The 122,291-nt window shown below is 46.4% G+C and overlaps 2 protein-coding genes across 2 annotated transcripts; one reads left to right on the forward strand and one right to left on the reverse strand.

The window, feature by feature from the left end:
* Positions 1-58,828: 58,828 nt before the first annotated feature.
* Positions 58,829-60,499, reverse strand: SOWAHC (sosondowah ankyrin repeat domain family member C). Its single transcript, XM_065891575.1, has 2 exons — positions 60,247-60,499; positions 58,829-60,165 (listed from the first exon to the last, which is right to left on the reverse strand). The coding sequence occupies exons 1-2, from the start codon at positions 60,497-60,499 to the stop codon at positions 58,829-58,831; spliced, it is 1,590 nt and encodes a 529-aa protein (XP_065747647.1).
* A 305-nt stretch (positions 60,500-60,804) lies between these two features.
* On the forward strand, positions 60,805-113,686 carry SEPTIN10 (septin 10). Its single transcript, XM_065891389.1, has 11 exons — positions 60,805-60,903; positions 80,517-80,585; positions 84,639-84,759; positions 85,174-85,369; positions 92,359-92,545; positions 96,312-96,473; positions 97,976-98,072; positions 99,440-99,608; positions 105,513-105,645; positions 110,738-110,925; positions 112,728-113,686. Exons 1-11 carry the CDS (start codon positions 60,877-60,879, stop codon positions 112,741-112,743), a joined length of 1,365 nt encoding a protein of 454 aa, XP_065747461.1. The 5' UTR covers positions 60,805-60,876; the 3' UTR covers positions 112,744-113,686.
* The last annotated feature ends 8,605 nt before the right edge of the window (positions 113,687-122,291 follow it).

A 122,291-nucleotide genomic window follows, 5' to 3' on the forward strand; every position in this document is an offset into this window, starting at 1 on the left:
GGGGTGGATTTGTAAGTAAGCAAGGGCTCCTGTGCCTGCAGCGCAGAAAGCCGAACTGTGATGACAGGAGTTTGCAGCAAGGATTTATTAACAGGACACCAACCAAAGGAGCGGGAGACAGGCCTCAGTTCCACTCCAGCCTGGTCTCTGAGTTGGGGGTGTTTTAAAGGGGAAGAACAAAGAGGCTGGGATTGCTCATCATCTTGTGACATTTCTGTGACATTACTTAATCATGGTTTCAGGGGTCAAGATGTCTACGGTGGCTCATGGCTCTGTTAGCTCACCTGGCCCTGGAGAAACAACCTAAATGTGTATGTTAATGATGATATATCGACAGCAGCAGGTTTTTTTTAATTTATTTATTTGACTGCGCCGGGTCTTAGTTGCGGCAATCGGGATCTTCATTGCAGCACGTGGGATCCTTAGTTGTGGCATGCAAACTCGTAGTTGTGGCATATGGGATCTAGTTCCCTGATCAGGGGTCGAACCCGGGCCCCCTGCACTGGGAGTGCAGAGCCTTAGCCACTGGACCACCAGGGAAGTCCCAGCAGTTTTCATTAGTACGATTGTTAGGTACGATCTTATCAACGCCAGCAACCTTAGTCACCTGACCTTGGTCGATTAGTGTTCAGTGAGCACAGGATTGAGGTCAGAGGGGACAAGAAAGGGAATAAAGTTATGGACAGAGAGATTAATCATAAACGCAGTAGGGGAAACTCGGTTTCAGGCGGACTCAGTTCCAGAAATAAGGCTGTGTTCCCCAGGATACCCACCACCGCTCCGTTTCACGGTACAGATTTTCCTTGGGGCTGCACTGGCCCCATCTCCACCCGCCCCTGACCCAGGGGCAGGGGCAGCGCAGGAGGAGCCACAGGCTGGGACCCGAGACCACTGAGGCAGCCACGAGTCCCACTTCCGGGGCTGGCAGAACTTGGAAAATGCTCCACAAGGATCGCTCCAGACCTGAACTGGTCCCAGCCTAAGGCTCAGTAGCCCTGCCAAGTGTTAGGTCAACTAAGCTTTCCTGCTTTGGTCCAGCTCAGAGCAGAGGCTGGAAACCGGCCCCGCCTGGCGCGGTCCTGCAGGAGCCGCTCAGCTCATTTATGCCCTCGGCAGTGACTGATCACAGGACCACGCCCCCGGGTGGCTCTCCCCCAGGTCCCCGCGTTTAGGCTGAAACCACCGTTGTCAGGTGTTGTCTCAGGGAAGTTTCTCTCCCAGTCCTCGAGAGCTGACTGTGGCTGGTTCTGCTGCTGGATAGTAGGTCTGTTTTTTTTTTTTTAAACACATCTGCTGGGCTTCTGGCAGAGCTGCTGTAACGCTTAGACCCCAGGCCTCTGCTCGGCGGGACACTGCTGGTGGCTCAGAACATTGTAAAACTTGCAGAACCGGATGCCGTCTGCCCTGGGGAGGGGCCCCGCTCTGGTGCAACAGTCGGGCAAAGAGCAAAGCGAAGGCTGAGCTGGGGAGGGACAGTCGCAAAAGCACTGGTGAGAACCCGCTGGTCGCTGCGTGGGCAGGAAGGGGGAAGGTGGGTGAAGGGAGGAGAGCCAGGTGGGGCGGCACAGCTCCCGCACGGCGCTCAGGGCGCGGTCCCGGATGGGTGCCCTGCCGCTGGGGAGCCGCAGGCGGACGCCAGGCGGCCGGGCTTCGGAGGGGCTCAGTCGCCCGCTCGCTGCTTCACCCTTAGCTCATCGCCGGCCTCAGGTGCCACCGAGGTTCTGTCCCTGCGCCAGGACCTCCCGCAGCTCCATTAGGGTCTTATCATCGTCACATTTCTCTCCCTCATTAGCCGAATTAGTTCCCGGTCCTGGAGACCGGGAACCAGATGGCCTTTATGTTTACACCCCAGTGCGTCCCCGATACAGATTAGGACACTTTATAAATGCTGGTTAAATTGAACGAAATTTTGGGTCAGGGAGAGAGGGTGAATTTTGGGAGTTCAGCCGTCACTTTTTCTTGGGAAAACATTTTATTGTTGTTCACAGACACTTGGCAGTGGGATAACTCTTATAAAAGAGCAGTTTTTATGAGTTACGTGTAGATGATCCAGCCCATATGGATCAAATTTCCCTGTAAGTACAAGAACATACTTTTAGGAATGGAGCAGAGATGGGGGAGGGGGGAAAGAGAGGGCTTTCAGGAGACTGAAGAGGCAATGCCGCCAGGTCCAGGGTGTGGCTGGATTTTGTCACTGCTAATGAAAAGCAGGTTTGAAAATATGCTACAGCTACTTAAAAATCTCTCCGCGAGTGATTTCCTGCTGACCCTTCCCCTCTTCCGGGCCTGCTGACCCGAGTGCTAGCACTGCAAGATAAAGATGAACGGCTTACATTTACGTTCCAACCCGTAGTTTTGTCCTAAATGGATTTGAAAAGAAATGTTAGAGACACTTAGAGACACCATTCTCCACCAGACGGAACCAGGGCTTCTTGGAGATGGGGCTGATTCCACAGATGGGTCAAGGAAACGACCAGATGACCCTAAACAGCATGTGCTGCTGAAAGGAAAGGTGAGGAGGGGTAGTCGACCTGAGGGAACCCCTGCAGGGCCAATGTCAGCAGCCGAGTAAATAGTGATAATTCTGGACTGTGAGCCTGTAAAATAAGCATTCTGGAGTCCACACCAATGTAAACAAACAGCCAAGCAAGTAACTTAAGCGCATGTGCTGAGCCTAAAGAGGGCCAGGCACACAGGCTGCACGTCCTTGGACAGGAGGGGAGGCTGCTTCTAAGGGGTAGCCGTTCTGACCGGCGTGAGATGATATCTCATTGTAGTTTTGATTTGCATTTCTCTAATGATTAATGATGTTGAGCATTCTTTCATGTGTTTGTTGGCAGTCTGTGTATCTTCTTTGGAGAAATGTCTTTTTAGGTCTTCTGCCCATTTTTGGATTGGGTTGTTTGTTTTTTTGTTATTGAGCTGCATGGGCTGCTTGTAAATTTTGGAGATTATTCCTTTGTCAGTTGCTTCATTTGCAAATATTTTCTCCCATTCTGAGGGTTGTCTTTTGGTCTTGTTTATGGTTTCCTCAAAAAATCTAGAAACAATAAATGCTGGAGAGCATGTGGAGAAAAGGGAACCCTCTTGCACTGTTGGTGGGAATGTAAATTGATACAGCCACCACAGTGAATAGTACGGAGGTTCCTTAAAAAACTAAAAGTAGAGCTACCATACCACCCAGCAATCCCACTACTGGGCATATACCCTGAGAAAACCATAATTCAAAAAGAGTCATGTACCAAAATGTTCATTGCAGCGCTATTTACAATAGCCGGGACACGGAAGCAACCTAAGTGTCCATCAACAGATGAATAGATAAAGAAGATGTGGCACATATATACAATGGAATATTACTCAGCCATAAAAAGAAATGAAATTGAGTTATCTGTAGTGAGGTGGATGGACCTAGAGTCTGTCATAAAGAGTGAAGTAAGTCAGAAAGAGAAAAACAAATACCGTATGCTAACACATATATATGGAATCTAAAAAAGAGAAAAAAGAGAAGGTCAGAAGAACCTAGGGGCAAGATGGGAATAAAGATGCAGACCTACTAGAGAATGAACTTGAGGATACGGGGAGGGGGAAGGGTAAGCTGGGACAAAGTGAGAGAGAGGCATGGACATATATACACTACCAAATGTAAGGTAGATAGCTAGTGGGAAGCAGCCGCATAGCACAGGGAGATCAGTTTGGTGCTTTGTGACCACCTAGAGGGGTGGGATAGGGAGAGTGGGAGGGAGGGAGACGCAAGAGGGAAGGGATATGGGAACATATGCATATGTATAACAGATTCACTTTGTTATAAAGCTGAAACTAACACACCATTGTAAAGCAATTATACTCCAATAAAGATGCTAAAAAAATAAAATTAAATAAATAAATAAAGAGTAGCCGTCTGCTGCCAAACACTGAGGAGCCTGTGAGCAATTTTATTCACACAGGCACAGCCCCGGTACAAGCTCTTTCCTGTTCAAACCAGCAGGTTTCAGGTTAGAAACGAAGCAGGCTTATCGGCATCACCTGTGGGTGTGTTTACATTTAAGCACCGAAACCGGTTCGCTTAATAAGATTTGCGCTTGACGCTGGATTGCTCCTAAAAAGCCATTCTGTCTCCTCACAACCGTCCGGAGGTCACTGGTTCAGGGCCTTGACTTGCTCTAGCAAAAATCCAGGGCCCCTGGAACCCTTCTCACAGGCTGCCTCTAACACTGCAAAAGCCCTGAGACAGACACCCAGTTACCACGGGACTGAGCAAAACTGGTGAAACCATCGAAAAACAAGTATTGAGATGTGAAGGCCAGAGGCTGGGAGACAAGGAAATCCCAAAATTCACAAAATTAACCATGAATCCCTCTAAAAAATTACTCTTCTGTGATATTTCTTCAGGAATTTTAAAACGCCAAATTCCCCCCATGGTTTAGGCTTCCCCGGCCCCAGACCTGATCTGCTCTCCAGAGTTCCCCCCGCCGCCCCCCGCCGCTGGCCAGCACCCGTCACCCCTCTCCCATCCTCCTCCCTCCTTCACCGTCCCTTCCTGGCCCTGGGAACCGTTTCCCCCTGTTCTGTGACCCTGAGATGACCCTTCCCACAAACAGACCAGAACCCAGCGCCCAGGCGCCTAGCCTGACAGGCCCCTGGGACCCATCGACGTGCGACTGCTGATCTCCGGGGTGGGGGAGGGGCGTCCCGCCAGAGGGCCAGCCTGTCGAGCCACAGGGGCTTTCAGGGGTCCCACCCCCACAGCCCGAGCAGAGCGCTATGGGGGCCTGGTAAGACCAAAAACCCTGCCCGGCTTCTGAAAACTACACGTAACTTGGTGTGGCCTCTACAAAGGCAATGCAGCACTAACCGCCCAAATCTGAAAGAGACACATCCTGAGGCCCAGGACTTCTCTTCCGTGATTATCCTTCACTGGTGCAGGTACAAAACTATGTCTTAAAAGCTATTCAGTGTGACGTCATCTGCCCTACAGGCTCACCAGTGGTCACCTGGTTGAATAGATCCCGTGCCTCTGCACGTGGACCAGCGCACAGCTGTCAAAAAGAAAGCAGCAGGACTAGGTGCGCTGGTACAGAAAAGCCGCAGGGTGTCTGGTAAGTGACAGAAGCAACGTGCTGAGCGTCATGCCGTTAGCGAGAAAAATACGTGTTCACAGAAGCCCATAAACACGGATGTTTCTCGTAGGGTTCCCAGGAAGCCTAGTAGCAGTTGCCTGAGGGAACTAGGAGGAAGGAAAAGCCGAGGAGAGAGGGAAACCTGCTTTTCTCTTTCTCCCCAAAACTGTAACTTTACAATTTTGTTCATGTATATATTTACCTATTCAAAAAATTAAAGTATTAAAAATATGTATAGTTTTGTCTCTAATAAAGTTGGGGGAAGTGAAAGGTTACTGAATTTAACCCCATGGGCCTGGCGCTTATCCCGAAGAGACACAGAGAAGAACACGACATGGTCTCTACTCAGAGGGAAAGGGCCATTGTGGTCCCCAGCAGGGTCCCCCAGGGGTCAGGTCGTGGACAGGAGCCGGAGGGTCCTGGGGGTAGCCCGGCCAGCTCAGCTGGACGCCAGCCAGCCGAGTTCTGCCTCGCAAGCCGTGCATTTGCTCAATCTGCCGGCACTTTGGCAGGACGGTCACCGACTGCAGGGCTCGAGGCCAACAGCCTAACAGGACACAGAGGTGACCAGGTCAATGTTCTGGAAGCGATGTTGACTCTGCAGGTCAGGCTGACACAGAGGAGGGAGGGGCTGCCTGGCCTTGGGTGTGTGAGCTGGTTTCTGACCTTCCCTGAGGCCCTCCCGCATCCCGGCCACCCCACGCCCACCGCACCACCCGTGGCCCTGCTGGCTGTCCGCCCGCTGTCCTCCCCGGCCCCAGCTCACCCCCGCCCCACCCCTGGCCCAGGCCCTGCACCTGTCACCCCCCCCCCATGGGGCCTGCTCAGCAAGGAGCTTCCCCCTCCAGGCCTCCCAGCTCAGGGGTTTTGTTCTGAGGGTCACACAGCTGGACCTCTAACCACTCCTGGTACCCTTCTCCATCTCAGTCCGCTTTCCCTAATGAGTTATGAGCTCTCTGAGGGCAGGGACGATGTTATTCCACGCTTTACCAGCCTCCCACTCAGGACTTTTCCAACAATCAAATGACTTCATCTCCCCTTCCTGCTCATCACCATCCAAGTCAGCCTTGGCCGTCCTCACCCAGGCCATCCCGTGGGCAACCCTTAAAGGGATATTTAAAGAGAAAGCACTGTTTGCTTCTTATCTAACTAGGAAAATAAAGGAAAGGGTGATCTGTCCTGGTCAAAATCCTTAGAGGCAGCCTGCCAAGGAAATGAGACGACCAGGTCCTCCCGATGATGACCCGCCTCTGACCTACAGGTCGACATCCCACTGACAGCAATGGCCACCGTCTAGACTGACGGTGAAAATTCCACTCCCACCACACAGCGCCAGAGCTGTTTCTGGGATGTTGGTTTTTCCTGTCCCCAAGGTCCCATTGTGTGTCCCCATCCCTGCTGTGTCTGCAGATGGCACATAGCCATCCCATGGTCTCAGAGTTAGGAGCGGAGCCCACCTCACTCCCGAGCTGGGGGAGACCTCAGTGCCCCTCCACGCACACACAATCCCACACCAGCCACCTGGGGTCAGGCTTGGTGCAGGCTCACACCACGGTCGCGCCTTCAATGCCCTCTGGTTTTCCTTCCCGAAAGCCTGTGCTTCCCCAGTTCCAAATAAAGTGCAAACCCCATCTCGCCATCACCAGCACACGCATACAGCACACATATGCACATGTGTATCACACATATGCACACGCAGACCACACACACTGGCTCTTCCGACTGATGAGGAAATGAGGTCATTTTTATCCAGATCCTGGGTCCACACCTGCCCTAGGCAGCTCTGTGGCAGCTCCCTGTGGACTGCCCACTGCACGGGCGTAAGCTGTTCCTGTTCGGCCCTGACAGCAGCCCAGGACAAGAGGCACAGGCCCACCTTCTGTTTCACCCCATCTTTGCTCAGCTTTTGGCTTGAGAGTTTCCGAGGCAGCTTCTGGATCCCCATTCGTATAAATTTCCTGACGTTCGCGTAGTGGTTCTCAGCCCCATCCCACCTTTCAAATTCCCAGTGCCTTTACTTCCCTCCAGACCAATTAAATCAGGATCTCTGGAAGTGGAACTCAGAAACCAGTGGGATTTTGTTTTGTTCTGTTTTCTTCACAGCTACCAAGTGGGTGTAATTTTCAGCCGCTGTAACTGAGAACCACTACCTGGCAGTAATTAGCTGTGTCAGGCTAGGACGCTCTGGACTGCAAGAAACAGAAGATCCCAGGTCAACAGTTTAAACCCTAAGAAATGTCTTACGTCCTCTAACTACAAGTTCAAAGGTGGAGCAGTTCTGGGGCTGGTTTACCTCCCGGAAGCGATGGCATCACCACCTCTGCGCTGGGAGGGTCCGTCTCACCTCATCAGCCTCTGCCCCGATTCCTGGCACTACATCCTCACATGGACAGGTCCATGGGGCTCGGCAGCAATGGGACGGGGCAGGGGCACGCTGCCTGGGGTATGGAAGTCAACTCACCTCGCTTCTGGAAGTCAACTCTCTGGACTTGTCACGTGCCCTGGCTCTTTTCAGTGATGTCATTAGCTTATCTGAAACTCACTTATATTTTGATCACTCTGGCCTCAGGGAATTCGATCTGGTAACTCTGATTAAGAGCACGCTTCACTGAGCTCCTCCAAGACTGAATTCCAAGCTGGGAGGAGATGACAAAATGGAGTTAAAGACGCAGTTGGTGGGGGGACAGCTATAGCCCCTCGATTCCGACGGCCACGCTAAACAGCACCATCCAGGCTCTCGCTGGGGACGCACCTGCCGGTTACAAAGTGCGGTTGCCTGCTGGTCCCTTGAGCCCACCTCCTGTGCCTGTCACCCTGTCACCCTGTGGGTCAGCGTACCTCAGCCTCAGCTACACATCAGAATCACCTGTGGTTGAAAACACACTCATGTCCACCTCCAGAGATTCTGACTTAGCCGGCCTAGGATGCAGTTCGGACGGTGTTATGGGCTGAACTGTGTCCCCGAACATTCATATGTCAAAGCTGACCCCCAGGACCTCAGGATGTGACTGTATTTGGAGATGGAGCCTTTAAAGAGGTGACCAAGTTAAGTGAGGTTTTTAGGGCAGAATGTAATCCGGTAAAACCGGGGTCCTCATACGAGGAGGAGATTAGGACACAGACACACAGAGGGAGGACCATTTGAAGACGCAGGGAGAGGACGGCCGTCTACAAACCGAGGAGAGGGGCCACAGAAGGAACCGACCCGGCCCACACCTTGATCTTGGGACTTCCAGCCTCCAGAATCATGAGAAAATAAGTTTCTGTTTCTAAGCCACCCAATCTGTGGTATTTTGTTACAGCCTCCCGAGCAGACTGATACAGATGTTAACATTTCTCCCTCCCTAAGTGATTCTCACAGGCAGCTGGGTTGAGAGTCGTGTTCAAAATGGTGACACCTGGGCCCCACCCATGGGTTTACCTGATCAGGTGTGGTAACAGCTCATTAGTGGTTTTGAAGGTCCCCAGGTAACCTCACCCTGCAGGTGACCCCGGATTATTTGGATGCTCATCTGGGCACAAGTCACAGTGACACCAGCACCCAGGAAGAGGAGGGATGGGCCACATTCCCAAAATTCCCCCTGCTTTGGGATTCAGCACAGTTTACTGGGGTGAGTGGGGGTTATTTACACTTTACTTCTTAGCTTGGGTTCCTTGGATTCCTTTCACTAGAATTGCTTTCCTCGTCCTACTAAGATGACATCAATCACCCTGAAAATTAGAATTTTGATTGGGGGAGGAAGAAGAGAGTGCAGAAGTATGAAATAAAAAGAAAAATCACACCTCTCTTCCACCCCAACAGCTCTCCCCAAAGATAATAATTGTTACCACTATTAATAATTGACAATGGGGCTTCCCTGGTGGCGCAGTGGTTGAGAGTCCGCCTGCCAATGCCGGGGACACGGGTTCGTGCCCCGGGCCGGGAAGATCCCACATGCCGCAGAGCAGGTGGGCCCGTGAGCCACGGCCGCTGAGCCTGCGCATCCGGAGCCTGTGCTCCGCAACGGGAGAGGCCACAACTGTGAGAGGCCCGCGTACCGCAAAAAAAAACAAACAAAAAAATAATAATTAACAATGGTTACCAATATTAATAATTTCTTACGTGTCCTTCCAGAAGATGTTTATGCATATACCATCATGACTAGCCTCTAAACTTTTACACAAATGGGATCAAACTATACATGCCCTATTACACTCTACAGACACGTGTGTATACACACATTTGTGGCTATTGTTTTTAACTTAATGGCACACTGCAGCTGAATTCTGCCCTGTGGCTTTTCCATATTCAAGTTTCTCCCACTCAAAATGGATCTTGCAGTCCCCTCACCCACCTCCATCCGCCACCTCACTTCTCTCAGTTTCCACAGTTTTCACGTTTCTCTAAACCTTCCTTGACTTTCCCCGTGTCTGCTTTTGCGGCTCTTGGGATTAACTGCTTCTTCCCCAGCACCGTGACCAGAACGTTGTAATTATGGTGACTGTGGGATGAATTCCTCAAGGGCAGATGCAGAAAAGAAGGAAGGTGTTTTGGGGAGCTTTCTAGCTCATTCCTTTTAATACTTAAGTGGAATTTGATTTTGCAAAGAAACTACAGACTATTGAACCATTCCCACATTGACAGACACGGAGGTTTATCGTTTCTGCTGTTTTACTGTCACACCTAGTGCTGCAGTAAACACCCTTAGGCAGGTATTTTGGGTTATGCCGTATGGTGACTTCCTCCAAGAGACCTGGGTCAAAGGGTGCGTGCACTTTTACTTTTCATAGATGTTAGCAAAAGGCCCTCCAATAATGTGTTCCGAGTCACCCTCTCCCGGGGTGTGAGAGTACCTGTCCCTCAAATCACCACCAGCACTGCCGGGCCTCACTTCTGGTACATGCTCGTCAGCCTGACGCGTGAAAAACAGTCCCACGGCTGTGATTTGTGTTTCCTTCATTACGATCCTGTAAGAGTCATGTTTTAATGCTGTGCCTTCATTCGCTGCCTGGGTGGGGCTCGAGGGAGGGAGGGTGAAGGAAGACCAGTCTCTGTAAAGGCAGGGATGAAACTGGGAAGACCCCCGCTGCCAGGAGGATGTCTCGCGTTTCCGAAAAGGTGGAAAGTCTTCCCGGGGATGGTTAGTGTCCTGCTGGGCGCCAAGTCCTCCCAGATATGCCTCTGTGCCAAACTGACGCCCACTGTGAGGTCTTCAGTGGGCTCCAGGGAGCCTCCTCAGTCCTCAGACTGCCGGCGGGAGGGGGCTGGCCGACGCCGCTTGCTTCCCTGACCGAGTGCTGCTGAGTTGTCAGGTCGGTCGCAGAAGCACACACGGATGAGACACAGTGCGAGCCGACGGGAGGGTGGCCAGCCCTGCGCAAGGCAGCCGGAGGTTTGAGAAGGATCCTGGGGGAGAGGAGCCAGACCAGTGGGGCCTCACCTTCCACGGAGGGGGCGGAATTCAGGGATCAGAATCTCTGACGAAGTTCTAGAACCAGCACCCCTGCCCCACCACTGTGAGCCCTGGGCCAGCACACGGCAGGTACACAGTCAGTATTAGCCAAACACAGGACGGACGGGGCTGGGGCAGGGACCACGCACAGTGGAGAAACCCATTTCTGAGAACCCTGGCCTCTCCCTGGTGGCGGCCAGGCTGGCAGCTGGTCCAAGGGCACGGATCACACTGCCTGGATTCCTCACTGCCGCGATTTGGACCAAGTTACAGCTATCTGCCCCGTTTCCCATCTGTAAAAGGGGGATAAGGATAAACCTAACATCATAGGTTAGGGGAAGCGGTAAATCCACTATATAATGTGAAGTGCTTACATAACAGTCAGTCAATGTTCCCATTATCATACGAGCCTCTGACTGCCCCTCTGACCCCACCCAACCTGCCGGTTCCCTTCTGCAATGGCCCCAGCAAACATCCTCGGGGTCCTCAACCCTCTCCTGGATGGTGGTCAGATCTAGCGAATAACAATACCGAGCATCCAGCTAAGTCTGAATTTCAGATAAACAGTCTAAGAACATCTCATGCATACCTTACTAAAATATTATTCATCGTTCCTCTGAAATTCAAGTTTAACTGGGCAGCCTGTATTTTTATGTAGCAACTTTACTGCTGCATGCATTGGCAGGACTCCCCTTCTCCTTTTCCCCTACAGGAAATTGTAAAATCATTACAATATCTTGGACGATTTTCAAAACGTCATCTCACTATTTACAGTAATGTGTTTATTCTTTTCCAAAGAATGTCCTTTGCACCAGCACTGTTTCCTAAACTTGTCTGATTGGAAGAAGAGCCTGGGGTCCTGGATCCCACCCCAGACCAACCAAATCAGAGTCTCCAGGAAACGGCCTTGGGAGTATGTTTTTGGCAAGCACCTTGGTGATCCTAAGACCCAGGACAGGCAGGTCTGGGGAGCACTGGGAAAAAGGCCATCTCTGCTCACAGAACAGAAGAGATCATCCCCCCAGGGATGTCTTGTCTCCACCGGGCTTGAGGTGGATGGAAGGAGTAAGGAGGAAGAGCTCCGTGAACCTCTGATGGCCAAACAAAGGAAGACGCGTCCCTGGGAAGCAGACCACAGCCATACGAGCCTCCCCAAGCACATGATGGAGGACGGCGGGGCCCCTGCGGTCACTCTGGGGCGCCAGGGCCATGCACCCTGGCTGTGACTCTCCAGGTCAGCCTCTATGAGTTCCAGAGTTTCTGGGTTTCATCTTTCAAAATTGTCACAGTGAACAGTCCTTGACTTCCCTTCCTCTTTAATGCCACTTGATTTTTCTCCATCTTTGACATCGATCCCTGCTTCCAGCCACACACTTCTTCACAGCCCTGCCTTTCTTTTCTGAGTAAATTTTTATAAGATGTAATACACGGGCTTCCCTGGTGGCGCAGTGGTTAAGAATCCGCCTGCCAATGCAGGGGACGCGGGTTCGAGCCCTGGGCCAGGAAGATCCCACATGCCGTGGAGCAACTAAGCCCGTGCGCCACATCTACTGAGCCTGTGCTCTAGAGCCCGCAAACCACAACTACTGAGCCCGCATGCCACAGCTGCTGAAGCCCGCGTGCCTGGGGCCTATGCTCCGCAACAAGAGAAGCCACTGCAATGAGAAGCCCGTGCACCACAACGATGAGTAGCCCCTGCTCGCTGCATCTAGAGAAAGCCAAAGCACAGCAACAAAGACCCAATGCAGCCAAAAATAAATAAAATAAAATTTTTAAAAATGTAATACTAACTGCGTAAAGTGCATAAGTAAGCACACAACTAAAGTTTTCACGAGGTACAGACACATGGACAAGCAGCACAGGATCAAACGCCCAAAAACTCGGAGACCCTCCTGTCTCTCCTTCCCTGTCTTCAGTGGCCCTCGAGGGGACCCCACCTGGCCTGTAACATCACAGGCTTGCCTGTCCCCCTCTCCCCCGTGTCATGCAAACGGAGCTCCACAGGGTGTCTCTTTCCTGACCCGAGGGCTGTGCGGTCCCTGCTGCGTGGGTGTCCCAGCACTCGTGCCCGCTCCACCGTCAGCAGATGCCCCGGTTGCTCCTAGTGTGGTCATTACTAATGCTGCTCTTGCATTTGACTTGGGGTGAACGTACTGAAGGGTGAAGAACGTGCCGCCCCGCTTATGCCACGTTGACATAATGATGGTTTGGAGCTCAGGGCACTTGTGTCAAACGTATACATATACTCAAGACTTTTTAGAAGCTTGCTCTCTGGGTTTCTTCAACCTGAGTTTTATAGAATTAGGTCTGTAAAACTGTTTGGATGCCTTTCAAGGTTACAGTATTCTTCTGTCATAGTTGGCAAAAGTAAGATCCTAGTACTCATACTGTTAAAACTTGTTAATTTACTTTGTTCACAGAACACACACCATCAGTGCAACACAAGTAAAAGCACCAAGTAAAAAGCCAGTGAAGGGCTTCCCTGGTGGCGCAGTGGTTGAGAGTCCGCCTGCCGATGCAGGGGACACGGGTTCGTGCCCCGGTCCGGGAGGATCCCACATGCTGCAGAGCGGCTGGGCCCGTGAGCCATGGCCGCTGAGCCTGTGCGTCCGGAGCCTGTGCTCCGCAACGGGAGAGGCCACAACAGTGAGAGGCCCGTGCACCACAAAAAAAAAAAAAAAAAAAAGCCAGTGAAAAACAAAAAAGAAGAGAGCTGCTAATTAAAGTTCACATAGTTGCATATTTGTGTATATAACTATCAGAAAGGTATTTATTCAGTGCAACAACCTTGGGTATTATTTTATTCACAAATCCATTATAAAATCTAGTTTTGTTTTTTTTTTTTTTTGCGGTACGTGGGCCTCTCACTGCTGTGGCCTCTCCCGTTGCGGAGCACAGGCTCCGGACGCACAGGCCCAGCGGCCACAGCTCACGGGCCCAGCCGCTCCGCGGCACGTGGGATTCCCCCGGACCGGGGCACGAACCCAAGTCCCCTGCACCGGCAGGCGGACCCCCAACCACTGCGCCACCAGGGAAGCCCAAAATCTAGTTCTTTATACAGTTTTTTACATTACACTTTAAAATAAACGTCTGGAGAACTCTTTAAAACAGGTTTTAAATAATTGTCACTTTGGTAGGTCAAGTGTAGTAAAGTTGATGAATGAAAAACAATTTTCAGTGTGTCTTAAAGGCCCGTGTCTTCTTAGACTATGCCCACGTCAGACAATTGGCCCAGTTCCTTAGGGAAGTGAATGTTAGCACCTGTGTGTGACACAGGTCACCCAGCTCCAAATGCAGCTGCGGCTGTCTTCCCAGTCCTACGACATTCTTGTCTCCCGGAGCCAAATTCAGACTGGTTTCATCTGCTCACAAATTGGGAGTGGTGAGGAAGGGCTGTGGCTTTCCTCTTGCCCCCGGGGTCAGACAAAGTTTCCAGGCTGACGTCTCCCACTGTCTGGGAACCTTCACAGGTGATTCTCAAACTGTGAACTTTGAAAACTGTAAAATCTGCCTTCACACTCCTGGGCTCTAGGACTTAGTGAAACCTGATTCTGTTTCACTAAGTCAGGATACAAGCAGGGTTAGTCTGATTGAGATGGTGTGGGACGGTTAGATTTGGAAATTTCTCTGGGAAAACCAAGTAACCAGAACTTTGCTCCAATCAGCTGATGGAGGCCACCTTTAGGGCCATGCCTCCTCATCGTGAGGTGGGTGGTACAAAGAGTGTAAGCTTTACTTTTTAAAGACAAACACATGCATACGGTTGTCACATGTACCCATGCGTAGATGTCCCACTTTGATAGATATGCCACATACATCCGTACATACATACACAGTCGATCCTGTTGTTCACAGATTCTGTATTTGTGAATTCACCAATTTGTATTTTGAATTCACTCCAAAACCAATTTGTAACCCAGAATCAACGCTCACCATGCGTTCGTGGGCATTTGTCCACATGCTCAGAGTGGAGAGAAATCTGTCACCTGCCTGCACGTTCCCAGCAGAGGTCAAACAAACAGGGCTCTACTTTGTTTCATGTCGCACTGTCAGCAAGTGCCCTTTCTGTGGCCTATTTAGTTTCCACATGTTTTTAACATTTCATGCTGTTGGAAACGGCCCCAAGCATGCTGCTGGGGTGCTGTCTGGGGCTTCTAAGGGCAGGAAGGCTGGGATGCACTGCAGGGAGAAGATGCACGTGTGGGATGAGTCTCCTTCAGGCCCGAGTTACGGGGCTGTCACTGAGAGTTCAGTGTTAATGAATCAACAATTTATATTAAATAAGGTGTCTTTAAACAGAAGCACAGGGACTTCCCTGGTGGCGCCATGGTTAAGAATCCACCTGCCAATGCAGGGGACATGGGTTTGATCCCTGGTTCAGGAAGATCCCACATGCCACAGAGCAACTAAGCCCATACGCCACAACTACTGATCCTGCGCTCTAGAGCCCGCGAGCCACAACTACGGAAGGCCACGTGCCACAACTACCGAAGCTGACACACCTAGAGCCTGTGCTCCGCAACAAGAGGAGCCACCGCAATGAGAAGCCTGCGCACTGCAACGAAGAGCAGCCCCCGCTCACCGCGACTAGAGAAAGCCCGCGTGCAGCAACGAAGACCCAACACGGCCAAAAATTAATTAATTTAAAAGTGTGAATTAAACAGAAGCGCACAAAACAAGGTTATGTGTTGATTCGCTGATGAAAGTGCTGTGTCACTGAACCTGCCCTTGTACTTCCCTTGGGGCAATGAGCCAGTTTCCAGAACAGGCCGGCCACGGAGGCTGTGCGGCCGACCAGACCGAGTGTGGGAGGACCTCTGCCTTTGTCACTCCCGGGTCAGCAAAGGGAGGGCACTCAGCAGCTGCTGGCTGAGAGCTGAGTGGTGGAAGGTTCCAGGTTTATTCACAGGCTGTGCTCTTACTGTGTGCTGGATCCACCTGGGGGTGCCACTCTCGGTGGGTTGCAACTCCAGAGCTACGGGGCAGCGGGGCTTTCCCTGCACCCACAAGCTCACAGAGCCCCTTGGGCCCCACTCCGCAGCCTGAGTCCAGGCTCCCTTGGGAGCCCAAAGGAAAGAGGAAAAGGAAAAACCAAGTGTTTACTGTGTCTCCGGCACCAGGGAAATCCGGTCATTCCTTACTACTATTTGACTCATGTGCAACATTTTCGATGCAAATCTTCAAGGAACTTAAGTTCGCAGGAAGGTTCTGGAAGTTTTCTTCCTGGGCTGCGTAAGCCCGTCCAGAAGGCATTTCTGTCCCGGTCCAGGCCAGACCACGTGAGCACTCGGTTCAACTCCAGGCCGGAGCACACCCGCCACCACGGGCGGGATTTGTCCCTCAGGTAGCGGAAGATAGGCTGTGGGCCCCTGGATGGCCTCCCAGTATCCTCTGACACAGTTAACCCTCTGATGAAGTAGATTCTTGGGTGTGAATATCTGAGGTCCTCAATACTTTTCACCCTTGGGGTCCTTTAAGAATTATGGATTTTGAGCGGAGACAAAAGGAAAGATCGTACCTATTTTTAAGTGAGACCAAAGAGCTAGTCTTGCCCTAAGAATCGTTTGGTCTGTACGTTCTGAGTGACAGGAGAGTGAGGAACTGTTGCTAGGCAACGCTGCACATCCCCCCAAAGCCCCTCATCCCCAGCCGCAGGCTCCTGCTGGACAGGAACCCCGCGGTGCATCCCCTGAGGCTGTCCTCTGGTCAGCCATTCTGTGTCTCTCAGCAGCTGGACTTACTGGGTGCTTACGAGTCCCCCTGCCAGGTTCTGGGGACGCATGGATCGAAAGAGGAGAGCCCAGCCTGGTTTTGGAGGGAGACACAGAAACGATAGAGCAGCAGTTGCTCTGGTAAGGAAATAAAAGCTGCTTCATCTACACAGCTGACACCAGAGTTCTTCATTGGGAGGAAACTGACTTTATCTGCGAAAATGACTTGGTAAAACTTCTGGGTCAGGATTTGGCGCACGAGGGCATGGAGGCTGCCTGGGGAACAGTCCAGGGGTGGGAGGGAGTTTGTGGAAAAGAGGAGAAGAGACGGGAGGGAGGACAGGGATTCAGCTGCGGAAGTCCTGGCTGAGGCCCAGCTCAAGAGCCATGTGGATCTAAGTGCTTTGCTTTTAAAAGCACTTCCTGTGACCCATAAACCTTCAGGAAACTTTCTGCTGCTCCTGGCAGAATTCGGTTCGCTGTTACCGTGGAGAGGACAGGCCTTGACTCTTACATGCTGACATCAGGGCAGAGGTGAAGGATGAGCCACATCTCGGAGAGAAAGAGCAGACCGCGGGGCCGAGGCTGGAAACCGGCTAGGCTTGACCTTGAGACGACCGATTCAGAGAAAGCTCGGGCGGGGCCCGGGTGCAGTCTGAAAGCTGGGTGACGGGACCTGAGTGCTGCATCCAGGTGTTGGGGTGGTGAGGGCCTGCCGTCCTGTGGGCCATCCTGCAGCGCAGGTGAGGGACGAGTCAGGGAAGGTGCCCAGAGGGGCTGCCGCCCGGGAGAGCTCCCGACGGAGGAGTGCGGGTGCCGATGAGAAGGGCGTGCGCAAAGGCCGTCCGCAAAACGGAGTGTTTGCCTCGGAAAACGGAGAATGTGCCATAAAGGGATGGGGCCCCATTTAGTGAAGAGCAGAGCAGAGGTAGAGAAATGCAGAGCTGACATCTTAGCTTCTGAAAGACAACTGCCCCCTCTGCCAGGATTCAGATCTCACAGAGAAGATGAGAGAGACTGACGCCAAAGAAACGAGGCTGCGTCTCCGCAAGCGCGAGTCCCCAGATGCCCAGAGGGCAGCCTCCACGGTGGGCGGTGAGTCCAGGGCTCACAGGAGAATCAGCCGCCCTGCAAAGACAGGATGAACACCGAGGGGCGTAAGGCAGTGTGCACGTGCTCGTGTTGGTAAAAGCTTGCCGGCTTCCTTATTTTTGGAGGAAAAATGCTTCCTTTTCTTCCCATAGGAAGGCTCACGACCTCTCCTTTAGCTGGAATTTCCTAAGCCTCTCAGGTCACGTCAGTTCTCTGGCTTCTGCTCTGACAAAGGTAATTTCAGGGCTTAGGGCAAAACCGGTGCTTCCTCCCCGGCTGTGCTGAATAGGTAGAAAATTTGTGCTGTTGCGACGACGTTGCAGGGCCCGGACTCCGGGCCGGGTGTGTTGGATGTGCCTGCCCACACCCGCCCGCGGATCCCCTGCTTCGCCGTGAGAGCCACAGCTAACCTGCGCTCAGCAGTTACTGACTGAATTGGGCAGGGAGGGCAGGGAGGGCAGGGCACGCCCAGTAAGGGGGTGATGCTGGGGAAGGGCGTCCCGCAAAGGGCCTTGAGATGCTGAGGAAGAGCCTGCCCCGCTTTCACCCGAGCGCCCAGGGCCTCACGGGTGGGAAGAGGAAGGTGGAGGAGGGACCAGGGCTGGATGGGAGACGGAGCGCCGTCCGGCGTGGTCCCTCCAGCCTGCCGGAGGCCCTCCAGAGCACTCCGCACAAGAAGCGGGACTCTGACGGTTGTTCCGTGGTGGAACCTCCTCGTTTGTAAATGTTTGTGGAAGGAGAAGCAGCCGTAGTCTTCCTCCTCGGCCCCTGTGGTCCCCCTGCCCCGCCCAGACGCCTGCGTTCCCATAGGAACAAAGCAGCCCGCTCCCAGCGACACGGAAGGGCTGCTGCCTGGAGCCTGACGGGTGCCCGAGGGCCAGCGATCCGCGGGACCGTTTTCCTACACAGCCTTCAAAGCCCTCGCAGAGGCGGGCAGGCTGAGCCCCGCGCTGGTGGGCAGACGCTGCAGGACGTACTCGGGTCACGGCTTCGCCACCTAGTCCTTCGAGTTTGAAGGTAGCAGCCGTTTTCCAGCATCAGAAGAAATCGGCACTTGAGGGCAGTTAAAAATGTCACTGAAAATGAAGTGTAAACAACCAAGAGCTGAATCAAAATAGAAAACTAAGGGAGGGAGGGGCCACGGTAAAAAGACTGGCAAAGAGGATGACTCCACGTAAACAAAGAGTGAAGACTGTTCCACGGTAGAAAGTGTGGTTTCAGAATAAAACGTAAACCTCGACGGCATAAATCTGGCAAACTCAGGAGGTTGGGAGAGAGGAGGAAAGGACACGTGAGAAGTTAATCTCCTTCTTCAAATCACGGCATTGGTAGATACTATCCAAAGTTATAACAAAGCTATTTTAAAATAAATGCTGGGACTTCCCCGGCAGTCCAGCGGTTAAGACTCCGAGCTTCCAGTGCAGGGGCGGAGTCCCTGGTCGGGGACCTAGAATCCCTCATGCCTCGTGGTGCAGCCAAAGCAAACAGACAGACAAAAGTAACCGCTGCCTATTAACGCTTTCCGTAGCCCTTGTCTTAATTCTAGCAGCTTTATTTTAGAAACCAGTATTTTTTATGGTGAGGAAAGATCTATCTGAAATTCAGCAATTCCTTCCATTTTACTTCCGTTTTTTTTCTGTTAAATTGAAGTACAGTGACTCAATATTTAATGTTTAAAAGAGGATGTTTGGGGACATCCCTGGCGGTCCAGTGGTTAAGACTCTGCGCTCCCAATGCAGAGGGCCCGGGTTCGATCCTGGGTCAGGGAACTAGATCCTGCGTGCCGCAACTAAGACCTGGTACAGCCTAATTAATGAATGAATTAAAATAGGATGGCTGTGCTTACCGTCATGGAGCAGCATTAAGAGAGTGAAAGTATCTCACACAGAGCGTGAGGCAGTATCTACAACACCATCCTAACACGTTAGTGAGAAGCAGGCCGACAGCCCAGCAGGAAAACTGGGCAGAAGACTCAGACAGGCACTTCACAAAACAGACACGCGAACAGGCAATAAATGCACGGAGAGGCACTCAACCTCATCAGTCTTCAGTAAAATGCAAATTAAAACCACACGAGCTACTACTTTACTCCCAGAATAGCTAAAATGAAGAAAGGACACCAAGCCACGTTGAGGTCAAACAAGGCTGGGGGTCCTAGAACCCTCGTGCACTGTCCGTAAAGGTTGAACGGATGCCACTGCCTTGGAAAAGTGGCCTTTCTGACTAAAGTGGAGCGTGCGTGCTCCATGACCCAACAACTCCACTCCTGGGAATATCTAACACAAGTGTGCACACACGGTGGCCTCCCTGGCGGTCCAGCGGTTAAGAATCCACCTTCCAATGCAGGGGAGGTGGGTTCGATCCCCGGTCGGGGAACTGAGATCCCACATGCTATGTATGGGGAAACTAAGCCTGCACGCCACAACTAGAGAGAAGCCCGCGAGCCACAACGAAGACCCTGTGTGTGACAACTAAGACCCTGTGTGTGACAACTAAGACCCGACGCAGCCAAAAATAAAAAAATATATATATATATTTTTTTTTTTAAAAAGTGTGTACACACAGGCCGAAACATGGACAGGAATATCTAGAGCAGCATTATTTATAACAGTCCCAAACTGAAATACACAAGTGTCCACAGACAACTGAATGATTTGTGTAATACAACGGAATACTAGACAGCCATGAAAACCAGCTACAGAGACATACCTTGATGTTGATGAATTTCACAAGCATAATTTTTTTAATTAATTAATTTATTTACTTTTGGCTCATTGGGTCTTCATTGCTGCACACAGGCTTTCTCTAGCTGCGGCGAGCGGGGGCTACTCTTTGTTGTGGAGCACAGGCTCTAGGCGTGCAGGCTTCAGTAGTTGTGGCTCGTGGGCTCAGTAGTTGTGGCGCACGGGCTTAGTTGCTCCGCAGCATGTGGGATCTTCCCGGACCAGGGATCGAACCCATGTCTCCTGCATTGGCAGGTGGATTCTTAACCACTGCGCCACCAGGGAAGTCCCTCACAAGCATAATTTTGAGCCAAAGAAGCCAGAAACAAAGTAATGCTGAACAAATGATTTCTTTCATAAAAAAGTTAAAAAGAGGAACTTCCCTGGTGGTCCAGTGGTTAGGACTCTGCGCTTCCACTGCAGGGGACACGGGTTCGATCCCTGGACAGGAAACTAAGATCCCGCATGCCGTGAGGTGTGGCCAAAAAAAAAAAAAGTTAAAGAGAAAAGGCAAAACTAAGCTATGATGTTAGAAGTCAGGACAGTGGTACTTGGGGGAAGAAGGAGAGAACAGCGATTAGGAGGACTCTTATGGGGGAAGCAGGAGTGGAGCTCTGTGAATGCTGATTCTATTTCTTGACCTAAGCGGAAGTTACACAGATGTATTCATCTTGGGATAATCTGTTGCATTTACAGTTTTGATTTTTTTCCCTTTTCTGTATGTATGCCATACTTAAAAACAAAGTTTTAAAATAAAATTAAAAATTACAAGTAGGATTGTGGTATCTCGTTTTGGTATACTTAATTTTACCTACATTTAAGTATTTACTGAGAGATTTCTGTAAGAATATTCACTAAATATTCATAAAGGTGCTTTCTGGGTGGGGGATTTGGGGTGATTTTAAATTTTGCACTATTGCTTGAATTTCTAAATGCACACATCATTTCTACAGAAATATAATGATGGCATTTTGCTACAAGCAGAGATCTTGCCCAACAAGAAGGATGGGAAAAAACCAAGATGTTATCAGAAGAGGAATAAACGTAACAAGGCCTGCCCCGCACCAGGGCAGGATGGTCAGCTCACAGGAAGTGCCCAAGCAGAAGAGAATGAAGGCTCGTCTTTGGGGACTTTTTCGCCTCGTGCTGCCCCAGCTCTCAGAGTCAACGTGTCTGGGTCCATGACCGTGCTCAGGTCAGCTGCTGCCCAGTGACCCTGGGGAGGTGGCCCAATGGCACAGAGCCTTTCCCCCAAAGCCAAGAGGAAATGGTTCCTGGACAGCCACGTGGGCTCATCAGCATCATCGCAAAGGCTGTCCCCTTCATTCTGGGTGTCCCGTCAACCGTTCCAACTTCTGTCTCAAGTGCTCTTGGCCTATATTTATGGCTCATTTCACTTTTGTTGGTGTAGTTACGAGATTTCTGCAGACATTGTGAGCCATAATCCCATTTTCTTCCTCCCAAGAGAGATGTGTTTCAGCACCGCCATTACCGATGTATTTCTTCAGTAGGTTATTTTAAATAACGATGTCCTTTCAGTATTTACCAGTGAGGCACTTTGTCCATACGCGAGAGCGCCACTCAACACAGGGTCTAAACTAGAATGAAACTCCACAGGGAAAGGGATGCTTTCATCTGTCTTGTTGATTTATCCCCAACTCCCAGGACAAGAACTGGGGCACAGTAGATGCTGAATGAATGAATGAATGAAACACCGCCCTGCCTTCAGGTTTCTCCACTATAGGAGGAGACAGACATGCACCTAAAGTAAAGAGACACAAGGTAAGGGGTCTGTGCAAAGTGCTGTGAGATCCCAGAAAAGGGGAAAAAATAGGTCTCTGAGGATCAGGAAGGGTTTTGAGCTGGGCTCTCACGAATGAAGCGGATTTTGATAGAATGGGAAAGGTGGAAGCCGTTTCAGGTAGAGGGAGGAGCCCAGACCAAGGGGGACAGTACAGGTTCAAGGGAAGGACGTGTTCCTGGTGCAGAAAGGACAGTGGGAGGAGGGGCCGCGGAGAGACGGTGAAGGATTTTGAACCAGGTTCTAAGAAATGTAGGGGGATTCCCTAGGTGGCAGGTGGGAACCACTGAAGGCCTTTGGCCAGAAGAGTGACGTGTTAATACCTGCATTGGAAACGGACACTGAGGCAGTCTGGACACTCGTTTGAAAAGAAGAGACTGGAGGCCGGGAGGCCATCGGGAGCTTCTGCAGTAGTTCGTGGGGAAGGAGGCACGCCTGAATCGGGCGGTGGCAGTGGGCGCGAAGGAGGGCAACTCTGAAACGTACAGGCCAGCAGAACAGACTGAACTCAAGACATTTACTGCGGGAAACGCCTGCGAAAGGCAAAGGTGGGAGAGCCTTGGACAAAGCAGAGGTGATCCCGGTGCAGAGAGAAAAGGAAGGACAGGTCTGAGAAGCTTCCGCGGGAGGATGGGGCATCCTCAAGCCGAAGGAGGGGCGGCCGGGCCACTCAGCCACAGCGGGGAAGTGTGGGTTCAGTGCAAACACAGAGACAGACCCAGCAGGGGTCTTCAGCTGCCGGGGCCACGGCCAGTCACGCTCCCGAGGAGAAGGTACGAGCTGTGGTTTTCATGGCCACCACCGCACCTGACTTTGTAGCGGGCGTCGGAGAGGAAGGAAGGTAGCAGAAGGGACACGATTTACTGGGGACATTAGTGAGCTTCACCTTGGTCAGATTTAGCCCTCATCCTGGGGGGCATCCGAGGGATGAGAGTGGGAAAGCAGGGTGATGGCAGCTGCCCACGAACCCACATCCCCGCCGACCACGCCCCCGGGGGCTCACCACCCGCCTGCACGCCCAGCCCTCCCTGCAGTCAGGGCAGCCCCGCGACCGGGCACGAGGCAGGGGAACGGAAGCAGAAGTGGGTGCCACCTTCACTCCTTGTGCTCCCTCGTTCCCCTCCCCTCCGCCAGGGCACGGACAGCACAAGTGCCAAGCCGCATGCTGAAGGTGGCAGAGCCTCCTTCAACCCGGGTCCCTGGATGACCGCGTGGAACAAAGCCACTCTGCCTGCCCGGCATGACTAGGGCTGTTTACCTGCTGTGCTCAGGCCAGTCCCCATTTTTTATAAATCTATGTATTTCAGCAGATAAGCCAGCCCTAAGTAGCCTAATGGACCCTACCTGGTGCACCGAGCTCCAAGGAAGAGGCCAAAGATACAGCTGAAGGAACAGATGAGGGCATTCAGGTAGAGCCTGGAAGGAGAGAATGGACACGGTTTCCCGCCTTCTCTGCACCCAGGGCCGGTGGCTGGCAAGGAGTCGGGGAAGGAGAAGGAGGTCTTGGCCCAGATGTCGGGAGGCGGAGCTGCTAGCACTGCTGTTCTTTCAGAAGAGGAAACGGGTCTCTGGGAGCTTGGTTTAACATCATTTGGGGCAGAACCAGAACAGGCACTCTGCTGCTCGGGTCCTCGACAGTCTGGCCAGCCGGACCCCACCCTTGGCTGCCTGGGTCTGGGGACAGCTTGCTCCCCAATGTGGCTCAGCCCATTCCGCCTTTCATTTCCTGGGACCAGCCCTGATCCGAGACAAGAGCTGAGCCCCTGCTGCTCCCCCCATGCCCCCACCTGGCACCCCAGTTCAGCCATCTGTCCACCTGCTTGTGCCTGAGACTCAGCCCCACCCTGGGCCCCCATTCTCATAACTGGGCCGTGGTCGGGACCCCAGCCCCAAGTGCCCTGTCCAACTAATCCACCCAGAATATCAGTGCCCCCCAACTGACTTGCTGTCCTCCTCCTGGGTACCAAGGACAGGCAGACCCATCATTCAAGTGCCCTGGCCCCTCTGCCCCCCTTGTGGTAGAGCTCCCACCATGCCAGGCCGCCTGCATCCCTCTCCCAGCCCCTCCCTCTGTCCAGCCAGCCAGCCAGCAGCAAGCCTCTGGCCACACTCACAGCTGCCCAAGGATAAGTCAGAAGACACGACTCCGGTACTCGTCACATTCACTTCTGAACTGGAGCCAAGGCCACTGCGTGGCTGTTACACGAGCTTATTTGATTTTATCTAATTGCCTTCTTGGGATATCGCTGATGTCACCGCTCGATATATTTTTTTAAATTTATTTATTTTATTTATTTATTTTTTGGCTTTGTTGGGTCTTTGTTGCTACGTGCGGGCTTTCTCTAGTTGCGGCGAGTGGGGGCTACTCTTCGTTGCGGTGCGCGGGCTTCTCATTGCGGTGGCTTCTCTTGTTGCAGAGCACGGGCTCTAGGCGCGCAGGTTTCAGTATTTGTGGCACACAGGCTCAGTAGCTGTGGCTCACGGGCTTTAGAGCGCAGACTCAGTAGTTGTGGCGCACGGGCTTAGTTGCTCCACGGCACGTGGGCTCTTCCCGGACCAGGGCTCGAACCCGTGTCCCCCTGCATTGGCAGGCGGATTCTTAACCACTGTGCCACCAGGGAAGCCCCCATTGCTCAATATTTGAACAGCTTTAATACGATCCTTTCACTGTGACTCAACATTATTCTCAAAGACTCTTAGCACTAGATATCACGGTGTCTGTTTAAATAAGGAGAGAACAGTGCGATTCTGATTTATATTTGTTAGAAATGAAATCATTTTATTCAGGAGAGAAAGTGCGAATCAGCTTATACAACATGAATTCTGATTTGTGCTAATTTCAAAGTTATGAACTTGGGTAAGACTTTACGTCAAGTGACTAATGACAAAGGGCTAATCATGCCTTTGGAGACCTCAGTCAACTTGGATTCCCTTCTGAGAGTGCATTCTTCCTCTTCTGTAATACAATGCCATTCTTAGTTATTAAAAGTCACACACACCAGACATGAAGTTATAACCAATTTAAACATTTATTTCAAGTTGGACATCCCTCTGCACACATGTATGATGTTCTTTCTATGGAAATATAGAGAAAGAACATAGGTGTGTCCCATTCCACATAACAAACATCTGTCTGGCATTTGAGATGCAGGGGTGCCTGCATGTCCCCACAGGGCTGGCCATTAACCGTCACCGGGTAGGTGAGGTCTAGCTTTGGGCCATTCATGAGAGCAGGCTATCCAGAGGGTGTTTCTAATTTAGCTGAAATGACTTCTCTCAAAACACATCGTGGATTTTCTTGGCCCCAATGTTGAAATAATTGGACCAAAGATCAACCTCAGCCTATAGTTAATTTTTACCATCTGCCTTTTTATTTCTCCATCGGGGATCTTGATTCCTTCTACGAATCTTCCTACTTTTCTAAATTCTTTCCATTTTCTTAACAGAATCATACACCATGTTTTATCTTTTTCCATCCCCTTCAGACTTTATTCTTCATTCACTAAAATGTGAGCTGAAGAAAACCCAGAAGACTCACATGACATTAATTAACGCCAGAGTGTAAATGAGCTTTACAATTGCTAACTAATGATCACATGAGATACACTTCAGAAATGACTGTATATGTTAGGCACCTGGACAAATGAAGCCGGGCTTCCTTTGGGATTTTACTTTTAAGAAACGGAGTTGAAAATTAAAGGAAATAAAGTGGCTCTAACGGACTGTGGACGCTTCACTCATTCCACACCTGCTCCCCAAGAGGCTCTCTGCTGTGCTTGCTGGGGCAAAGGAAGGTTGGACGCGGCCCCGATAGGAAGGCGTGTAAATGCGTGTACAAGGTGGAGTAGGATGGATCTACGGAGGCCAGTGACGCCATAGGACTTAGAAGGGCTGTGGGTATCAATTGAGCTTCTTTGAAGAATGGACTGGCAAGTGGACATGGGTAGGTCTGGAAGGGCATTCCAAATGGAATTATTCACTTTACGGTTGAGGAAACCAAGGTGCAGGGAGGCTAAGCCACCCAAGGCCATGAACTTGAACCATGAGCTATCTGATTCTGAAAACAAGTCTTTTTCCAGTCTAGATACACACAACAGTGTATGAGGGGTGTTCTTTTTTCCCTTTTTAAAAAACAATTTATTTATTTAATTTTTGGCTGCGTTGGGTCTTCGTTGCTGTGTGCGGGCTTTCTCCAGTTGTGGCGAGCGGGGGCTACTCTTCGTTGCGGTGCGCGGGCTTCTCATTGCGGTGGCTTCTCTTGTTGCGGAGCACAGGCCCCAGACACATGGGCTTCAGTAGTTGTGGCTCACAGGCTCAGTAGTTGTGGCTCACGGGCTCTAGAGCGCAGGCTCAGTAGTTGTGGTGCACGGGCTCTAGAGCGCAGGCTCAGTAGTTGTGGTGCACGGGCTCTAGAGCGCAGGCTCAGTAGTTGTGGCTCACGGGCTCTAGAGCGCAGGCTCAGTAGTTGTGGTGCACGGGCCTAGCCACTCCGCTGCATGTGGGATCTTCCCAGACCAGTCGAACCCGTGTCCCCTGCACTGGCAGGCAGATTCCCAACCACTGCGCCACCAGAGGTGTTCTTTTTTCCCCAGGACAAGACCATGCAAACAGTTCAGGTGAAAGGCAGAGTTTTGTTTTGTTGGCTTTGCTTCTGCTTGCTTGCTTTCGATTTAAATTAAGGCTACGGGGGCCCCTCAGGGAACCCATGCGCGCGGGGTGGGAGGTAGGGTGGGATGCTGGCACCAGTGAAGCTCCGTCTCCTGCCAGTCTCCCCAGCCTCCACCTCTACTCTTCTCATCCTTCTCATCCTCTCCTTCTTCGGCACCCCAAACGTCCCTAGGAGCTGCAGGGCCGGCCTCATCCTAATTCTCCAACGGGAGCCTTGACTCTATCTGGGCAGAGCCCTTCACTGCCAGCCATTCATAAGCTGCTGCTCCGGTGTCCTCCCAGTTCCAAAGAACTGTGGCTGGAAGCAGTGGGAGTCGGGAAGTTCGGCTCCCGGCCACTCAGAGGAGTGCGGTGGTACAGAAATGACACAGCTCCAGGGTACAAACCAGAGCCTCCCAGAGAAGTCATACAGCTAGTTCATCATCAAGGACAAATGCTGCACCCCATCACCACACCACAAACGCATCTGCTCGGGCTTAGATGGGTTCCCAGGTGACCCCAGAAGCGGTCCAGGAATTCTGAGATTCAGGAATTCTGTGATTGCTTACCTATTTGAGCTTAAATGTCATCTGTGCTGACTCAAGGTAAAAGGCCAGTGGAAAGCAAGACTTTGGGACATGAAGCAGCTAATATACTTGATAGCTATGGTTGTAACGAGGGTGGTAGTAGTAATGGTGATAGCAATGATGGCTAGGGTAGTGGTGGTAGTAATGGTGGTGATGGTAGGAGTGGTGGTTAGGGAATGGCAGTAGCAATGGTAGTTAGGGTAGTGATGGTGGTAGTAATGGTGGTGATGGTAGTAATGGTGGTTAGGGTAGTAATGGCAGTAGCAATGGTAGTTAGGGTAGTGATGGTGGTAGTAATGGTGGTGATGGTAGTAATGGAGGTAGTAATGGTGGTTAGGGTAGTAATGGCAGTAGCAATGATAGTTAGGGTAGTGCTGGTGGTAGTAATGTTGATGATGGTAGCAATGATGGTTAGGGTAGAAGTGAAGAAGGACTGGTTTCTTCATGTTGCACTACAGGGCTCAGGAAGAGAAAAAAACTAAGCTCAGGGCTTTAAACTCTTGGCTCAAGGCAAGGCCTGGTCAAAGGAACAGAACTCCCATGGAGGCCCAAACAGAATTTCTTATTTTTATGTCACAGGTTGAGGACTAGACCCAAAATCTAGTTGTTCAAGCTTCTGAGTCACAAGAGAGTTCCACCTTCAGCCTTGTAAATTCTCTTATGTTAAGGGTTGGAAATTGTTAGTATGGCATGTAGGACCTTGAGATCGAGATGAGGACATCTGGATGGGTTTGTAAGAGTCTGACAACCTCGTACCCCAGATCCACCGAGACTTCCTTACCAGTAGCAACATGCCTTCCACAGCACCTGAAGCCACTCACCTGAGGTAAGTGTCTTTTAAGGAAATGCCTATTCTCCTGAAGACTTACTTTCACCTCTGCTCATTACTTCCAAGCCCATAGTTCCAGTCGGACCCGTGCATCCTAGGTCTGTTCCCAGATAACTTATAACCCAAAACAACTCAAGATTTTGTTAAGTTTATGTCCACAGTCACCTGAGACGGAAAGAAATGTTGCACTGGATAATGGGGACTATTATTCAAGACCCTGGACTTTGTGCGCTGGCTCTAACAATCTGGTTGGTTGGTTGACTGAAATGTGGGCCTGACGGTAGTCTACATTTAACAAGAGAGGCCAGAACTTCCCTGGGATAATGTCAAGGAAGGAATCCAAAGATTTAGGAATATGAGAAAGTTGAAAAGAAATTATTTTGTGCAGCCCACCTCCTCACCACCTGACTGTCTCCCAGGAGGACCTGGAGACTCCCTTTATTAAGGCTCTGAGAGATGCTTTGGTGAGTAGAGGACCAGCAGCCTTGAAAAGCCCTGTGCGAATGACAGCGGGAGCCTCTGCACTGAAATGGGCTTTCTGATCAGCAGGAATGGCGGCGTCCTGCAGCAATGGGTCCAGCAGACAAATGGGTGCAATCACTGTGATGTGCAAAAGGGGAGAAGACTGTCTGAACTACAGAGATCTGAAATGGAAGGGCACCCGACTAAGGTTACTTCATCCACACAAGCAGAAAAGTTCTAGGTCAGCATGACTGAGTGACCAAAAAAGCAAGTTATTTCTCTTTTGACTCCCAGACCTTTGTCAGCTCACAGGAGCCCCAAACCCTGATGAAGAGGAGGTCAGGTCCTCTTAGGAAGGAATCTTCAGCACCGTGAGAAATACAATAATCTACGAGTCTTCCTCAGACCCCTCCCCAAAGGGACCTGAGGTCAGTTACCAGGTGACTGTACATCTAGGAAAGGAAACAACCAGACTTTTGAGGGCTGAGTCAGCACTGAAATATGTCAACGTGAACCTCTGGAAAGCCAAAACACCCCTGTTTCTACCACCCAGTGCAAATCGATTTTATTCTACCAAGAACTGTAATCCATGTTTTTGAGAAACAGCTGGAGGTTTCCTCTTGGGCTTGTCTAGAGACTGAAAAGTTGACCAGGGGACACCAGATCAGCGGGCACTCAAGCTGCCATCATGAACTGGGTGCCGTGTGAGCCACCAGGCCATACGGTTGTGCACGCACAGCAGGAATCATCCAAGTGAAAACGACTTACTTCTTTTGATGCATGAGAGTCCCGTGGTCAGAGTAAGGTTTTGCCATGATGGTAAATAGAACACTCTTTGAATCCAAGAATAGTGGGGTTAGAAGCAAGTCCACAGCCAGAACAGTTGTCTGTTGTAGTGAGGACAAACTGCCACCCTGTCCATGGAGGAAAGGGGTCCAATGCAACCAACCTACGACCACGTAGTTGGCCCGTCACCACCCCCTCTTGGAAGCAGCACCCTTTCGGGGAAGAAGCGTGGGCTCTGCCACCAGCAGGCTGGGCGCTCAGCAACAGCAGTGTCCAGACCAGCCTTGGGGAGGGGTTGTCCATATGCACAGGCTTCATCCCTGTCGCTATGACCACTTTGCACAGGGGGCCACTGAGCAAGTGGGGGCGTGGGGAGCTAACATTCACACACTGTCATCTTGTCCACCTGACTTCTGAAAGCCTCCTCTGTAGTGGATGCCATTGGAAGCTCTCACAGGAGACACAGACATCACGTGCTCTGCCCACTCCCCAGGCTCCCTGTCAGAGCCCCCAACCAACCAGCCAAGCCATGAGCCGCCATCTACGAACCAGTGCAGATCCTTACCTCCGGCTCCCTCTCCAGCTGGGCAAGGTGCCCACAGTTCCGTCCACCGGGAAGGTCTCTCTCCACGCTGTCCTCGAGGGAGGCCCTGGAGAGGGTCTGAGTGCAGCCACAGTCCCTTCCGTGCTGGTCCAGCAGGCTGTGCAGAAGCATCTGTAAACCAGACCCAAGCCTTTCTGTCCTCTCATATGGACATAAGGAGCTTCCACAAGGGCCTGAGTTTGGGTGAGGGAGGGAGGGCAATGCAGCAGGAGCTGTTATGGGACCCTAACCTCCTGGACCTGCCTGAGCCCAATCTTACAAATGGTTGGTTAAGGAACCAGCTGGGAAGCAAGGCTGGGTGCTGCCCCTGAATGCTTTGCGCCAAGGAAGGTATATGTGCTGTTTCTTCCACAGCAGGGTTCACAGGTCCGGGGGTCAGGGTAGAGATGATAGGGACCCTCTCACCACCACCTGGTAAACCATTTCCAGCCTTGAAAACTGGATCTGCAGGCCTAGAGTTCTTGGTCGTCAAGGGGGGGAGTCTTCGTCCGAGGCTGCAACAAGGTGCCACTGACTCACGCTGAGACCTGGCTACTTGGGGCTCCTCACGCCACTGACCCACCAGGCAGACAGAGAAGGGGACATGCTGAGCTGGCTTTCCCTGGGGATAGGCAGTTGGCCCTAGATCATGGGGACAAGAGAGGACCAGCTGGGGCGTCCAGGGGTTTAGTGGGTCCTTCTTAATACCTCCATGTCCCAAAGTAAAATCTAAGGGAAAACTACAGGCAGGACCACAGACGCGTCGAACTACTCAGAAGCAAACGTTTCTGTCATCCCACCAGCTAGAGAATGTCAACCATACGATGGCAAAGGGAACTTGGAATGGGGGGTGAAAAACAAAAAAGTGACCATATCAACCCAGTGACGGTTACAGAAATGAGAACTGTAGTAGTTTTAAAGAGTAAAATATAATGAATAAATAAACATAAAACATAACACGTCAGTAAGTGTTAAAATTACACACACACACGCACCTATATTTCCGCTTTATCTCTTGCTTATTATTTTAGACAAGGAAAATGGGTGGTACTTAACCCGCACAGTTCATAGACCACATTTGAAGCCACATCTGGATCCGACGAAGGGGGCTGTGCATCACCAGAGATCCTGGAATTTGAGATGGATCCAGAGATTGCTGGGACTTTGTGTCTCTCCACTTGGCGGGAGAGGGTACATTAAGGAGAGCTATTCCTGGTGGTTCGACCCATGACGTCATCAAACAGGAGTCAAATACAGGCGGATACAAGAGAACAGATGCTGAGCCACAAATGAGTGCCAGCTATTTGCCGTCTGCTTCCAGGTAGGACTGGACAGTGGGAGGGACTGGCAGGAGATTGGCAGGAGGAGGAGGGAGGCAGGGCCCCTCCCCTCCCCCTCCCCCCTGCTCCTCTGGCTGTGTCTCATCTGTGCTGCAGCTCCGGCGGGGCAGCTCCTCCCCCAGGGCCCCAGCCCCACCAGGCAGCCCCGGTGGCTCCAGCTCACTCGGTGGTCCTTGCTCTTGGACACCTGGATTCACCCCCTCTCAGTGTCCTTTCTGCCTTTCCTGAAATGGCTAATGTCTGGGACAGCTTGCCTTCCACCGTGTTCTGCGGGCTTCCTCAGACATTGCTCCAAATTCCCCAGATCGAATTCCCACTGTCAATCTGTACAGTTTAGGCCGGTCCCTGAGCCTGGCTGCTACCATGTGTGCCGTCACACCACTAGAATGTGTAATGAATTTCCACCATCTCCCTGACTTCTGCTTCCCACAAAATCCAAACAAGCACAAATGTTTGTGAATCAATTGAAAAATCAAAGCCACACACAGCAGTGCCCTGCAAGGCACATCCAGAACCGAGACTGTTCTGGGAAGCTTCAGGATCATTGCAGCCTTGCCCTAAGAAAAGAGCACAACTGTTTTGCAACAAACAGTTGCATGTCATGTCATCATATCAGTGTGACATGCTGTGAGGGCGGGGTCACAGCCCCCATGGGCTGTCACGGGTCCCCAAGTTCATCTCTGCCCAAGTAAACACGCAAGGGGGGGAATTTCCATAAAGGAAATTTGTGTTCTGGAATTCAGCTCTTAGAAAATGGAATATAAAAAAGCTTGGAATTTTAGAACAGATAAATGAGGAATTAGTCAGATGCTTTACCAAAAAAGAAAACAAATTATTTTAGGTAAGTATAAAATTCACAATACCTTTAAACACTGAACCCCTGTGATGCATTTCAAGCACCATTCTGAGGAACCCTTGATCCCTAGGACTCTTCCGCTGAGGCAAGGAGACAGGTAAATTTCTCCTTTCCAGGCCGTCTCCAAGCTTTCTGCTCCCAGCTTGAAAGAAGCCTCCCTCCGCCGCCCCTTCTTTTTGGCTGTGCCGCACTGCAGTTTGCAGATCTTAGTGCCCCTACCAGGGCTGAAACCCAGGGCCGAGGCAGTGAAAGTCCTAACCACTGGACCGCCAGGGAATTCCCATCCCGCCCCCCTTTTTGAATGCTTAGGTAGTCAGGTGTTTATTTTCTAGTTCTCAACAAAAGCTGTAAGATTTTCATTTTTTGGTAAGCAGTGTGTCTTACCTTCTTGTTTATGGGGTGAAAGTAGCAGTTAACAAGCATGGTTCTAAGTGAAGCAGCAGAAGCCTATTGGCTCTAATTAGGGTAGAGGCAGGTCCGGGCCAAGGTGACCTGGCCAGGTTACTCTACTCTTAGGTCACCTGGGCGCTGGTTAGGAGTTAGGGGTGTCTACCCCACCACACACCTACTGAATCCGCATTCAACAAGGCTCCCAGGTGATGCACATTCGCATTGAACGTGGAGAAGCCCCGCACTGTGGTGTAGGTGTTCCCACTAAAGTCATGAAACAGAATGGTTGTGCTTGGTGCACAGACTGGAGGTTTGAACCTGCTGGCTGTCCCTGGCAGGTCCCGCAGGGCTCCCCACATACCTGGGGCCTCTTCTGAGACTGGGGTCTCCTCTCCTCCCCAGCCCTGCCAGCACAAGGAGCATCTGTGGCCTCAGAAATGTGAGGTGACACCCATTGTCCTAATTGACTCACCAAATCTGCATCAAGGACTCTTTGACTCTATGTAATAGAAATCGGGACTTCCCTGGCAGTCCAGTGGTTAAGACTCTGCGCTTCCACTGCAGGGGGCACGGGTTTGATCCCTGGTCGGGGCGCTAAGATCCTGTATGCCACGTGGTATGGCCAAAAAAAAAGAAATCCACTTACACCAGCTGAAGGGGGAAAAGAGGACTTGAGCATAAGGACAGGCGAGTAGATCACGCAACTCAAGGCAGCCTCGTGGGGGAATTTCCAGGACCTAGAACGTTGGTCCAAGTCTGCACATCCCGTGTCTTCTCTCTGTCTACATGATCAGCCCTAGCTGTCTCCTCACCTCCCCACCATCCTCACCTAGAAGGTCTCCTTTCAGATAGAAACTTGGGGGGACCTGGATTTATTTTAATAAGGCACGGTCTCACTCACTAATGGCTTTACACAGAGAAGGAAATCTCTGGCTAAAAGGGTGAGTTTGAGGCATCACCCACTGACCTTGACTGATTGCCCACTCGGCCAATTCACAGACTACCCGCTGCTCTAGGAGAAGGAGCTGAAATTACCGACTAAACTGGTGAGGATTTGCAATGTGAACCCCACCTCCTTCCTCCAATCCGCCTCTAAAGTTCTTTACCTTGGAAGGTTGACCCTGCACTCCTGGCAGTCAAGGCTCAAGAGACAGCGGTCAGGGAATTAAATTCACAGCCCGTGCGGGCACGCACCAGGGAGAACTTTGCCAACAGACTGAACAGCAACCTTGTGGGGCATTTGCAGACACTTGGGGTCCCACTGGCTTGTGAATGTGGCATTGTCCTTTGGGGCCATGGAGTCGGGAAACAAACAAAAGCCGCTCAGTTAGCACTGCACCGCTCTCCCTAGGGGTGGGTGGGGGCCGGCAGCAGCAAAGGACCAAGGGCAAGTTTCCCAAGTGGACAGCTCGATCAGCGCGGTTCCTGTTGACTTCCTCTTCTGTTTGTTTTAAGTGACAGGCCTGGGGTTTGGCAATACGGGGTCCTGTGATCTGAAAATCAAATACTGACAAGCAGCCAGGGAAGCAGACAGGAAACAAGGTCCAGGTTTAGATGACAGCATTGCTTTTTGGAAAGTGGAGTGCTGACCGCAAGCTTACATTCCACCCCAGGCTGCATCCAGGCGGCACCGCAGTGACTTCCCAGAGAGAGTTCCCGAAGCCTGTGGGTGTAGAGACACCAGCCAACACAAGGCGCCTGCGGTCTGAATGCGTGCTTGAATGTGTTACTGCAGAAGTCTGATTTTCCTTTTTGCCTCAGATTTCTTAGTGTTCATCTCGGAGATTCTGGAAAATTCTAGCGCTACACAAACTACTTTTCTTTAACCATACTCTCTCCTAGTGAACTTATTCAATCCCCTAGTTTTAATGCTATCTTCTGGCTGATAAGTCCTAAGTGTGTATCTCCCCTGAGCCCCAGGGCTGGATGTCTGCCTGGGGACCGAGATTTCTAATCCCATCTCAGACTCAGTGTGGCCACAACTAAACTTTGGAGCTCTGCCTACCTCTCCCATCTCCCAGTTTTCTTCAACAAGTTTATGGCCATCCTTCTGGCCGCCGCAGCCAAAAACTGAGGAATCATAATCAATTCTCCCCCGTCGACAGAAACAAATGCACAACCTAAAAGTTGTGAATTAAGCTTTATTTGGCCGACTTCTGAGGACTTAAGCCTGGGATGCAGCCTCTCAGAGGGCTCTAAGGGGCTTCTCTGTAGAGGCAAGGCAGTGGTGGCTAGGTTTTGGGTGGGGGAACGGAGCCAGGATATATAGGAGTTTTTGCAATAAAAACCAGGTCATCAGAACATCAAAAGATTACTGTTACGGAATTTAGAGCTTTTCTATGTATGGGAAGATGCAAGAGTCTGGGCTCATTGAAATCATTCCTTCGACGTGCACCTTAATGATCTAGGGCCAATATCCTGCTTTTCTCCATCCTGGATCTCCTCAGGGTGCACAGTCAAGGCGGCTGCAGTGGCTGGTGGCTTGATGGCCACAGCATCCTTTGTTTACTGATACGGCAGGCGACATTCTTCATCCTCACCCCTTTCCTAATACCACTAGAAAACAGCTCTCTACTCCTCCCAAATATACCCCGAATTGATCAATTCTCGCCATCTGGCTGGATAGAAGCAGGGTACAAGGCACCTCTGCCTCCACCTAGACCATATTGTGAAAACTTCCCTTCCTCTCCCTCTCTCACTTTTTTATTTTTACTGTTTTTTTGCTTTAAAAAACGTTTTTGTTATAGAAAGTTTTAAACATATAAAAAGCAGAGAGAATAATATAATAAACCTCCTTAGACCTACCACGCAGCTTCAAAAAATCAACATCTTGCACATGTTATTTTTATACTTCTTCCCCACAAACACTGGTACTTTGTTTTGTTTCAGAATATTTTAAAGCAAATCTCTTATATCATGCCTTTCTTCCTATAAATACTGTAGTATGCCTCTGTAACTGATGAAAAGTTTTTAAGAAACATACCCACAATACTATTATCATATGTCACAAAATTAAGTTTTTTTCATATTGTACATATTGTCTTAAGAACCTATTCTTACAATTGCTCTGGTGGAATCAGGATTCAAACAAATTCCACATAGTATATTTGGCTAATCTGTCCCTTAAGTCTCTTTTGTAACCATCTTTCCCTTCCCTTTTTATGCCATTAATTTGGGGAGGACCTGGTCGCTTGTCCTCTGGAGTTTTCCACATTCTGCATTGACTGACGACATCCTCATGATGTCATTTAAATTGTTTCACTGTCCCTGCCATTCCCTAAGGGGCAGTTAGTATTACAGGCTCGATGAGATTAGGTTCCATTTTTTCCAGCAGACTATAGGTAAGTGGTGCTGAAAGCCTCCTAGTGCCTCACCCAGGGGTACAGGGTCTACTGCCCCAGTTTTAGTGAAGCTATGGTTGACCTGTGGGTTCAAGTGTCTTACTTAATTTTAAATAGTCTAAAATTCAGAACTCCAAATCAAAATTAATGAAATGGTGCTCTAACTTTACAGATTCTATGGGAATTCTATTTGGGAATCAAAGCCCAGAGCCTACACAGTAGGTGGATGGGTTGAAGATAAGGGCTGGGGTTGAGACCTGGAGGTGAGGCGTCTGAAAACCGCAGGCCACTTGTCTCCCTGCTGGGATCACGTACTGAGTGGACACGGTCCTGAGGGGCCAGGTCTGGCCCTCACCACCACCACCACCCCCCCCACGAAGCAGCCCCTGGCTCTGTGCTGGCCTCCTGGAGCAGGGCCTCTGCTGGAAAGGGGCTGCGCCAGGCATCACACTGGCTTTTACTTTCTACTTTAAAGAGAAAATGCCAGCTGCTTCGCAAGGACTGAAAAATCCAGGTCTCACAAGAGTGGACCAGGCAACCCTCGCATATTTTAGGAAAATGATGAAACAACCTTTTGAGTTCTGAGAGTTTAAGAAAAAGCTGTCAAGAGAGTGCTGGTCAGCGAGAAGTTGGGGATGGCGAGGTGGTAGCTCTGCGTTTAGGAGGGGCCGTGGCAGGGCCGGCGCTCTCAGCCTTCACGTCTTCCTGACCACCCACTGCAGGCTGCACCCCAAAGAAGACAGGTCGATGGGACTCCCCTAAGGACCCCTATTATGAGGGGTATCCTGTGTGCACTAAGAGGGAGGGGCAGGAAGGAAAGGAAGGAGATAGACTGCACTTCGAGGCTATCACCTCCCAAGAGCACGTAAGAACTTACGCACAACTGGTCTAAAATCAAACTACAGCCTGTGACTTGCATTCCGAGCTGTGCAGAGGGACATCTGAGTTAATCGCAGCATGTGCTACCTTGTTAAGTTCCTGTAACAAGCCTATGAGATGGTAGGGATCACTCATCTTTACTTTGCTGATGAGAAAACTGAGGCTCAGAGAAGTAAATCATATTGATCTAAGTCTTACAGCTAGTAATATATTTTATTTCTAAAATTGAATTCTGGGACTTCCCTGGTGGCACTGTGGTTAAAAATTCACCTGCCAATGCAGGGGACACGGGTTCGAGCTCTGGTCCGGGAAGATCCCACGTGCCACGAAGCAACTAAGCCCGTGTGCCACAACTACTGAGCCTGTGCTCTAGAGCCCGCAAGCCACAGCTACTGAGCCCGTGTGCTGCAACTACTGAAGCCTGCGCACCTAGAGCCCGTGCTCCACAACAAGAGAAGCCACTGCAATGAGAAGCCCGCGCACCACAACAAAGACCCAACACAGCCAAAAATAAATAAATTAATTTAAAAAAAAAAAGAATTCTGTAGCACTGTCCTCTGAAAGATCTAGAAACAATGATAAGCCCAATAGCAGTGAGCACCTTAGAGGTCCTTACAGCATTCCTCAACAAAAAACTAGGCTGCCTTAGAGAAATGTCCAATTCCAGGTATGCAGAAGACAGTGTACCAAGGAACTTGGAAGATATTGTCATATTGGGAAAGAAAAGAGTTGTGTCAAAGGTGTTATCAGCCAATATGAGAGCCAATCAAAGGTTAGACAAACCCTCTCGAGTTAGCTTATAATATGAAAATTAGAGCATAAAAAATAATTTCAGAGGGCAGAAGCCCAGTAAATGTGTTAAAGCTCAGAACTCATCGTGATGTCTTTGTACAGATCACTGGTCGCCTCTGGAAGACGCTAGGAAACCATTTTGTTGTTTGGAAAACCTGCAAATAAAGGGGAAACCCAGGCATGTACCCTTCTTTTCCTATATGAACTATACCTCAGGGTAACCAAATAATTGATGAGAAGAAGTTTCCTTTTACAGGAGTAGACCAGCTAACAATTGAAGAAGGAATGACACAATTAGAAGGTCAACATTTTGACCCTCTAATGAAATAACGGATCCGGGCAGGCACTGATCTTCCACACCCGCTACGTACAAACAACAGCTCTTGTGGGTCTGCTGTTAAAAGTTTTCTTGCCAAAATGGAGCCTGAGTGTGACTCAGCCTTGGATAGGACACCAATTTTCAGGAAATAAGGAGACAGAAGATCATGTTAAATGACACTATGGGGATGCAGTTTGCAAAATCTAGACTGTGGGAGCTCAACAGCAAAGATGGCCCAGTTTCTTCAACATCAAAAAAAAAAAAAATGTTGACGGGTAACTGGGGGAACCTATCAGTTAAAAGAGATTTAAGAGACATAATGATAATGACTGATTCAAATGCATGAACCTAATTTTTAAAACAACCAAACTATTTAGAAATATGAGAAAACTGGAGAAATTTGAGCACTCTGAGTATCTGATGACATGAAGGAATTCTTGCCAGTACTTTAGACGTAACAGTATTGCGATTGTGTGTGTACACACATGCACACAAACGCATCTTTTCAATCTTGAGCTTTAGTAAGAATTTAAAAATCCAAACATTTCATAGAGGACCAGGAATTTCCAAACTACACATGCCCGTGTCCTTCCCATTCCCACGCCCTCGTGGCGTGTGACCTGGCAGCACAGCAAGCTCTTTTATTTTTACTATCTGTAGAAAACTGGCAAATTTATATTACAAAATTACCAGATGCAACTTTAGACATTTCAACAATGCTTATGAACACTCTTTTGATGTCTGGGTTTACTTCCCAATAACATGAGATGGGGAAAGTGGGTAGGTGAATAGATGAAAGACAGTTTCACCAAAACGTTGATAACTGTGGAACTTGGTTTGTGGGGACACTGGGGTTCACATACCTTCCCTTATTTTTAACATTTTCCAAAATGCAAAGTTAACAACATAAAAACCACCCAGAGGGCTTCCCTGGTGGCGCAGTGGTTGAGAGTCCGCCTGCCGAGGCAGGGGACACGGGTTCGTGCCCCGGTCCGGTAAGACCCCACATGCCGCGCAGAGCGGCTGGGCCCGTGAGCCATGGCCGCTGAGCAGGCGCGTCCGGAGCCTGTGCTCCGCAACGGGAGAGGCCACAACGGTGAGAGGCCTGCGTACCGACAAAAAAAAAAAAAAGGAGATTCGGGCTTTGAAAACACAAGGAATCATATAATTTCTAAGTATTCCTGTGAACCCTCCATTATGCTTAATGCACCCTTTCAGAAAAAAATAGAGGGCAGGAAAAAAGAAAATTCCCAGCCCTTTAAGAGCAGGAAGTTCCTCACTGACACTATGGATAAAATGGACAACTGATGGGAACATGATGTTAGCACAGGAAACTCACCTAATGCACTGTGGTAACCTAAATGGGAGGGAAGTCCAAAAGGGAGGGGATATCTGTATGTGTATGGCTGATTCATTTTGGTATGCAGTGGAGGCTAACACAACATTGTAAAGCAACCATACTCCAATAAAAATTAATTTAAAAAAATAAATAGGGACTTCCCTGGTGGCGCAGTGGTTAAGAATCCACCTGCCAATGCAGGTGTCATGGGTTCGAGCCCTGGTCCGGGAAGATCCCACATGCCGTGGAGCAGCTAAGCCCATGCACCACAACTACTGAGCCTGCGCTCTAGAGCCCACGAGCCACAACTACTGAGCCCACGTGCCTAGAGCCTGTGCTCTGCAACAAGAGAAGCCACCGCAATGAGAAGCCTGCGCACCGCAACAAAGAGTAGCCCCTGCTCGCCGCAACTAGAGAAAAGCCCGAGCGCAGCAACAAAGACCCAACACAGCCAAAAATACATAAGTAAATAAATTTATATTTTTTAAAAAAAGGCTCAGCCATCAGGCTGGATTTGGCACACCCACCCACCCAATAACAACAACAAAGAGCAGCGAGTTCCCTGGGTTCTCTTTCCCTCTTAACCTTGCACTGTTAGAAAATATAAATGACCTTTTGTAAAAGGCAGGTCAGAGCCTCTAGATCACAACTGATTCCCTCACAGAGTTTCCGAAGTGAGATCACTGTTTCACTGAAGGCTGCAGAAAACCCTGGAGAAATGTCTGGTTTTCTCTTCGAGCAGACTTGGCCTAATGCTTAAATCCATCACTGAGTACAAATACTCTTTGAATTCAGAAGGTAGAGAACAAGTGCACTTGAAAAAATCTGAATGAATCCCTACAAAGGGGGAGATGCTGCAGATGAAACCACTTTGACACGAACGGTCGATGTGACGACAGAAGCATCCTAGGCACTGGGCAACAAGCTCCTCTTTCCAAGAATATTGGAGAGGAAACCCAGGGCGCTGTGCTAGATGCTCCGTGTCTGCTGGAGAGGGGTTTGGCCAGCAGCGTCATCTGCTGGGCCCAGGCTCTGTTTGGAACATGGCCGGAGCACCACTGGAGGTGGGAAGAAGTCTCCAGCCTCTATTTACAGCAAGAAACACCATCGCAGAGGGTTGGCAGAAGAAACAGGGAGTCTTACAAGAACATCATCTCAACAATGCAACACCCTAGGCATTTGAACTGTTTCTTAACAGTTTTAGTAGTTTTTAACAGTTTAGTGCTTTTTAGGAGAACCAGTCCTAGTAGCTGAGACCATGCCCTCATAAATGAGCCACTAAAGGAATCTAACAGACAGCAATAGTGTATTATAACCATCAGTCCTGCCAAGAACTAAATGATTCTTAAGTTCAACTACTCCTAAAAAGCCCTGCTGTGGACCACAGTGAGTCATCAGCTCCACCCTGGCTGGAGTTTACCTGCTTTGGGGAAAGGGATCCTGAAATACTACTACTAAAAAGAAAAGATAATTATGCAATGTGATAGAGGTGCTAATTATCACTACAATGTATAAATGTATCAAAGTAACATGTTGTACACCTTAAATTTATGTTATATGTCAAATATATTTCAATTAAAAAAGAAAGTAAAAAAATTTTAAAAGAATCTAAATGAGAATTAAACAAAGGAAACCCCGTTGCTGAGATTCCATTAAAACATTTTTTTATTACTGTGCAAACCTACTATACAGTACATGGGGACTCAGGAATTGATTTGATTAACACATTTGTGAAAGCTAAGTCTAACTGGACTGATTTTTAAACGAGTCAACGGAAGAGGTTGCACAGAAGGCCCAGCCCTGTCACTGCTACCTTTGGCAGGTGGCTTAGTCCCACTCTAGAGGTGCCTTCAAAAGCAGGTTCAGGAAAAACAATAACAAAACACTCAGTCCAAACACATGACTTGCACACCTGGTGGGGAATTTGGAACTTGAGTTTGCATTTATGGGACATAAAAAAGGAAGTTCCAGGGACTATTAAATCTCATGTTTTCAGAGAGCAACCCAGTGTCTTCCCCTTTAAATGGACTTAACCTGCTTCTAGTGAGTGCTACCAATACCTGAAATGCTTTATCTTACTTTGAATAATAGTTGAATAATAGTTTTATTCTGTTACCTTTTTAAAAAAACGGTAAGTTGCAATAAGAGCACAAAGAATTTCCATGCATCTTTTGTCCTGATTCTTCAAATGTTAACATTTTGCCACACCTGCCCTGACCTTCTCTGTCTCTTGCTTTTTTCCCTGAATCATATGAGAGTAAGTTGCAGACGTGATGTCCTTAAGTGCAGATAGTGTGTATTTCCCAGAAGCAAGGACAGTCTCTTACATAACCAGAGAACAAAGACTAAAACCAGGAAATTATCATCACACAATACCATTATAATCTACAAGCCTTATTCAGATTTGGCCAATTTAGCTTAATAATGATCCTGAGCAGGGCCCTGTGGGGCTCCTGGGCACAAAGCCTTTCTGTGTCCCCCATTTCTTTTCTTTTCTTTTCAAATAGTTTTTTTTTTTGGCTGTGTTTGGTCTTCATTGCTGCACGCGGGCTTTCTCTAGTTGTGGTGAGCGGGGGCCTCTCATTGCGGTGGCTTCTTGTTGCGGAGCATGGGTTCTAGGCACGTGGGCTTCACAGTTGCGGCATGTGGGCTCAGTAGTTGTGGCTCGAGGGCTCTAGAGCGCAGGCTCAGTAGTTGTGGCGCATGGGCTTAGTTGCTCCATGGCATGTGGGATCTTCCCAGACCAGGACTCGAACCCATGTCCCCTGCATTGGCAGGCAGATTCTTAACCACTGCGCCACCAGGGAAGGCCCCCCCCCCCCCCCCCCGCCACCATTTCTTTGATCACAGGAAACAGACTTCTTCCAGCCCCCGTGACCTTCCCTGAGTTCCAATGGGCAGATTCAAGCAGTTGTTAATTAGGGGAGGGAAGGGATGTGAAACCAGGGAGAAACAGTCAAGAGCAGCCGTGGGGCAGGGTCCTGTTTCCCCATCAACAGATAGACACAACAATATCTTTGAACTCTTTTGCAGATACCGAAACCCCCTCCAGGTGGGAGAAGTTAACTGTCTGCTGCCCACAAGCATGTAGACCCCAGACCAGTTGGAACCAGAAGGTTGATGATGCCGACTCCCGATTACCTCACCACCAGCCAATCAGAAGAGTGTCCACGAGCAGACCACGCCCTCTTTGAACAATTACTATAAAACTTCTCACTATCTTCTCCAAGGAGGGGGACACATAGTTTTTCAAGGCAGAAGCCCGCTGTGTCCCCCTTTGCCTGGCAAAGTAATAAAGCTCTCCTTTTCTATTTCACCCAAAACTCTCTCCGAGGTTTGATTCAGCACCGGTGCACGCTGAAACTGAGCTTTCAGCATCAATCACGTCCTCTTAGCAAAAGAAAAGCCGGGCTCCTGTACTGCACTTGCTGTCGTATTTCTTGAGTCTCCTTTAACCTGGAACAGCTCTCAGTCTTTGTCTTCCACAGGCTTCACAGTTTTGAAGACTACATTTCAGTACACTGTAGAAAGTCCCTCCGGGGTTGGTCGGCTGTTTCCTAATGACTCCGTTCAGGTCACGCACCTTTGGCAGAGATTTCATAGAAGCCATGTTTTTCTAGTGCAACATATCAGGAGCTGACGTATAATCACTGTTAACAGGAAAACTGTATCTTGGTATGCCCTTCTCAGCGAAATAAGAAACCATAAGAATTCTAAACTATCATTGGATTCATAATAACTGTAGTATGATTCTTTGATTACGTATCAATTTCCAGTCGTAGGGAGAGTAGAGACTGGGTCTCATCCACGTTTATGACTTAGCAGCAGTGAAGGGCATGACCTCCAGTTGGCACCCACCATGGGAATGAGAACCGCCCATCTTTCCTTTTGGTTTCCACTGTCTCCCCCCATCTCCGTTTCTTCCTCAGCTCAGACAGGGTCAGGAAGTCCAGTCCAGGTGCAGCTGCCTCCCAGGATGTGCTGTGTGGCTCCACTGGTGAGCAGTGGCTAAAACTTCCTCACCCACCACTTGACAAGGTCGGATCACTGAAAAATAAACGATTAAAAATTTGAGGGACTTCCCTGGTGGTCCAGTGGTTGAGACTTTGCCTTCCAGTGCAGGGGATGAGGGTTCGATCCCTGGTCTGGGAGCTGGAATCCCACATGCCTCGGGACCAAGAGATCAAGGCATAAAACAGAAGCAGTGCTGTAATAAATTCAATAAAGACTTTAAAAATGGCCCACATCAAAAAAAATCTTCAAAATACGATATGCCAAATAGTTATCTCGCTTCTGCCAAACACTGAAGTTGTTTAAAGTGGACTAAAGAACTAGATCACAAACAGTCAAAAACTGTTCTTTTTGCAATTTCAGAGAAACTTAGGATAAAACATCATCAGTTTCAGGATTCTCCATAAACTGGTAATAACATTTAGGCTCTTGCCACAGCCCACGTGCAAGTGGGCGCCGGCACATGACAAAATAAGTAAACGTACCAGCAGTGCAATATTTAACGAGAAAGAAATGATCATGACTGTTTACCAGTGTGAAATAAAATTCATATTTTATGGCAAGACAAGAAAAATTTAAACATAAAAAATTCTTCTCTGCCCTTTGGCCTCCTCTCTCCCCTTACTGAGCATTGTGTATCTGTATTAGGCATCCACCAAAGCTCCCCATCAGCAGAAATACCTGCTCAACCATAAAGAGTAACATTCTCCCAGCTCAGCAAGACAACTCCTTAAAAGACAACGCTCCTTCTTGACCTTGTAAGCGCTCACGTGGCCCACCAGGACTGTGCTTAGACCTGGATTATGTAAACTGTCAATGACATGTCACTGGAAGGGAACTCCCTGGAGATCCAGTGGTTAGGACTCCACATTTTCACTGCAGGCGCCTGGGTTCGATTTCTGTTCGGGAAGATCCTGCAAGCCGCGCGGGTCAGCCAAGTGAAATAAAATAAAAATAAATAAATAAATAATGTCATTTGATGTACAGCCCACTTTCTCAAAAAACTTGACTGTACCTTGACTTCTAACGGGTGGAAGAATTCTCAGAGCTTTCTGAGATGTTCTTCCCAGATTATAAAATAAATAAAATCTTCCATTTCTTTCCTAGATCGACTGATTAATTTTTCATGGACACCAGTTTTTTATTTCTTCATGGATACTCATTTGTTGTTGTGACTTTATATTATTTGCAAATAACTAATATTATAGCCATCATCCCCCACCTTCTGGGGCTTACTGTGCTATCAAGACATCAGCTCTCAGCCTAGCTGTCCATTTTCCAGAGATGATCTGTCTTTTCTCTCTGGTTTGTTTTAATGTCTTCTCTTTGTTTCATGTTCGTCAGTTTAAGTGTGTCTCTAGGCCTGGGTTTTTGTGGTTTGTTGGACTTCCTGGTCGATGACTGGTGTTTTTCCATCAGCTGGGGAAAATTCCCAGCCATTATTTCTTTAAATATTGCTTCTTCTTTCTCTCTATTCTCTCTTACTGAAATCCTAAATGCATGTATCTTTGATGTCATCCTTTCCTTTCTGTGTCTTAACTTCTTTTTTACACTAGAATAAAATCTGTCTCTCTGAGCTATATTCTAGAAAAATTCTTCAAATGTGTCTTCCAGTTGATTGTTTTTCTCTCCTGGTGTAAGGCTGTCCCTTAAGTTTAGTTTTTGTTTAAATGTCAATTATTATACATTTTATTTATGAACATTTTAATTCTTTTTCAAGTAATCTTATTCAACTTACAGTCTCTTGTTACTTGTTCACATTTTTGTGCTGACTATTGAGAAAGGAACATGAGAAAATCCACGCCCTGAAAAAGCTTACCATGTAGTAGGAAAATAGGCAGGTAGAAAAACTAAATCACAGCATCACAGGGGAAACGCAACAGGGAACACGCAACATATAATGTAGCCAGCTCATCAAAAGCTTCCCAGAAAAAGTGACAAACTGCAATCAAAACCACCAGTTAATCCATATTTCTACAATGGCGTTCATATGGTATCAGCTGCTGCACAAACTAGATTTTTAAGAGAATTAAAGAGAATCAACTCTCAGCTATAGGAGAAGCACATGTCCGCTGACTCTGAAAATCAGCCAGTCGGTGGGAGTCTAGGAAGCTAGCTGCCTCTTAGGCTGAGTCCGACACCCATTTTCTGTGCTGTTAGGTATCATCCGTTTGCCCCCAGATTCATTCTCTAGCCAAGTTTCCTTTTTAGCCTTGTCTTCACCGCCACCCACCCCTGAGAATCGCGGCAGGAGGTAGACGAGGGCTGGACAGCAGTGACATGTCCTTCTGGGGGGCAGGCCCGGGGTGGGGGGCAGCTTCCCTGGGAGCCTCAGCCGTCCCTGCTGGTTCCCTTCCTCCTGTCTATTCTTTTAAAAATCATTACTTCATTTGAAAGTCTTTCCCAAAATTTTAGCTGAATGTGCCTTCTGACTGCTGCCAGGACCCGCCCCGACGCAGTTCTCCCAAACCGGTTTCCACAGAGCATTAGCACAATAAAAAGGAACGACAGTTAAGTTTATGGCAACTTATTAAGATTTTGGAGCCGAAAGGAACTGGAATGGAAAGAAACCCAAAATGGTACCTGTGTACTTCACCTTGGACAGCACGTATTGAAGAGATAACGTGACACCTGTTTCCTCCCACCTGGCTGCTGCCCACACCCAGTTCCAGCCACAGGGGTCAGCGTGGGCCCCACGGTCAGGGCGGCCTGGCCTTTTAAAAAGGCTTTGCTGAAACCCTTCAGGGAGCTCGAGGCTTTTCAGGGCAAGAGCCACCTGTCTCCTTGTATGGCCTTGCAATAAACCTTTCTCTGCTCCGAACTCTGACGTTTCAGTTTGTCTGGCCTCAGTGTACATCGGGCACATGAACTTGCATTAACATCATATGTGGACAGCAAGAACTGGAAGAGATGGTACTGCAATTCGATGATGACCACGAGTCAACAGTTCACACAACCTTCAGAGAACCGGTGCTCTCAGGGTATTTTCAAAATATTTATTTCAAGTGTTTAATCTTGGAAACTTTCCATCCTTATACATCTTTAGCTGTTAGCCCACAAGTCTTCCCTGATCCTCCAGATGGAAATGATCTCATCTCCTTGAGAAATAAAATATCGCCCGCCATATCAGTAAAGAAAGGATGTCACAGTCATCAGCAATTGCACCCCTCCAACCACGAGTTGGTGAGCCCTGAGGGGACTCAGGAAGGAAACAAAGAACACCTGCCATCTAGCAGCCATCAGACTGCAGCCACTCTGGTGAGCCTTGAGGAAACTCGGGATGTGAAAACACAGGATACTGGCCCCAGATAGCTGAGGTGCATATCAAAGGAATGCTTTCAGTGAGCCCAGACTCTTGCAACTTCCCATACAGAGAAAAGCTCTAAATTCATTGAGATATCTGGTTTTCTCTAGTTAACAATAATCTTTTCACGTTCAGGCTACCTGCCCTTTGTTGCAAAACTTTTATATAACCTGGCTCTCCCCTCCCCTCCCTGGAGCAGTTCTCTCAGGGTTACTTGAGATGCTGCCTCCCAGGTCTGAGGTCCTAAGAATATCTGCCGAATAAAACAGAACTCTCAACTTTTAGGTTGTGTAATTTTTTCAGCCAACATTCTAAACCTCAGCATCACCTTGTCTGTATAAGCCACACAGATGTTTTTCTTGTTCGTTCCTGCACTGCAGCTATTTGGGGGCACGTTCTGTTTCACTTCTGACTGGGTCTCTTAAGGGCAGAGCCTGGGACCTGGATCACTGTTTCCTCAATGGGGGAAGAACACTGCTGCTCTCCTTGTATGAGATCAGAGTGACTTTTAATGAACAAATATCAGCAAATATATATATACACACACACACTTATACAAATATTTCCATACTTAACACTCAAATTGGTACCAAGTGGGATTGAGATTTTAAAATATTTAGTAAATATTTATAAAGCTAATTTTTATATTAAGGTAGAGATTTATCATTTTTCAAGCTTGTGGAAATAAGGCCCAGTAAAATAAAAATCAATATAATTTATTTTTCAAAAACTACTTTAGGGCAAGTAATGTTTGTATTTGCTAGTGGCTACTCAGTAGGATTTATATTTAGTAGGACACATAATTGCCAACTTGCTTGCCAAGAACATGAGATTCCTCTAAAGGGAAAGGAATAATGATCTCACTTAAATTTTTTACGGTTTAAAAATATATACTGTTTAAAAGTAGACTGAATGTACCACCTGAGCTGTACCGCTGTGCAAAGGTAGCATGTCGTCATGTTGGTGAAACGAGTGAAACGGAAAAAGGTATAAAGCAAGCAGACAGACTTTGCTGTACGGCAGCTATCGGCACAACATTGTAAATCGACTACACTTCAATAAGGAAAAAAAAGAAAATCTATTCCGTGTAATTTAAAACAAAATAATTAGCACATTAAAAAAAACGCAGACAGCTTTGGGGAGAAAAGGATGAGTTTAGCAGAAATTATTAGAATACGAATGTGGACATAAGTGAGGGAAGCGTACACGTGTAAACTGATGTGGCCACATTCGGGAAAATAGGAAACACCCTTTTTTAATGGTTAGCGATTAGCTAGCTGCCTGGGACAGAAACCAGGAGACGGGACCCCTGCCGTCCCCCGGGTCTCGTGAGTGTTAGGGGGCAACCGCAGGCCGTGCTTTGAGGACCCTCCCAGAAAACCACCAAACAGAGGGCCACGGGGCCGCCCGCCCCGTCTTCACCACCCCGAAGACGGAGAAGCAGGAAGTCAGGCCCCGCCGCCGCCGCACCAGGACCAGCGCTTCACATCACACAGCCGCCCGCGAACAGCAGCACAGCTCAAGAGGCCCCAAACAAAAGCGCGCATCGACATCAACAGGAGAAGAGAGAAACTGTTACAGTCACGCAACTACACAGCAAGGAGAGTAAACAATTACCACCATAAGTGAGAACATGGACGAATCTTACAAATACTGTTGAGCAAAAGAGTCAGACACAAGGAGTACGAAACAGTCAAAATGAACCTTTGCCATCAGAGTCACGGGCCAGGAGAGGGTCTCCCTTGTAAGGAGGGCAGGGACCGGAAGGGGCATGAGAGGGTTTTCTAGGGCTGGTATCGCCTTGTGTCTCATTCTGGGTGACCCGTTACACAGCTGCTGTGATGAGTTTATTGAAAAGTCATCAGTGTGTACATAGAATTGAGTGCTTTCCGTATGCATTTTCTTCACTTCCATACAGAAGTCTGGGTTTTTGCCTCAGCTGTGGATCCAGGCCCACACTGCCCCAGCCGCGTCCACACCAGGGATGGGTGCCTCCGCACGGCTCTAGCATCCCAAGGCTAAGGACCACACCAAGACTCTGCTCCCGGAGGAACCCCACGGCCAGCCTGCCTGTGGGTGACACAGCACTGCAGCCCACACCTCACTTTGATCTCTCTAACCTGAGAGCAGCAGTTTGGAAGCCAGTCTAAGTAAAATTCCCAGATTTGCGGGTCTGACAGGCGTAGCTGTGAGTGGGAGAGACATGAGGCTTGGACGGGGCTGCGATGGAGTCGTGTGACCGCCTGCAGACCAGCCCACTCCCCTTCTGCTCCCTGGTGCTCCTGCCGTGGCCTCTTCCGTGCAATCTCGCCGCGTCTCAGGGACAGTCATGCTTTATCACTTAGATTTTTATCGTGAATGAGTTCAGAGAAGCAGCACAGTGAGGGAGAACGGAAGTGCCGTGACACAGAAGACCAAAGAATGCCTGTCTTGTTCTTTTTTCCCTTGTGCAATATTCCAAACATATAGAAAAATATAGTAAATGTCTACCCATCACCCAGCTTTATCATATATAAACATCTTGCTATGCTTGATTCAGATTTTTTTAAAGAAACAAAACTCCATAGATACAGTTAAGTTTCTCCACTTCGTTCTCCTTTTCCCCAGAGGTAAAGATCAGATTAAATGTGGTATACATTACCCTATGCCTTTTTATGATTTTAGAAGAGGAAGAAAACAGCCTGATTTGGTGAGAAAAGAGGAAGAAAGAACTCCTGCTTTAATTCCACTTGTTATGTGCTCAGTACTTTATTTAGTATTTTAAACCATCCTCACGATATATCATTTGAATCTCAAAAGCACTAAGTGTGATGCGCTGTACATACAGCATTTATCACCTCCAATTTATAGATGAACTACTGAAACTCAAAATACATAGCTGCCTAGGTTTAAATAGCAAGTAAATGGCAGATCAATTTTCCAGTTGTAAAGAAATAGTGGTCGCTTTCAAGGAGAAAGTAATCGAGGTTTTTCATGAGTCAATTATATCTAAGTAAGTATTTTAAAATACTAAAAGCAATACTAATTGAGGGTGAGATCAACATGAATTGATAAAAAATCTGAATTATAAGATGTGACAAGTGCAGTTCGTTTCTATTTAGCAAACTTAAACTTGGCTGACAAATGTCTGCTTCACCATAGGCCCTGGGGTTAGCGAACACGTAGCGTGACCTACAGCTAGGTTTCTGGGGCAGGAGAACAAGCATCCATATCACACGAGTTTCTAATTAAAATGACCTCAAGGTCTAGCCTGCCCGACTTTCCACTGGTGTTAGGAATTCCCTCTTCAATATCCTGCACTAGTGGCAGAATTAGCCTCGAATGAAAGGCACACGGTGGTGGTTTAAAGTCCCCCTCGCCCCCAGCAACATTTCGCTTAAATACTCGTTTATTCTGTTCACTTGCTCCACAGTTAGTTAAGGGCTTAATTGCAACACAGCCCACACCTGAATAAACAGATACCTGTGTTCAAGCAAGAGTCGGCAGGAAGTGCGTGGAACCCACCGCAAGCAGAAGGGTCACCCGGTGCAGAGTCTATTATCCCCGCCAGGGAGGAAGGAGGAGCTGACCTCCAGGAACATAGGGGAGGTTCCCGCAAAACAGTTTTGTATGATGGGCTGAACCATGGCAGTGTTTTCATCTTAGCCTCAGACCACATCCAGGCCCCCATGGTCTCCTTTGAACACTTTGATGCAAACAGCCGCCAGAGCAGGGGATGCAGAGCCTCCCTCCTGGAGCCTGCAGACTGACAGGGGACGCCGAGCCCTGATGGTGCACAGAAAGGCGACCATCATATTTCTGTAGACTTAAACGGGCACAAAGATGACGCAGGAGAAGATGGCCATCCGGTGCTCCCCACCGCAGGCTCTCCTGGGTCCTCTCTCCCTTCTTTCCTCTCCCCACCCCAACCATACCAATCTTGCCGTGGAGTTTTTTCAGGACGCTAAATTTGTTTGAAGGTGGTTTTCCAGCTTTTTGGTCAAGGAATGCACGGTTTTTTAGTGGCGATTAAGGTTTAACGTGTTACCTCTCCTGGAAGGAACTTTGCCAGGAACAGGCATTGGGCAAGGCCTTGGGGAAGATAACCAGGGTGGGATGGCTTTTAAACGGACAACATGGCCTCACACAGACCCCAGACTCACCTCCTAGCAGCTCTCCACCAGCGCCACTCAGCACAGGTCTGAGGAAAAGCAGCTCCAGATGCATCCCCTTCTTGGAGATCTGAAAGCTGTGGGCAAAGTATAGATGGCGGGAGGGCCAGGCGGCCAGAAGAGCCGTTCATTCCTCAGTCTTTAAACAGCTCCTGAGAGGAAGCACGTTCAGGGTGGCTGGGCGAGACGAAGACACCTGCTCTTGGGAACAGACAGGGGCCAGAAAACCAGGGCCCCGGGAGCCGGGGGCGCGCAGCGGCAAACTGTCAACTGGTCAGGGTTGGGGACGGAGGCAGGGAATGCGCAGCCGCAGGAAGCGACCCCGCTGCCTGCGCATCTCGGAGAAGGGTGCCGGGCCTGGAGAGGGCCTGCTGTGGGCAGCAAAGGGCTGGAAGCGAGACAGGAGACCGGAAGCCGGCGCGGGCGGCGGTGGCAGAAGCCCTGGGGCGGGCGTGCGCACGCCTCCCGCTGCAAGGGCGCCCCGGGGCGGGAAACCCAATACCAGCTTTTTCTCACTTCTTCAATGTCTGCATTCCATATAACCCAGCAGAAACTGGGTAAATCATTTTAAATCAAGGAGAGAGGCCAGCGTGAATTAAAGAAAAGTCCAATACCCAAAAGTATAGAAGGAACCGTTAGCTGGAGTTACACGGAGATGCAAATGGCAGAGAAATGAGTAGTCTTTACTTTCCGCCCTTTCTTCTTCTAACTGTCCACGAGCATACACTTTTTAAAATATAAAAATAGTAAATAAATTAAAGCAAGGCATTTTTATTCATTTGAAGTTCATGCATAGTTAATTGGGTATCAAAGCTGTAGGGAGTAACATTTTTTAAGAGTAGTTTGCAAGCAATGAGCAAATATCCTTAAAGATTCTGTCCTTGGGACTTCCCTGGTGGCGCAGTGGTTAAGAATCCGCCTGCCAGCGCAGGGGGCACCGGTTCGAGCCCTCGTCCGGTAAGATCCCACAGGCCGTGGAGCAACTAAGCCCGTGCGCCACAACTACAGAGCCTGCGCTCTAGGGCCCTCAAGCCACAACTACTGAAGCCTGCGCTCTAGAGCCTGTGCTCTGCAACATGAGAAGCCACCGCAATAAGAAGCCCACGCACAGCCAGGAAGAGTAGCCCCAGCTCGCCGCCAGCATGCAGCAACGAAGACCCAAGGCAGCCAAAAAACTAAATTAATTAATTAAATAAATCTATTAAAAAAAAAGAGAGAAAATTAACTTCAAAAAAAAGAGATTATGTTCTTAAAGACATTCAACCATCTTCAACCATCACCCTTTGTAGTAGAGCAAAGGCAAGCGTCTGCCTATTCCAAAATTAGATTCCAAAATTCGGAATTAGTGGGTTACAAATTTAGAAATTTATGGTAAGGAAAGTGGTTGCCGTGTTGGTGGTTCTCCTCCAGGTCCACCTATAATCCCAGGATTATGCAGAATGGGCCCTTCCACTAGAGCCCAATTGCTCAGACAAGTCGGTGGAGGTTGGACAGGAAAGAGAGAAATGTAACCACACACTGCACATTTTAGCAACTCCACCACTGGGAGCTAAGGAGATGTTCTTTCCCACCACAGATGAATTTTACCCTAGGTGAGATGGAAAGGACCAAACACCCAAAAGTCCAGTTCTATTCTTTTCCTGTGCGGAAGCAATATTAAATGTGCAAGTCCAATCTGTCTCGCCCATTAGTGCTTGTCTGCGGTTTGTCTGGTCTCTTCTTCCACAGGGACAGTGCGTTCTCTGCATCACAGGGTGGTAGCATTGCCTTCTGTGCTCCCAGAGAAGTGGCACAGCTCGTGGTCACCGTGCGGCCTGGCACCCAGCTGCCTGAGTTCAAGGCCAGGCTCTGCTGCCAACTCACTTTGTGAACTTGGGCAAACAGCCAGTTTCTGCCATGGACTCCTCATCAACGAGACATAGATGCTAGATTTGGGGCAGGGGGAGGTGGGAGAATTAAACAGCTTACTTTTCATAAAGTGCTTAAAACCTTGCCTGGCGTACACAGCCTGCCTCCTGGGAGAACTGACGGTGTTTACAGCCAAAGAACACCCTTGGCCAGCTTTCAACTCCCTCGGTGCTGACTCAGCCTGCAGCAGGGCATGGAACTGCTTACTGCAACTAAGTAACTGCCTGGTGAATGCAAGCTCGTCATGGACTGAAGGTTTGTGTCCCCCAGAATTCGTGCTGAAACCCAAACCCCAAGCTGATGGTGTGAGAAAGTGGGGCCTTTTGGAGGGCTTCATCTAATGACGGGATTAGTGCCCTTACCAGAGACCCTCTGACGCGACAGTGGGAGGACACAGGGAACAGCCGGCCATCTGTGAACCAGGAAGTGGGCCCTCACTGGACACCAAATTTGCCGGGGCCTTGATCTTGTGCCCCCGGCTTCCATGACTGTGGAAAAACAAACTCAACTTGTAACTGTTGTTTACAAGCCACCTAGTCTATGGGATTCTGTTTCAGCAGGCCGAATGGATGAAGACAAAACTTGAAGATCACATTCATCAATATTGGAAACTTCTGGACAAATGTCAAGGATTCTCAATTATCTTTCTAGACTATTTAGCTCGAAGTTTCTTAGAGACCCAGAAGAATATTCTAACAGGCGCTTCCAGGTTCTTTGATCAGAGCGGCGTAAAGTTTGGTTTAAAAAAAAACAACCAACTTTTATGATCCTACTTTACTATTAAGCTTCATTCTAAGTCAGCCAAATTTGGGCTGAAACTTTGGTCAGAGCGGAAGGCCTAGAGCGATGTTTCTCAATACTGCATCAGTCACAGGGGTGCTTTAAAATGATCCATTTTAGCTTTTCAGGTCCTCATGTAACCCCTGACCAAATATTTCCAAAGGCTGAGTGTTCTACCTTATGTGACAGTCCATGGCATATTCAAAATGATTATTAGAAAGTTCTCTAAGCTGAAATAAACTTCATCTCCCTATTCTCTTGCTTTTTATGGTTTCACAGAATAAGTAGTCATTTGTATGCATGATAATACTTAGAATATTTAAAGCCAGTTAAAGCAGATTCTCCTGGGGATTATGTACTTGAATAAACTTGTAAGGTAAAACTTCTTATAATCAAATTTACTGCTGAAAATCTCTTAAGTTGCTTACAAAGTAAAATCCTAACAAAGCCGATTTTACCTCCAGGATTGGAATAGATTGTTCCTTGGGCTGGGCTGCAGATGCAGGGGCTGGCTGGCAGTACAGCCACATTGTAGGAAAAATTCTTACCTTTATTCAATTGGAATGAATGCATATTGTTGAAATTATCCATGTGATGCAACATTATGAAAAATTTCCTTAGTGTTTTCCATTAAAACAAAACACTTATTGTGTACCTTCGACATGCCAGGCATTGTGCCAGTGGGGACACTTGTCATTCATTCCCCGATAAATATGGAAGAGCAGACACTTTATTAGCTGAATGGGGAAGTCACTTCCTGAGACAAAACTGACATTTGAAGAGAAGATTGAGGAGAAAAAAGTTTGGTAACATGAAAGCAGTATACTTCAGAAAAAAGAAATCTGATAGTGTTGCAAACAACTCTGCTGCTATATCTTGAAAAACAGGTTCAGGAAGGGTCACCTTCCAGCCCTCTAATAGTAGTTATTTGACTCATCATTGAAGGAACACTGGTTTGCAGCAAATTCCCAAGTACTTTTAGGATTAATTTACAAGAAACTCTAAATAATACCATGTATTTAGCAAAACAAAAAATACTTTCACTAGGAAAAATTAAAGATATCTTCATGGGGGCTCCTCAATGAATCCTTTTAAGATAAGTACTTCTAAGGAAAGAAGTCATTCTAGAAACGGAAACTAGACTTACCTTGTTTTATAAGCTGTCCTAAATTAACAGCAACAACAAAAAGCCTGAGAGGGACCAATGGCGGACAGTTACAGCAAAGATTCACAAGTCCCTCTGCCACCTGCTGAACTTGGTTAAAACAAAGATCAAAGGTAACCTTGATGAGGAAGTAAATTCATTAATATCCAATGTTTGATAGATATTAAAGGAAATAGAAAAAGGCATTCCCATCTTCCTTAAGCTCCAGTCCGGGAAGGGAGGGTTTATGGTAGCTGATGTGTGCTTGAGCCATGGGTTTTAAGAATTATTTTAAATTAATTTTTATTGGAGTATAGTTGATTTACAATGTTGTGTTAGTTTCTGCTTTACAGCAAAGTAAATCAGTTACACTCATATATACATCCATTCTTTTTTAGATTCTTTTCCCATATAGGTCATTACAGAGTACTGAATAGAGTTCCCTGTGCTATACAGTAGGTTCTTATTAGTTATCTATTTTATATATAGTAGTGTGTATATGTCAATCCCAATCTCCCAATTTATCCCCCTCCTTTCCCCTTTGGTAACCATGTTTGTTTCCTACATCTGTGACTCTATTTCTGTTTTGTAAATAAGTTCATTTGTACCCCTCTTTTTAGATTCCACATACAAGGGATATCATATATTTGTCTTTCTCTGTCTGACTTACTTCACTCGGTATGACAATCTCTAGGTCCATCTATGTTGCTGCAAGTGGCACTATTTCATTCTTTTTTATGGCTGAGTAATATTCCATTGTATATATGTACCACATCTTTAACCATTCCTCTGTTGATGGACATTTTGGTTGCCTCCATGTCCTGGCTATTGTAAATAGTGCTGCAATGAACATTGGGGTGCGTGTATCTTTTCAAATTACACTTTTCTCCAGTTATACGCCCAGGAGTGGGATTGCTGGGTCGTATGGTAATTCTATTTTTAGTTTTTTAAGGAACCTCCACACTGTTCTCCATAGTGGATGCACCAATTTACCTTCCCACCCACAGTGTAAGAGGGTTCCCTTTGCTCCACACCCTCTCCAGCATGTATTTGTAGATTTTTTGATGATGGTCATTCTTCCTGGTGTGAGGTGATATCTCACTGTAGTTTTGATTTGCATTTCTCTAATAATTCGTGATGTTGAGCATCTTTTCATATGCTTTTTGGCCAACTATATATCTTCTTTGGAGAAATGTCTATTTAGATCTTCCACCTATTTTTTGATATTGAGCTCTATGAGTTCTTTGCATGTTTTGGAGATTAATCCCTTGTCGGTCCTTTCATTTGAATTTTTTTTTTTAAGGTAGTGGTAGAGGTACTACCCTCTCCCCAAGCTGATTCCTCCACTACTGGTGCCCAGCTGCAGCACCTTTGCCAAAATTTGGCAATTCAAAGTGCAGGAAAGATAATGTTGTGGAAAAGCATCAAGTCTTGAGATCTTACTGCCATTGACTTTGTGACCCTGAACAGCATCAACCTTCATTCCCTTATCTGTAAATTAAGGATATATGGCCAGTGATTTAAGGGATAGAAAAAGGATCAAATAGATGCAAATTTCAAAAAGCACTGTGTGAAATGTAAAACCCCAGACAGGTAAAAATATAAAGAACTATAGCGATTTAGACAATTCAGAGGAAAAATCTAGTGTGAACGTTTTATTTTGACAAAACAAACTTTACAAATTTTACATTCTAAACTCCCAAAGTTTCACTTAGTTGAAAAGTAAGAGACAAGGCATCCTGGACTCCAAGATTTCAGGCATGAATAGACTAGTGCCATATTCTCAAGTTTTATAAGCTAGCTGTACTTTATACACCATGAAAGCGAAGAGAGCTGTGACAAATTCACTAGTGTCCAGTGCACCTGTAAGAAACACACCGACACACCTGGAATTTCTAACCGCAGTTTCACATCAACGACCTCTGAGTAACTGACGTGCATATTTCCATTAATGGTAGGCACAACTCCACAAACATCAAATTACACAAATCACTTGCTTTTTATAATCTCAATTTGGAAATTGAAAAAATAAGAGGAACAGAGTTAAGCAGCTGCAGATGCTGCACTTACTGCACACAAGTACCTCATGGCAAGGAATGCTAAAAGTTCCCCCAGGAATGATTTTTGAAATTTCAAAGTATATTTTATCTGAAAAGTTGAACTCTTTAATGTGAAAAGCAAGTTAAGTATTGACTCAATCCCTAAAGATCTAGCAAGTTACAGATTCTGTGCAATTAGGCCCTAACATACACATTTGAGAGATTAACACTGTTCAGTGGGACCTGGAGGTGGCTCCGCAGTGTTCTTATGGTTCACTCTGGCTTCACACGCCCTTGAAACCTTAGACTCAGTGAGAAGTTACAACTTATCCCACACTAGATACAGGCAATGTGGTTATGATCCGGAACAAATGACTGCTTTTCACCTTCAAGGAACCTAATTTTGATTTATACAAAATTAGATTTTCACCCACACGTATGGATAAAAGTGCTTCTCAAATGTACATATCCCACTTCCATAATCCTAAAACAAAAGTAAAGGCACACCAATGGACAATGGTTTATATATTTTATGTGAATGTTTTTCGTTAGTCTTTATACAAAATCAATTGCTGTCTAGAGAGGTGTGACCAACTTGTTACAAATTTCTACAACTTTGGAAATTAAAGATCTAAGAACTCTCTAAACACCAGTTCTGTGCAGTTCATGTATTGGTTCATTCACTCTGAAATCTGTTAACTCTGTCATCACTACAGTATGCAATACTTACATTGCAGCAACTAGGAGACCAAAAAGACCAAGGGAGGAGGACGTTTTGGAATTAGTCTCCCACAAGTCGTTTTGAATCTTGTTACAAGTGAATTTAATATGCCTGTGAGCTAAATTGAACAATAATTATAAAGACATTCACCCTAACATATTTGAACGAAATATAATTAAGAACCACAGTTAAACGAGTCTTTAATTTTAATGACCAATATTTTTTCACTTATATGTGAAGGGATTCAATAACCAGCAGCATTTAAATATAGAAATAGTCCCGTCTATTTTCTTTTCCCTTTTATAAAGTGCTATTTTTAACTGGGTAGATTTACTAGCCAGCTTTCCAATAACTTCACTCCATGTCTCTAATAGATTCAAGGAAACACTGGAAAACTGCAAAGATTGAGTACTTTAAACATTTGCAAAACATTGCTACAAAGTATTGAGACTATGAATGTATTTCATTAGTAAAATAAAAAGTGTACCTTGGGCTTCCCTGGTGGCGCAGTGGTTGAGAGTCCGCCTGCCGATGCAGGGGACACGGGTTTGTGCCCCGGTCCGGGAAGATCCCACATGCCGCGGAGGGGCTGGGCCCCTGAGCCATGGCTGCTGAGCCTGCGCGTCCGGAGGCTGTGCTCCGCAACGGGAGAGACCACAACAGTGAGAGGCCCGCGTTCCGCAAAAAAAAAAAAAAGTGTACCTTATGTGAAAATATTAAGTTGATTTAATAATTACTTCACAGAAGCATCAGTTCATTAACATTTATGTCAATTTTTGTTAATAATCTAAACCAGAAACAGTTTCTGTAGGCAATTCAACTCTAAGCACTGTCAAACAGGGTCATGCCAAGTAGAACCAACAGTTAAATTACCCCCAGAATAAAAACTCAGACAAATTCAGACTTTTGGAAAAGCAAAACAAGTTAGTAAGAATCAGAACCAGAGGTAACATTTACTTAAAAGTACCATAGGTTGCTAAAAAGTGTTTTCTTTAAATAAAAATTTATGTAGTTATTAATAATGTACCGTAATACTAAGTGCAGTGGTATTAGAGATAATTAAGAGGAAACCACACAACAGATTAACTCAAAAGTGAATGTTGCCTATTTCTTTAGTTCAGTGACCCAAGCTGAAATTGCTTTTGAAAAGAGGTGAACACTACTTACAAGTAGGGTACCAAGAGATTTCCAATTGTATTCACATTATTCTCTAATTATTATTTGTGCATTTCAACTCTGACCTGACCTTCAGTAGCATCTTAAAATCAAATGCCATTAGTAAAAACACAGGGTAGTATGTCGGTTTGTTCACACTTACAAACACTACCAGCTTCATTACAATTTGCATTTCCTGTTGCTCTTGGAAGAGTCGCCACTATTAAAAACAGATACGAATGTGCAATGCTCCTTACTCTGCATGGTAGCCGGCAATGTTTCAATCAAAGGGACCCTCAGTCATCAGCTCTGCACCTGATTTTGATACACTTTCAGTCCTTAGAAACAGGGACTGCAGCGCAGAAGGGTGGCAGGGGGAAAAGAGGCCTAGGTCAAGGTTTGAGGAATCGCTTGGAAATCCACTGCAGCCATACTGCTAAGGAGAATTCCTCCCCATCCTTTCCAACCCCCCGAAGTAAGAATGCAGCATTTAGCTTAAGTCTTTTGTGGTCTCACTTCCTTGTCTACACCTAGTACCCTATTCCTAAGACGACAAACAAGTCTTAGAACGTTCTAAAAGAAATCATTTTTACCCGAATACATTGGACTTGGGTCTCAGTTTGAATGAGGATGAGTGGCCTTTAAAAGACCGGTCCTCCTCTTCGTCCTCCCCCTCCTCAAGGGGCTGCTCCGGGTCTCTGAAAGAGGGTGCGGTGTGGATGATCTGGGTTCGGAAGCGGATTTTGTTGAGTCTGGGTTTCATCCGCCCACTAGAGCTGCCCGAGGCTTTGCGACCCGGCTCCTTCGCTTTGCCCGCAGCCAATCCCTCGGCCAGGTGATGGTGATGGTGGTGGTGGTCCCCGCCGTCCTCCAGAGCGTGCGAGAGCCTGCCGGAGATGAGGGTCGAGGGCAGCACCCTCGAGAGCCTCCAGCGCCCTCCCCCGCTGCCCGCCGTGCTCTCGGCTTCGTCCTCGTCCAGGGCGCCCACCAGGGTCCGGATCTCCTCGGCGGTGCTCGGGCTCAGGTACTGCGAAGGCTTCTTGCCGCTGTAGTCGCGCACGTCCACGTCGGCGTCGTAGGCCCCGACCAGCAGCTTCACCACCTCCACGTGCCCGTGCATGGCCGCCAGGTGCAGTGCGGTGTAGCCGCCGCTTGTGCGCGCGTTGATGTTCACCGGCAGCCGGTGCTGGCCCGCGAAGCGCACCAGCAGGGCCAGCAGCTCCTGCCGGCCGTGCTTGGCCGCCCAGTGCAGGCAGGTGAAGCCGGTGATGAAGTCGCGCTTGGCCAGCAGGCCGGGCTCGCAGGCCAGCAGCCCCTCTAGGCTGTCCCAGCGGCCGTCGGCGGCCGACAGCATCCACGCGTGCTCCAGCGGGTCCAGCGTCAGCGCGCCCGCGCCCTCCTCCTCTGCCGCCGCGCCGTCCGCGCCCCCGGGGCCGCGCCGCAGCTGCGGGGAGCTGCCCGCTGCCTCCCGGGGCGCGGGGCGGCCGGGCCGCGGCGCATCGCCAGGCACCTCGGGCCGCGCGCCCTCTTCCGCGGGGCCGCCGCGGGGCCGCCTCCCCGGGGGCGCGCTCGGGGCTTCGTCCGCGGGGTCGGAGGGGTCGGCGGGGTCTGCCGCCGAGTGCCCCGGCTCCCTGAGGCGGCCGCTGGCGCGCTGCTCGGGCGTCCCGCCCAGGGCGCCGCCGATGGGCTGCTCCAGCTCGGCCTGGTCCCGGGCCCCGCACTCCACTGGACCCTCCATCCGTGGCCGCGCACCTGGCCGGCGCCGCACCGACGCGGCTGACCCCTCCTCAGGCTCCTCGGGCGCCGCAGCGGCCTGACTAGCCGCCACAGCCCCCCGGCCGCGCCCGCGGACACGCCCCCGCCGGACGGACACGCCCACTTCCGGCCTTCGCACTGGCCGCCTTACAGCTCCCGCGGGCCCAGCTCCTGTCCGCCCCGCCCCCTTTCAGTCCCCGCGCAGGCCGCAATCAGTGCTCTCCCCGGAGAACACGCCCTGGCTCCACCCACTTCCGGCCCGTGAGCGGTCCGCAATGGCCGCTCCTGCCAGGGGACACGCCCAGACCCCGCCCACTTCCGGCGCCCGCTCCGGCCGCAATCTGTGCTCCAGCCCCGCCCCGGCTGTCGGAAAAGCAGTGTCCGCTTTTCCGCGCGTCTTTCTCCTCGCGTCCCGAGTGTGCTCCATTCCCTCCCCGGCACTAACTGGTCGTTCTCTAAAAGGTCCGGGCACTCCTGTGACAGGCCCGCTTCGCGCGCGCGGCATCTGGGCGCGGTGGAGACGCGCAGCCCGCCTCGCCCCCCAGCTCACTGAGGCCGCTGGACCCCTCCTCTCATTTCCCCTCCCCTCCCTCTTGGACCCCTGCCCGCCGCGCCATCCGCCCGGACCCCACGTCACTGAGGCCGCGGGACCCCTCCCCTCAGCTCCCCTCCTTTCCCGACCGGACCCCGCCCCGCGCTATCCCGCCCGGCCCTCTACGTCACTGAGGCCGCCGGACCCCTCTCCGCCGCTCCTCCCTTTTTCCCTCCCGCCCGCCCCGCCCCGTCCCGTCCGGCCCCCAGCGTCCCTCAGCCGCTGGACGCGCCATCCGGCCGGCTGCAGCCGCATCGCTGGCCGTCCGCCCGCCCAGACCCGCTCGTACCATGTCTTCCGAGGTGGCGCGGCACCTGGTGAGTCCCCCGCCCCCCCTCCCCGGGACCCCCGCCTTCCTGCCACGGCCCCTCCCGGTGGCCGAGGCTTCGCGGGGCTTCCCGTCTTCCCTGAAGTTGAGTCTGAAGCGGGGGCGGTTTCTGTAACGGTCCCGAACGCGCGAGAGCGGGCCGGTGGCGGGCTGGCCCACTGACTCGGCCTCCCAGGCCTTCAGAAGCCCCCCATTTTACCCAGTATCGACCTCCTTGGGATTGGAGCCTTTTTCTCCCGCCTTGGCGCCCTTTTCTGTTAAAAGAACTGATGTGGCTGATTTGTTCGGTGTTTTCTACCTTTCAAGTCCCTTTTATGCACTGATCTCATTTCAGAGTAAGCCGTGGGATGGTCACAGTTGTGTCCTCGGCCATTCCAAGCTGTTCCTTGCCCTTTTCACTCTCATTCTCTTGTGAGTGCCGTGGAGTTTTCCAGACGCTATAAGTTGTGGAAGGACCACTTGCCTTTTGAAAATTTTGTTTTAATTTCTGATACTACAAATATCAGTGGTCGTAATCCTTGTAAACAAAAACTCTTCGGGGACCTGAGACCAAAAAGTTTGAAAAGTGCTGGTCTAAGCAGTCTCCCAGATTAAAAGTTTAGGTTGTGGGGACCTGAGAGGTTGGGTGATGTTCCCAAGTCACACAGCCCGTTAGTTTGATAGAGCCTGGAGGAGGGTTTTTGTCCTGATTCAGCCCAGGTCTCTTTCATCTGTGTCCTGTCGTTAGGGAGGTCTCAGCTTTCCTGTCTGGACTGCCTTGTTACCGTTGCTGTGTTTGTGTGCACGTGTGGGTGAGGAAAATGTGTTTTAAACTCTTTGGTTCAGAGTGAAGTTCAGTCTTCAGAATTAAACTTGGGCTGGAGAGAGTTTAATCATTTAATTGATGGTGGATTTCTTGTCAGTTGCTGTGCTTATTTTGCAATAAGTTTACCTTTAATTAAACTTTTTGAGATAATTGTAAATTCTTGTGCAACTGTGAGAAGTAACAGAATTCCCCAGCACCCTTTACCCAGTCTTCCTTAATAGTAACACGCTGCCAACCACAGTGAAGAGCACACCCAGGACACTGACTCTGCTGTGTGAGGACAGGGCTCTCCTTCGCCCCAGGGCCCGTCGCTGCCCTTTTGTAGCCACAGCCAATTCCTTTCCACTCCACCTCCTCCTTAGCCCCTAGCAACTACTGCAGTCTGTGATTTCTATGAGTTTGTCATTTCGAGAATGATATATAATGGGATCACCCAGTGTGTAACCTTTGGGGATTGGATATTTTTCACTCAGCAGCGTCCTCTGGAGGTTCATTCAGGTGTCGCAAGTATCATTAGTTTGTTCCTTTTAATTGCTGAGTAGTATTCCAGGGGGTGGATATACCACACTTTGAAGGACACCTAGGTTGTTTCCAGTGTTGGGCTGTTATGAATAAAGCTGCTTTAGTAATGTAGCATGAGGAAGGTGTAAGTCGTCAGTTCTCCGGGATTCACATGACAGTTGCATGTTTAGTTTCATAAGAAACTGCCGAACTCTTTCCCAGAGTTTCTGCACCGTTTTTCATTCCCGTCAGCAATGTACGCAAGACCAGTTTTTCCACATCCTCCCCAGCGCTTGGTGTTCCTGTTTTTTTATTTAGACCTTCCGATAGGTATGTAATGATATATTGGGGTTTTAACTTGCATTTTTCTCATGTGCTTGTTTGCCATCTGTATATTCTCTTCAGTGAAATGTCTCTTCATTTCTTTTGCACATTGTCTAATTGGATTTTTTTTTTACTGCTGATTTTAGATGTTTTTAAAATATATATTCTAGACACCAGCCCTTGCTATGTGGTTTAAAATATATATTCTAGACACCAGTCCTTGCAAATGTTTTTTCTCATTCTTTGTAGGTTTTTTTTCATCCTCTTAAAGAATCTTTTGCAGAGCAAACATTTTTAAAAGTTTTGATAACATCCATTTTATCAGTTTTTCATCATACGGATTGTACCTTTGTGTCAAGTCTAAGAATCCATTGCCTAACTCAAAATACCAAAGGTTTTCTCTAATTTTTTTCCTAACAGTTTTATAGTTTGTTTTACATCTGAACCTATGACCCATTTTGAGTTAATTTTTGTATAAGATACAAGACTTAGGTCAAGGGTCATTTTTGGCTTATGGATGCTCCAGCATTTGTTGGAAAGGCTATCTGTCCTCTCTTGAATTGCTTTTGCACTTTCATCAAAAATCAGTTGAGCGTGTTTGTGTGGCTCTCTTTCTGGGGTCTCTGTTAGCATGCAGTCTTGATTCCTGTAGCTACATAAATAAGTCTTGAAATAGAGTCGACTGATGCTTCTCACTTTATTCTTATATTTCAAAAATTTTTTTGGCTATTCTAGTTTCTTTGCCTTTCATTATAAATTTTAGAATAGTCTTGTCTACCTACAAAGAATTTTGCTGGGATTTTGATAGATACTGCATTAAGTCTACATATTAGTTTACGGAGAGGGACTTTTAAACTTACAGATTTCAATTCCTTACTAGTTATCTGGCTATTCATGTTATTTCACATTGGGTGAGTTGTGATGATGTGTGGTTTTGTGATCCATTCCTTCCAAGTGGTCAAATTTCTGTGTATGGAGTTGTTCATAATATTATCTTATTATCCTTTTGATTTCTTCAGTCTGTAGTGACAGTCCCTGTTTCATTCCTGATATTGGTAATTTGCATCTTCTGCCTTTGTCAGTCTTGCTAGAAGTTTGTCAGTTTCATTGATCTTTTCAAAGAACTATTTGTTTCATTGGTTTTTCTCTATTATTTTTGTATTTTCAATAAACTGATTACTGATCTTATCTTTATTTCCTTTGCTTGCTTTTGGTTTATTTTGCTCTTCTTTTTCTAAGTTCTTGAGGGGAAACCTTAGATCACTGATTTGAGACTTTTACTCCTTTCTAATATAGGCACATGGTGTTAATGAATTTCCCTCTCAGCAGGGCTTTAGCTGTGTTCCACAGATTTTAGTATGTTGTATTTTCATTTTCATTCTACCTTTAGGTTTTAAAGAGCTCTGTGTTAAATCTCACTTGAAACTCTTCAGATTTTCAGACCTTTTTTTTTCATAGAAGAGGACATTAAGACTCAAAGATATGTTGTACAACACAGGGAGTATAGCCAGTATTTTGTAATAACTGTAAATGGAAACTGGCCTTCAAAGGTTGTATTAAAAAGACTCAGGGAGGTTTAGTGCATGCTCAAGGAATCACAGCTAGTGATGATGAGGTCTGCTTTGGGCCATATTGTGCCTGCCACTGTCTCCACATGTCCCCCATTAGTAATTGCATAAGTTTTATGATTCAAGAGATCTTGACTGTATAGTTATTTATTGCTGACTCTGATAGTGGATCTTGTAATGACGTTGACTGCCTTTTCCTGTCTCTTGAGAAACACACTCATAATTTTCTGCTTCTTCAGACTATCCTTACCAAAGCTTTTAAATGGTGTCCAGATCTTTTCAGTTTCAAACTACCTCTGTCATTTCCTGTTTCAGATGCTATACTTTTGAACTCTTATGTTTCTTTTTCAGTTATCATTCAGTGAGGATAATTTTTTTACCTTAGAAGCTTCCCTCATTTGTTTTACTTTCTACCTTGAAGTTGTGGCTTTTAATTCTTCTCTTTTATGTCCTGGAGTTAATTACCGCCTCAGTGTTTCTGATCTGGAGAGACATCCCTTCCCACTGGTCCAGGTCCTGTAATCATCATAAGATAATGAAAGACCGAGTTCCTGGCCCATCTTCTCTGAAGCTTACCCAGAGCACTTTAACCTGTGGCAGTCTGTTGTACTGCTTGTTTGCCACTAGTCATGTGCTTCCTTGCAATACCTCCTAACTTATGTTTTGTATTGTTACTTAACTTTTCACATCAATTAAATTTTAGTGAACCTTGCATTTCCCCCCCACCCCCTAAATTAAATGATCTGTCTTCAGGAAAAGCAACCTGTAATATTCTTTGTATCCTCCGTAGCCATGATTATACGTCTTTGAGGACCGGTGTTGAATATTTTTTATATGGTAAGTATGTTCACCTTGAATCATTTTATTCTTGTTGAATGTTACACACATCAGTTATAAATTCTTACGGGCAGCTAGGAGCTGTTAGTCTGCATTTATGTTCTAACGAGGCTCCACCTTCCTCCAAGCTTTTGAGGTTTTTCCATGCTGACTTTGATCCTAACACAGTTCCAGACTGTAACTGTTTGTGTTGATTATTTATTTATTTATTTGGGTGTGTGGGAAAGGAGAAAGAGGGTGTTTTAAATTTTTGTAGTTTACTACAGAAGAGACTCTTCTCAAGAATATTTATTAGCCCTTTATTTTTTATCTATCTATCTATCTATTTATTTATTTTTGGCTGTGTTGGGTCTTTGTTGCTGCATGCGGGCTTTCTCTAGTTGCAGCGAGCAGGGGCTACTCTTTGTTGCAGTGCACGGGCTTCTCCTCGTTGAGGTGACTTCTCTTGCGGAGCACGGGCTGTAGGTGCACGGGCTCAGTAGTTGTGGCTCACAGGCTCTAGAGCACAGGCTCAGTAGTTCTGGCTCACGGGCTTAGTTGCTCTGTGGCATGTGGGATCTTCCTGGACCAGGACTCACTCAAACCCGTGTCCGCTGCATTGACAAGTGGATTCTTAACCACTGTGCCACCAGGGAAGTCCCTGGCCCTTTATTTTTAACCATACTAAATTAATTTTCTCTGCTTAAGATTTTAAGTATTCCTAGTACAAAATACCTGATTCTCAAGGCTTTTTCAATGAGAATAATTTTTACATTTCCTTTTGATCATATCTGGGAGGAAGTCTGATTGAGATGATGCTTTATTTTAAAATTTTATTTAACACCTTTTACAATTTGTGTCTACCACTGATTTGAAGATCACAGAAATAAGCAGCTCACAGTCTCAATAACAAAACCACAAGATGAAAACTACCATTTTAAATACCTTTAAAACCAATCATGATTTAGTATGCTTACAATTTTTTATTACTTTTAGTAAATATGCATATTTTGCTCGAGTGTTCTTCCTGTCTTTGAAATTTTGTATTTGGCAGTTATACTTATTTGAAATTAACTACTTTCTTTGTATTTCTCAAAAAGTCCGGAGATTTCTTCATTGAGGATCTAGCTGAAGCAGTTTAGATACAATAGAACTCAAGGTTCCTTACACTATGTGATTCGTTCCAGAACTAGTCATTGTAAAGGTGTACTTTTGTGTGCTAATCTTAAAGTTGTCCAGAATTGTGTTTTGATGGCCTCTTTTTCCTCATTTGTTTTGGTTAATTTAAATAATGCCACAGGGATGTACAAGCTCCCTTTTGGCTATCTGCAGGCTTTCCCTGTCAGAGGCAAATGAAGGTGTGTGGTTAGACTTTTACCAGCTTAGGGAAGCTCTGAGCACTGGGTTTTCTGGAGCACTTCCAAGGACAGGATACTTGTAGACCATGTGTTTGGAGCATCTGTTTTGAGAAACATTGTGACCGTATTCTCTCAGGAGCCATGTTTGACTACATTCTAGAATTTTCAGATTTCTTTCAGTCTGCTTTTTCTGACACTAGAAAAATTTAAATTATGGAATAACTAAATTGTTAGGGCAAATTTAAAAAAATGAACCGGGTATTGAGACTACAAAGGAAGGTAGAGTCAAACAGAGCATGTGAAAGATTTTTGAAATGCAGCCTTTGGGAGAAATGAAGTGGAGGAAAATGAACCTAGGTGTCAGAATTTCACTCCCATTTCTTTGTGTTACGAGGGAAGATGCTTGGAGACGCAAGTAAGCGGAAGTGGCAGCTGTGCCATATGAACATGGAGGGCTGAGGCTGTGGAACCTCTGTTAGGGGAGAGGGATAAAGATACACCCTCTCAGCCGTGTTCCATTTAAGGCCATCCGGAATCTTTTCCTGTTGAAACAATCCTAAATACTCTGACATCTAGGCCTGAGACAACTGACAGATGGAAATGTAAGCATATGGCAGTTTAGTAGAGGTTGCATGGTAATCATTTAGTTCACAAAGTATGTGTTTCAGAAATACTTATTAACAGAAGTAGAAATTATATAGGAGGAATAGGGTTGTTTTCTGTCAGACCTGAGTAAAACAACTGAAGCAAGTATTAAAATTATGACATATGCTGAAAAAATAAAATATGCATCGTGAGGCATAAGAAGGAGTTAAGGTTGGGGGAAAGGAGAAGAGGCAGTTTCTGTTTGAGACGTGTGTGTGCGGAGGGACCGGGAGGACGAGCTGGCCCTGCAGGTTCCTGCCAGGTGTGATGGGGTCCCCGGCCCCTCCAAGCCAGTTTCAGGCAGCCTGGCGTCACACAACCACAGGGCTTACCAAAGATGAGGTGCAAGAACTGTGGGACGTCTTCTCTGGTTTCCTTTCCCTCTCCTCTGAAGAACCGGATCAAGGTTATCCTGCCCTCCCTCTATTCAGACCATGTGTATGGAGACAGTGAGGAGTCCTTTTGTTCTCATTAGACAGTGTGATTGATATGTGTAGGAAGAGGCCATAAGTAATGAAATGCTAGGTAGAGAGTATATTGATGGATACCATAAATGTTTTGTGAGTGGTCTGTACTCGTTTTTTCATGGACAAATGTAAGTTGTGCACAGTGATATTTTTGCTTAGTTGAGTGTATACTAACTGGACTATTACTTTGCGTTATTAATTAAGCCAGGATTGCTTGAATGATTTTCAAACATTAAAAGATGTCTTTGTTATAAAGGAGCTTTGTTTTAAGATGAGTTGTTAACTGGGGCCATCCTGTATGTGTAAGTGGGAAATTGTCCTCATTGGCAAATGGGTAGCTAGGATGCTCAGTCTCCAGGGCAGTGACTCAGGGCTTCAGAAACAAAGGCATTGAGTTGTCCCCACCAAGTCTCCTCTTGTGAAAGTATAACTAGCTTAGGGAAGGTTAGTCAGAGGTCACTTTCCTAACCCCTGGTGAGATCTCGGGAACCGAGAAAGGAGTTTGATTAGCAGTGAAAACAGGTGGGCAGTTGATTTAGGACCAACCTGGGTGAAGAGACTGGAGCGCAGGGCAGCGTGGAGAGAGCTGCGGAGGAAGGTGGGAAATGCTGCATGCAAACGTGGCCTGTTTCAGTCTTTGTCTAGAGCAGTAATTATCATTTTTCATTATTGCCCTTTCTGGAGAAAAATGAAATTTAAATCAAATTTAGTTAATTGATAACATTTAATTAGTCTTATTAAATTAATTGATCCAATTAATTAAGTTTTCCCTAATGAGAGGAATTCAGTACTAAAGAATAAATTTTTTCAGATAGGGTTGATTGAGCTTTGGAGGTCCACAAACCACTGATTTTTTTTTTTTTTTTCTCTTTGGTCCCCCAAGAACCAATTTCTACCACCTTTGTGGTGAGGGGATACCCCCCATTGAGAATGCATGATCTAGAGTTAGTTTTTCTAGGAATAGGGCAACAGGTGTACTTTGTCTGCTGATGGATTTGAAAACTTAGTCTAAGACTGTAAATCGTCTGTACATTATGGGTTAAATAAGGCATTTGTGAACCTACTCAGGACCTTAACTGTAATGTTGTTTCTATGGAAACTGTATTCTAGATCCAAAAAGCTTACTAAAATGAACTTTTGGAAAATACAACCTATATGTGAGATGGTGATTTGTACTGGTTTTAAATTTATATAAAGAGTGAGGCCTTTTTGCCAAAACTCAATATTGAGCTTAGTATTAAAGGAAGAGGTGGCCATGGATTAGCAGAGAAGTAATATTTTAGGCAGGAAGAAGATTCTTCATCTCAGACTCAGCCTGTATACTCAATCTTAAAATATCACGAGATGCCTTTCAATTGTATTTGCCAATCATGAAAAAAATAGCTTTAAAATTTAATGTATATTTTTAAAAAACTAAAGGAAACTTTAACCATTATTTTCAGCTTCTTTAGATGAATCTTTACTTTTTTAGTGGTCTGGTAATCTCTAAAGATCTTTGCAAACACTAAAGTATTCAAGGTATATTTTTGTCTGGGACACCACTGGGGTAACTGAATGCTCCCCGTGCTAACATGCATTCACTGGGGCAAGTGCTTGACTTGCATTATCACATTTCTCCTCCCAACTCCATGAGCCGAGTACTGTTATCTCCGTTTTGGGGGTTGAGGGTTAACTCTCTCAAAATTTGTTAACAGACTGTCTCTTGTTTTTCTCCTGTTGTGCTGGGGCCTCTTTGGCCCGGGCCCTGGCACATGGCTTTGGCAGTTGCTTAGTGCTCCCGACCTTTGTATCTCTTGCCACCATAAGCAGTTAGCTCCAGCAGCCCTCTTTTTTAAATTTATTTTTATTATTTATTTATTTATTTTTGGTCGCATTGGGTCTTCGTTGCTGCGCGCGGGCTTTCTCTAGTTGCGGTGAGTGGGGGCTACTCTTCGTTGCGATGCACAGGCTTCTTATTGCAGTGGCTTCTCTTGTTGCAGAGCATGGGCTCCAGGCGCGCGGGCTTCAGTAGTTGCGGCATGCAGGCTCAGTAGTTGTGGCTTGCGGGCTCTAGAGCGCAGGCTCAGTAGTTGTGGCACACGGGCTTAGTTGCTCCGCGGCATGTGGGATCTTCCCGGACCAGGGCTTGAACCCGTGTCCTCTGCACTGGCAGGCGGATTCTTAACCACTGTGCCACCAGGGAAATCCCAGCAGCCTTCCTAAGCCATACATTTACACTGATGTCATGTTAACCCTTCTCTCTTGTGACCTCGGTCATTGAGACAATTTCTAGGGGCTCTCTGTTTCGGGAAAAGATAGGCTGCTTGTCATATAGTAACAGAGATTCTGTTGTGTGGAAAAGAATTATAATTTACAGTTTCCACATGACTCTGAGAGCCAAAAGAACCTAATACTTAATTGTAATTTGAACAATTGGAGAGACTGTTTTATTCTCATTGCATATTTTGTTGAATATTTTCTTTTTTATTGCTTCTCACAAATAATCATACATGTATCATCTAAATCATTTAGTTTGTCTTCAGATATTCTGTTTTTGTTAGCTACTGCTTTCCCATGTATTGATTACTTACTTAAAAAATTTTGTTATATCTTTAAGAATTAACTTTTTTATTAAGCTATAATTTATGTACAGTGAAATTAACTTTTTTAGTACAAAGTTTCATGAGTTCTGATGAATACATACAGTCATGTAACCACAACCACAATGAAAAATAGCCCCAGTTTCATGAGTTCTGATGAATACATACAGTCATGTAACCACAACCACAATGAAAAATAGAGAACTGTTCCAGCATCCTCCACCCCACATTCCTTGGTGCTTCTTTGCAGCCATCCTCCTAGTCTCTATCACTTTTCTGCCCCTATTCGGGCTCAGTAGTTGTGGTTTGCGGGCTCTAGAGCGTAGGCTCAGTAGTTGTGGCGCACAGGCTTAGTTGCTCCGCGGCATGTGGGATCTTCCTGGACCAGGGATTGAACCCGTGCCCCCTGCATTGGCAGGCGGATTCTTAACCACTGCACCACCAGGGAAGCCCGGTGTGTTTTAACCTTATAAACTGCCAAACTGTTTCTCAAAATGTTTGTGCCAAAATTTGCATTCCCACTAACAATGGTTCTGCATCCTTGCCAGATAGTTTTTTTTTTAAGTCATTCTGATGGGTATGTAGTGATACCTTGTGTTTTAATTTACATTTGTCTAATGACTAATGATGTTGAGCCTCTTGTCATGTGCTTATTTGCCATCCCTATATCTTTGATGAAGCATCTGTTCCAAATTTTTCCTGTTTTTTTAAATTGAGTTATTGTCTTTTGAGTTGTACAAGTTTTTAAAAATAGATATTTCTGACATAAGTTCTTCATGAGATAAATGATTTACAAATCTTTTATCCAAGTATGTGTCTTGTTTTTTCATTCTCTTAACAGTGTGTTTTGAAGAGCAGAAGTTTTTTAGTTTATTAGGTTCAGTTTATCATTATTCTCTTGTGGATCATGCTTTTGGTATTGTAGCTAGGAAATCTTTGCCTTCTTCAGACGGAAGCTCCTTGACTGGAGAGGAGGAGCCTCTGTGGGGGACGTAGGGCGGAGGGGACCGGCAGCGGGGGGCTGTGTGTGGAAGCTTCCTGTGGTTCACGGACACCTGGCAGCACAGAGCCCCGAGGGGGAGGTGGTCGCCACTCCCCATCATTCGCTCCCATCCTGGAAAGTTCCGGGCTTTGACTCTTATGGGCCTGGCATACTGTATGCTCACCGCCTCTGTTCAGCCACCTCTGAAACGCCTCCTGCCGCAGGGCCTGATAGATCTCCAGCGAGTGACCTGTGTGATCGCGGCCCATTTCAGCCTCCCGCCTCCTCTCCTTCAGTGTCCTGCTCTCCACACTACTTTAGCCTCACCTTCCGGTGGGGAGCACCTTGACCTTGTCGTCATCCATAAGGGCACCCCTGAGATCTCAGTCTGACCACACCTCCCCTCTTCCTGTTCACTCCACCAGCTGCTCCTGGTCCCACGGTTCTCTGATCCCGCCACCTTTCCCTTCCCCTCACATCCTCCACGCCCTCTTGTCCCTTCATGGCACGTCTCAGCCGCCTCTCTCGCTTCATCGTTCTCCCCCGGCAAACCCACACGGCCTGCAGTCAAGCGGTGCCGGACTCCACTCCTGCATCCTCACAGCTGAATGCGATGGGGGAGCATCGTGCTGAGTTGTCTTCCTTCATGTCGTGACCACTCGGCTCAAGAGGCCTTGATGCTGCCGACAGACTGTACCGCATGCTCCCCATTCATTCACCGGCTCATCCTTCTAGGTCGAGGGTTGGCAAACATTTTCTTTAATGGGTCAAATAGTAAACATTTTTGGCTTTGCGAGCCATGTGGTCTCTGTGTACATTGTGTCCTGAAAGCAGCCGCACACGGTCGGTCAAGGAATGGGGGTGGTACTCGTTCTCTTCCAAAGCTTTCTTCCAGGACTCCATACTTCTCCGGATTTCTTTCACCCTCTTTGACTGTTCCTTCTCAGTCAGTTGGACTGATTACTCCCAGTGCCCCAAACTTGAAGTGTCAGAGTCCCTCCAGGGCTCGGTTCTGGGAGCTCTCTCTTTTCTAAGCACCTTCACTCCCAGGGTGACTCACCTCGTCCCACAGCGCTGAGGACTTGCCGTGTATAGATGACGTCACAATTGTTACCTCCAGTCCGGGTATCTCTGCTCTGTCCACTTGAGCATCCTGCTGCCTACTCAGGACCTTCACTTGAGCGTCCAGCAGGCATCTCCAGTTCCAAGGAGAGCCGCCTTCCCTAACCCCTCCTTTTGCGGTCTTCCCAGTTCCAGGAAGGGAAGCTCCCTCCTCCCCGTTGTTCAAGCCCGGAAGTTTGGAACCGTTCTCCACATCGCTCCACATTCTACACTGAGCCTTCAGCAAGTTCCATTGGCTCTGCTGTCGAGGTGGATCCAGAATGTGCCCCCATCTCACCTCTTCCACCGCTAACAGACTGCCATGGGTTAATGCAGTAGCCTTGCACCTTGTCTCCTTGCTTCTGCCTTGCCATCCCTCAGTGTCCTCTCAACACAGTAGCTGTAATGAATCTTTTACTACAAAGATAACTCACGTCTCTTTATGCTAAAAGCCCTTCAAAGCCAAGTTCTTCAGTACGCCGCGGGAACCCTGTGAGGTCCGGCACCACTCTGCCTCTCTCTCCCTCTGCTGCTTCGCCTGCTTGCTGCTCCGGGAACCCAGGAGCACACACAGCTGCCACATCTTTGCAGGGGTCCATTCCCTCTGCCAGGAATGCTCTTCCTCCAGGCGCCCCTTCACCGCTCTGCTCCCTGTGCTCCTTCCGGCCTTCGCCGAGCTGCCGTCAACCACCCTGCTCAGAGCGGTGCCCCTGAGCCGTGCCGCCGCCTCATTTCCTACCCCGTCCCCCTCTGCTGCCTTGCTGTTCTGTGATGCACTTATTATTCCCTGTTATCACATCAGAGCACGTGTTTCACTTTGATTTCTGCCGTTCTTCCCCTAACTGGAATGGAAGCTCCATAATGACTTAATGTTTTCTCTTCTATTTTATTAAGTTATTCAGCCCCAGGGCCTCGGACAGTTCCTGGAATATAGGAGGCACTCAATTCGTATCTGTTAAATAAATGCATTTTTATAGATATTTGAGGAAGACATATTCTTTTTTCTACTTTAGTCTTTGCTAAATTCACATAAGTGATAATATATATATATATTTTTTGCGGTACGCGGGCCTCTCGCTGCTGTGGCCTCTCCCGTTGCGGAGCACAGCCTCGGGACGCGCAGGCTCAGCGGCCATGGCTCACGGGCCCAGCCGCTCCGCGGCATGTGGGATCTTCCCGGACCGGGGCACAAACCCGTGTCCCCTGCATCGGCAGGCAGACTCTCAACCACTGCGCCACCAGGGAAGCCCAAATGATAATATTAATGGATATCAAGAAGAAAAGGAAATATTTATTCTCTTCCCTTTAGAATCAGACTCTATACATGCTTGCTCATATGTATAATTTTTACTTGTAACCATGGTGTCAACAAAATCTTATATTCTTTTTTTGCCAGTTAATATCACATATAATTTCTCTTAATTTTCATAATTATTGCTTCTAATCTTTGTAAAAATATTCCCTGTGGCCAATATTTCAGTATAGACTGTTAGTATATGCAACTTTACCCTTCCTTTTGAAGATTTATCTTTTTCTGACTTATACAAAAATGGGATAATAACTTCTAAACTGTTACTAGTAATATAGTATTAACTAGTATAGTATTAACTATGTTCTGTCTGAAAAGTGAACCTGACTGGCCTAGTGAGTTGGGCTGGATTTTTAGTGCTCTTATCTATGTGGAAGAGTACAAGTCTTATGGAATCAGGGGACACTTTAAGGCAAATGGGAACTACCACTGTATTTGTTTTTAATTACCCTAGATTGATTTTACACTTGACTAAAGATTCCGGTTATTAGATGGAAGCTCCTTGAGGGATCTGGGGCCGTAGGAACCTTAAACTCAAATTTTCTTTCCTGCTCAGCACTGCGGCCTATCAGTTTACCTTTGTCTGAAAGGCGTGGAGGTGCTCGTGGCCTCACCGGGAGGCTGAGGGAATGTCCCGCCCTGCTGCGTTCTGCCGTCCTCCTCGCACTTAAACTGAAGCCGCCTTAGGTTACACCGCACTTACTGCAGCTTCCAGCCACGCCAGGGGTGCACTCATGCTTTTGCACACATTGACTCCTTTACGTCCTTTTCTCCTTCACTAGGAAAATTCCTATTTCTCCCTCAAGGCTCAGCTCAAGCCTTTTCTTGGCAGTGCCATCTCTAGCCGTGCAGGGGTCATTTCACCACGAGCCACTCCTGTGCCCTGTCTATAGTTGTATGCATGTCTCCTACCTGTGCTCAAGTTCAAACCGCAAAGATATGACTTATTGACCTTTGAGCCTCAATGCCTGGGGTCCTGAAAATGTAGGTCTTTTAGTAAATACTGTGTATATTTGTGGAATAAACGAAAAGCAATGTATATTGATAGACTTCTCACTTATTTCTGAGTATTCTTTTCTTCCCCAAATGTTCCTTGTCAATTTTAAGTCCTTTAAACGAGTTCTTCTGCCTTCCCCTGTCCTACGTAATTGACTTCTCAACTTTGATTGGCTTGTCACCTAGCCTGCCTGGGACATACTTCCTCTCCCTGGAATGCAAACCGTCTAATTATCATTTAAATAAGGCTTTCCGTATCAACTAGGTGTGGTTGTGTTCTGTCTTTCCTTAATCCACCTTGTCTGTACTTGCAGTTTCCCGTGACTCATCCTTCATTCTCCATCACATCACATACTTTTCCTCATTGCTTGCTCACAGGTCATACATTCTGAGTTGAAAGCGAACTTAGAAGATCAGAGCAGGAACTGGCGCCACAGTTTGCCCGGGTCAGCAGCTGAATCCTTCCCGGGCAGCCCAGCCCATCTTGTTAGACACCTTTTTTTTTTAGAGACCTTCAGAAGTTTCCCTTTGTTGTGTCAGGTCAGCCTCTCTAGTTCATTTGTGGGTCCTGCTTTTTCCCTTGGGAGATTCAGCTCCATGAGACAGACTATAGATGTTTGAATATGCTTTGCTGTCCCCTGATGCTGCAACAGGCCAACAACACTGGGGGAAAGTACCTCACACAGAACTAGAAAGTAATGTTTAGAAGGCTTAAAACCTTCTGTATAAGACATGAAGCCATGAGAGAACTCGGAAAAAATTTAGATTCATGTTTTTAAAAAACTTGGAGTGTGGAAAGATTTTCTAAGCCTTACATTTAAGGAAGAACCCATAATAGAAAAGCTTGATAGATTGAGCTCTATGGAAACCAAGAAGATCAGTGACAAATCCAGAAAAGACATTTGTAATACACATGACAAGCATGGAGTTACATCCAACAGCTCTCGTTAATAAGAAACAAAAAAGGAATACCCTAATAGGCAAATGGGAAAACGCGAACTGGTGATGAATGAAAATATACTATGTACTTTTTAGGCCAGTAACCTGAAAAAAAAAATGTTCAGAATACCAGAAATCAAATTAAGATTTCAGTTTTTGCCTAACAGATTGACACTTAAAAAATTGTTAACACCTGTATTGGTGACTATACAATGAAATGATACTTTATTTTTATACTGATTTTGGAAATGTAAGTTTGGCAATATGTTTATACCTCTGACCAGTAATTAGTCTAGGGATTTCTTGTGAGAAAACTTATCAGATAGATGTACACAGTGATCGATGGTTGTACAGGTGTGTGTGGGGTCCTCAAGGAAGAGCCAGGAGTGTTAGAGATTGACTGGGGAGCCGGCGGTGGGGGGGGGGGGGTGGTCATGGGGCGGGGGAGGGTAACACCCTGGAGGAGAAAGGGGAGGAAGCAGAATCCACAGAGAGACCCTCAGAGGCCATGCGGCTCCAGCAGAGTCTGGGCCAGCCCAGTGCCTGCCAGGGCAGCCTGCGTGGGGCAGAAGAGCCCAGGTCCTGACACCGCACTGCGCTCAGGCCTCGGCTAGGGCTGCCTGGGAAGGTGTGGTGTGGGTCCAGTCCTGCAGGCCCAGCTGCTGGAGGCCATCAGCTCATTGCATCCTGTGTAGCTGAGGGCAGTTCTTGTTGGAGGGACATCTGTGGGGCACACCGTTTGGCTGCCACGGAGGAGTGTTCATGGTAGTGTTATTAAAGTGACACAATTAGAAAGGGTGTTTTTTTTCCTGTAATAAACATAAAATACTCCTTTTCTAATTAAGTGGGGGAAAGTAATTTCAAAATAAGATTGCATTTGTATCTAAAGCAGCTACATACACATTACTGTAAGGGTTTCTTTTGAGCTTAAAATTCCTAACTCTTTTTCATATGAATTACTCTCAAGAATTTTCCCATCTTGATGATCTTTTGAGGCTGCATATGAGACTTTGTAGTTACCCTTTAACTTTTATGTTTATTGGAGATGGTGGTAAAATTGAAGTGATATTTTGATGGAACTTGGCCTACCCTAAGCTGCCCTCGACCAAGACTGTCTTGGAGGGACAGGAGGCCAGCATGTTGCTTCTCGTGACAGTGCCCAGTCTTATTGATTCAGTTGGATTGTTTCTTTTTTTCCCTGGTTGTAATTAGTATCCACTTTCAGAATCAACTTCTGTATAATTTGAATAAGGTAATTTTACTACTTGTTTTTAGGAAAATTTTAGATGAGTATATTAACTTTACTTTTAAAGTTTACTTAAGCTGAAGATTTAATAAAATGATTTTAAATAATGCATCTGTGGAATCTTTCAAAGTATTGTTTTAAGCCAAAGAACGCGGATCTCTTGAAATCCATAAAATAGGCCCAGATAACTATTTTGATCTCTCTGCTCTTCATTCTCTCTTACTTTTTTTTTTTTTTTTTTTTGGCCTAAAGAACTCCAAGCAGTACCAGAGGATACTTTGAAAACTGTGGTTCTATTTCTTGGATTAGCTTTACGAAGATAAAAACTGTGGGAAAGTGAAGTTAAAATGAAGCTATTGTAACCCAAGTCATAATTCTGTTCCTCCAAAGCTCATTGTTGTACCTAGAGAAGTGATGAGGCATTACAGGACTGTTTCCAGGAGAGTCAGAAGAGTCGTCAGGAAATCTAGGGTCCTGTTGTGAAAGAATCACCGAATTTTCCCCATAACTGACCGGCAGGAAAAAGGTCACCTACCACCTGTCTCCAAGGGACCCCAGGACAGATTGTGTGCAGCCTCTGTTGCATTGCCTCAAACTGATATTTTGAAGAAGGTGGAGAACCTGATCTTCCCCAAAATGTTCTGGCATTTTTTCTGTGATTCATTATATACTACAACTTTAAAAAAATTTGTTAGACTTTGCCAGGAGTTAAAAGTACTGTATAAAGTTTTTCTTTCTGGGATGTAGGTGTAGAGATTTAAATACATGTGTGTTTGTGTATGTATGACGTATGCTTGTATTTAAAATAAAAGCTACTGACTGTCATCAAAAATGTAGATAGTGATTTTGTTAGTTTCCCTGGTGCCTTGGAATGAGATTTGATTGCCTATTATGAGCTTGTGTTTTCTCTGAGATAAGTTCTTAAGATCAAGGGCCGTGTCTTTTCCTCCTGAGACCCAGTTCCCAGCATAGGATTTACTAAGAAGCTAGTCAGTAGTGGAGCAGACTGGAATTCCACTTCCAGATTTTTTTTTAATTTAGTGTTTGCCACTAGAGGGACTGGATCAACTCTTGTCCCTTTGTTATTTTACCTTCAATAATGTCTTGTTAATTTATTAAAAACTGTTTTCATTCTAAAATGTGTTTTGGAAATTTGACTAGTCAGGTAGTACCAGTGGAAAATACTAAAAATAACTATTTATAATACTTTTATGTGACTCATTTTTACTTCCCGATCAAAATATTTATCCACAGAGATTTTAAGTAAGCTTTTTGGCTGGTGTTCAGAAACACAGGAAATGAATAAACAAAAGTGGATATTTGATATGAACTTACATAAATGACAGAAACGTAACCTTGGTTGTATTAGTCAAAGTTTAAAGTTTAATCATAAAGGAGTACAAACCCTATCTCATTTTTTCTAAGCAAATTTTACACATCAATGAAACTGCTTCCTAAGCAGCATTTCACAAAAATTTTGATATGCTCTCCATTATATTAAAACCCCAAAACTACTTTCTTAGTGTAGTTTTATAAAGATTAATTTTCATTAGAGTTCTGTAGTTGATGAAGTTCAGTTAGACGTGGCGGCACCCGCTCCCATCCCGACGGCAGCGGATGGCCGCGCGAAGGCTCTGTTCGCTTTCCCTCTGGGCCTGCGCGGGGCCCTGAGCCAGAGCTTCGGGGGCGCCTGGGTCCCGACAGCAGGTCCCAGCCCAGGCGGACACTCCAGGCCTCAGCCCACAACTCGTCTGCCCCTGCTCGGCTTCTCGCCTCTTCGTAACTTCGCCAGAGACGATGAGCGTTGTGTTTCCAGCAAACTTTCCCTCACGGTTGACTTTATCCAGATAAGAAAACCGGCCTCCCTTCCGGGGCTCAGGGGTCCTCCCACCTTATGCCGCCTTGCCTGATGCTTGGCCGTCTCTTGGCCCAGCGCAGTGTCACTGTCTTTCCTCTTTGTGTGCGTAGCCGTGACCACTGCTCTCTTTTCCCTCTGCTCTCACTCTTCTGTGCTGGCTCAGAGTGGGGATGTGCTCTCTGGCTCGTGTGACACACTGTGATGGGCTAGGGGGAGTCAGGGAGCTGTGTGTGTACAGTTAAAACCACACTAGGCCAGTTCTGGTGGGCTTCGTATCATTACGTGCTTTTCACTTTTTAAATAGTAAAAACACAGCCAGTGCTTGTGTGTTCATCCCGAGCCTTGGCTGTGCTCTTATACGGGGCCTCTTCCCACTGGCCAGAGCCACCTGTCGCCACAGTGCGCTCAGTTAGTTGGCTGCTCAGGGTTTGGACTTGCTACGTGTCCTGTTAAGTCCCAGGGTCAGTCTTCAAAAGCTTACATTACCCAGGAAGTACCAGAGGAAGGGGGTCGTTAGCGTTGTGTAGAACGCAGTCCCGACGTGCCCCGTGTGTCTGTTGGTGTTGCGTTCACAGCCCAGCGTGGGGGGAGGGGCGGTTCGAGGCGCCAGACACGCCCCTCCCTTGCTGCAGGGTCCAGTCCCCCGTCCCATGTGTGGGCAAAGCTGTTCACTGCAGCGTAGTTCACTGTATTTAAAGACAGTGCATCCGCATGTTGTGTAGTTTACAGAACAGAGTGCTGTCCTGTAGAGGGAGTGAGGCAGCTCACATTCTGCGGAAACAGTCTGCACCAGAGAGGTTTTTTTTTTTTAAGAGGGAGTGTTCTTTCTTTCTTTCTTTCTTTCTTTATTTATTAAACAGAGTCACAGATTTATTTATTTTTGGCTACATTGGGTCTTCATTGCTGTGCGCAGGCTTTCTCTAGTTGTGGGACAGAGGCTTCTCACTGTGGTGGCTTCTCTTGTTGCGGAGCACGAGCTCTAGGCCCGTGGGCTCAGTAGTTGTGGCTCGCAGGCTATAGAGTGCAGGCTCAGTAGTTGTGGTGCACGGGCTTCTCATCGCAGTGGCTTTTCTTGTTGCGGAGCACAGGCTCTAGGCACGCGGGCTTCAGTAGTTGTGGCTCGTGGGCTTAGCATGCTCTGCGACATGTGGGATCTTCCTGGACCAGGGCTTGGACCCGTGTCCCCTGCATTGGCTGGCGGATTCTTAACCACTGCGCCACCAGGGAAGTCCCCCCACCATAGATTAAGTGGAAAGGAAACACCCGCTGCAGAGCATGGGTTATGTGCCATGTCTGTGAGCCAAAGAGACTGCACGTTCCCACCACGCGCATCCTCTACCCTCAGGAGGTGGCCTCTGGGGAGAGCACTGCTGAGGTTGCAGGGAATCAGGGGAGGAAGGGAACCCACTTATTCTGCTCTGTGTTCTCATTGGCACCGTTTGTGTTTTTTCTTACTACATCCATGTTCCTGTTACTTTTTAAAAAGGCCACGTTTCCTCCTTGCCTTGCACTGCCCTCCAGAGTAGGGCGGCAGTGCCCTTGAGGCGGTTGCTCGGAAATTAAATTCCCACAGCTTCTCTGGTACTGTGTTCCCCACTCCCTGCATACAGGTGACTGAGTACTTAGTCTACACTTGGTACAGTAGGACGAACACCAGCTTTGCAGTCAGAGTAGACCTGTGCCTACAGCTTACTGGCTTGTACGGTTTAGGGTGAGTTACTTAACCTTTCAGAATCCTAATTTTCTTGTGCAGGCTGTGGAGTGGTAATGTGTGTAGCTCAGATCTGTCCTGAGGATCAAATGAGAGCATGTACTCTGTGAGCTGGCATGGTGATAGGCATGTGGTAGGGGTTCTATACATGATAATTTTTACATTTTTGTGTGTGTGGGTGTAAGTGCAATAATGTGTATCATGTGTTGACTATCACATATTACTTACCTGTGCAGATATCCTTCCAGCAAGAAAACCACAGTTTTAAACATGAGTCACTTGTGTAGATTACAAGTCAAAGCTTGGTGATAATGACAATATTGGAATTCCTTTTTAATGTAAGTACATTACTTAGATATAGGGTTTTTTGGAGTAATATCTGTGTTTTCTTTTTCAGCTCTTTCAGTCTCACATGGCAACAAAAACAGCTCATATGTCCTCACAAGTATTTGACAATGAAGAGAAAGTGAGTATATCTTTTAAGTAGACCCACCTTGTACTCTGGATGCCTCTGTGGTTTCAGAATAACTACTGAGAGACCTGAAAGACTTTTGTTGCTACTTACCTTGAATATGAATTAACCGTTATGTTGATCCAAGTTAAAAATCAGTGACGAACTGCATCCCTGTCGACTGTCCACAGCGTCTCTACCCTGCCTGACGTTAAGCAGATGCAGGTTCCAGCTCTGCCACGGCCGGCAGGGGGAGCCTGACACTGCTGTAGCTGGCGTCCTCACAGACCTTGATGATGACAGGGTGGGACGCCACGGGACGGCCCTGTCAGAGCCTTCCTGAGTGCGAGGTCAGACCTTAGTGCTTCTGAGGGCTTTCTGAGTGCCTGCACAGGAGGGATGTGTTTGGGTAATTTGTATTAAAAGTTATATTTAGAAAGAGGGAGTAAATTTAATTTGGTGAATGAGGTGAGTTGTCAGTGTTTTAAAAGAGAAAACAGTAACCATGAGCACGGGTCACGAGATCCCTTTCCTTTAGCTCCATGCTCCAGCAGCCTCTGCCTCCCAACGCGTGCTGAGGTCCCCCCAGTTCTGATACTTGGTCATCTGGCCACCGAGCTGCCATCATTTTATCTCTGTTCTCTCATTGGTAGTTGCAGTCTGTTCCATCTTTATTTTATCACCTCGCAGGCTTTGAATTACTCTTAATCTGTCTTCTAACACGTCGCTTTGCTGAAACTACTGTAATTGTTTAGTGAGTGATGCACTGAGTGCTCACTGCTCAGTCCTCATCCTCTCCAGCCCCTCTTCTTCATTAAATGATGCTGACCACTCCCACATTTTTGAAAAGATTCTTTTATTTCCATGACATTAAAATCACATGCTTTAGAACCAGGAGGGATTCTATAGGCCATTTAGTTCAACTTTTGTGCTTCCAATAGAAACTCTAACAAATACTGTTCTAATCCTCTTGAACGCTCTCACGGCCAGCTGGGAAGCATAGTGTGTTTCTTCATTCTCTCTTCTTTTTAAATCACAGAGATAACAGGCTTACCTGGTAAAAGGGACTCGAAGGGCACAACTCGTTCATGGACTAGTTTTCTGTTGCTCTGTAACAAATGGCACGGACTGAGCTGCTTAAAACAGCAGCTGTTGATTAGCGCCCAGCCTGCGGGTCGGGAGCGCCAGGCTGGCTCCCCTGGCTTCTCCACCCAGGCCTCACGTGCAGGAGGTCGGCTGCTGGTTCCCAGCTGGGACCGCACCCCACCCCCCTCCCGACCCTTCCAGGTTGTCAGCAGAGTTCCATTCTTTGCTGGCCGGTTGCTGCCAGCTTCTGGAGATCATTCTTAGGTCCTTGCGACCCATACAGCAAGGAGAACTGGAAAGGCAGGGCCCCTTCATGCTTCAAATCCCTTCCACTCGGAAGTCCTCTGTCCCTTTTAATGGTCCACCCTGGATAATCTCCCTTTCTAAGGTTAACTGATTTGGGACCGTAATGACATCTGTCAAACCCCTTCACCGCAGCACCTAGATTAGCGTTTGAATAACCAGAAGGTGTGGGTACACCAGTGCCAGCAGTCTTGGGGTCCTCGTGGGAACTCTCTCACCATATACAGTGACAAGCTCGTCTTTCTCACCTACACCTCCAGGTCCACTCCCAACAGTCTGTCACTACCCTTTGAGACATCTTCATCCATGTTCATATATATATATGAGAATATATGAAAAGATTTTTTCTTTCTGAAACTGAAATCACAGTGAATAAATCACTGTTTAGATACTTAGCATTTGAGATTTCTCCACGTGTGGAATGTGTCAGTCGTTCAGGATTCCTTCGTGTGGATTCACTACAACTTGTTTATCCATTTGCCAGTTGTTGGGCCTTTGCTTGTTTCTTGCCACTTCTGACTGTTTGGAGGAAAGCTGCTACGACCATCCGTGCGTCAGTCCTTGTGTGGATGGGTGCTCTATCTTGGGTGCTGGCAAGCGGGGTCTTTTGGCTGTGTGGTTACGTGTACTTAACTTTATAAGAAACCGCTGCCTGCCTTCCAGAGCGGCTGTGCCATTTTGCATGTGCAGCAGCGAACTTATCAGAGTTCCCGTTTTTGTTCATCATCTCCAACGCTTGATGTTATCAGCCTTTTACATTTTTGCCATTTTAGTGGCTGTTCAGGGGTATCTCATTGTAGTTGTGCTTCACATTTTCCTGATAACTGTTAATAATGTTGCACACTCTTTCATGTGCTCATCGGCTGTTTTGTTATCTTTTTTGTGAAGTGTCTGTTCAAGTGTTTTACCCATTTTTTTTAAAGTGGGTTGTCTTGTTATTGAATCTTACAAAATTCTTTATGTATTCTGAATACAAGTGCTTTGTCATATATATACTATTTTCTCCCAGTCTGTGACTTGCATATTCCTTGATAACTCTTAAGTTTTTAATTTTGATTAAGTAGACAAATAGGTAAATAATAGATTGTCACAATACCACACTCCTTGGTGATTGTAGCCTCAGATTAGGTACTGTAAGTCCTTCAGCTTGTTCTTTTGTACAGTCATTCTAGCTGTTCTAAGTCTTCTGCCTTCCCATATGAATTTTACCATCAGCAGTTGGTTACTGTATCGACAGCATATATTTGGGTCTTGCTCTTTTATCCAGTCTGACAATTTCCTTTTAATTGAAATGTTTAGACCTACACTGTCTAGTATGGTGGCCACTAGCCACACGTGGCTATTTAAATTTAAATTAGTTAAAATTAAATAAAATTTAAAAGTTCCTTCCTCGGTTGCATGCGTCACGTGCAGGTGCTCAGTGACTGCACGTGGCTGGTGGCTCCAGTTGGCAGCTCAGCATTGTCATGGAAGGTCCTGTCCTGTTGGACAGCTGGCTTAGGCCACTTCTGTTTAATTATAGACGCAGCTGGTTTAAGTCTACCAACTGGCCATGTGTGTTCTTTTTTTTTACGTTTTTTTTTTTTTGAATTTTATTTTATTTTTTTTATACAGCAGGTTCTTATTAGTTATCCATTTAATACATATTAGTGTATACATGTCAATCCCAACCTCCCAGTTCATCCCACCACCACTTCCCCCCTTGGTGTCCATACATTTGTGGCCATGTGTTTTCCATTTGTCCCATTTGTTCTTTCATTTTCTTTTCTTTTCCTGCCTCCTTCTGGATTAATGGAGTATTTTTATGATTGCTTACTAGCTAACCCTCTTTGGTCTTTTATTTTTTTAAACAGTAATTGATGTGGGCTTTAACTTATCACTCACTGCCTTCAGTGTTGCAGCACTTCCTGTATAGTGTAGAAACCTTACGACAGTGTAACTCCATTCCCCTTCCCATCTTTTGTGCTGTCACAGTCATGCATCCTGCATCTCCATGTATCATAAATCCTGTAATACACTGTTATTGCTTTAAGCAGTCAATCTATATTTTCAAGAAATTAAAACTAGCAAAAAATTCTCTTACGTTTACCCATATTTTTACCTTTCTGACAGTCTTCATCCTTTTTGTAGATCTGAGTTTCCACCTGTTGTCATTTTCCTTTCTCTTGGAGAACTTTTAGCATTTCTGGCCGGGCCATTTCGTAAATGTCATTTGTACATTTAGCAGATGTAGCTGTCTTCATTTGCCTTCACCTGTGAGGGGTGTTTTCATTGGATACAGAACTCGGGGCTGTCACTTCTTCTTTGGCGCTTTACTGGTGCTGTTCTGTCGTCTTTTGGTGCGCGTCTTATGTTTTACTTGTCTGTAATACGCCTTCCCATCCCTGGTTGCTTGTAAAGTTTTCTTCATCCAACAGTATTTTCCTGTTTTGGAAAATCAAATATTTTTATGTCATAAGTAGTGCTGGACTCTCATCATAGGAAGATAATAAGAAATATGTGTTTTGAGGGTCTGGACACAGGTTTCTCACAAACTTAACCGGTTGTATCTTGGGGGAGGTATAATGATCAAAAAGTCTTTAATTTTTTTCTGATAAATGATGTTTATCTCTAATGTGCCTATATCCTGTTTTAGTAAGACTTTAAAAAATTGTTGCCGTTGTTTTTGTTTCCTTTCAGCAAAAAAAAGAAAACACTCGTTCTTTAGCCATGTCTGGCCATGTTGGTTTTGAGAGTCTGCCTGATCAGCTGGTCAGCAGATCAATTCAGCAAGGCTTCTGCTTCAATATTCTCTGCGTGGGTAAGTGCCAAGCCCCCAGATTCTTCCTTCCTGGTCCTGTGCTCGCTTCCTTCTCGTCATGAGCAGCATGGTGCCCACATTAGCAACTTAAGATCATGATTACAGATTTTTTTCCAGTTATTTAAATTCTATCGGTTTTGGTTTTCTTAGCTCTACTGCTTTAAACTTTTTGTTTGTTCTTTAAACATTTCAGTGCTTTCTTCAGAGTTCTGAGTAACTTAGCACACGTGATTCGTTTTTATGCTCTGCTGGTGACTCAGTGGACCAGCCTTAGCATGTATTTATTTCAGGGACAATCCAGCCTTTGAAGTATCTGAAATATTTGGGATCCATGAAACCATTGTAAGAGTTTACTGTTCTGTTTTTCTTCATCCATCCTGTGCACCTGTGAAGATGTACCTGCATTTCTTTCAGGGGAGACTGGAATTGGAAAATCAACGCTGATTGACACACTATTTAATACGAATTTTGAAGACCATGAATCCTCACATTTTTACCCACATGTTAGACTTAAAGCACAGACATATGAACTCCAGGAAAGTAACGTTCGATTGAAATTGACCATCGTGAATACAGTGGGATTTGGTGACCAAATAAACAAAGAAGAGAGGTACACGCTTTCCTCTTGTAATAAATAGGTTTTTCTTATTTCAGGATATCTGCCTTCTTGCCCTATGTGCTGTGATTTGATTTTCAACTGTGGAAACCCATGCCTTTCCTCCCAGACTTAAATTTTTTAAATAATTAAGCAATATTTTATTATTGTTAACAAACTGACATTTTTCTATCCAGTTGTCTAATTTCTTTAGAGTAATTTGAATCACATTTTTAAAATGTGTGTTTCAGCAAAAATAGTTTTAGTTATTTCCTGATATGACAATTTGGTGTTTATTAAGTGATTTTAACTAATTTTCAGGCAAGACTTGTCTTGTTGAGAAAAAAAAACAAAACAACAAGGCATATATGGCAAATATATAATCGCCAAATCCATGGTGCATGAATTGTTTTGTGAAATTCTAACTAAATTAGCCAGGTACATTATTAAGCATCGCAGGAAAGGTTTGATAATGAAATTTTAATTTGTATTTTATATTAGGTCACTATTTTTGTCATTATTTCTAAGGTATTATAATTATTCTTTTAATTAATTTATTTATTTATTTTTATTATTTTGGGGTGGGGGTGCTGTGACCGGTCTTAGTTGAGGTACGCAGGCTCTTTGTTGTGGCGTGCGAGGTTTCTCTCTCTAGTTGTGGTGCATGGGCTCCAGAGCACGTGAGCTCTGTAGTTTGCAGCACGCGGGCTCTCTCGTTGAGGTGCACGGGCTCAGTAGTGTGGTGCGCAGGCTTAGCTGCTCTGCAGCCTGTGGGATCTTAGTTCCCAACCAGGGATCGAACCCACCTCCCCTGCATTGGCAGGCAGACTTTACCATTGGACCAGCAGGGAGGCCCCTCCTATGGTATTATAAAGATTGATTATAGATTCTATATGAAATTTAAACTATAAAAGGAGGAAATAGACTGGGGCAAAGCAATGACTTTTTGTTCTTTCTCCTTTTTGAAAGTTATATATTTTCATTATTAGAGGTAGTTTCCTAGGTCCTAAATGTTTGCTTTAGAGGGAAAATATGTTGCATCATTGACTGTCTTTATGTGTTAGCCTGTTCGGAACACTTGCGTGTTCTACTTTAGATTTCAGGAAACAGTTTTGTGGGCTTTCTGGAGGAAGCAGGTCGGTGGAGGAGGCAAAGGCCTTTTCTGTATAGAAATCACTTACATTTATTCTTAGATATTTGGTAGCTTTGATGATCTTGTAAATGGCATCTTTTACAAATATTTCATTTTCTATTTGGTGTATGGAAATATAATTGATCTTGCATATAGCCACTTCTGTGAATTCTCTGATTAATTCCAATAACTCGTCTCTAAATTTGTTTAGGTTTTCTATGTATGTAATCTGCAAATAATGGCATATTCCTCCTTTCTAATTCTTTTGTTTCTTCTTTTTAAATAAGTTTTATTGCTGTATAATTTTTTAAAAATTTATTTGTTTTTTATTTTTGGCTGCGTTGGGTCTTCGTTGCTGCGCGCGGGCTTTCTCTAGCTGCAGCGAGCGGGGGCCACTCTTCGTTGTGGTGCGTGGGCTTCTCATTGCGGTAGCTTCTCTTGCTGCGGAGCACGGGCTCTAGAGTGCAGACTCAGTAGTTGTGGCTCACGGGCTCCAGAGCGCAGGCTTAGTAGTTGTGGCGCACGGGCTTAGTTGCTCTGCAGCATGTGGGATCTTCCCAGATCAGGGATTGAACCCGTGTCCCCTGCGTTGGCAGGCGGATTCTTAACCATTGCACCACCAAGGAAGCCCTATTGCTGTATAATTTACATAGAATAATACAATGCGTTGTTTGCTTAAGCGTACAATTTAGTTACTTTTGACAAACATGTAGTTCCTACCCACCACCACCACCACGACAGTTATAGGAAATGTCCACAGCCTTGAGTCCCCTCACGTGCCCTGCAGCCCACTTCTTCCCCAGGGGCTCCCCCGGGGCAGTGCCTTCTCCTGGGGTGGGTGCTGTGGCTTCTTCCCGGCGCCCTCTGGTGAAGTCTCGGTACTTTGGCCTCCCTGAGCGCCTGTCTCTCCTCCGTCCTCAGTGGGTCTGCCAGGCTTTGTGCCCTCTTTTGTGCTGGGCCCCAGAAACTTGTCTGCAGGCAGTGGGGCTGGGAGGCTGTAGACTCCCCTCATTCATCTCCCAGTGATCAGCATTTTTACTGCCTGTTGTCCTGTGTCTGAAACCCCCTTTCCATATATTTTGTCCGGGCGGGGGTGGGGGCGGGGGTGGGGTGTGGATCCAGTTGCTGCTCCTCCAGCATGGCTGAAGACAGTGGTCTTTATTTCCTTTCTCACATTTTAATACCTGACTGCACTCGGACTGGCAGTACTCCACTAGAGTCAGTGGAGATAGTGGGCATCTTTGCCTTGCCCTGACTCCAAAGGGAAAGCTCACTTTTTGCCCTGAATTATGCTGCTTTCTTTTTTTCAGTTAGAATAAGGAAGTTACTTTATATTATTAGTAAGAGTTGTTTTTTTAAAATCATGAATACATATTATTATCAGGTATTTTTTGGATTCTGTGGAAAAGATTGTAATTTTTCTCCTTTAATCTTTAATAAGATGAATTACAGTAACTGACTTTTTATTGGTAAATTAACCTGGCAGTCTTGGATACCATTTGGTGTTCTTTTTATATTGTGCTGTATCTGATTTTTTTTTTTCCTTTTAGTATTTTTGCATGTTATGTCTATAAGTGAGGTTTTCAACCAGTATCTTATACTATCCTTTTTTTTTTTTTTTTTTTAAATAAATGTTATGTTAGCCTTCTAAAATGGGTTTGGGGAGTTTTTCACTCTGTTTTTTGGAAAAATTTGTGTAAGATTAGAGTTATTCTTCCCTGGAATGATTGGTGGAACTTGCCAGTAAAACCATCTGGGCCTGGAGTTTTCTGAGAAGATTTTGAGTTACTAATTTTCGTTAATGATTATAGGACAATTTGGAGTTGTTTTTTGAGACAGCTTTGAAAAGTTACAATTTTCCAGGAATCTGTTTCATCCAAATTCCCAAATATATTTACTTAAAGATGTTGATAATATTCTTCTAATATATTTTCATTGTCTTCATCATCTGTAATGACATCTACACCTCCTTTCCTGGTACTGGTTATTTGTGCTTGTTTCTCTTCTCCTTGGTCAGCCTTGGCAAAGTGTGGTAAGTTTACTTGGTCTTTTCAAATTTTGGCTTTGTCGATCCTATCAATTTTATACTTACTGTTTTTCCTATTTTATGAATTTCTGCTCTTATATCTGTAATTACTTTTCTTTGGATTTTGATCTAATTTGCTCTGATTTCTCACTGATTCTCAGCCTTACGTATTTAAGATTATAAATTACCCTCTAAGTATGGCTTTACCCATACGTACCCTCTAAGTGTGGCTGCATCCCACAAATTTTGATATGTAGTATTGATATTTCCAATTTCAATTAACTTTTTCTTTTCTTTTATCCTGAAGAATAGATGCTTTTATCCCTAGGTAGCGACCTCTTCCTCTTGTGAGGCTTCTGTGTTGTCAGACGTCACTTCCTTGTGGAGGCGTGCTCTTTCCTTCACTCCAGCCTTTGGGTGCTCGTGTGCTTTAGGTGTGCTTCTGATCAAGCATATCGTTTTCTTTTTTAAAATCCACTGTGACAATATTTACTTTTAATTGTGTGCTTAGTCCATTCACAGGTAATATATTTACTGATATTTTAGGTTTAAATTTACCATCTTATTTTGAGTTTTCTGTTTGTCGCGAGTTTCACGTTTCTTTTTCCTTTCTTGCTTGATTTCTATTCTTGTAGCTGTTACCCTAGAAATTACAAACATAATCTCTAACCTAATCAAGGTTTGAGGTTAATTAATATTTGTACTTGTCCTCGATGATACAAATAGACAATAAAATGGAATTTTGAACAGTTAAACTGTTAACCGCCCCCCCACCCCTCCAACTTACCCTGTCATGTTTTCTCTCTCTTTTTCCTAACCACCCAAGACATTATTATTATCATTTTATATAGCCAGTATTTACTACCCTCTTAACCAAAATTTTCTGTTTTACTCTCATACTTGAAATTTTAGTTGGGTATACAATTCTGGGTGGGCATTTATTTTCTTTCCTCCCACTGAAGATACCATTCCACTGTCTCCTGGCTTCTGTTTTTACTGCTGAGAAGGCAGCTGTGAGTCTGTCTTCCCCTTAAGAGTATCCTCCTTATTTTCCTCCAGTGCTTTTAATATCTTTGTTTTTGTTGTTCTCCAGTTTTACCGTGATATATCTAGGTTTTATTTATTTATAATTTATCCTGATTGTGATATGTTTGACTTCTTGAGTCTGAACAGTATCATCAGTTCTTTTAAAAAATCTGAGACATCATCTCTTCAGATGCTGTTTCTGCCCCTTCTGAAACGGTGTTAAAATGTATGTTAGACCTTCTCGTTATGTCTTCTGTGTTTATTAATCTCTCTTCCATAGTTGTATCTTTTTTTTTTCTTCTCTCTATTGTTTTCTGGATAATTAGTTCGGATTTATCCTCCAGTGTACTGATTCTCTCTTTAGCTGTGTCCAATATGCTTTTAAACTAATCCATGAGTTTTTCATTCTGGTTATTACAGTTTTCAAATCTATACATTCTGTGTGGTTCATATTCATATCTGTAGGACCACTTTTTGTTACTTTACTATTCCCAGCACGTATATTCAAGTTCACCTTTATTTCTATTTCTTTTGTCTCTATTTTGTAACTATATCTTATAATTCCAGTACATTGCAATTTTGCAGTTATTGTACTGATGTTTGTTTTTTCCTTTGGTTCTTATTCATTGTGCCTTTTCTCCCCTATATGCTTGGTTGTTTTTTTATTGGAGTTCTCATGGTCTTTGAAAAGTTATTTGCGGAGATACTCGGAACAGATTTGGATTTGCTTACCTTAGGTCCCTCTGGGTGTTAATACTCAGGATCCTAGTTTCGTGGCTTGAGGTTCTCAGAATCAGAGGCCATGTGTGAACCCGGGCCGTGGATTCCTGTGAGGGCTGACCCCGTGGCCACAAGTTCTTGAGGGTGGTTCTCCCTCTCCGTTTATTTTCCCAACTTCATTTAGTGCCAGGGCAACCTTCCCTCACATCCTTGGGGAGGGGGGAGGAACTGCGGGTTTACTTCTAGCTCATTCCCGCACTGAAGGCGTAGATCTGAGGACCTCAGCGTAGTGTGGGGAGGCAGTCTCCTGTGTGGACCTGGACTTTATACTTTCTTCCTTCTTGTCCCGCAAATCCTTCGGGAGCAAAGCCGAAGAACCACATTGACAAACTGGCCTCAGGATGAAACTAGCACTGATGCTTTTAGTGCAGGGGCTGGTACACCTTTTCTGTAAAGGCCAGAGAAGTAAATATCTCAAGCTTTGCAGAACCTACGGCCTCTGTCCAAACTACTCTGCTTGTAGCGAAAAAGCAGCCTCAGACTATGAATAACAAAGGAACGTGGCTGGATTTGGCCCATTTACCAAGCCCGCTCTGGTCCTCTGCTCACCTCCCTGTTTCTACTCTCTTCAGTTTTGAGGTGGTTACTTCCTTACCCTTTATGAGTACTTTGAAAAAGGAGGTGGTTTTTGTATTTTAAGCCAGTGTCTTTCATTTCATTGAAGATTGAACCTGCAAGGTACTGGAAACGGAAGCCTAGCGGAAAATACTGTGGAAGAATTTCTAATGTTATTTATTTAACAAAAAATGTTTATGGTTTTCATTTATGACAGGCATTATGCAAAGCATTCAGATAGAGGAGTGTTTATGGCTATTTATAATTGATCTATTTTAAGTCATTAATAGAAGCTTCTTTGGAAATTTTATGTTAAATATGTACTTACAGATTAATTTTTACTGTTTTATTATTTTGGGGATGGCATCACGTTGGGTCGCATTTAGACCCGTTTCCCAAGGATGGTGTCCCCGATAGTACATCTGATGTGGTGAAGGTGTGCTGTTGTTGTGTGGAGAGCACAGAGGCGTAAGTCCCATCTCCGTCCCCAGCTGCGTGCTGTGTGCCTGTGGACAACAGGGGTTCTATGGGTTTGAAAGAAGGAGGTGCTGATCCTCGAGGACTGGCAGGGCCAGGCGTTGCGCTGAATGCACATTTATTAGTACTGCAGCGGCACAGTTACTGAGGCTCTGTTTAGGGGCTACAGGGATAAGTGTAGAGGTGTCCAGGGAATTTGACGACAGAGGATCCGTTTGCTGCCTTTTTCACTTGGAAGCCCAGATTTGCCTGATGAGCATAGTTACGCATAGAAAGTTGAGGCTCACAGGCGGTGATTTAGCATACCACAATGAAGTGGACCGTTCACAAACTATTGTCTGCAGTGCACCGCGCTGTGAGCTGCGCCCTGAAGGGTGAACAGCCTGGAACAGCTGTGGGGGCACACGCGCCAGGCAGGAGGGGGGTCCAGGCAAGGACTCGCGTGTCGGCTGCGACGGGCTTTCTCTTGCTTGTAAGTAAATACGGTCATGCCTGCGTCACCAGTTAGGCGCTTCCACGTGGGTGTGCCCTTCCTCCTTACTACGTTAATGCTTTCTACGCCTCACGATCCGATTTCAGAAGCAGGGAGTCATGGAATTTGACTTAAGTATCTTGTAAGTTGTTGATACTCGTGCCTCCTCTCAGCAGAATAATATGCCATGTCCAGTTTGGTTGCAATTAGACACCTACCCTCCTTCAGCAGCCTGGCAAGTGTGGGAAGCCGTGCCAGAAGGGCTCCAGCGTGTGAATGAGTGTGAGAGGGAATTAGTGTACGTTCAGTGTTGTTCCTATAAAATGGTTTAAAGCACAGGTTGTTCTGATGGTTTCAAAGTACTGCCTTTGTACCTGCACGTTTGCACATTGTTTTATTACTTAAGTTATCTGTTTAGCATAGATAGCAACTGTTCACTGGTGAAAATACAGACCTCAAACTTTAGATTTATGCATATACCTTATTAAGGTATCATGAATATATTGTATTAAATATTTAAATAATTGTTTTTTCAGCTACCAACCAATTGTTGACTACATCGACGCTCAGTTTGAGGCCTATCTCCAAGAAGAGCTGAAAATCAAACGCTCCCTCTTTAACTACCACGACTCTCGCATCCACGTGTGCCTCTACTTCATCTCCCCGACAGGCCACTCTCTGAAGACACTGGATCTCTTGACCATGAAAAGCCTGGACAGCAAGGTGGGTTTGGAAAAGGACCAACCATCGTGCTTCAGTTCATTTTAATAGTTCCAAGTTCATTCACTTGGAACTATGAAAGTACCTTTATGATATATACATATGTCATAACTCTTATTCTGTGCATTTTAAAAACATTTGATAATTTTCAATTTTAGGATATTTTCCAGACAAATTCAGTTTGGGAGATGAGATGCAAAGAAAAAGCATTAACATAAAATTTTAGTCCTTTTTTAGTGATTAAATTGCATGCCAGAATATGGGTATTCATTTTCACGTAACTATAGAATTTATTTGACACTAACTTTACTGTATGACATATTAAGTGAGAAGCAGCTCACTGATGAAGATCAAGGTCTAAAGTCTCACCACATATTACAGTAAATTACATTTTTATTTCAACTGTATCCAGAAAACCTATTTTTGAATTTCTGAGCCAATGAGCTATGTATAAATTCAGGGAGCTGTAAAATATAGTATCTACAAATTAACTCACTTCAGATTTTTTTTATTTCTTTAAAAGATAGTTAAAGACTACTGTCTTATACTAAAAAAGTCTCCAGGGTTCTCCTGTGACCTCTGATGGTGTGAGGGATGCAGCTCCGTTACCTGGCTGAGCATTTCGTGAGCTAGGACTGGGAAAGCAAGGACATCTGGCCACTGCTGCTTTCTGTACGGAAGTCGGTGTGGAAGGCACGCGGGCCAGCGGGTGCAGCGTCGGTGCAGAGATGGGCTGGCTTCTGACCAGTACCACAATCCCCAGGCTGTGACGGGCCTGGAGGAAGCTGATGTGAGAGTCTGTTCACCTGATCGGATGTTCTGACCATTTAGCCGGTTGTTTTCATAGTTGAGTCTGATACAGGAAACCCATCTTATTCAAGGGACATAAACGCAAGAGTGCACAGCTCTGTCTCAGGCTGCGCTTGTCTGGTGGCGGCAGAGGTGCCTGCAGTACTCGCTCTGCCACCTAATCGCCCCTTGTTCCTGGCGGGTTTCTACCCTCCGAGCGTCCGTCTCCCTGCCTCTCAAACCAGAACCAGGAGAGTATCTCCCTCGAAGGCAGGTGTGAGGGTGGACTAAATCGACAGTGTGTCTTGTTCTTACTACAAGGCTCCACGGCTCCCTCCACGTGGAGAGCTACCTGCTGTGTGGGGGGGTGCCACATCCCCCTCCGCCAGGGCCACTGTCGTGGCTGGGCCAGCCCTCTTGGTTCTTAGGGTCCCAGGATGCACATCAGCAACAAGCCTCAGGGGACTCCGAGGAGCAAGGGTTGTCCCTACGGGTCCTGAGGGCACACGGCACACTCAAGGCCACACGGTGGGGTGGGAGTGGGGGGGAGGGAGGGAGGGAGGGGTCGTGAACCTGGGCTCAGCCTCTATCAGGGTCTGAGGGTGAGGCATCTGGGGTTTCACAGGTTCCCCCTTTGGTGGTGACTTTAAAGCACTAGCGTGCAAATTGGGGCTGGCAAGGGAGAGGCAGGTCGCTCCAGGCTCGGCCATCTAGGGTTTCTGAAAGGGGGTCCTCCAGGCAGGGCTGCCCGGTTCCTTACCTGATGGTAGCCAGTAGCTATGTCCGCAGCTGCAGTGGGTCTATTCGAATGGATGTCTTTGAAATAGATGCCTCAGCAAAGGTCAGTTTCAGGCGCATACGCTACAATCAAAAAGCTTAACGTCATGTATGTACACTGGCCTGCTTCTGCTATTAACAGTGGAATCAATTAGAAGTTACTAACTTGGCATAATTTATTGAATATCTATGTATCAGTATTATACGATACCAAAATCAAGAACTTGGCATCAAATTTTTATATACTTTTGACTAATTTATCTTCAAAGCTGTTTACCCACAATTGCTGAAAAGTTTATTTCATGGATAGTTGGAAAAACCTTTACCTCCTTTGGAACGTATTTAAGACCAATAAATCCAAATGTACACAGTAAATCAGTGTGAAATTGGAGAAGAAAAATACATTTAAGAATAGAAAAGGAATTATGATATTTAGTTTTCACTTTCATTCTGAAAATTACATTGATAGCTCACTCTCTTGGCACACATGACTACTTAGCCTGAAGTCTTTCACTAAAAACGAACTAATAACCCAAAAGACCTATAAACCCCTGAATTTGTGGAGATATCACTCTTTGGTGGGGACGTTAATCATACAGAACTAGCGTCGCAGGTCAGTTGGTCTTCAGGACCCCACATCTCTTCCTCTCAGGCCAGTGATAGGACTTCTAAATAATGCTGAGAAAGGGGGACTTCCCTGGTGGCACAGTGGTTAAGAATCCGCCTGCCAGTGCAGGGGACACGGGTTCGATCCCTGATATGGGAAGATCCCACATGCCACGGAGCAACAAAGCCCGTACACCACAACTACGGAGCCTGCGTTCTAGAGCCCCGCGAGCCACAGCTGCTGAGCCCATGTGCCACAACTACTGAAGCCCATGTGCCTAGAGCCTGTGCTCTGCAACAAGAGAAGCCACCGCAATGAGAAGCCCGTGCACTGCAACAAAGAGCAGCCCCCGCTCGGCGCAACTAGAGAAAGTCAGCGTGCAACAATGAAGACCCAACGCAGCCAAAAATAAAATAAAATAATTAAAAAAAAATAATGCTGAGAAAGTTATTCCTTTGAGTCATGAACGTTTTTAGTTGGTATTCGTAAAATCTCCTTCTTTCAACATCTCGGTAAGAGTCTGACAATGGGGTGCAAGTCAGATGAAGTCATTGGGAAAAGGGACCTGCTTAAATGAGAGGCAGAAGGAGGCCCTTGGCCTGTTCTGTAGGTCTGCTGAGATCAGTCACCCTGATTACTTAGTGCTTAGAGTATTAAGAAATAAAAAATTCTTAATGAATTATGCAGTGGATTTCAGCTCACGGCTTACATTTTATTTATTTTGTGTATGATGGAATTGTCAGAGACTGAGAGAAGAAAATGTGAGATTTCTAAACCTGAATTCAGATGAAAGATGAACTTTATAAGAGCTGTGCTTTATTTATTTATGTATGGATGGATGGATGGATGGATGGATGGGTGGATGGCTGCGTTGGGTCTTCGTTGCTGCGCGTGGGCTTTCTCTAGTTGTGGTGAGCGGGGGCTACTCTTCGTTGCGGTGCGCGGGCTTCTCACTGCGGTGGCTTCTCTTTTTGTGGGGCACGGGCTCTAGGCCCGAGTTCTCCAGTAGTTGTGGCACGTGGGCTCAGTAATTGTGGCTCGTGGGCTCTAGAGCGCAGGCTCAGTAGTTGTGGCGCACGGGCTTCGTTGCTCCGCGGCATGTGGGATCTTCCCAGACCAGGGCTTGAACCCGTGTCCTCTGCATTGGCAGGCGGATTCTTAACCACTGTTGTCACCAGGGAAGTGCCAGAGCTCTGCTTTTTAAAAGCAGTTATTGTAAGGCCAGCATTTGTAGGATTATCTGGTAAAAATGAAGCCAATGATTCTACGTCAGGAGTTGGCAAGCTTTTCCTGTGAAGGGCCAGGTAGTAAATACTTCCGGCTTCGCAGGTCGTGGGCCTCTGATACAACTACTCACTTCTGCTATTATAGAATGAAAGTGGCCATAGGAAATACGTAATGTGTAATGAAGGGGCCTAGCTGTGTTCCAGTAACTCTTTATTTATGTAAACAGGCAGTGAGTGGACTGTAGTTTGCCTGTCCTCTGATCTAGGTCAAGGAAATTTGTCAGGGACTGAGTGGTTTTGAATGCAAAAGCTTCAGGATTAAAAAATAAATCCTCAATCATGAGATTTTGTTTCTCTTTATTCTTAATAGGTGAACATTATACCAGTGATTGCCAAAGCAGATGCAATTTCTAAAACTGAATTACAGAAGTTTAAGATCAAGCTTATGAGTGAATTGGTCAGCAATGGTGTTCAGATATACCAGTTCCCAACAGATGATGAAACTATTGCTAAAGTCAATGCTTCAATGAATGTAAGCTCTTAACTGAATATTATTTGTTTTACATATGATAAAAGGGATTTATAAGTAAGTAACACTGCTACTAATGTATTTTCACTTCTGTCTTCCAAAACAAGGTGAATTTTGAAAGAGTCCAGTATAGGGAAATGTTTTATTTTCTAGAGTTGGAAAAGTATAATGAGAATATATTTTTGAGCATTTTTCTTTCCTCCCTACTTTCACCTAAATGAAGTGATACATCTGTGAGACCGGGATTCATCTTTTGTGGAACCATATTTAATTGCCTTAGAAAGATTCATTTCTGTCCTTTCTTTAATAACATGAGAAGACATTACGGCCTCCCTCAGAAAGCTTTAGGATCTTAAAATCTTTAAGGAGAGCTTTCTAATCTGGTACTGAAGCTCATTCTCCCTTACAGGGCCACAGGTACATATGAAATATTCACATAATTTTTAAATAAATATAGAATATATTTAGTATATTTTAATTATACATAACTTAATGTGTTCTTGTGGGAATTATTAACCTCCCTGAGACTGTTAACTTATCTATGAAATTGGGTTAATAATACCTGTCTTAAGGGTTGTTGTGAGGATACAGCTTTGTTCACTGCCTGACACAGTGACATTCAGTACCTGTTGTTCCATTTCTCCCCTTTTTTCTGATTTTTTCATACTTTGTTCATATTAAGATACTTAAATATATAGAAAGCTGACTAATGTAAAGGGAAGTGATATTAATTTCTGTGTGTTAAATTGTCTTTATATCTAATTTGTTTTCTGTGCCCACCTGGAATAAGTTTTCAGAGGGGTGCAATTAAGAGACTAAATATTGTCAATTATTAAATATTAAACATGATACTGTTTACATTAGACTTTTCCCCTACATTAATCCTCAGCTTCAGACAGGACGGTCTACTCACTGCTATTAAATCCCGCTATTGTATCTTGGTTCAAAATCTTCTCCTTACTATGCTAGTTCTTCCTATTCTGCTTGATCCGTCTCCAGTTTGGGTTGTGTCTTCCTGCCCAAAGAGACCTCTCCCTCCTCTAAATTTCTATAACATTTGTATTCAGCATTAGTTTGGGACTTAAATATTATTTTATATTAGTGTTATATATGTAGATATACACTATATATATATATATATACACACTTTGGTTATATGGGGGGTGTGTGTGTGTGATTTCCTCAACGTTATCTTTGTCTTTTAGGACCAAGATAATAATGAGGGAAATGATACCTGTGCTAGAATTCTGTTTTTGTATCCTTGCAGCAAAATAGGAATACGTGTGGGGCATGCTCAGTAAATAATTCTCTCTCTAGGGCCTGAAGATGACTCTGTAGAACAGTTGGCATACACGTGAACAGCTGTGAACACATATTCACAGGGCACATTTTAAAAGCTGAGGCACAGCAGATCATTTGGCTTTAACACATTCGTTATTTAGTAAATTTTCTCTTCTCTGTTTTTACTGGTATGAGATGTGATTGATGTCCTGGCTTCTTTCCAGGGACACTTGCCGTTTGCTGTGGTAGGAAGTATGGATGAGGTGAAAGTTGGAAATAAGATGGTTAAAGCTCGCCAGTACCCTTGGGGCATCGTACAAGGTAAAGGAGATAAACGAGGATATGTGCGCTGCCTGACAGCCTGGAAGTTGAATTTAATGCGTTCTAGGAGGTGATGCTGATTTGGGGTTATGATTGGCTGTCAGAAGGGTTGGCTCTGTTCTGTTTTAGCCACGTCTGCAGAGGCGCAAGGCACAGCCTCCCTACTTCCTGTCTTAGATCATGTTACCTGCCCAGGTGCACCAGGACCTTCAGAAGGCGGGAGGCACTGGTCGGGTACTTTGAACAAAATTTGAGTGTAAATAGTATTGTTTAAACATAGTACGTAAACTAAGTACTAGATAATTCTGTGACACAATAAACCACTTTGTAAATTTATATATTTTTACTCATCAAAGTATTGCCAACTATTTCCCAAACAAACCAGTCAGCCAAGTAATAATTTTTAGCATTTGTCTAACTCTACAATGAGTAAGTAATTAGCACTTGACTGGCTCATTCATTCATGATGCCAACTAATGGGGAATGGATTACCCCTGCTGGTACTGGTTTCCCAGTGCTGCTTTTTTTTTTGTGTGTGTGTGTGTGTGTGTGTGTGTGTGTGTGTGTGGTACGCGGGCCTCTCACTGTTGTGGCCTCTCCCGTTGCGGAGCACAGGCTCCGGACACACAGGCTCAGCGGCCATGGCTCACGGGCACAGCCTCTCCGCGGCATGTGGGATCTTCCCGGACCGGGGCACGAACCTCTGTCCCCTGCATCGGCAGGCGGACTCCCAACCACTGCGCCACGAGGGAAGCCCCAGTGCTTTTTTTAAGTTGACAAATTTTGTAATTAGTGGAAAATATTGACAAAACTTAACATTTTTAATGTACAGAAAATATAAAGGCAATAATTGTACTTAAAACTATTGATCACAGTAACACATGTGACGCAGAATCACAAATGTGGCATTGTGTGACAAGAATTTGATGTTTACAGCAGGCACAGGTGGTGTTCTCGAGTGTGCAGAATTTACCACCTTGAAGTTTTAGTGAAAAAATATTACATACTCTTTTCAGGCGGTATGTGAAATGTCCTGAGGATAGTTTATAAACTGCTAACAAAATACTAGTGAAATGATTGGAGCATATGGTACAGAATAGAATATATTTCTTTCCTATTTCCTGTTTATCCTTGGCTACTAAATTTAAGCAAACCTCTGTTAATCAGTATCGCCTATAATTCGGTGTGTGTAATACAAGAATTGCTTCCTTGGTTACTTGTATGAAACAACCATAGCTATTAATCAGACTGATTATTTCGCTGTTTGGGTTATTTCAAATGTGTTTTCATTTACTCGTCCATTCAACAAATACTAATTATATGTCAGGATTAAAAATCGGTGTTGCTGTTTTCTGTTTTCCGGCTAGTGGAAAATGAAAACCACTGCGACTTTGTCAAGCTCCGGGAGATGCTCATTTGTACGAACATGGAGGATCTGCGAGACGAGACGCACACGAGGCATTACGAGCTGTACCGGCGCCGCAAACTGGAGGAGATGGGCCTCACAGACACGGGCCCAGAGAACAAGCCGCTCAGGTGAGCAGCCAGGGAGGGAGGTGGGGTGGGCCTCTCCGTCTGCCCAGGATGACAGAGAGTCTCCCACATCGTGAGGTGGTGCCACCTGCTACGATTAATGACTCTGCTCTCCATGCCGCCCTCGGAGGTCTTTGTCCTTACCCGACTCAGGGAGTTCGAGTAGAAGGGAGGACACAGGGCAGAAGCCCAGGATTTCAGCATCCGCTGAAGTGAGTAACCAAAGGAAAAATCTCTCATTATTTGGTTTTATTTTTGTATTTATGTGAAGAAGGTGAAAGAGTATTGATTATTATTTTAAAAACCTGGGCTATGAATCATATTAACTACAAAGCTGTTGTTTTTTATCCTGATGAAAGTTTTGGAATGACTAAACTTAGGAAAATATCTTGTAAAGGAAGCACTAGTTGCGGGCCAGCTCTGGTAAAGCAATGATTTTCTCTGCTGAAGAGAAAGCATCTAGCATTGGCTTCCCTTCGTGTTTCCCAGGAGGCTTCACTTCTCGCTCTTTCAAGTCTGTGGGTGGTGAGGGGTCCCCACGTGCCTGAAGGAGACGCGGATCCTGAGTGACAGTGGGCGGGGTGGCCTTGCATGCTGGAGGAGAGGGATTCAGGTGCCTGGTGGCTCAGTTATCAGTCACCTGTGGAGGACTCAGAAATGCAGGTTCACAGTTTCCGGGTATGGAGCCGAAGAATCACATTTAAATGAAAATTCCCACTCAGCCCTTCAGCAGACACTTCCTGCTGGTCACTGGCCAGGTGTGCACCATGGGTGCAGAGAGGAAGATGCTCTTGCCCTGTGTGGTGATCAGGGTCTGGGGGAGTGAGGAGGCCCGGGCAGGAGGCTGCTGTGGGCATCCAAGTACGAGCAGACAGGGGCCTGTGCTGGCGTGGCAGTGGCGGAGGTGGTGAGAAGCATGGTCACCACATAGGACTGGAAGGCGACGTCAACATGACTCTCTGATGGTCTGGATATGGATGTAAAGGAAAGAGGAAGCCAGGGTGGTGGCTCCAGTTACTGTTTTCCACCTGAGAACCTGGGTGAACGGTGGTGATGTTTATTGTTATGAGCAAGACGGGGGAAGGGGTACACTTCCTGGTGGGTAACTGAGAAGTTTGGGACATGTTACATTTCAGTTGATTATTAAATCTTCAGGTGAAGACTTAGAGTAGGTTATTTCATAAACGAATCTGGAGCTCGGGGAGAAGTGAAGGCTGAGATGATACTTTGGAGTCAGCAGTGAATAATACTGCATCTAGTGTTCACAGTGCTCTTATTGTTCTGAGCTTTTACTACCTGGGGAAAACAGAGGAGACATATGCAGAGACCTGGAAGGCAGAGAGAGAAAGGCACCTTTGAGTCTCTGCAGGAAGGTCGGAGGAGCAGGGCATCCTGGTGGGGATTTGGTCTTTGTCCTCGGGGAAAGACACAAAGTTTGAAGCAGTGATACCGATACGGTATTTGCACTTAAAAGATCACTCTTGGCTGCAGTGTGAGGGAGGGGTCAGAGGGTGTGCAGAGGTGCTGAGGAGCTAAGTGCCAGCAGCAAGCACAGAACTGGGTGTGTTTGAGAGACATCTAGAAGATAAAAGTGAAAGAACTTAGTGACTGTTCAGATGTAATGAGGTAAAGGAGCAGAAGACGCCAAAAGAAGACTTCTGCTGGCCTGGATCAGTGGTTTCTTCAGCTCGGCAGGTAGCTGTACCCTTCACAAGGTAGTGTCTCTGGAGGCGCACTGGCTGCTCTGTGGGGCAGGATGGAGATCGTTAGCTCAGCTGGGACCTGGGGACTTAGAGTTTCCTCTGAAACATCCAGTGACAGTGTCACATAGGCACTTTGGCTGTTTATCTGGAGCTCAGAGGAGAGAGGAGAGGGCTGGGCCAAAGGGATGAACTTCAGAGTCACAGGCACTAAGAGGTGGTTAATTGAATACTGCGTATGGGTGAGATGCCTGGAGAGAGAAGTACATTTGGAAAGAAAGGTGCCTTGGAAACAGCCTTGAGTCCATTGAATGTGTGTCAGCAGAAGAAGCAGACAGAAGCGGTTGAGAAGCCTAGGGTAGAGGAAGGAGGAAACCAGCAGGGTCGTGTCTCGGAAGCCAAGTGAAGAGGGTCTCAAGAAGGGAGAGGTGGCCGTGTTGAAAGTGAGAGGGTTTTGCTGTGGAAGTACAGCAGTGTGATACAGTCCAGTTGCTCCCTTGACCGTTGACAATAACGAGGAACACGCCGTCTGAGTCAAAAAGGACAGCACAGGCCAGGGCTTGCAGATTTTTTTTTTTTTTTTTTTGCGGTACGCGGGCCTCTCACTGCTGTAGCCTCTCCTGCTGCGGAGCACAGGCTCCAGACGCGCAGGCTCAGCGGCCATGGCTCACGGGCCCAGCCGCTCCGCGGCATGTGGGATCTTCCCGGACTGGGGCACGAACCCGCGTCCCCTGCATTGGCAGGCGGACTGTCAACCACTGCGCCACCAGGGAAGCCCAGGGCTTGCAGATTTGAAGGGAGAAAACCAGCTTCATTCATGAACAAACCATTTCCAGCCTTCCTTCCAGGAAGGGGGATGTCCAGTGGGCCCAGCTTAGGACATGTGCCCGTGTTCTGGCTGGGTGGGTGTAAGCCTGACTGCCTGTCCCACCAGAATGCATCCCGTGGGAAGAAGTAGCTCTCCAAAGGTAACCAGAATAATAATACAACAGGAGAGAGAGATGGTGGGCGGGCACTCAGAACAGCCGTTTTTTAGCATTTCCTCAGTTTGGGGAGCGTCTGCCCACTGGACAGGTGAAGAATGGAAAACTGGGAAAGGAGGCTCTTCAGTGGAGGCCAGGTTACAGAGTGGACAGGAGCAGTGGCTGCAGGTTGCTTGCAGAGGACAAGCAAGAAGGCCGGGGGCTCGAGCTCAGTGTGAGGGAGGCCCTGCCCACCTGCCCGGGAGCTGGTGGCCCTCTGCTCTGCCCAGGCCTGCAGTCCTGATGAGATGGGATTCCTTGGGTCAAGCGCAGCAGAATGTTCTCTCCTCTTGGTGCTTTCTCATTTGTGGATAAATTATTTGATAAAATTCCTGTAGTTCTTTATAGCCTGAGGTCTAGGAAGGTTTCACCAGTGTGGTTTTAAGAACTTGTATTCTGTTTTCTTAGGAATCTTCCCATTTAATTTGGGATGTGTACAACAACAGTCACTATAATTTGGTTGGCACGTAAAATCTGTCCCTCAGTATTGCATCTATGAATAAGAACAGTTAGTTACATGAGCCTGTTAGGCCGCGCCCTGCTCTTTATGGCCCGGCCTTGCTCTCTGCAGCCCCGCAGTGTCTCCATCCTGTTTCCCCTGAATGGTTATGCTGAGTCATGGTTTGTGTCCCCGTGTACCCACACCCATCTCATGCTTGTCATGAGGTCCAGGGGGTCGGCATTATATGTACCCCTGTAGTCTTAATTAACTGATGTTTACTTATTTAAACTACATGAAACATGCTTTTATCAACCTCAAATCCCCAAGTTATTTTAGATGAACAAAACCAGTCTCGTTCACCATCACTGAAGTGCCCTGGGCCCTCAGAGTCTGGAAGGGAGATTTGTGTGGTACTCTAGAGTTTCTTAAGTGTTTGGCATAATTTTTTGTGTCATAAACTTTGTGTCTTTCTGCACTTGGTCTGTGGTGGACGCTCCTCAGGCCTGCGAGAGCTGCACCCGGGGCTCAGGGAGGTCCTGAGTGAGGGGGACGCAGCGGTTTCCTGATGGGCACGAGCGGTCAAGGATGCATTCTCTTCCTCTTTCATTCTCAGCTCTGCCTTCAGTCAGTGATGTCTGCAGCTAGGGGAGGGTGCTGCATTAAATATCACGGCAGCAGGAGAGCTCTTTTTCATTCTCAGATCCATGGCAGTCAACAGTGGTTGTATTAGTTTCACAGCCACTCCTTGCAGGCCCTCTCAGAGTTTCATTACCACCTTTTGAAAGACAGTGCGGTCTCTTTCCTTGCAGTTGGCTCTGTGAGTTTACCTGTCACAGTGGGCGTGTGTGATGGACGCAGAACACGCGGGACCAGTGTTTCCTCTTTACCTCTTGCTGAGGCACCACTGTAGGCGGGATTTATGCTGGTTAGGGTTACAGGCTTTGGAGCACGTCTGATCAAGTTCCAGCCCCAGCTTTGTACTTGCTAACTCTGTCCCTCTGCACAGGTGACTTTACCTCTCCGAGCGTCGTCTTCCTACCTGAAGGACAGTGTTAGTGCTTTGTTCTTCATGGCGCTGCGGGAATTAGTGAGTCCAGACCAGTCCCTGCTGGTAGCAGCTATTCCACAAGTGTTTGGTCTTTTCTCTTTGCCAGGTGGCTTGATTTTCCTCCTGAACAACTCAAGTGCTTGTGTAAGTAAATTAGTGAGAACTTTTTAAAATTTTGATGTGACATGATTTAAATACATTATTTAAACTAAGTTTGCCACTAAAGGCTATCAGTCCAGTATAGGACCAGTGAAATGTGGGCAAAGGTGACCCGATCGCTTTAGAGGCTTCTTTAAAATAAGACCAAAACAGACACAGAAAAACAAAAAACCTTATAAAAAGTCAAATGCCTCGAGATTAGAGGCCTTTCTGTGGTCATCTAGGGCATTCTGTACATCTGTGAACTTTGCTCTTAAAGACAATGTGCGGGATTGTCCCTCCTTGGAGCACATGCTGAGTGCCGTACTCTCATGCTCAGCTCTAAGTGCTGTGGTGCAACATTTCTTCCTTTGTTTTTCCCTAAATTTATACAGTTGTAGCCATGAAAGATTTCCCCAGTTACAAGATTAGTAAAATTCCTGAATTTCATCACATTTTAAATCTATTTCGCCATATTTTTATAAGCGATAGAAATGTCTAACTGTGACACAGCTGGAAAGTGAATCTGTGTTCCCTGTTAAACCTTGGGGATGTTCTCCAAGTGAGCTGAAATGGAAGGGCCCTGCATTGCCGGATATAAGGTCTGCGGTTCTTCTGAAATGCCACAAGTAAGACAGGCAGGCACCGGCCGTGGCGTTCCAGCACAGTCCCTGCCCTGCTTGGTTAAACTGGCTCTACTTCCCTGCAGTTTCTATCATTAGATGAACATCTGTGAAGAAACCGAAACATCTGGAGGGCTCTACTGGATAGCTGGGTTATGGAGATGCTGAGCTGTTAGGAGAGAGAGGCAGGTGGGCTGTAAGTGCCAGGAAGAGGTATAAACAAAGAGCCATGGAAGTGCTTGGGAGGGACAGTGGATTCCAGCTGGGGAGACTGGAGAAGCGAGGGACAGGACTAGTGAGCAGAGGGAGGGCTGGGAAATGGGCAGTGGCTGGAGCATGAAACGTGTGGCATGTCTTAGGAACAAAGGTTAGGTTGGTACAGCTGAAACCTTAGGGGGATTGGGTCTGTTGGGCCAGATTGTGAAGTTTCTGAAGTGCTGCTATCCTGTAGATAATATAACTAATGCAGAGGAAAAAGATAAGGAGATGTCTGTTTTTGGTGGAAAAATCTTAGGAGTGGCAGGAAGGACGAAATGAAAGAAAGAGGAACTAAAAGCCTAGAGCTCAGCTGGGAGATTATTCCAGTAGCAAAGGCAGAAAAGCACAAAGATCAATTTGGGCTGAACACGGTGTCTGTAGAAATCAAAACAAGACGGGACTGAAGTGAGGTCGGGGTCTTAGGCTGAGTCCCCAGAGCCTGGTGATCGGACGTGGCAATGAGGGGAGGGGAGGAACCAACAGAGGCGGAAGGAGGAATCCATCTGGGGTGAGATGAGCACCTCTGGGAGCACCAGCAAAGCAGGGACCCGCAGACAGATCCACGCTCCCTGGAGCCACGTGTGCTGTGACGGTCACGGGGCCTGACGCGCACCGAGTGTTCGCAAGTTTGTGATGTAATCTCGCTAACATGAGAGTACCATAAATAATTTTTCAGTCTGCAGGAGACCTACGAAGCCAAAAGACACGAATTTTATGGTGAACGTCAGAGGAAGGAGGAAGAAATGAAGCAGTTGTTTGTGCAGCGTGTGAAGGAGAAAGAAGCCGTATTGAAAGAAGCTGAGAGAGAGGCAAGTGCGCTGGTTTGTTGGGATGTGCACTTATTTGGGGTGTCCTGTTAACCTGGGGATAATTATCTCAAGAATTCCGAGATGGTTTTGAAAACTAGTTGTTCCTTAAAAAGTAGCTGTTGTATTTTAACACGTACTCTTTGGATGCAGACTTCCAAAAAAAAGCACAGGCTGGAAACAAAAATTTTTGCCTTTTTGAACAAGGTGTCTTCCATTAGAAGTGGTTTATCGAGGACTTGTAAAGGACTAGGTTACTAAGAAGCGTTTGAAATACCTTAACCAGGAGCCAGAAGTGTTTTAGCTGTGGCTTGATAAAGCCTTTTCTGAGAGTTTTGAGTCCTTGGGATTGTTGTTTGAAGTAGGTGACTCTGAGAGCTGTTAACTAGCCCTTGAGTTTGAAGTCAGGCTTCCTGGAGGTGGGTGGTCTGGGCAGCCTGGGCGCAAAACCATCCGCAGTGAGTTTGGTTTGCTTCTGGTTCTCCAAGGATCAGTTTTAGTTTTACTTGAGTTAAGGTATTTTCTGTAGACTTTACTGTAATGGCTGCTTTTAAATAAATGGCCACATTTAAGATGAGGGTCACAAAGGAATCTCTAAGAGAAGACAGAAATGTTAATACAAATGAACTTGCTGATGTAAGAGTTCCTGAAGAGTTATTTGTAAAGTAATTTAATGCTACAAATGTATTAAGTACCCTTATAGTACTTGCTATTTCAATAAACCCTGTAGTAAGTGGTTTTGTAAAATAATCTATCTTGTTTATAATTTGAATTTTGATCTTTATTTTGAAAAAGTTCAAACAATGGGAAAGTGAAAGTACGGGGTACCTGTGTCCCTCCCCAGACCTAGATTTAGGATAGACATTTTGCCGTCTTTAGTGTGTGTGTTTCCCTGGTTGTCTGAAAGCTGGTTGTAGACATCACAACACTTTATCACAGGCACTTTCATGCATCTCTGAAGCTCAGGTGCATTTTCCTCCATAACCACAGTACCAGTACTACACCTAAGAAAAGGAATAGCAATGCCACAGACTCTCCTAATCCCCAGTGCACAATCAAATTTCCCCACTCGTCCCAAGATTGTCTTTTATTGTTGCTTTCTGTTCGGTGATTTTTTGTTTTTGAACCAGAATTCAATCTTAGGTCTCATTGCATATGGGTGTTCTGTTTTGTTCAGTCTCTTATTTGAAAACAGTCCCTAGTTTGGAGTTATTTTTATTTATTTTAAAATATTTATTTATTTATTGGCTGTGTCGGGTCTCAGCTGCGGCACGCAGGATCTTCCGTTGCGGTGCATGCATGGGCTCCTCTCTAGTTGTGGCACACAAGCTCAGTAGTTGTGGCATGCAGGCTTAGTTGCCCCACGCCATGTGGGTTCTTAGTTCCCCAACCAGGGATAGAACCCGCGTTCCCTGCATTGGAAGGCAGATTTTTAACCACTGGACCACCAGGGAAGTCCCTGGAGTTATTTTTAAATACAAATATTGAGGAAGGAGTTGTGATGAGTAGGAAATAGGGTGCTGATTTTTCTTTTGATTACTAGATGCTTCTCTTGTAAGAGTTTCTCTCTCATACATCATGGTTCTCAGTTTCTCCAGTGAGGAGAGAAGATGTAGAAGTGGTTTATAGTTGAATTTTAATTTTTCAAACCCCACATAAGAATATTTTGCTTAAATGCATATTGTTTAAAAGGAAATTGAAAATTGAGGGTGACCAAATGGTTGAAAGAAAAAGAGAAGTGTTATTTATCAGTAGGTGCTTCATAGATGTTTATTTTTGTGATTCAAGCGGTTTCATGTTAAGAACATTATGTTAAAACTAATGAAGTTAGTTTAAACCAAGTTGTCACAAGAGTTCTAAACTTTTAATTACATAGGTTTAGAAGCAGATTACTGGCCTGTTTCATTAATATTACAATAATATTAGTAAGTTCCCTCATGACCAGTTTCATCCTGCAAGGCTGGTACGTTAGAGTCAGGTCTGGTGCAGGGCATCTGGGGGTCATCTTCACTCGCATGAGTGATGATTAACTCAAGAGCCGTCAGTTAGGACTTCCCTGGTGGCGCAGTGGTTAAGAATCCACCTGCCAATGCACGGGACACAGGTTCGAGCCCTGGTCCAGGAAGATCCCACATGCCGCGGAGCGACTAAGCCCGTGTGCCACAACTACTGAGCCTGCACTCTAGAACCCGCGAGCCACAATTACTGAGCCCGTGCTCTAGAGCCCACAGCCACAACTACTGAAGCCCGCAGGCCTAGAGCCCGTGCTCCGCAACAAGAAAAGCCACCACAATGAGAAGCCTGTGTACCGCAATGAAGAGTAGCCCCCGCTCACCACAACTAGAGAAAGCCTGCACAAGGCCACAAAGACCCAACACAGCCAAAAATTTTTTTTAAAATTTAAAAAAAGAGCCATCAGTTGAAGGACCAAGGAGGACCATATAATCTACCATCAGTGCAAGTGCAGTTTTAGAGGGAAAGGAGGCTTTTTAGTAGTTACACTGGACAATAGGTAGGTGTAAACCAGGTCTCTACTGGGCAAAGTGGGACATTCAAAGCTAGTTACATCAATAAGATACTGGCAGGTAACCCAAAACGTTACTTAAGTCTGTATTAGATGGCCTTGTTATTAAAATATCCTTGGCAATTCACCTTGTATGAATTGGGCCGATTTTCATGTATAGTACAGTTAGCTGAAAATGCAGTGAACGTCAGGTAACTAGAGTAGGCAGATGCTCAGGACAGATATCATGTCAGGATACTGTTTAAATGGTTTCTTCTGTGCATCTTCTGTTAACATCATCCTGGATGCACAGCCCTTCCCCACCACAAGGAAAAGTGCACTTTATATTTACCCCTCAGGTGAAGTGCTTGACCAACATTAAAATGTTACTACTTCTGAATTTTATATGCAAGTCTGTTTCTTGGTTCGTTGTTCACTTAGTATTTATGCCTCTCCTGTTTCTGAAAGTATTCTAGATAATTTTCAGTAAACAAGTACAGCTGCACTAGAACCTGGACGTGGGGAGTCCAGGATGAGCAGCGAGGTGCTCGTCAGCGACACTTCCGGGGTCTCCAGCCAAGTACAGAGGTCAAAGACACTGACTAGTCTGGCAGGAGAGGAATGTTGTCTCTGGTATTCACTTTCTTAAATGGATGCTTTAAAAAGGATCACTGAGCAACAGCATGTACAGTGTCCCTAGAAGCAGGTTTACAAGAGACAGCAGCGGACCGCATGGGCCACAGAGGCTTCAGAGCGTCCGGGAGTAGTTCAACAGCACAGAAGAACTTGAAAACGTGTCTGAGGTAAAGGCCTTGTAGTGAATATTGGAGCTGTGAGCGAGCGCTTCCTGCAGGTGGAGCAGACTGTCACTGACGAAAGCCATGAACTCCACAGAATGTGAATAAGGCACATTCCCCCTGACCCCTTTCTAAGACGTTTTTCTCTTCATAGTTTTCCTGGAATTTTTAGTCAACCTCATAAATGATATATGAAGTACTCCATAACCTTTCAGGATATTTAAGGATATAAAGTGTGCACCCTCCGTTTAAGTGTCTGTCAGAGATGTATCTCTGTTCACATAACGTAAATCTGCCCTGTGGCCTCTCTTTCCAGGCGTCACCCGCCAGCTGCCCCGCTCCCCTCCCAAATCCACGGGGTGCACGCACGCTCAGAGAGCTGCCAGCCTGTGTATTCATACCACCGATTTATTTATGTTTCTTTTTAGAAAGAGCATGCTTCCTTCCTTTATAAGGAACCACTTACATAAGCAAATACTAAGGAACTGATCCCTCTGGAAATGACATCCTCAGGAATAAGAGAATCTTCGGGCCTTACTTCATCTGTGTCAACCCTATCCTGTAAACTCTGCCTTCAAGGTTGCCGGTTCACTCGCCAGCCCGCTCCGTATCTGGAACATCTGATTTTTATTAGGAAGCAGCATAGCTCTCTGCTCTCTCTGCCCTCAGCCTCTGATGAATTTCCTCAGTGATCCTAAGCCATCCTTTCTGGAAACCAAGTCCTACTTTTTGTACAAATGTTAGGTTGCTGCCCAGAACTGAAAATACTAATTGAAAATTTATCTGACCAGACCAGAGAACCAAAAACAAAGTTATTTTTTTGATGTAGATTCTAGATGTTGTGCTTGTGTTCTTGGCACCACAGCCGATTCGTAAGGAACCTGCTGAAGTCTCTAGATCTTTTTTCAGATAAACAACAATCAAACCAGGGAATTCTCATGTTGTACTGTTATAAACTTTGGCAAAACTCATTTTAATGACTGCACCGAGTGTATTTAGCATAAGTGACTTTTAAAATGTTCTCTCTCTTAGAGACACAGGTATATTTTCCCAATTATGGTGTAAACCCAGCCAGTGCAGCTGACCCTTGAACCACCTGGGTTTGAGCTTCACGGGCCCATTTATACGTGGGTGTTTCTCACTCACCGAGTCCACAGGACTGCACCGGTGCGTCTGTGCTTACGGAGCTGTGACACACGCGAATCTTCAACCAGCGGGGTTTGGCATCTTCAACCCTGCAAGGTTCAAGGGTCAACTGTATATTTATGTATAAAACTTTAATCTAAATTCAGGACTTTTTGATTTAGTTTAGATTTCAAGAAGGTGAATGACCATGGGAAAAACATCACAGATTTTAAGGTTCTTGATTTAATTGGACACTTGCTTTCCAAACAGGTTCACCAGTATAGTCAACAGCTATTTCACTACCGCGTAGTAAATTTATTTGGAAAATAAGGGCTTTTTTCCCTCTTTTTGATAACTTGCTTTTGTAATTTGTCCCTCACTTTTATTAAGAATGGATTTTTGAAACTTTATTTGAAGAGGCTTTGTGGGGAAAATGTAGAGCAAAAGAAAAACTCTAAGAGGTCAAACGTTTAAAAAACTGAGGTTTGTGCATGAGGCTGTTTTTATGTTTTGTTCATGCGTTTTCTGCATGGCAGCTCATTCAGAGTTAAAGTTAGAGCAATTCCACATGTCACTGTGCGGGCCGCGTGAGCAGGGCTGCAGTGGGGAGGTGCCGGGGCATGGGCTGCCCCAGCACGTCCCTCAGCGGGAACCGTACTTCACTTCATAGCTCCAGGCCAAGTTTGAGCACCTTAAGAGAGTACACCAAGAGGAGAAGCTGAGGCTTGAGGAGAAGAGAAGACTTCTGGAAGAAGAAATAATCGCCTTCTCTAAGAAGAAAGCTACCTCCGAGATATACCAAAGCCAGCCCTTTATGACCCCGGGTGGTAACGTGCGGAAGGACAAGGACCGCAAGAAGTAAGCGCCCCCCACCCCACGCCTGTCTCACTGCCCCGACCTTCAGGGCGCTTCACCCTTACTCCCATCTGCTCCTGCAGCTAAAGCATCAGTTCCTTGAGAGCAGAGAGCTCGTCCCTCTTGCTGTGCTGATTCCCCAGCAGCTAGAAGGGCACCTGGCACGTCTTCCGTGCTCTGTGCACCCTTGAGTGAAAGTCTGAAGTGAATGAACGAAATAAAAATCTGCTACAACACGTAAGGGTCAGCGACCTTGGGACACTGGCTGCTCCAGGGCACGTCTAGTAACTGCTGACCACCCCTCCCCCCGTTAGTTATGTCACATTTCATGCCTGACAGAGGCTGTATATTGGGGAATCATAGACATAATAGTTGATTAAAAAAAAAGTAATTCTTAGGTTTACTTTTTTAAAACAAATTCTGATAATGATTTTATGAGAATTCTTATTTTAATAAGGGAACCAGGCTATCGATTGGAACTCCTGTGCTTTGATGTCAGAGCTTGTGAAACGAGTGGTGGACGTAAAGATGCAGAGGAAGGTAGAGAGGGCCCCCGTGCATCGGGGCGGCCTTGGTAGCAGGTGGGGGATGGTCCCAAGGCTTGTAGGTCTGGGGTATGTGTTAAAGACAACGTAACCGAAGTCTTAGAAAACAAGGGTTTTTTTCTTCCTTTTTTTCATTTATTTCTCCCACTTAAATGTCCTCATCACTTTGCCTGTTTGCTCGCTCTGTTGAGCACCCAGCCCCCTCCACGTGGGGAGCTCAGGTTCTCCCGTGCTCCAAAGGGCAGCCCTCAGGTTTATGGCCACATCATATTTCAGACTGGTCACCTTCAGAAAGGTGGGAGAACATAACATTGCCCATGATGATAGCTTTCCATTTTTGAACTATGGAGAAGTAAATCCACACGGTTTTGGGTGCATTTAATTGGCCTCTGGATTTTATGGTTTTGGGGAAGAAGGAATTCTCATGTATGATCTTTTCACATAAGCTCTTCCAGGGAGTGGATCTCTGTTTTATCCGTTGATGTATCCACCCCCAGAGCCTAGAAAAAATGAATACACTGAATTTCAAAAGGTTAACCACCCTCGTCATCTGTGGAGGGGACTGGTTCCAGGATGCCCCGCGGACACCAAAATCCACAGATGCTCAAGTCCCTCATATACAATGGCACAATTTTCGCAAAGAACCTATGCACATTTTCCTGTACACTTTAAATCATCTACAGATTACTTATAACACCTAATACAATGTAAATAGAATGGAAATGCTAGGTATAGTTGCCAGCAAGTGGCAAATTCAAGTTTTGTTTTTTGGAACTTTCTGTTATTTTTTCCCAAATATTGTATTTTCGATCCTCAGTCAGGTGAATCCTCAGATGTGGAACCCTCGGATCCATAGGACCAAAGTGTATAAATATAACTTCTTTTCAGTGTGCCTCAAATTATAAAGCTAAGGGGTCTTTTATCTTATCATCTCAACTTAGTCCAGTGTTACTAGATTTGGACTCCCCTGACTTTATGCCATACGCGAAAAACCATTTACAATCACCTCGCGGAAGTAAGGTATGGGCTGTTGTTTGCAAAATCAGGGCCAAGCCCATAGTTTGAGAGCTCAGAAAAATTTCCCCTCAAGAAATTTTGGTGTTTGTTTTTTCTTTTCTTTTCCAGAGTCCCATGGCTAGATATCCTATCATATCCTCGATGTACATCTGCTCTTTCTGTAAAAGCTTTGTAAAACAAGTGATTTTTATTCCTATATAGTTTTCTGTTGTACCAATCAAAAGGTTTTTTTTCTCTTTCCAGCTCCAGTTTTATGTAAAACAAAGGTTCCAGATCACAGAAGATCATCACAAGCAAAGTTATTAAACTGTGAGAAGTATGCTTTGATTTTCTTGCTGTTTTTATTTGCTGTATCACTTACGCTGTATCACTTACTCTATATCTGGCAAAAGGCCACAGTTGAAGTATGAGGTCAGTACATAAGCCAGACTGGATGACGTTACTCGCGCACTGTTAGAAGTTTAAGTTGTTGGTTTGTGATGAACCGAGATCATTTCTCCTGCTGCCCAGTGCTTGCTGTCACTTTGCTGTGACAAGAGTGTCGGTGCCTTTGAAAGTACAGGACTCGTTTATATTGCGGCTCTGATTGCATACATATTCCAAGATGAACCTTTTGTGTACATACTAAAGGTAAACTTTGCGGAATATGTTTTAAAACGTATTATGTACCTGAAACTCTAAGCTCAATAGTTCTATAGAACTTTAAAATTTTTCATACAATTATCCAATTGGTAACATGATCCTGAGCTTTTGCATCAAATTACATAATACGTGCTTCAGTGTTGTGGTCCATGGGTTGTTGTGATGAAACAACATGTTTGTTGAAAGCAGAAACACTCAGGTAAATAAGCCCTTTTCTGGTGATAAGTACCTTTGGAACTGGGTGTCTTCACACTGTTTGCGTGAGTCTGTATTACATACTTGTTGCAAACTGTCTTCCAGGGAAAATAAATAATAAAGTTGAATCATCTTATTAAAAATATTTCTAAAAAAGGTTACTATGAACATCATCTGAATATTCAAGATAAAAATTTAGATAATTCGTACTGTAAAGGATATTTGAATTCAGTGCCTCAGTATTTGCAGAACGATTTAATGGCTTCTAACTTTTTCTTAACAGTCACAAGTTTTCATTTTTTGTACTTGAATATTCGGAATGAAACTGATATTTACACCTGACAAATAAAATGTATCTACATCTTCACTAAACTGCATTTAAATTACTGTAACTTTTTGCAAGCCATGATCTTAAACATCTTACCAGAACTATGAGAATTTAATTATATGTTTGAATTATTTTAAGACAGAGGTATATTAGCAGTATTTTTCAGATAACAGAATGTTTTACTCAGCCCATGTCAGATTCTGAGCAGTGTATTTTTTTCATGAATTTGCGTTAAGTTGCAAATAAAACCTTTCATTTTGTAGCACAGCTTATCAGGACCAACTGCATTTAAATTCAAAAATTCCATTTTTGCATTTCTGCGGTTTAGTAAAGTTACAAGCATCACAGAAAAAGCTCTGCACTTTCTTCTCAGGATCAGTAATGCCCAGCCTCTGGAAGGTGGGAGCGGGAGAGTCGGTGAGTCCCTGAGGGCAGGTAGCCTGGCCTCCCAAGCCCGGTCAGCGCTGCAGCGCTGAGCCTTAGCCCAGGAGCTTCGCGGCGAGCTCCGTGATGTGCTGCGAGTGGTGGCTGTTTGTAGCCTGTTACATCAAGCTGTGTACAAACGGCTATCCTGAACTTTCATAAAGTTACTTTTAAATGCCAGAGTGGTTGCTGGCATGTTAAAACAGTTATTCAATTCCTAGTTGAAAAGGTCACGGAAACCTACCTCAGACCTGGAGCTGAACAGAAGGGCCGTCACCTTGGGCTGCCAGTGACTCTGCTGTGAGGGAGACTTGCCACGCGCGCACGCCCACAGCGTGAATCCTGAATTCACTTCATGCATCTGGGATTCCACATAAGATTGTACTTTAGAAGAGCTGCACTGCAAAGAACAGAAATGTTTTTAAACAATTACAGTACAGGCGGACCTCGGAGATAGTGCGGGCTCAGGTCCAGACCACCCGATGAAGCGAGTATCGAAATAAAGTCAGTCACCTGAATGTTGGCTTCCCAGTGCATGTAAAGGTTATGTTTACACCGTGCTTTCGTCTGCCAGGTGTGCGACAGCTTATGTCTAAGGAACCGTGCACATACCTTAGTTAATAATTGCTAAAAGAAGGCTAACCATCCCAAGCCTTCAGCGAGCAGCAAGCCGTGGTAGTAACGTTAAGATCACCGATCACAGACCACCGTGACGAATATAATGATGAGGCAGTTTGAAATACTCTGAGAAGTACCGAAACATGACACAGACACGAAGTGAGCAAATGCTGTTGGGAAAATGGCGCCGATCAGCACAGGATATGCAAATACAGTGAGATCCGCCTGGATAACGCTCAGCTTCTCCTAGAAGCTTATTAATTCTCCAAGGTCACAGAGTGAGGTATTATCCACTGACGCTTAAGTCCAATTTCCTGGAAACAAAATAAAGCTAGACATGTTTTATTTTTTTTCCATAAAGCATGTAAAACAAGAATTGCCTCTCACCGCCAACCATTAATCTTTGTACCGACGACTCTGAATGTTTAAGCTCTTTCATACAGACTGTGATTTCGGCTTCCAAGCACTATCGGGATGAGTACTATCCCCATTTTGAAGATGAACTCATTTTAGGCCCCATTTTCCCGTTTGGCCAGGAAATGGGAGCACAAACTGATGAGGCCCCTGTGGAGCGGCCTGAGAAGGGCTCCTGCCCCCGGCCGTGGAGCGCAGGGAACCAAGGGGGTGGGTGTGACTGGGCCTTGAAGGACTGAAGCAGCTTCAGAAGCAGGAGGGGACGAGGGGCACCCAGATACTTGGGACAGCAGGCTCCCGACGAAGCCTGTGCCCCCGGGGAGCGGAGAGGATCAGTGAACAGAGAGGACCGGGAAGACGGAGGCAGGGAACAGACAAGGGGTTCATAAGCCTAGCCCAGCGAGCAGGCGGAAGTCTGACTCACAGGCCAGATGCTCACGGAGCAGAGGGAGAGGGTGTTGCTGGGGAGAAGCCAGGCCAGGGGCAGGCGGACTTGGACTCAAGTCCAGGCCAGGAGTCCTCCTACTGCATGTGCAGGAGGATAACTAGGTCACGTTTCAAAAATACTGACACACAAAGGAATACGTTGTGTAAAACCATGAAAATGTCCTGTGGAGCTAGAAATATAGAGGGAACAAAAATTCAAGACTGCAGGGACATGTTAAGTTGGGAGAGTGGGACGCATGCAGTGAGGAGGTTCTTGCATTAACTGGGAAGAGGATAAAAGTCCCGTCAGCCGGGTAACGTGAGACTCAGGAAGGACCACGTACGCGTGGGAACACATGTGCCTTTCAAGCCAGTAGAAGGAAAACTGGTCTCATAAATGATAATCCAAAAGGAAGCAAGGACATAAAGGAAATAAAACAGGTGCGACAGCTAAAAAGCATTTAGTAATATGGTAGATTTAGACCCAAATAAATCAGTAATCACATGCTCTAATTTTTCTAGATAGAAGTTTTTAAAAACCAGCTGAGTCACTTTACAAGAGTGAGCCAAAGCTTTCTGTCCTGATAGGAAAAGGTACATCGTGTACACTGAGCCAAAAGCTGACGTGTAGCTACGTTTTCGGCAAAAGGCAGCGTTAGGGAAGAAAACGGCCCTGCTGGGGGGCGGCCTGGCCTCCGAGGCAGGAGGGCATCTGGCGGCTGGCGCAGGTCCCCAGACCCACGGCGTGAGGGGGCTGCGTGGCCACCGACGTTCATAAAGCACGTGCAAGTGGCCACGTCAGCAACCTCTTCCTCTCTGTACAGTAAGCCGGTCTTTTTTCTTAAAGGCTGAAAGTTAAAAGGCAAGAGCAGGGAATGAAAAAAGAGTGTCACTACAGATCCTGGGCCATTAAAGTGTCTTTGATAAATTAGAAAATACAGAAGTATCAACAGAAAATAATTTAAACAGTTAATTTACTGATACAAGAAATACAAAATTTCTTAATAAAAGACAATTTATAATTAAAATCCCCCTACAGTTTGGGCCGCGAATCCTCTCAGGTGTCTCAAGAGGAAAGGCATTTGACCAGCTCTCCTGTGGTATGTGGGACACTGCCTCCACCCCAGAGATGCCCACGCCCTCAGGCCAGGCGAGTGTGCTTCCTCACCTGGCAGCAGGCTGCAGAGGGCCTGAGACCGGGAGGTGGTCCTGGGTGGTCTCGGGGGGCCCGCTGGAGGGACGTGTGGCCGGCGAAGCAGGGTCGGAGGGGCAGCACTGCTGGTTGCGATGCGGAAGAGTCCCTAAGCCTTGGAACGTGGGCGCTTCCAGGGGCTGGAAACGGCAGACAGGGATTCTCCCCTGGAGGCTCCAGAGGCGCACAGCTGTGCCTGACACTGAGATTTTAGTCCGGTTCTGACTACCAACATCGTAAGATAAATAAATTTGTACTGTTTAAAACCACTACATTTGTGGTAATTTGTTACAGCAGCAATAGGAAACAAATACATTCCCTAAAAATGGATAAAAGAAACATCCCGAATTCATTTTACAAGGCCAACATGGCTTTCATTTCAAAGCCTAATAAAGACATTCTGAGAAAGGACAATTATAGTCTGATCTCATACGTAAACAAACATGCAAAAACCCTAAACAAATTACTAACAAACTGAATCCAGGGACATATATTTAAAAAGATAGTTCCTCATATCCAGGAAGGCAAAGACGTTTTAACATTAGAAAATTAACCAGTGTAACTCACAGCATGAATATTAAAAGAAAAATCATATGGTCATCCCTGTAGAATCATAAAATACTGATAAAATTTAGCATCTTTGAGATGTAAGAAAACAAAAGACTCTTAGAATATCAAATAGAAGGAAACTTCCTTAACTTGATAAAGGGTATCCGCAAACAGTAACCAGCGCAGGCATCACACTTACGATGAAACACTGAAAGCACCTTTAAGGTTGGGGGCAAGGAACACTGGCACAATCGTCCCCTTCCATTAGACATGTCACCGGAGCAGGCAGCCCTCTCAGGAGGCAAAAAATAAAGACAGGCTGGGCCTCAGTCCTCACAGGTGACACGGCTGTGTATGCAGCGAGTCCACATGCAGCTGTGGCCAGAGCACTGGGATCAGGAGTCCACAGAGTCGTGGCACAACTGCCCACGGATGACGCAAGGGGGTTGGCCACCGGGCAGGCTCGAGTGTCGAGTGTCTCACTGAGCAAAGAGCAAAGAATCTCGGCCCCGGAAGGTGTGTCCTGGGCTCTGCCCCGCCTGCCCCCTCCGGCCTCAACCACTGCCCTTTTGTTAACTGGCTTGTGCTCAGGCTCTGCTGCCCCCCAGGCCTGTCTAACTGTGGTTTGGGGTCAAGGTCAAGGTCCTCCACAAGGCCCACCCACTCTCAGGTGCCTGCACGTGGCCTGTGCCTCAGTGAGGGAGGCCCAAGCAGCCTTTGCTTAAATTCCTGCCTCTGTGGAAACCGTCGCTTGTGTGGACAGAGCCACTGCAAGCCGTGGTCACCCATGAGGTCAAAGCCGCGTGGCCCCAAACCTCCAGTTCTCCTGCCCAGGCCCCCGGGAGGAGACAACCGCACAAGTAAACCACCCCAGGGCACCGGCCCTGACACGGCGGCCTCAGGTCCCAACGGTGGTGGTTCCAGGTCAGGAGTGGTGACCCGGGAGCCCGGGGGGAGGCCGAGCGCCTGGTCCCACAAAGCCTCGCCCTGGCTCACTTGGTCGGCACCGTCCTTGGTGCCCTTTCTCCACGTTCATGACAGCTGCCCCGAGGGTCAGCTTCCTCCCCCGAAGTTCTGGAGAAACAAAGTGAAAATGCAGCTGCTGGAGGATGAGTGTCCCTTTACTGCTGACAAAGGCTACTCAGTGTGGGACCCAAGGGGGCTGTGGGACGAAACCCAGAACTCGGGCACTGGCCCTGCTCAGGCAGAACTGCACCCAGACGGCCTGACAGGAAACAGAAACACCTGCTCCGTGACGGTCAAGGGCAGGGCCATGTCCAGCTGCTCCTCCTGGGGTCGCCCACTCCGGCGGCTTCTGAGGCTCCTGGGAGCCCTCCGACGCCCCTCGGGCTCCCGTGTGAACTCTGGGGAGCAGGCAGGCGGTGCTGCTGCCCAAGCGGACCAGGAAGAGGGTGAGGCCCAGAGGAGAGCGGCCGGAGTCGGAGGCTGCCCTGCCTCCCGGTGAGGCCAGCCCGGCTGGGGGAGCCCTGGAGTCCCTGAGTCTTTCCAAGCAAGAGGGAAGCCATTCGTCCACAACACTTGGCTATGAGCGCCTGGCAGGTCAGCACAGGCTGGTGCCCAGAAAGCGCGTCTGCAGCTACTGGGGTGCTGACCTCCGGCATCAGGAAGCCGCCTGGCAGGCCCGGGCGAGACGACATAAGGGGAAGGCGGCCAGCCTCCGCAGCAATGCCTGGAGTGCTCGCCGGGGCCGCCCGATTCCTTATTTACCCTCTTTATTCCCCATTTCCCTGCCAAGTCGTTAATCTCAGCGTTTAAGGTGTTACTCCACGTGGGAAAAATACTAGCTTTAAAACGAGATGCTTATAGAAGGAAACATCTTGCAGACTCCAGAGAGTCTGAATGACGGTGTTACCCAGTCCAAGCTCGTCCTGCTCTCCACACGACAGGCCAATAAACTGAGAGGCGAGCTGCTGGGGCAAAGAACAGCGGCTTTGTTTGGAAAGCCAGCAGACCAAGACGGCGGCCCATGGCCCAAAGAACCCACTTGCTGAATTAGATTCAGGCTCCTTTTATACTAAAAGGGGCGGGGCTAAAGCCAAGCACTTCCTGGTTCCCCTCAGCCTCCGGAGGGGAGGTGTTAATTTCTCCCTCCTGCTGTCATTCACAGGTGGGCCTGCTCAGGAGGTTTCCTGGGAGCTCAACACAGGTATTTTAGCTGAATGCTCATTACCTGGGAGGCAGGGGTCCCAGAGACGGGCCGTTATGGAGAATTTAAGCTTATAGGCAGCATCCCTTTAGTGATTAACTGGTAACAGGATACAGAGGTTCTTCCCGATTACAAGAGAAACTAGGTTAACAATGAACAAACACATCTTATCAAGAACAATGCAAACCAAGAGACAATATCTTTTCAAATGCTGAATGAAAAAAAGTCAACCTAGAATTCCATGCCAGTGAAAATATCTTTCAAAAATACGGGCAAAATAAAGACATTAAGACAAACAACAGCTGAAAAACTCCACTGCTAGCACACTTCGATTACATAAAATGTTAAAGGAAGTGCTTCAGGCAGAAGAAAAATGAAAACCTAAAGGAAATTCAAATCTACACAGTAACTGGGAAGAGTAAACACATAACATAAAAGACTGTTTTTCTCCAGTTTAAAAATTGCCTTGGGATTTCCCTGGAGGCACAGTGGTTAAGAATCCACCTGCCAATGCAGGAGACACGAGTTCGAGCCCTGGTCCTGGAAGATCCTGCCTGTCGCAGAGCAACTAAGCCCGTGTGCCACAACTACTGAGCCTGAGAGCCTAGAGCCTGAGCTCCACAACAAGAGAAGCCACCGCAATGAGAAGCACGTGCACCGCAACGAAGAGCAGCCCCCACTCGCCACAATTAGAGAAAGCCAGCACGCAGCAACAAAGAGCCAACGCAGCCAAAAATAAATAAATAAATTTATTTTTAAAATTGCTTTAATATTATACTACTATATATAAAACAGATAACCCAAAAGGACCTACTGTATAGCACAGGGAACTATACTCAATATTTTGTAATATAAAGAATCTGAAAAAAATAGATATAATTGTATGTGTAACTGAATCACTTTGCTGTACACTTGAAACACAACACTGTAAATCAACTATACTCCAATAAAAAAAATTTTTTTAATTGTTTTAAGATAATCAACTGTTTAAAGCAAAATCAAAATAAATTGTGGGCCTCTGTAACAGATGATAAGGAGCAGGGCCCTGTGGGCTCCTGGGCACAAAAGCCTTTCTGTGTCCCCCATTCATTTCTTGATTACAGGAAATGGGCATCATTCAGCCTCCAGGACCTACCCTTAGTTCCAACGAGCAGGTTCAAACAGTTACTAATCAGGGAAGGGAGGGGATGCAGAGACCAGGGAGGAGCAGTCAGGACACAACAGCGCAGCCTTGGAGCAGGTCCTGGTTCCCCCTCGAGGGATGCACACAACAATATCCTTGAGCTGTTTTGCAGACACTGAAACCCCCTCCAGGTGGGAGAAGTTAACTGTCTGCTGCTCACAAGCACGGAGACCCCAGACCCGTTGGAACCAGAAGGTTGACGATGCCGACTCCCGATGACCTCACCGCCAGCCAATCAGAAGAGTGTCCACGAGCTGACCACGCCCTCTTTGAACCATTCCTATGAAACTCCTCACGACCCTCTCGAAAGGGAGCACAGTTCTTGAGGCCCTGGCCAGCTGTGTTCCCTCTTTGCCTGGCAAAGAATAAAGCTATTCTTTCCCTTCCTCCAAAACTCTGTCTCTGTATTTCTGTTCAGCATTGGTGCACACAGAGCCAAGATTTTCGGCGCAAACATAGAAGTAAAATGTATGAAAAGAGTGGCACAAAGGCTGAGGAGGGTGGAATCAGTGTATTCGAACGATAAGTGCTCACAAAATATGTGAAGAGGCATAATGTGTATCTTTAACATTGTGATAACATCAATGACAACTAAACACACAGACTTCAAACTCTAGACCATTCACAACATTTTAAAACAACGTATGCCTCGAGTCAAAAAAGGAAGTAAAATGGAAACATAAAAAATACTAAATTAATCCAAAGGGGTCAGGAAAAGAGGGAGAAAAAAGAAATAATGAAAGGATGAAACAACAAAAATAGCAAAAGTGTAGACTGAAACCCAATCACATCACTGTGAATGGTCAGAACACTCCAGTGTTAACAGGCCGAGCCTGGCAGGTTGGATTTTACAAGTAAGATACAGCTATCTGAAACACTACTTCACTAAAACACTAGACGAAAAGGAGAGAAAAAACATTCGAGAATAGGAATGAGACAAAAGCTAAAGTGGCAGCATAACTAAGACAAAGTCGATTCAGAACAAGGAACTGCACCAGGGAGAGAAGGGGTCATTTTCTAAATGATAAAGGGGCCAGTTCACCACGAGAACCCATCCATCTTACGTGTGTTTGCACCTAATAACCGAGTCAAAACACATGACGCAAAAAACCGATGGAACTAAAGAGACTTGCAGATACCACAGACGTTAAAAGGACAAATGCACCGCTGTAAGCGGAAACTTCAACTATGTTCTCTCTGTAACTGACAGAACAAGTCCAAAGAAGATCTATAAAGATATAGAAGGCTTAAGCAACACTATCAATCAATTGATCTAATTGACACACAGAGATCACAGCCAACCCACAGCAGCAGGACACGCGTTCTTTTCAAGTGTACACAGAACATTCACCAACACAGAACATATTTTGGACCATAAAACCAGCCTCAATAAGTTTAAGAGGGCTGCAATTGTATAAAGTATGTTCTCTGACCACAATGGAATTAAACTAGCAATCAACAATGGAAAGATACCTGGGAAATTCCTAAATACTCAGAAATTAAATAACACACTTCTTTAAAAAAAAAACCTAGCAGGCCCTCCCAAAAAAGGCAAATTTACAAAATATTTTTAACTTAATAAACACAAAAACAGACAAAAAATTTTGTGTGATGCAGCTGAAACATGCGGTCGTGTTCTGTGTCGGGCCTTTAAAGAGGTAGGTAAGGCA

The sequence above is a fragment of the Phocoena phocoena genome, chromosome 14 (genome assembly GCF_963924675.1).
Source record: "Phocoena phocoena chromosome 14, mPhoPho1.1, whole genome shotgun sequence".
NCBI lineage: Eukaryota > Metazoa > Chordata > Mammalia > Artiodactyla > Phocoenidae > Phocoena > Phocoena phocoena.

Excerpts from the sequence above, each read along its gene's own strand:
- SEPTIN10 (XM_065891389.1), top strand. The coding sequence starts at position 60,877 with ATGTCTTCCGAGGTGGCGCGGCACCTG. Across the intron at positions 96,474-97,975 it reads AAGTCAATGCTTCAATGAAT|GGACACTTGCCGTTTGCTGT; the intron begins GTAAGCTCTTAA and ends GCTTCTTTCCAG. Across the intron at positions 105,646-110,737 it reads TGAAAGAAGCTGAGAGAGAG|CTCCAGGCCAAGTTTGAGCA; the intron begins GCAAGTGCGCTG and ends TTCACTTCATAG.
- SOWAHC (XM_065891575.1), bottom strand. The coding sequence starts at position 60,499 with ATGCCGCGCGCGCGAAGCGGGCCTGTCACAGGAGTGCCCGGACCTTTT. Across the intron at positions 60,166-60,246 it reads GGACCGCTCACGGGCCGGAA|GAGCTGGGCCCGCGGGAGCT; the intron begins GTGGGTGGAGCC and ends CGGGGCGGACAG.